Source organism: Oculina patagonica, chromosome 12, assembly GCF_052425735.1.
Source record: "Oculina patagonica isolate OP01 chromosome 12, crgOcupat, whole genome shotgun sequence".
Taxonomy (NCBI): Eukaryota; Metazoa; Cnidaria; class Anthozoa; order Scleractinia; family Oculinidae; genus Oculina; species Oculina patagonica.
Window position 1 is genome coordinate 26,046,210 of NC_135769.1, and position 113,565 is coordinate 26,159,774.

General features: G+C 37.5%; 10 protein-coding genes across 11 annotated transcripts; 4 read left to right on the forward strand and 6 right to left on the reverse strand.

Annotated features, from left to right (window-relative positions):
- Positions 1-11,886: 11,886 nt before the first annotated feature.
- LOC144633914 (uncharacterized) lies at positions 11,887-14,922 on the forward strand. The gene is made up of 4 exons (XM_078492843.1): positions 11,887-11,954; positions 12,583-12,639; positions 13,135-13,782; positions 14,495-14,922. Exons 1-4 carry the CDS (start codon positions 11,897-11,899, stop codon positions 14,686-14,688), a joined length of 957 nt encoding a protein of 318 aa, XP_078348969.1. The 5' UTR covers positions 11,887-11,896; the 3' UTR covers positions 14,689-14,922.
- Positions 14,923-24,661: 9,739 nt separating this feature from the next.
- Positions 24,662-28,666, forward strand: LOC144633903 (uncharacterized). The gene is made up of 5 exons (XM_078492831.1): positions 24,662-24,782; positions 25,368-25,585; positions 26,303-26,384; positions 27,380-27,529; positions 28,015-28,666. Exons 1-5 carry the CDS (start codon positions 24,671-24,673, stop codon positions 28,548-28,550), a joined length of 1,098 nt encoding a protein of 365 aa, XP_078348957.1. The 5' UTR covers positions 24,662-24,670; the 3' UTR covers positions 28,551-28,666.
- A 2,937-nt stretch (positions 28,667-31,603) lies between these two features.
- On the forward strand, positions 31,604-35,564 carry LOC144633117 (uncharacterized). Its single transcript, XM_078491908.1, has 5 exons — positions 31,604-31,715; positions 32,547-32,764; positions 33,099-33,180; positions 33,892-34,041; positions 34,493-35,564. The coding sequence occupies exons 1-5, from the start codon at positions 31,604-31,606 to the stop codon at positions 35,029-35,031; spliced, it is 1,101 nt and encodes a 366-aa protein (XP_078348034.1). The 3' UTR covers positions 35,032-35,564.
- Positions 35,565-42,800: 7,236 nt separating this feature from the next.
- On the forward strand, positions 42,801-47,643 carry LOC144631960 (uncharacterized). The gene is made up of 4 exons (XM_078490550.1): positions 42,801-42,944; positions 45,593-45,674; positions 46,182-46,331; positions 46,918-47,643. Exons 1-4 carry the CDS (start codon positions 42,801-42,803, stop codon positions 47,451-47,453), a joined length of 912 nt encoding a protein of 303 aa, XP_078346676.1. The 3' UTR covers positions 47,454-47,643.
- Positions 47,644-50,658: 3,015 nt separating this feature from the next.
- Positions 50,659-55,699, reverse strand: LOC144633900 (fibrinogen-like protein A). The gene is made up of 5 exons (XM_078492827.1): positions 55,318-55,699; positions 54,970-55,181; positions 54,052-54,145; positions 52,909-53,058; positions 50,659-52,409 (listed from the first exon to the last, which is right to left on the reverse strand). Exons 1-5 carry the CDS (start codon positions 55,430-55,432, stop codon positions 51,868-51,870), a joined length of 1,113 nt encoding a protein of 370 aa, XP_078348953.1. The 5' UTR covers positions 55,433-55,699; the 3' UTR covers positions 50,659-51,867.
- Positions 55,700-58,810: 3,111 nt separating this feature from the next.
- LOC144633905 (uncharacterized) lies at positions 58,811-63,897 on the reverse strand. Its single transcript, XM_078492833.1, has 5 exons — positions 63,673-63,897; positions 63,310-63,527; positions 62,243-62,333; positions 60,629-60,778; positions 58,811-59,713 (listed from the first exon to the last, which is right to left on the reverse strand). The coding sequence occupies exons 1-5, from the start codon at positions 63,785-63,787 to the stop codon at positions 59,193-59,195; spliced, it is 1,095 nt and encodes a 364-aa protein (XP_078348959.1). The 5' UTR covers positions 63,788-63,897; the 3' UTR covers positions 58,811-59,192.
- A 2,603-nt stretch (positions 63,898-66,500) lies between these two features.
- Positions 66,501-71,758, reverse strand: LOC144633919 (fibrinogen-like protein A). The gene is made up of 5 exons (XM_078492848.1): positions 71,524-71,758; positions 70,937-71,148; positions 69,560-69,653; positions 68,691-68,840; positions 66,501-67,992 (listed from the first exon to the last, which is right to left on the reverse strand). Exons 2-5 carry the CDS (start codon positions 70,991-70,993, stop codon positions 67,454-67,456), a joined length of 840 nt encoding a protein of 279 aa, XP_078348974.1. The 5' UTR covers positions 70,994-71,148; positions 71,524-71,758; the 3' UTR covers positions 66,501-67,453.
- Positions 71,759-74,946: 3,188 nt separating this feature from the next.
- On the reverse strand, positions 74,947-79,530 carry LOC144633910 (uncharacterized). The gene is made up of 5 exons (XM_078492837.1): positions 79,482-79,530; positions 79,126-79,343; positions 77,704-77,794; positions 76,481-76,630; positions 74,947-75,686 (listed from the first exon to the last, which is right to left on the reverse strand). The coding sequence occupies exons 1-5, from the start codon at positions 79,525-79,527 to the stop codon at positions 75,166-75,168; spliced, it is 1,026 nt and encodes a 341-aa protein (XP_078348963.1). The 5' UTR covers positions 79,528-79,530; the 3' UTR covers positions 74,947-75,165.
- A 17,085-nt stretch (positions 79,531-96,615) lies between these two features.
- LOC144633898 (uncharacterized) lies at positions 96,616-101,307 on the reverse strand. Its single transcript, XM_078492826.1, has 5 exons — positions 100,308-101,307; positions 99,995-100,212; positions 98,260-98,350; positions 97,803-97,952; positions 96,616-97,431 (listed from the first exon to the last, which is right to left on the reverse strand). Exons 1-5 carry the CDS (start codon positions 100,420-100,422, stop codon positions 96,881-96,883), a joined length of 1,125 nt encoding a protein of 374 aa, XP_078348952.1. The 5' UTR covers positions 100,423-101,307; the 3' UTR covers positions 96,616-96,880.
- Positions 101,308-101,447: 140 nt separating this feature from the next.
- On the reverse strand, positions 101,448-112,695 carry LOC144633916 (leucine carboxyl methyltransferase 1-like). Of its 2 annotated transcripts, none has more exons than XM_078492845.1 (12): positions 112,477-112,695; positions 110,157-110,245; positions 108,801-108,922; positions 108,101-108,177; positions 107,349-107,401; positions 106,933-107,032; positions 106,683-106,803; positions 105,865-105,912; positions 104,665-104,718; positions 104,080-104,171; positions 103,395-103,492; positions 101,448-102,230 (listed from the first exon to the last, which is right to left on the reverse strand). In XM_078492845.1, the coding sequence occupies exons 1-12, from the start codon at positions 112,530-112,532 to the stop codon at positions 102,208-102,210; spliced, it is 933 nt and encodes a 310-aa protein (XP_078348971.1). In that variant the 5' UTR covers positions 112,533-112,695; the 3' UTR covers positions 101,448-102,207. The 2 variants fall into 2 exon arrangements, with proteins under 2 accessions (XP_078348971.1, XP_078348970.1); XM_078492844.1 differs by having other exon boundaries at positions 106,933-107,035; positions 112,477-112,686.
- Between the last annotated feature and the right edge of the window lie 870 nt (positions 112,696-113,565).

The window sequence follows — 113,565 nt, forward strand, 5'->3', positions numbered from 1 at the left end:
AAGATAATAGAATAACAATAACAAGTACTTCAATGTAAATTAAACTTTACTTTAGTTTTCTAGTTTTCCATGGGCAATTTTCGAACAGTATACTACTCTAACGTTATTTTCTTTTCTATTTTTCCAAAAATAGTTGAACGTTATAAATGATAAATTGACGTTAACTATAGCACCAACAACAATATCTCAAAACTTAGCCAATAGTGTATAACTTGTAATAGATTTTAAAGTGTATTTGCTTCCTGAAATGGAATAAACACTTCTGCTTGCATAAAGAGAGAACAAAATTAGACAAACAAGTAACTAACATAATTCCAACACAGCCGTTCAATTAAACAAACAAAAACCTACGAAGTTCAAGGACATTGATCCCTATTTTTTTACCACTTCACAGTAATTACAAAGGCAAACCATCCGCTTTCAGAGTTGCTATTTTCGCGTCATTTATCGAGCTGTCCGCTCTGATACTAACAGGCGGTTTTAAATTTGTCCAATGCGCTTTCTGGATTTTATGTTACATCATTTTAAATTTCCAAGAGAGATTTGGGAAGAAAAATGTATTCTCAAATAAAAGTTCATAAATTACAATTGTGCGGATATTTCCGCTGCTATGGAAATCGCCTGTGCCAAGGACACAAGTAGCCCATAAGAAATACATTCAGGTGGCTAATTCTAAAGGCTTACACATTCAAGGGTGCAGGTCTCCTTTTCATTTCTATTCCGATTCATCTTCCATCGCGTTCGTCGTTTTGACTTCGACTATTAAAAGTTTATGGTTTTTTAAACGCTTCCGATTCCGCTTTACCGGTACGTCGCTAGTGGGAACCGGTATCATCACAACTGTTTTCTCGAATTTACCAGCGAATTTAGTTGATTCGATTGAAGCGATTTTTTCTCGGTGCTATACCAATACTTATGCCTTTAAAAAAGTAACACAGGGTATTTATTCCATACTTTTTTGTCTAGTAGAGGTTGTCGGTAGCATGTGTGTATATGTGTCTGTGTAGTTTTAAACGAAGCGATGTGTACCTTTGCAGCTTTGTTTTTTCGACGCGCTGCGAACAGCTGTGTCAAAGGTAAGCTTACATCGCGTAAACGAGGTTCCAATGGTTGATTTTTCGTTTTATTTGTAATAAACAAAATACAAGTAGAACCAGCTTTAGGCCAAGTAGAGGTAGTAGACAGGTGTTGTATACAGCAAGGTTATGGAAAAGATTCCAGACAGTGCCAACTCTGCGTGGTTGATATGAAGAAAGATTGTCGCCGGCTTCGCCCTTTCGAAATAATTCCACTGAGAGATTCTTGAGTACGGTGATCAAAGTAGAAAAAGTCTGAACGGTACCACGAAATATAGAGCTTGTACCACGAAGTATAGAGCTGTAAACACGAGCGAACAATCTGTCGCAAAGTGGAGGAGTGACTAATGTTAAAGGCGATTCACAGCGGTCAAACGCAGAAATCCCGCATCACTTCCGCTTTTCGCTTCGTAACTTAGCTAAAGTTTGACAGAAATGTGTGCAAGTCTTTCGTCAAAAAAGAGTTATAAAGTGGCGATGGGAAACCAAATTATGATACATACACAATTTCAACAAGTTATTGCTATTGTGTTATTATTTTATTAGCTTGAACGTTGGTGTAGTATTTGCTGTTCAAAAGCTAGAAAGCAAAAGTAAAGTTCAATTTTTCGTCCACTTGTTATTGTTATTCTATTATCTTTTTAAAATGATCTTTAATGAGGTATTGAACTTAAGAAAAACTGTAAAACAAAAAATATAACTTTTTTTCGGACCCGCGACAATTTTTTGTACCCGCGACATTTTACCCGCGACAATTTTGTGTACCCGCGACGTTTTACCCGCGACACGCGACATTTTACCCGCGACACGCGACACGCGCCGATTAGATTATCTCTACAATTGGGGGTATTGCTAAATCCTCTTCTTGGGCCTAAATGTCATAGGGTAACGCAAGAATGTTCTAGGATTGTCACGCAAAGAATGTTGGAGTCACCACACGTTCTTTCGCAACTTTTACATTCTAGTTGCATTGGGCATATATAGCCTCATGCGGTTGAGAGCCCAACTTACCTCAGTAAACAGTTGGTTATAAAAAGCACAGTTTCCAACTTCCATGTCAAATACACATTGAAACCCTCGATTTCTCGAGCCTTTCTGATTTCTCGAACCAATTTTCGTTTCCCTTCCTTGGAGGTTAGAGAAATGGCGATTCCACTGTATCTAAATCATGTCACACTTTAAATAAAAGTTATCAGTCTGAGGAATTATTTTTGTCAAATTAAAGTCTTTTACTGCAGACCATCTGTTTCCATACTAGGAAAGGTTTAGCTATAATAACAAAAACTGCATGTCTTTAATAAAGCAGAATACTTGAAGGTTATTTCCTTCAAAACGTAGTAGCGGAATTCATTCGGCGATCATCTGGTTGGTAAAAGATCGTTCGGCGATTAAGCTGTTGGTCCTTTTAAATCTTCCTTATAGTTTCTGAATTCAATATAATCTGCCTCAACATCATGCTAAAATATAGCATGAAGTGTAATGAACAAGATATTTTGTGTTATTGAGAATAGAACAGGCAAGAGTTGCTGAAGAAAATATTAATTTCGCTCAGGAAACGTCAGCTCTCCAAATTCGCCACCGCGATTAACTTGCCTATTTCAGCTGCAAGTATATAATTAGCTTAATTTGACATGATTTTATGCTAGTAAAGGTGAACTTAACAATTGTTTGACACAATTTTTGTTCAATACCTCCAGGTGCGATGCGCGGTCGCGTAATGGTCATCGCGATGCGCTCCGCTTCTAGCGGTCCGGGCTCGAGCCAAGGCCTGGGTCACTCCGTTGGGTTCATAGGCAAGGTATTCATAAGGCCTCCCCACCCAAGTGGAGAGAGGCACTATAGAACGAGAGCTACCAGCATTGGTGGTAAATCACAAATTTAATTTCTGGGTAGCCTGCGAGCAGGCTCTCTATCGGGGGCAACGTGAATATTGAACTCTTCGAGCGCCAAAGGCGCGATCCGCGAGTGCCGAAGGCGCGAGTCGGCGAGCGAAGCGAGCCCGGGGTCTCGCTTCGCCCACGCAATCGCGCCTTCGGCACTCGCGGGATCGCGCCTTCGGCGCTCGATGAATAATCATATATTCACGTTGCCCCCGAATAGAGAGCCTGCTCGCAGGCTAATTTCTGGGGTAGTCATGTTTCTATTCGATTTGCTGTAAAATATAAGAACCTTTTCAGTGAGAGAGCCATTAGTGCCTTCTTGGATACCATTGATGATAAATCAGACAGGTCACAAGAAAAACTATAGGTACTACTAGATAACCTTTCTTTGTTTTGAGATAAACAAATTCCCGAGCAGTTTTCCATATGATTGCAGAAACATTTAGGGAGAACAACGATATTCAAATAATGGGAAAAAGTCTTTAAGACACAACTACCTCCCTTCCGACAGCAGGTGACCAGACCTTGCGAAAACGACAATTATTTGAGCTCATCGTTTTTATCTGAAAGACTAAAAAAGTTACATTCGTTACCCAGAAGGATCCTCGAATGTTATGAAAAAGAGCAAAAATATAACAAGCTGATAAACAGAAAATCAATTATTATTCTCCATATAAAATTGGAGTCTTCGTTAATGAAAAACGACTTAACTGGATCCCGTATATTGCTTGTGATAGAAACACACGAGGTATTTTACGCAATTGCGACCCTTCACTTTTGACAGGTACCTATTTTGCTGGCAAGAGCGCCAATATAACAGCCTGTTAACTTGTCGTAAAATGACTTTTATTTGTGGTTTTTGTCACTCGCCAATAAAAAGACAAGCTTACTGTTCCCAAGAATTAAAGGACAGTATTCCAGGTTTGGTCCTGCGATTCACTCTGTTCTTTGATTTATTGACCGACGGAGCTGAGTCAGTTGCAGACTTGATACTAGTATGTCATTGTTTATACTGTATGTGGAAAAATTTGTGAACGTTAGGGAATTGTAAAGTATGCGAAAAAGGTATTATTACCAGTGCATTGGTCTCCAGGTCATATCTAAAAAAGGAACCATTAGAGAAGGTTTTTAAAGAACAATAGGCATTTTGTATCCGTTGCTAATATAACATGGCCAATCAACTCTCGAATACTGGACAACTAACATTCTAACATTCTAAATGTTTCCAATATACTGTCAGGATGTTCGAATTAAAAAATTCTAGATTAAGGCCCAGTTAAGGTCTTGCTGGCTCAGTTGCTTTCCTTAGAACTCATTTCACCTTTGCATGTATAGCTGAAAGTTTTATCAGAAGGACAATTACCTAGACCCGTTTTAGAAAATTAGTAGATTCCTCTTTTCTTCACTTTTGGGGAAAAACCTACTTCTTTCCCGGCAGGAAATAAAAAACGAAACATTGCTTTCTTTTCCCACTGAAAGAATTGGCCGACTAACGGCTCTTCGAAATTTCTATTCAACGGTTGAACGACAAAAAGATGCAACCTGTTTCCCCTGAATGAAAATCCTGTGAAATTTGAGAACGTCCTTAGTGAAAAAGCCATTAGTGTGTTCTCAATACGGTAACAATCTGTGGTGTAGAGTCAGGCTTCGTCAGTATATGAATTAATATATCTATCAGTGAAATGTAAAACTAGGATTTAACCTTAATTCAGCCATTCTTGGGCAAAGGAAAGACTCAGATACAAAAAATGCTACAAAGCTGTTTCCAATTAATGTCTCTACAAAAGATAGCGGATGCAGTGGACAAAACAATAGGCTACACCTGCTGACAGGAAAAAAAACATGACGGTCGACACAATTTCTATTTTAAGTAGGAAAAAGCGCGTAACTAATAGTTCATACCTAAATATGCCACTCAATGCAGTGAATACTTTATTTACCCTCGGATTGTAGAGTAGCTTTTAACATAGCAGTGACATCGGTAGGCTTATCCTTTTCTGTAATTATAGTATTTTAACGAGCTGTGTTAGATAATTTTCATGTCCATGAAGGAAAGGAAACAGCCATTTTTCCTAAAATGATGGAACATGAAACCATTATAGTTGAACAACAAATAGATTAAAACTGTTTTCAGGAGAATGAATTAAAGTTTCCACAAAGAAACAGACAGAAGATATAATCCTTGAATGCTGAAAAATGAATAATTTCTTGATGCGGAAAAGCTAGAACTAGTTATTTGAGGTGAAATTTTCCCAGCTATGGTATTGCTATTTTTTTTATCAGAATTATTGTAAATTGAAGGAACATGTTTTTGTATTTTTGTTGTTGTTTAACAAAAGGCTTGATTGATTCTCCATAAAACAACAAAATTTGTTTACGTAAATTTGACACAATTTTCCTTCACTATCCATGGCTAGTGTGGGAGGCGCGGTAGCCTAATGGTTAGAGCGCTCGCCTCCAAGTAGAACGGCCCGGGTTCGAGGCCTGGCCGGGGCGCTGCGTTGTGTTCTTGGGCAAGACACTTTAATCTCACAGTGCCTCTCTCCACCCAGGTGTATAAATGGGTACCGGCAAATTTACTGCTGGGGGGTAACCCTGCGATGGACTAGCCCCCCATCCAGGTGGAGTAGCAATACTCTCAGTCGCTTAATGCTACGGAAACTGGGATAAGCTTAGGCCTGTATGAGCCACTAGGCTCGAAGCAAACTTTACCTTTACCTTTTTATCCATGGCTAGTATGCAAGTGCCCCAGGTGCTAGTATTTTGCTTGGAAGGGTTAGCGATATGCATTTCAGGCGCCAGTTGTTTTGATGCTTTTTTGTTTTTGTTTTTGTTTTTTTGCTATTTCCGTTATTTGCCTTAACGAGTGTAAAGAGGCAAGCGATAACTAAAAGAAATAATGACCACGTCTCTTAGCTTTTCATTTGAATTACTGTACTTTCATCCTTTGGTAATCGATCTGCCGTGGTTTGGTTTATTAACCGATTACATAATAGCAGTCAGTTAGTCAAAGTGCTAGTAGACCACTCGAGCCTTTTTCACTAAATAAGGTTGGTAAAAATGAGAATGAAATCGAGAGTATGATTAGTAGAAAAAAAACGTTTGTGCCTGAGTTGTCATATAGCACTTAGTGGATTATTTCATTGACTGACCCCCCGATCGTTCCGCGAAAAGCCATTAGCGCCTTCTCCGATAACAAAGCCAATTCGCATTAAAATTTGCTAAGTAGTCATGTCAAGTATTTCCTTCAGCAAACGGATCTTGACGGCAGTCATGGTGAAAGAATTAAATCTTGGGCTGGATAAGCTTACCAAACAAATCAGTTTAAAAGTTTTATTTCTTCTTTGTAACATAATATGTGGTTGAAAAGCGAAGGCTTCAGATGTTCTGTTTCTTTATTTTATTGTTATACATTTACATGATTCCTCATCTTTTTACACCTTCTGTCACGTCACTCCCTTTTGGCTTTGTTATTTGGTAAACAAAAATGAGGTTAGTTAAAAGAAGACCATTATTATACTTTACGGTATGCCATTGCCGTTCATCGTTGCCTCCTTCATAATGGTTTCAGTTTACGTCCTCAAAACGTTCAACTCAAAGTTTATAACTTCACTTAAAATCACTTAACTTCACTTAAAATTCAACAAAATAGTTATTAGACCTTTCTCCAATACAATTCAGTGCGTAAGAGCATCCATTAGTCATTCAGAAGCATCTTACAACTCCTCAACGCTTCAATTGTTTGTTCGTAAAGTAAGAAGCCTATAGTGAAATGTGAAACGAACGGAATGAAGGGTAGTTAAAAGAAATTATGGTACGTGAAAGCGAAGGAATGGGAAACAATTAAATATATGTAGTCCATTGCTGTCATTTTGTAAAAGCATTTTTGTTTTTGTCCTAAACAATAGCCGAAAGGGCTCATTTTCTTATTCTTGCGTCACTTCTTTTCTCTTTATCAATAATAAATAAACCACTGTCCTTAAACTCTTAAATGTGTTTAAACAAATCAGATCATTTAGTTGAAGACCTTCCGTTATCAAGCGTTCTAGCGATATACCAGAGACAGAAGCTGTACCAATTTCAAACACGGTAAGTTATCATAAAATTAATGCTAAAAACAACTTATTTACTTTTGCGGATACAAACCTTCTAAACGTATTCATTCATTTTATGCTGTGAATGGCCATGTCAAAAACAGAAGTGAAAAGTTGGCAATTTTACTGTAAAGTGAGAGCCGGTTTTAAAATATTTGCTACTGGCAATATTACTTGCACTTTTCTTAAACAGCCTCATGGTAAGGCAATTTATACAGTTAGAAAATGTTCTATTTTATTGGAACAGGAATACACTGGCCTACTGGTCAGCGAAATACCCCGTAAACAATACTATTTTTTACAAATCAAAAATAACGACACGTATACGGCGGATAAAACACTATATAAACTCCTGCTATATACAAGAAGTTGAGTACAAATAACCTACAACAGTAAAGTTTGGGGTGCCTTTGTGAAATCAGACTTTAAATCGTGGGACCTTTCCCCGATTGAGAAAACTCACTTACAGTTTTGTAAACGATACTTAGAAGTACATAACAAGACATCCAATATTGCATGCAGAGCCGAACTTGGTAAATTCCCTCTGATCATTGATATAAATAAGAAGATACTAAGTTATCTAAGTTACTTACACCAAAAGGATGAAAACTCTATAGTCAGACAAGCCTTAAAAATATCGATTGATCTTTATGATAACGGAAAAAATAGTTTTTACTCTAGAGTCATGAAAATAAACGAATACTATAATTTTAATGACTTTAAAGGAGAAGTTCACTCCAGAATGGCCAGTAATTTTTTTTACGCCAATAAAAAGTTTATGCAAAGATATGTTATTCACCAAAATTTCAGCTTCTAACGAGCGCTTAAACCCTACGAAATCCTTTTCTGAAGTAGCCCAAAACTCGACAACTGAACGCCGCCATCTTGAAGCTGTTAATGTATGCGTGACGTCAAAGAGCTCAGCCTGAAGTTGAGCGGGAAAATTTTAATTACTTCAAACTCCTTGTTTCTTTGTAGTGGCTTTTGTTTGTCAAAATGCCTGTTTGTGCAGCTCCATTTTGCTTAAACAGAGCTCCAAGAAATACAAAAAGAGGTATTTCCGTTTTCACCGTCTTTCAATATTTAAAGAACAATTGCTCAAAAGCGGACACAAATATTTGTGTGTTCCGGCGTTAAATCGGGGTCCGATCGAGTTCATTATTGAAGTGCAATTTTCTGCAACTTTTTCAGGTTGATCTATTATTACCTATCCTTCGAGACCCTCGATTTTTCTCGTCGTCCCGCTCGACAATCTGTCTCTGGGTCTCCGAGGATGATCATGTTACCAATGTTGCAGTATTGCATACGGTACGTGCATGTTGCAATCAAGATTTGTGACAAACAGAACATAAACAACCAATAAGTCCATAAACGGCAATGTCGCCAATGTCCTTCGCGGTAATAAACGTCCTCCTCCACTGTTCGCGTCAGTCATGACGACATGAACGCGAACATTGCTGTTTCGTTTTGTTTACAGCATCCATCCTAGTTATTTTACGCCGGACGTTTCCTTGAACATTATAAAAAATTGCCAAAGTAGCAGACCGTACCAGTTTGTCGTAGCAGTGCTACTGAAAAGAATATATTTACGTGTTTGCTTGACCACAAATAATCGCCGGGACCTCGATCAAACGCCCCCAGGGTTTATTTAAAAGTTAGCAGTTTTGACCCGGCGTTTATACGAAGCCGGCGTTTAATCGGGGACCCGCGTTTAATCGAGAAAATACGACGAAGTCAACAACAACAACAGAGAGTTTCTCTGGTTGATTAAAAATTCTCCCTGAAATAAAGTAAAAAAGTGAAATAGCATAATCGTAACATTGGTTGGTATTGCGTCTGCCTTTTTCTTTTTTGGTGGATATTTTCACTCAGGAGACTGTATCTGTGATCTTCTTCGAAGCAGTCTTCCGTATCGTTTTCGGAACACACAAATATTTATGTCCGCTTTGCCAGGAATTTTTCGTTTCTGCCCATTCTTATAATCCATTCGTGAGCATTTTTTCTTTTAGATATTGAAAGACGGTGAAAGGTTTTTTGTATCTCTTGGAGCTCTGTTTGAGAAACATGGAGCTGTACAAACAGGCATTTTGACAAACAAAACAAAACAAGGAGTTTTGAGTATTCAAACTTCAGGCTGAGCTCTTTGACGTCACGCATACATTAACAGCTCCAAGATGGCGGCGTTCAGTTGTCGAATTTTGGGCTAATTTAGAGAAAGATTTCGTAGGGTTTTAGCGCTCGTTGGAAGCTGAAATTTTGGTGAATAACATATTTTTGTATAAACTTTTTATTGGCGTAAAGAAAATAAACGGCCATTCTGGAGTGAACTTCTCCTTTAACTATAGTTCATTAAATAATAGTAAAATTAACCAGTATATCAATATCATGAAACAGAAGTATATTTCACATTGGAATCAGACCTTACAAAACTCGCAAAAACTTAATTTTTATAGCACTATTAAAACAAATTATAGCCCTTCTACCTACTTAGATTTAGCAAGAAAGAACCCTTTAAGGAAAACATTAGTAAAACTGAGAATAAGCTGTCACAAACTTAGGATTGAAACAGGTAGATACGACAATACACCTCGCAATGAAAGAATATGCAACTTCTGCAATTGTAACAAAATTGAAGATGAAACTCACTTTTTGTTAGATTGCCCAGCTTATACTCAGATACGAGACATATTCTTCTCTAAAATAGAATCCAAACTTCCATTACTACGATTACTACCACGCGAAACCCTATTATCACATCTTATGAATTCCACTGACTACTTTGTAAACATTAAGCTGATCTCATTTATCTCAGCATGCTTTGAATTGAGAGACAATCTCGTTACAATGATCACCACTTCGAATAGTTAAATGAACAATTATTGTTAGTAATTCTTTCTTAGATTATTGTTATTATTAATATTATTATTTTCATTTGTTATGTTATGTTATTTCCAACTCAGTAACTAATTATCCTAGTTAATGAAATTATATGTAATTAAATTCAAGTAGCTTTCGCAATACTACCAAACTTCTACGTAGTCATGCAAATAAAGCTTGTTGTTGTTGTTAATAAATTCAATTTAAACTTTGTGAAATATAAAAAAAGAGGTTTTCAGTATAAGGCCAGAAGTGCCTTTCTCAGATATCATTAGAGGTTAATAAAAAAAGTCATAAGAGAAGAAGGCAAACAACCCTCTTTTGAGGAAAACAAATCCCTGCAATTGCCTGGTTAATCTTCGGCTATACGAACAACGATATAAATGTCGATAAATCCTATCTTTTGGGACACAAGCTGAGACCTGTTTCCTGGAGGTAAAAATTTGAAAATTGATTTCCTTCCCTACCATGGAGACCGTTCGACACACCGCAACTAAAACGACTCTTTTTAGTTAACCGTTAAATCTAAAAAAGGCTAAATTCCCTGATTGAAAAAAAGCGTGAAATATGAGAACGCAGTTAGTGAAATGTCATTCGATTTTTCTTGGGTGGCGTAGGATTTCCCTTACTGGAGGATATGATCGATAAACGTCATGCTATGACGTTATTAGATCCGCCATCTTGGATTTCACTATATATTTTCTAAGAAAGTCAGAAAAAACGGAAAATAATACAAAATCAAGCCAAACTGCTGATTGAAAGTAAAATTACACGAATTGTACAATTTCATTCAAGAAAATGGAAAAATAAAAAAGGCAAAATATATTATAGGTAATGAAGATGAATTTTTCGACAATGACACGAGCATGGGACAAAGAAAAATTCTGAGTCCCCGACGGGAATCGATCCCATGGCCTCCCATGGGTTTCAAAATTCGTGGACAAAAGGGTTGACCACATAGTTGACAAATGAAAGTTTTTTGCAGGGAATGAGTGAACATCTGAAACACAAGATGTACAGCATCGTAGAGTAAGTCACATTTTCATTATTTCAAAAACATCGAGAGGTATGGCATCAACCCCCTTCTTGTTTGTTTACAGTGATCAGTCGCTCGTTTTTCTTTTTCCTTTTTTATTCAGACATGTATCTACAGAAGTTTGCCGGAAGGCTATATTTTTTTCTTCATCCAAATGCTTATGTCGAATGCTTGACAAGCATTTCTACTGAGACCCATAACACCAACTACATCCTGTTTATTAACAACCGTAATATTCCGTGAAGGGTCAGTTAAAAGTGCTGGTCTTAATTTAAAATAGAAGTGATGGGCGAGGATATTTTTAAATTAACAGATAGTTCTTGAACTATATGATTGTAGTTTTGGTAACAGCAGGAGCTCACAAAATTCGATGTGGCAGGTGGGACTGGTGACACAAGTTTAAAAATGCTATGGTTCTTTGCTTTTGACAGAAAATTTACTATAAAAAGGGACTGTTTCACCACAACAAATACTCGCTAAGCTCAACTTTAGCGAAGAAATTACTTATATGGGTCTAAATGACAAAGCCATAACTTCATTAGTAACAAGCATGCCTCCCGGGCGTTATAATTTAAAGTTACAAACCCACCGAGATTAACTTTGAAAACGATTCACCCTAACAGTTCTTCAAAAACCCAAATCGCAATCTGTTTTTGTCTTGTTCAATTTTTTTTTTCCATCCGTACTTTCTTTTGCATTTGCTCTGTTATTGTAAGTTAAATGTTTTTAGTGGTTACATTTTATATTTCACTCAATTTGGTGGCGATCTTCTTATGTCTAAACTTGGGTAAAATCCATGACACGGTTCCCTTAATCGTCAGCTTTATTGTACGATCCGTTGCACAAAATGTATCTGTTTAGAAAGTTGATAAACCTTTGTAGCTCAATTCGTTGTACAAACAAAAATTTGATTTGTTTTCTTGCAACAGGAATATGCTGGCCTACACGACATACTTGGTTGCCTTCTTGTGTCTTATGGATGGAATCTTAGGTGAGTTAAGTACAATGATCACATTTTTAATGTTAACGTTGAACATCATTAACTTGAGGTGCGGTGGACTACGAAGTCAGCATTCTGGCAAAATGTTTCAAGAAGAAAAATGCTGCGATAGAATGGCATCCCTAATCTAGCTCTCTGCTCGATTGGGAACCTACTTCCATTTTCATTCTCAATCTCCGACTATCAATTTTGCCGAAAGTGTATAACAGTACTCAATGTAGACTAACACTCTGGGACGCTTTATTTCAAGCGAAAAAAAACATTTTTATCTTCTTGACTTCAAAAGTTGTTTCAAAGCTAAGAAAGAAAGGCAAGTTTTAAATCTAAGGCATGACTGTGCATGTTTTGACTGAAGCAAACCTGATTAACTTGCAACGAAACAACATTTCCGCTATATAAAGTAAATATTTTAATTGTCAAGTCTCGAGCAATAGGTTTGACTATGCGATACAAAATATAACTTCTTTTATGACGCTTTTGAGTCGGGTACAAGACTACAAGTATCTTGGTAAACGTCAAAAACAATTTTACTTTCCTATCACATAGGACAAGACGCTACGCAGATGTTTTATATATTTGGCATATTCATTAAGCATTGCTTTTTTATTTCAAATCAAAGGATATGGAAAAAATGAGAGCGTTGTCACGGCCGCTGGAAAGCAAAAGATCCCTTCAGGTAACTTAAATTTCCCATACTCTTTAGTCAGCAGCAGTGAAACACCTCTAGTTACCAAAAATAAAGAAGACTACATACAGTCCAAGACAGTCTTTGTGCCACTTAACGTAATAGTGCCCGGTGACAAACCCTTTCGAGTTGGGAAGTTATTGTTCAATTTTCCGAACCCCCTCCCCCCCCCCCCCCCCTCCCCCAAAAAAGACAATGTCGAAATATTGTCGCTGGGTTGGTTGAATAGAAAAATTGCACTGGATGTGAGGAGGGGAGGATTAATAAAGACAATGCCTTTTTTCGCCGAAACAGTTAAATATCTCGAGACTTTTGTCAAGAATTGTAGATTAAAGCTCAACAAATAGAAGTAACATCTACTAGAGCGTGTTTTTCTAAGAAAATGTGGACGGACGACTTTTATATAATTATAACTATAGCAACTATAGCAAAAGGCTCACTTTTCTGAATTGTAAAAAATAACTCTGGCTGTTATTTGTCTTCCAGAGGCCTTAAAGATAACTTTGGCAATATTTTCCGGTCTTCTTGATCCCGAGTGGGTCGACCTCCTTCCCAATAACCAACTGTATCAAAATATACGAGGACGACTTGATGCAGCAAGGAAGAAACGCTTGACTTACAGTGAGGAGAACATGCCGGCCAGACTTGGCTACAAAGGCTTCCTCGTTGGATCAGCATTGATGAGCAAACCGGATCTGATTTTAGGTCCTAACACCGTTGAATTGCAGAAATTACTACTCCAGGCCATGCCGAAAGATAAGAGCTTGTATCACATTAAAGGTCTTCCCTCGAAAGAAATAGAAAAAGGCGAGGCACCTGTTAAGAGAAGAAAGAAACGCGAAGCTCCTGACTTTAATCCAGCACCATGGAATGCGGCAAACAAAGTGAAGTTAAACAACTGCTACAACTACGAAACCAACCAACAAACAGATACCTGTGCACAGCCTGGTGACAGAATTGGCAACCCATTACCACGTCCCTTTTATGACCTGCAGGTACAGCAAGCAGCAGAAAGTGATGGGTTGGTGACTCTGAAGGAAGAGTATGTTCCGGAAATCGACGGGACCTTCGTCATCCCACCAGCACACAAGAATGCAGGGCATGTGGTAGCACTTATGGTTTCTCCGCCAGAGTGTAAGTACTATTTAACACTGCCAGACCAGGGCGGTAGGTAATGGTGTGCAAAGAGTGCGTCCGCAAATCCCCTTCTCGCCTCCACGGGTCACAAAGCTAGGTCTTCTTAATCCGAGAGTGATGGCTAAGTTGACACTCCGAGTGCAGGAAATGTTGACTTCTTTTTCTTTTTATTTCCCGGGAAAGAATACCCCCGGACCTCCTCCATAGATGCTCACGACTCTGGCGCTCGCGACAACCCATGCAACTCCCCTTCTCTCCTCCACGGGCCTCAAAGGTTTTCCCAATCCGGGAATGGTGTCTAGATTGACAGCTCGAGTGCAGGAAATGTTAAATTTCCCTGGAAAGAGTACCCCTGGACCTCCTCCGTAGATTATCACGCCTCTGGCACTCGCAACCACCTATGTAAAATCCTGCCCACGGCCATACAGAGTTATTACAGACTAAAAGTTAATGAAGTCAATGATGCACTGGCCATCGTTCCTCTTTTAACGCAAAGGAAGAGACCCCGAGGAAATTGTGCACTTAAATCAATACTTTCGATGTATACAGTCTATCGACAATCCATTGACAATCGAAAAAAAGCAAAACAAATGGGCGATCACGAAGACGTAACTTATTGACGTGATGCAAAAAGACAAAACAACCCACTGAATTAAAATAAAGGGTACTTAACTGGTACTAAGACGACAATGTCTACTCTTTTCTTTAGTTGGACTTGATTTCCACATGTACCGCTTAGATAGCGACGGGCTGTGGTCTCACAAACCAGGAAAAACACCAGTTACCAGGAAGGATAAATTCAACCAGTCCAGAAAGGATCCAAGAGAAGCCTTTCACGGCATGGCCCCAAAATATCATTTTGTTTGTTTCATGACTACAACCGCCAATACACAAGTTTCGTAGTTCTCTACGATAACATTTAAAGATTGTAGCACATACATAATGCACATACATATTTCAAAAAGGATAATAAAACCTGTTAGTAGAAACTCAGCTGTGTTCTATTGGAAATCCGCGAATCTGATTGGTTCTCCCACTGTTTTCTATTCGCCGTTATAGTTCACCACTAAATTTTCTCCGATTCTGATTGGTTTAAATTGAACACGTGACGCGATAGTGCCCGTCCGCCGTAGGGCACTATCAGCCCATAGTGCCCTCCCGTAAAAAATGCCCGGATCGATAATGCCCGCCCGTGACCGTTTTTCGTAAACAAGCTGCCTGCAGACAAAAAAACCCAACCAAATTCACTGCATTTAGTGGGTTTCTCGTCTGGTTTTGTTTCGTTTGTTAAATTTCGGCTTTCAATTGAGTTTTTTATCCTCAAAAGTAAAAATAATTCACGATGCTTGTTTTTGTATGTGCGCGCGGAAGAAAATTTAGTGGTGAACAATAAAGACAATAGAGTGTTTCTGTCTCGAAACTATCGGTCTGATAGTTGCCCCTTGGAAATTTGATGTTCTTAAAACTAGCATATTTGCCCTCGAAGCTTCGCTTCTCGGGCTAATATTTGTTTTAAGAACATCAAATTTCCGCGGGGCAACTATCAGCCGATAGTTCCTCGACAGAAACACTCTATTGTTAAAATAGAAAACAGTCGCGCGCGCGTAGCTCTTAAAGCGGTAAATTTTCTTGATTTTTGTCTTCAAAGTGCACAATATTGTAGGTTTTGGACTGCAATCCTTTAGAGTTTCTACTAACACAATTAGACTACTCGCCCTCGTTTTCTATTTGCTCATAGAAAACTCGGGCTCGTAGTCTAATTGTTAATTATAAAACATGTAATGTCAGAATGTATACAAATTGCACTTGAGCTTTGATTAAAGACATGTTAAAGCCCAGTAGTGCAGCAGCTCTCGTTAGCTTGTAATTTGGGGACTAGGGGCATGGCATTGTTTCTGTTGTTTTTTATTGTTTTAAGTGTAGCGAGCCATTCATGTGACAACCGTGCGCGAGCTGTTTACTGACCCTTTAAACCAGGACTAGCTATACATTGTCGGTAGTAGCAAATACATTAGGAACCATGCGAGCTCCCCTCTTGAAAGCGAAGTAAACTTCATAAAGATGGCATGTTTGTCAGAGTCATGGGCTCCTGCCAGAGTTGATTACTGTAAAATTCCGCTTATATGCCCCCCCCCCCCCCCCCGGTGATTGGCCCATCTCCCTGTAGAGTAAAAAAAGTACATTCGATTATCATAATAATATAAGCCTCCTCTTCCACTCTCTTTCCAAAAATTGAAATGAATTTGATTCATTATGAGGTTTTTAAAGATTAATTCCAAACCAGTAAATGAAGTACGTATTACGATCAACGCTGCTGTAGCTTATTTCGAAACATTTTTTTATTCCTTTTAAATCCCCCCAGTAATTGCAAATGGTAAAAAGTATTAAATAACTGAGCTAACGGCTGCCCTTGCAAAGGGGGAGAGCAAAAGCCTGGGACGACGTCAGGAGTACCTGATACTAAAGGCAGAGCGCATGTGGCTCGCAGGAGCTATAAGATTGATAAACAAGGACGATCTCGAGATCTAAGGTTTTTAAGAGCTAGACGATGTTTAATTGAGTTAAACGTTACACTGATATCTCATATATTTTGCTAATTGCCTTACAGAAGATCTCCAAAACCATCCGAGAAAACGGCTGACACTTCGGACTACCTTTAAAGGAGAAGTTCACTCCAGAATGGCCATTTATTTTCTTTACGCCAATAAAAAGTTTACACAAAGATATATTTTTTTCCAAAATTTCAGCCTCCAACGTACGCTATAACCCTACGAAATCTTTCCCAAAACTCGACAACTGAACGCCGCCATCTTGGAGCTGATAATGTAAGCGTGACGTCAAAGAGCTCAGCCTGAAGTTTGGTGGGAAAATTTAAAGACTCGAAACTCCTTGTTTCTTCGTAGTGGCCTTTGTTTGTCAAAATGCCTGTTTGTGCATCTCCATTTTGCTCAAGAGCTCCAAGAAATACAACTCCCACAAGGAGTTTTGACTATTAAGAGGGCGTATTTCTTAGAAACACCCACACAATTTCGCGTAAAAATAATTTTGCCTGAAACTCTGTCAACTGAAAGACTTTACCGAGGTAAGAACTGAAACAGATTTGGTTTGATTTGAAATGATATTCTGGCCGCGTTAGAAGCCATAAAATATTTTCCCTTGTCAGCCCCCGTCACAACGTCTCGAAAATTGAAAAATAGGCACTTTTCGTAACACTGTAAAATATTTCTTTCGCATCATCTAGCCGCAAATTTTATATCAACTTGCTCATAAACCTTTCTAGTTTTCCAAGAAAGTCACAATTTGCCTCTCAATTCTCCTGAAAAGGCAAAATGGAGCGTAATATGACCACTACTAATCGCCTTTAAGCGAAGACTGTAAATTGGCTTCGATTTAGAGGCTATTTTTTAAATTTTGGGACCAACCTAATACTTCTAGCCTATACAGCCGACTAGAGTAGTCGTTAATCTGCAAATATGTGCAAAATCCCATGTACGTTTTCAATATTTCAAAAGTTGTGACCGTTTTTATCAGCACATGTGCCAGCATTTTCGAATTTTTCGCTTATATTGAAATCGAACTCTCTCGAGCAGATTTTGACACACATGCAGCCTACCTGCTTCTCATTTCGGTTTATGTCCAACGTTAGACGGTTAAAAATCCTCAGATTGCTAAATCCCATAATAACTCCAGCAAATTGGTAGGTATTGCCTTCAAAACTTGAGCACCACGGCATCTATCGAGTCCCTTGTTGGCGAGCGAAAGCCTGAATCCAAGGCTACATTTCGCACTAAATAGCCCATTGAACACCGTTTCAGAGCCGTTTTTCTTCAAGAATCAATCAAAAGACACTCCGAGACTGGTATTCAGAGAACATAGCCGCGATTTGAGGTCTGAATTCCGAAGAAACATCACCATTTACAGCGTACATCTCGACAATATCGATACTGTGTGATGCTGCTTCCGCAGAGGTCCGCATAAATGGGGAGACCGCTGATCGCTTGTGCCAACAAGGCAATGTCACTATAATTTTTTTTAAATCAAAATTTGGAAACCATGCGCAATTTCGAGTTTTAAATAAATCAATCCTATACAAACAGGATGGGCCCTAAGCAAACCGAGGAGCAACTTAAGAATTTCGCAGAAGGTTAAAGAATACCTTACGGCACGGTTTACACTAGAAGAAAGAACTTGGCGAAAGGCGGACCCTTCCCCATAGGCGTACAGGCCGGGGGGGCAGGGGGGGGGGGGGCTGCAGCCTCCTCAAATTTTGGGCAACTCAGATTTTTTGGGCAGCAAGAGAAATTTGGGCAAAAGCCAGTTTTTAAAGAAGTTTTTTTTTTTTTCGTAGAGATAGATATTTTCTATTTTAAGGGGATCATTTGTTGATATACATATTTGTAATTTTTTTACTGTTGGGCACTGTACTGCAAATATCTGTCACAGTTAAACACCTGATATAGAAAGCTTCTCTCCGTTACTAAATTTTATAAAATCGACGGAGACATTCTGGAAGCCGCGCAGAAAATGTGCGCGAGTTTTCGTCGTGTGCGCGGATTAGGCTACATGTCTGTTTCAGAAATGCAAGAGAATGATCTATTTGATAAGTTTTAGGAGTTTCCTTACGTTCTTCATATCCGTGAGTGATACTTGCTACATCGTGTTCTGCAGAACGATCATTCAGTGCGTTGCGCAGATTGAAAACTTACCTCCGCAGCATGTGATGAGGCGACAACGTGTCAGTATGGCCAATTAAAAAACAAAAACAAAACAAGTGTTTCTCGTCCCCGCCCGCTCCATTTTTTGGGGCCGCCTCTCTTTTTTATTTTTGGAAAAGTTAGAACGAACAAAAACCAACAATGTTTACTTTCACTTTGTACGGAGTAAGACATGGCTTTTGTCTGCGTTTAATACAAACTAAGGCCCAAAACTTTAAATCCTTGTTACACTAGGTCCGTACTGGATAGGTCAATTACCTTGCAGGATTTATTTTGGAAGTTCGCTCCTGGCCTGGAGAATTTGACGATGGAGGAAAAAACATTAGTGTCACCAATAGGTGTTTAAAGCGCTAGAGCGATTGACACTTAAATCAAGTTTGCTACTTCTACATCAATATTCACATATTCGAACAACACAGGTATGGAATGCAACAAAATAATAAATAATTAAAATATAAAAAAATGCGCCCGGCCGCTCTCTTTTTTTATAGAAATCGGGACGAGAAACATTTGTTTTTTTTTTACTTGGCCTAAATTATTACTTGCCATCGCACTTATTAGCATTTAATGGGCATGTTCCAACTCTGTAGTCAACAATGACATGGATTGTATGGTTGATATCTTCGGCCGTCGAAATGGTAGAGACAGCTTTTTCTTTTAACGTGCTGTATGAGCTCATATGATAGATTCTTATATAAGAATTTTTCACTTCATTTGAAAGCCTATGTTAGTGCTTCGTATGAACCTCGTTTCTTCTCGACTGTTTCGTAAAAATTTGGGCATGCAACTTGCGAGAATTTTTTTGGGCAAATGTCTCACCGCCCCCCCCCCCCCCCCCCCCTGGCAAAAACTGCCCGTACGCCTATGCCCTTCCCAAGTTGCAGTAGACATGCGAAATGCCAAAAATGAAGAAAACAGAGTGGCTGACGAAGAGCCAAATCCAGCGCTTTTTCTCCCGACTAGCAGCAAAACGTCGCAAGGATCAGGGTGTGGTCGGAATGTCACCCGATGACGAGGAAGATGTCCAATGCCTCCAGGAAAATTCCGACAGACAAGTTCTGGTAGACGAGGTTAATAGAGAAATCAACGTCTCGCATCCCATCTGCTACGACACGTATGACCTCTGTGAACGTTACCACAGCAACACGCTTCAAAATTTAATGTGGTCATGCTGAAAGCCATCTGTAGCCACTTTGAGATTCATGTAAAATCAAAAGAAAAAAAGCAACTTCTGATAGATAAGGGGACGGATATGATTCGTGAATGTAAATGTGTTTCTGACTAAACCATGTTAAACATCCCGTAACAGTAACAGACAGTCGTTGAGTAGTCTTGGCTCCATGCCTTGACATAGCTGTGCTTTTATAACGTTAAGTCCTCTCATCCCTCTCATCAAAAGGCAGGCAGGCTAACTGATACTACATCCTATAAGTGGTTTTCACTGTCACGCCGCCAAAAATAAAACCAAAACTATTAAGTAAACAAAAAATATTACAGGTTGTAGAAAACTATATAAACTACCGTTACTTGTCCAAGTCTCAGATCTGTACATTATTCTGTACTCTAGTTATCCGTCAAATTGTTTCACGCAAATTTGAAGAGCACAGACATGTGATCTGGCATTAAATTCTGCTACAAATCCGATCACCCTCACGAAAAAGTAAACATTCAAATAAACTCTTCCCGCAAAACCTCAACGCTCAAGTGTTCAGAGTATTAAAAATGGCAAGATGAGGATTTTTTTTTAGGAAAACGTGACAGCCTTCTGGCGGCCATCTTAGGTCTTGTGTGGCGTGAACTCCGAAATTCAAAATGCTATATCTTACAGTCGGCCGGACTCCAGATCGAACTGTCCGCGGTTCGATCCCTGGCCAGGGTTGCTGTATTGTGTTCTTTAGCAAGTCAATTTTCTCTCATAGCGCCTCTACCCACCCGGGTGTAATTCTGGAGGGGGGGGGGGAACTGCGATGGACTAGCATTCCATCTAGGAGGGAGTAGAAAAATTCTTAGCCGCTTAATGCTATCGAAACCGGGATAAGCTGTGACAGTATGGGCCGTTTGGCTCGAGGCCTCGTTTTTAAAATATATTTATTTATAGGATTGATTTATTTAAAACTCGAAATTGCGCATGCTTTCCAAATTTTGATTTAAAAAAATTATAGTGACATTGCCTTGTTGGCACAAGCGATCAGCGGTCTCCCCATTTATGCGGACCTCTGCGGAAGCAGCATCACACAGTATCGATATTGTCGAGATGTACGCTGTAAATGGTGATGTTTCTTCGGAATTCAGACCTCAAATCGCGGCTATGTTCTCTGAATACCAGTCTCGGAGTGTCTTTTGATTGATTCTTGAAGAAAAACGGCTCTGAAACGGTGTTCAATGGGCTATTTAGTGCGAAATGTAGCCTTGGATTCAGGCTTTCGCTCGCCAACAAGGGACTCGATAGATGCCGTGGTGCTCAAGTTTTAAAGGCAATACCTACCAATTTGCTGGAGTTATTATGGGATTTAGCAATCTGAGGATTGTTAACCGTCTAACGTTGGACATAAACCGAGATGAGAAGCAGGTAGGCTGCATGTGTGTCAAAATCTGCTCGAGAGAGTTCGATTTCAATATAGGCGAAAAAATCGAAAATGCTGGTACATGTGCTGATAAAAACGGTCACAACTTTTGAAATATTGAAAACGTACATGGGATTTGCACATATTTGCAGATTAACGACTACTCTAGTCGGCTGTATAGGCTAGAAGTATTAGGTTGGTCCCAAAATTTAAAAAATAGCCTCTAAATCGAAGCCAATTTACAGCCTTCGCTCGAAGGCGATTAGTAGTGGTCATATTACGCTCCATTTTGTCTTTTTAGGAGAATTGAGAGGCAAATTGTGACTTTCTTGGAAAACTAGAAAGGTTTATGAGCAAGTTGATATAAAATTTGCGGCTAGATGATGCGAAAGAAATATTTTACAGTGTTACGAAAAGTGCCTATTTTTCAATTTTCGAGACGTTGTGACGGGGGCTGACAAGGGAAAATATTTTATGGCTCCTAACGCGGCCAGAATATCATTTCAAATCAAACCAAATCTGTTTTAGTTCTTACCTCGGTAACGTCTTTCAGTTCACAGAGTTTCAGTTCACAGAGTTTTATTTTTACGCGAAATTGAGTGGGTGTTTCTAAGAAAGACGCCCTCTTAAAACTTTTCCCGCCAAACTTCAGGCTGAGCTCTTGACGTCACGCATACATTACCAGCTCCAAGATGGCGGCGTTCAGTTGTCGAGTTTTGGGAAAGATTTCGTAGGGTTATAGCGAACGTTGGTGAATAACATATCTTCATGTAAACTTTTTATTTCCGTAAAGAAAATAAATGGCCATTTACACCTGATTAAAGAATCGGTGACCCAAAAAATGCATAAACCATGAACGACTCGACCCAAATGTTTACTGGGAAATCGCCGGAATAAAATTGTCGTCTGTGACAGAGTAAACATGATAATAGGACAAGTTGCATAAATCATGCTCTTATAACTCTCAAAGAAATGAAATACCATGATTATCAACAAAGGAACATCACGTGTACTAAGCATACCAAGGCTTAACCCAGAACACCATTGGGTCATATCGTTCATGTTTTATGCTTTTCAGAAGGTCAACGTTTTCTTCAATTAGGTGTATACGGTCACGATAGATAGAAAACCATTGAGCCTTGACACTAAATACAGTTGACACCATTTACACCCTACGGTACCAATAGCCTTAAAAGAGGGGCCGGTCTAAAAATTTTAATTTTAAAAAAATCCATCAATCCGGGAAAAAAAATCGAAAATTTTTTTTTTTTCTAAAATAGAGTTCAGCCGGCGCACACCATTCACTATATGTTGAAAAAGGGACTGGTCTAACGAACGGCCACCCGCTAGCGCGCAATTCTTTATTATGTTTACACCCTTCAAGACAACCTGCTACAATATGAATATTCTAATACAAAGTTGTTTTGAAGTCGTTATATCTGAATATTTATTGTTTTCACACTTGAACGTATCGATGGTAACAGAAATTTTGTAATGTATTGTGTCTGCATGCTTTCGTCTCCCATTAACCTTTATCTCCAGTGTTCGTTAACTAATGCCACAGCATTGTAGCCTATCAGCTTACAGTTGATAAGGGTAAAAAAAAACCGCCGTACCGAATTAGGAAAAGGCTGTCCTTCGTCTATGCTAGGAGCTTATGTTAAACAGACACGAGTAAATAGTCATCGACCTTTACATCTGTTGATGTGGCCGCCAATTTAAACAGCAAAAAAGCATTAGCATAACTTCAAAGTTATATACAATCAATTAACTTAGATCATGTGCACCTGCTTTTCACTTTCGTTTCACGTGTCTCTTGCCAAATAAAATTATCGGTTAGTAAAAACGTTTCAGAAAATTAGATTTTTTTTTTCATTGACAATTTGCTTAGTAAAGAGAGACTTCGTTATTTATTTTCTATTACAGATTGCGAGAAGGGAAGAAAATGTTTAATTACCATGCAGCATTTCATCACTGTCAAATATATATTTATAAAATGTTGTAACTTTGTGCACTGTTTAGCGATATTACAAACGATTAAACAATTGTGTGAGTGAATGGCAGCCAACTACGATAATTCTGATTTCATTCTTTAACCGTCGTTAAACCTAGTGTAAACATGTTCAGAGATGGCAGTCTCCCTGTCTTTTTTTAACGATTAGTTATAAAAGCCCTAATCAATAATCCCGTTAACTGTAAACACTTTGAATCATTAATAAACAAACTTGGCCACTGTACAGAATCCCCGCAAATCCCGCAAAACCATGTGATAATAATGTACCTGCGCGCGTTCACGCATGAAAGACGTTCATTAAAGGCTACTTACTTATAATGAAAATATTATAAATGGCAGTGCGTCTTTTCTTACCAATAACGTAACAAGTTTAGAAATGTGACAACTTTACTGCTCAGATAATAAAGCGAAGCAGGTGCATATTGTAGGAGGAAACCCAACACGCTCTTCCAAGTTACAGTAAAAGTTGTTATGCTTCAGTTCTACTTGTAAATTTTGACCAGTTTTAATATTTGTAAATAAGGAGTTCATCTTAGTATTATTTTTATTTGAAGTGCCCCCAATTAGAGTTTTCCAAAATATAAACATTTGTCACTTCAATTGAGCTTTTTTTTTTTTCCTTTGGAAATTTTATACCACCCAGGGCGCGAGAAAAAATATAAGAAAACAGACTATTTATGTTATGGTGATTGATTTTTTGGTGAAAAGATAAATCATTTCAAACAACTAAGTACATTCTTTTTTTTTCAAAATTAAAGTAAAAAATAGCAAATAAAAATTCATGACTATCAGACCAATACTTAAAATAACATCGATCGGCTATTCTGTTCTACTCTCAGGTTTATTTAATAAACGACTAAGTAATCCTTTCTTTTCTAAACTTCTGAAGACATTAACGGTTCATTAAGCCTGGCTCCGTGCTGATTAAAAATTATAGTTTTGTCTATTTTCTAAACTTATCAATATTCTAGTTCTTTATATGTTACCTCCTTTTTTTGTTTTCATTATCTATCCTGAGAAAATTAAAAAATGTATATATTATTTTTTTGTAGACGCCGGCAAGGCAGCGAACGTGTCAGTTCCAGGATAGCTTTTTGTAATCTTTGTACACTATGCGTATTTCTGAAATGCTGCGTAGCTCTCTTGCTATTTTTTGATAGTGGCCTTAACTGGAGCTGGCCGCCGATGAGAATAAACTCTTTTAAGCAAACACCCACTGACATGATAAAAGCTGGTCGCTTTAATTACGTTGCTTCATACATTGTAACAATAATAAAAATGACCGTCAACTTACCATGCAAGTGTTAAATAATTTATTGTGGAGGTCTATGACATTAGGAGGGGTTTAAATTTTTAATTCAGAAGAAACGACTGCTTTAAAGTCACAAGGTAATGTACTTGAGCCAGATAGAAACTTACTGCATCTAGTTTCTTTCCAGTACATTTGAAATGAAACATTATTAGAGGCAATTTGAATATGAGTTGGTATTCTTGACTTGAGAGTAAGTACTACCCACGTTTGATTAAAAATGTTTTTGTATTGTCCTAACGGCACATTTTATCCGTTTTTATTTCGCAGGGCATTTTCAACGATGTTTCTAAGCATTTACATCCCGTTCTTCTTACTGTTCATGAGATCCTGCCTCCTTACCCCTGCATCACAGTATTCGGAAAACTGTGCAAGTGTGTTTGAGAGCTATGAAGGTGAGACACAAAAGTTCGACATCTCATGATCAGAGTCCGGAAGGGGTATTTTAGGAGGGGGTCATTCCAATGAAATAGAACATGCACTGGTATCTTTGTCAAACTTTATTTTCTTATTGATTGCTTATCTTATGGAAATTAAAATTTTGAAATTGAAAAGTCTCCCCCCTTAATCGATTAGGAGCATCAGCACTGCATTTATATTCAATATTCACGATTGCTTGAAAAATTCTTCCCACTTTTCTTCTGGTCTCAGTACCCTGATATTTGTGGGATGAAGCAAAACCATCCATAAGAACAAACAACCAAAAGTTTCTTACCAGCATGTTAGAAACGTTTCGTTTTAGCTTGATAGTAATACTTGCACAGAAAAGGCGGCTGCTTGTTTGATGGTGTCATTTGGTATTAAACGCAAAGAACCTTATTTTGTTTTGTCCTTTTTACTACCAAACGTACGTGCACAGCTCCAGGCTACAGCTAAGAAATTTATGTTAAACGGCCAACCACAGACAGGTGACATATTTATTTAGTCACCGTTTAAACAATGATGCTTCATTAGCTTTACTTTGCGGTTCTTTCTTGCAGATTATGCCTTGTTTGATCATATATTCCACACGTTTCACGTTTCTGATGCATATGAGTGTGCTACAAGATGCATGGGAAATGGCACCTGCCAATCATACAACATTCAGACCAACGGGAGCAGTGCCTACCAGCAGTGCGAGTTAAACAACCAATCACGAACTTCGAAACCGGAAGATTTTAAACAAAGGCAGGGATTCAATTATTATGGCTTAGTTCCGGTACTGTCCTATCCTTTTATTATTATTATTTCCTTTATTGATTATAAGTGAGAAGTTTTCCCTTCCCTCCGCCTTTAAAACAATTTTTCCTTTTGACACAAAATGAACACAGGTTGGAAAAACAGTAATTCGAGTAACTACACTTGCTTTGGTGTTATTTTGACGTAGAATGACGTCATTATGACGTCATATGATGATTTTATTGGCTGAGATAACATTTATTAAATTCTCATCACAGTCGCATTGAAAATCACAAACTCTTCACAGCAACAATGCTGAGAAGTTTTTTTGTTTCTTATGTTATTAGCGACAACAATGACGTTATTATGACGTCTTAAATATGAAAATAGCCACCTTTTTGGATTCGCAATTTTGAAATGAATTTATTTCATTAAATACCCCCAAAATCAAGGTAACTTGACTATGACTCTTAGGTACCTTTTAAAATAATGCTTCAAGATGGAAAACAATTCAGGCAATAATGAAATTACAAAGAGAAATGGTCTGCCATGTTGGATTTTAGCATTTTGTAATTAATAATCAACTCAAATCAGTAATACAACTTTTTATAACTATTTTAAACTATTGAGATATTTTATATTTAGAAAAAATGAGTAAAATGTAGGGAAATAAGACATTTAACTGCCCCCCCCCCCCCCCCTCCATATACCATACATTGATAAAATCGTACGTAATACCTCGCTCTTTTCTCGTTAGGTTTCTTGTGTTCCAAATAACTGCAATGCTAAAGAAGATTGCCAATGTCACCCTGGATACAAAGGCAAGAGTTGCCAAATACGTAAGTACGAGTGAAATACCAAATTTCTAATAATGCATTTCACTTAGGACGATGTAAAGACTGTAAACACCACGCTTCTCAGAACCACAAATATTCTGCTGATTGGCTGATGAGACTGCAATGTCTTATGATGGAAAATACGCACCATATCTTTCTGTTATTTTATCGAGCGAGAAGCGAAGAAAAAATGTGTGGCCACATGAAAAATGGCAGTGAGTCCTAGGCCTGTCCCAAAGATGCTCAAATTTCCTAAAAAGTTTCTTGTTATTTCTTAAAAAGTTGCTCCAAAATCCAAACAGTTGCGTGAACGTTGCTTCAAAAACTCCAAAACACTGCTTGCAATTTTTTTAAAAAATTTATGCTAGTTTCCCTTTGAAGGTAAAATCTCTTAATATTTTCATATAGTTTTACTTAAACAGAATATCTAAATAGCACTTAAAGGCCAAAATTTGTTTTTAAAATTACTAGATGATACCGATGACGAAGTGTTTGCTGACGAATTTTTAAAGGTGAATGAGTCAAAAGTTGAAACAACTTCAGAACTTCCTCTAAAATCTTCAGAAAACTTCGTTTATCATCGGAAAATTTGCCCGGCCTTCCAACAACTGTCCGACAATCTTTGGAAACCTTCGGTCTAGAAATTGCTCAGAATACAAAACGTTGCTCGAAATATGAAAAGTTGCCCAAAAGTTGCCGAGCTTCTTTAGGACAGCGTCCGTTTTTCAAGTTCAAAAACTTATTTGTTAACATTTATGCAATCAGATTAAATTTTATGAACGTTGAGTATATATTTTAAAACGGATCAGTAGCCGGTCAGCGTATATTTGCTTTTTTTCGCCTGTTTTCATTAATTATATGTTCACTTATATAAGCTATTAAAGTCTCAGATTTTAGCAGAAGAAGAAAAATGCACCCTTCAAAGTCCTGTTTTGGAAGCTTTGTACTTAATGTTTTATTCCATATCGAATCATATCTCTTGTTTTTAATATCCCCAGCGAGACTTGGACATTTTCCCTCAAATCCTGGACTTTCTTGTAAGCACATCCGTGACTCAGGAGACTCGAGAGGGGATGGAGAGTATTGGATCGACCCCGAGAACAACGGAAACCATTTTAAAGCCTACTGTGATATGACAACTGACGGAGGTGATTGATCTTTTAAAAGTCACAACCAAGAAATATTAAACAAAAGTTAACAGTTCCCTGAACAATTTACTAAAGGTGCTATAAGCACATACACTGTACATATCTCATTCTTACACAAAGATTAAGTATAATTTTTTAATTAACACCACAGTATTATCAACGAGAAAAAGTTAAAGTTATTTTTTTGATAGATGCAGGGTACAAAAAAGTGGGACACTAAGTACTACCTCGAAATTTTTCGCTTGTGGCTCTAAGGCTCGATTAAATTCAACTCAATGATAAACACAATTTCCGAAATAAGTGAACCAACATGTTCGCCAAATGGTGGGGCGGCCCACAAAAAAGTCAGGGACTCTACAGCGGGATCCCCACAAGTTTATTTTAAACACGTAAAAGGGTCCTCATAAGTTCATATTACAACAGACAAAATTGTGCTTCATAAGGCCGTTATATATTTTTTTGTTGTTGTTTTATTTTTCTTCTAGGTGGCTGGCTTCTTGTCGCTAACTTTGTGATAGACGACCCCAGTAACCCCCCTGTCTGGACCGCTGAGACATCATACCGCGGTATCAGCAACTATCACGACAACAGAACTGGCATCTCAACGAGCGCCATGAATGAGCTGAGAACACACTTACCTTTCACTCAACTGAGATTCCACTGCAGTAAACAACAGGGACGTACGTTCCACGTGACCACGGTCGCCAACAGCACCGGTGAAGCTGTAGTCCAGTACTTTAGCGGTCAGACAGATACCATGCCTTCCTCGTGCAACTCGTTTGTTCGAATGGAAGATGATGACTCTTTTTTGGCCCAGCAGTGTAGCAAGTGGGGAAATGATGGATCACAGTTTGTTGGGAAATGGGGACACATAAACAAACGAGGTGAAACACGCATGTACGATCACACTGCATTTGTTGCTCATCTTTATCACTGGATACTCACCGGAGGAATCTGGTCATGTGATGACAAGACCCTGCCTTTGTCAGCTGGAGATTTTTGGAAAATTTTCTTGCGGTAATGGAAGAATTTTAACTGATTCGTCCTGTCACAAAATGATCAAGCAAATGTTATGTATTTTTTTGTTACACAAATGGAAAGCGCTCGTTATTTCAATAAACAGTTTTGCCGTTTTGAACCGTCCAAAGTCGCACCCTTTCAATACCAAATCTGACTGTTATAGGGTATAGGTATGTGCCGCAGTGAAGGGTATGGTTTTCAAGCAGTTTAGTCTGGGGTAGGATATAGAAACCAGAGAGTTTGGTCTAGAATACTGTATCATTTGCCAGGAAACTGTTCATTGGCAAGGAGGATTAAGTTCAGAATAGGCATAGAAACTTAGAAAAGATAGAGACTTTCAAACACGTAAATAAAATCATCGTGGTAACGTTGTTGACCAATGGTTTTTCTTTAAACAAAATAATAGTGATAAGTTTTAAAAAGGGGGGGGTTAACCTCTACACGTCTAGTGTAGAGGTGCAAAAGCAGTTGAACTTTGTCTGGTATAGCGTAAGTGTTTGTAAGTCCCCGCGGCACACCCCCAACCAAAAATATTTTGCAGTGAATAAGTGTCCCCCGGGTGGTATTTTCTCGACTTAAGTACACCGAAGGGAGGGTAAATATCCACCACTTTTCACGGACACTAATAGAGGGGCCTTTAATCATCATAGGGCGATAGGCTGAAAAGTACTTTTCAAAGAGAAGAGAAAAGTCACAAGACAACATTAGGCTATTACTAGACCAGAACGACGCGTTCCGTTTGCTTAAAGTATTTATGTGCATTTTAAAGTGAAAGTTGTGGTTTGTTTGTTTTTACTGATGAACCAAACGCGGAGAGTTTCACATTTGTCATAATTTACAAGTAGAGCGCTAGAAACTGAGCCGTACTGTACAAATTAGCATGTGCATATGATCAAATGCGCCTCAAAAATAAAATTGAATTAATACTGAAAATATGGTGATTTAAAAACTAGCTATTCAGTAGAATATTGTACATATGACTAAAAAGGAGATAAAAAAGCTTAAAAAATAAATTACTGTAATAGTGCTAATGCTAGCGCGCACTTCAACGTGCATGCGTCTATATAATGTATGAGTGATTTAAAAAGTAGCTATTTAGAATAAGACTTTCCTCTACGATCCTTTTTTGCTACTTTATGCACCACTGAAAAACTGAAAGGGAAGGGCTAAGAGAGTTGCTGGCCACTGACAGTTCCGGGGGGCCTTTTTTGCTTAAATCAGGACAAAAGTAGATTAAAGATTATCTTAGCATTATTTATATTTGAAGTGTTCCCAATTAGAGTTTTCCAAACTATATATATTTATTATTAACTACCAGACCAAATTCCCAAAATAATATAGCCCATTCTGTTCTTCTGTTGTAAAAGACAAAGAAATCTTTTCTTGTAAATAATAAAGATGGTAAATTTACTTATATGGGACTCGTTTTAATTATGCTTTGAAAACACTAACGGCCTACTAAGCCTGGCTCTGTGCTGATTAACAATTACGGTATTATTTTGCTTAAAACCCCTTAATCTATCAAGACTCTAGTTCTTTATATTTGATCTCCATTTTTTGTTTCTCATTATATCTGCCCTGAGAAAATTAAAAAGGATATATCTTATTTCATTTTTTAGTGCCGGTGAGGCACTTACAGTTCCAGGCTAACTTACTTTTATTTGTAATGTCTGTACATTATGCGTAGTTCTGAAATCAGCTGCGCAGCTCTCCTGCTTTTATTTTTGAAAGTTGTCCTAACTGGAGCTTTCCGCCGATGGGAATAAATTATTTTAAGCAAGCCCCAACTGACATAATAGAAGTTGGTCACTAATGTTTTTTTCATAACGAGCTAAGACTAAAAATAACCGCCAACTTACAATACAAATGTTAAATAAATAATGATTAAAAAACGATGGCGGGTGTTTCATTGGGTTTCTACACTCATCCACCTGATCAGAATGCTGCTAAGCCGCTATAAATTTTTAATTTTTTAATTTTTTTTATTGCATTTTACATTTTACATTTCTTATATTTTAAAAATTATATATTATATTCTCTGTTATTTATCTATTTATCTATGTAATTAGGTTTTCTCCTAACTTTATGTAGCTTAGATATCGGACTGGATTTTGATAAATATGCCCGCAGACTTTTCAGGAGCAGAGGTCCGGCTGTGGTCGTCAAGTTGCAATCGGCCGGCCAGGGGGGTGCTCCGGGGAAATGTACCCAGCCGACCAGGTCGGAGCTCTTTGCAGGTGTGTTTATGCAAATCCAGTCAGATATATTTTAATGTAAATAGTGTCCCCCAACTAATTTTTATGAGCTTAATACTACTGACACTATAATAAAGTCCTTCTTCTTTATCTTTAATGGGGCGTTCTGGTAGGCTAATTACAATGTGTATTATTAATGAGTTTGAGAATTTATTGTGAAGGTCTATGTCATTAGGAGGCAAATAAATTTTTAATTCAAAAGAAGCGACTGCTGTAAAAGTCACAAGGTAATGTACTCGAGCCAGATAGAAACTTACTGCATCTAGTTGCTTTCCAATACACTTCAAATGAAACATTTTTAGAGGCAATTTGTATGTGAGTTGGTATTCTTGACTTGAGAGTAAGTACTACCCACGGTTGATGAAAAATGTTTTTATATTGTCAAAACATCGTCACTTTTATTTACCCTCGGATTTGAAGAGTAGCTAATATAGCTAATATTTCCGAGTATTTCTGAGTACGCACAGGACAATAGGCAAGGACCAGACCACAATACCGGGAACTCCATGCCCTTCTCTTAACGATAAGTGTGTGGGTTCTTTTACGTCCCCTGCTAACCATAACACTGAAGATGCACGGGACGGGGCCTACGGTTTACCGTCCTTATCGGAGAAGACTAGAATTTCTAACCAATTTTAGATGTCATTGCAAAGGCAGCATATTTTCCTCAGTTATTTTAAGACCCTGAGTGTTGGTCCTGTATGGAACTCGAACTCGACGGTGGTCCGGCGATCTACCAACTTAGCTAACCGGTCGGCGGCACATTTTTCCGTTTTTATTTTTGCAGGGCTTTTTAACGATGTTTCTCAGCATTTACATACCGTTCTTCTTGCTGTTTTTGAGATTTTGCCTCCTTACCCCTGCATTACAGTATTCGGAAAACTGTGGAAGCGTGTTTGAAAGCTATGAAGGTGAGTTACATATCTCACCGTATTGTATCAAACTTTTTTTTCCTATTGAAATTGAAATGGCTGGTCCACTTATTCGTTTAGGAACGACAGCACCGCGTTTATGTTCAATATTATATTCACGATTGCTTGAAACATTCTTTTCCACCTTTCTTCTGGTCTAATACCCCTGATATTTGTGAGTTGAAACAAAACCATCCATAAGGACAAATAACCAAACGTTTCTTACAAGCATGTTATTTTAGTTTCCTTTTAGCTTGATAGTAATATAGTCGACCCTCGCCTTGCGTACACTCTACTATTACGGACACTCGCTATCATAACCAGATCTTGGTGAAAGCTCTAGAGCTTTGACTGGAACTGATTTCCGCTATTACAGACTTTCGTTACTACGGAATTCCGGACATTTTCGTGGTACGAAAATATCATTTTTTATTGTTTTGACTCTCGATAAAGCGGACACCATGAACCGCTCATAGAACATTGTTACGTAATAGTTGCCGTCTGTTTTTGCGTTATTTCTCAAAACGCGCTTCAAAAGGCTAAAATATTTATTTTTGCATCAATTCCTTAAGTAGCGGTATAACAGACTGGTTAGAAATTCTAGTCTTCTCGGATAAGTTGACTGTACTTGTTCAGAAAAATGGGTTCTTGTTTGAGGATAACATTACGCGTTAAACACAAACAGCCTTATTTAGCCTTGTGCTTTATACTCAATGAAAACAGATGGCCTTTTCTGTTAAACGGCCAACTGCAAACAGGTGACATAAATATTTAATCATCTTTAAAACAATGAGGCTCCATTAGCCGTAACTTTGCGGTTCTTTCTTGCAGATTATGCCTTGTTTGATCATACATTCGACACGTTTCACGTTTCCGATGCTTATGAGTGTGCTACAAGATGCATGGAAAATGGAACCTGCCAATCATACAACATTCAGACCAACAAGAGCAGTGCCAACCAACAGTGCGAGTTAAACAACCAATCACGAACTTCGAAACCGCAAGATTTCAAAAAACGACAGGGCTTCAATTATTATGGCTTAGTTCCGGTACAGTCCTAAGTTTTTTTTAGTAGTGAAACACTAGTGAACAGTTTCTCCTTTTAGTTTCAAAAAAGAACAGGGAGGAAGGAGTAAGGAAGTAAAACTAGGGTGATGAGAAGACAAGAATAAAAGGGAGAATGTCTTTCAAAGGGTAGCATGAACCTCAGATCAATAGATTTTGATATGAAACTGTACGAGTCTTTTCCACCTAAAAATCCTAGACTGTTTTAAATGCACTATTATGAACTGCAAAAAGGGGTTCCCGCGCTTCGCATCCCCAACCCCACCATATACCATACATTTATAAAACGTACGTAATAAGTGGCTTTTCTCTCGTTAGGTTTCTTGTGTACCAAATAGTTGCAATACTAAAGAAGATTGCCAATGCCACCCTGGATACAAAGGCAAGAGTTGCCTAACACGTAAGTACGAGTAAAATACCAAATTTCTAATAATGCATTTCACAACGTATACACACTCACTCAATCTTCAACGTATCCTTTGCCACATACGACCATGCGTGCAGTTTGCTAAGGACGATATAAACATCACGCTTCGCAAAACCACGAATGTTGTGCTGATTTAATGAAGTATAATTATCTAATTAACATTTTAAGGCCAAGACTTTTTTTCACTTTATACAATCATAAAGATACTGATGACTTGCTGTGAAGTTTTTTTAAGGAGAATGAGCCAAAAGTTGTAACAACTTCATAACTTCCCCGGAAATCTTTGGCAAACTTCAAAATTGTTCAAAATATAAAAAGTTGCTCGAAATATGAAAAGTTGCCCAAAAGTTGCCGAGCAATTTTGGAAAAGGAAAGTGAGACCAGTATCGTCTATTAGATGTTCAAAACCTCATTTGTTTACAATTATGCAATCAGATCAAATTTCATGGAAGCTGAGTATAAATTTTAAAATGGTTCAGTGGCCAGTCAGTAAATATTTACAATTGGTCTTTTGCCTGTTTTCATTAATTATCACTTCTCTTAGATTAAGCTATTAAAGTCTAAGATTTCAGTATAAGAGAGAAGCACCCTTCAAAGTCCCGTTCGAGCTATCTTTTGATCGGAATCTTTGTATTGAAGTTGTAATTTCGTATCGAAACATGTTTCTTGTTTTTAATATCCCAGCAAGACTTGGATATTTTTCCTCAAATCCTGGCCTTTCCTGTAAGCACATCCGGGACTCTGGAGATTCAAGAGGAGACGGGGAGTACTGGATCGACCCTGAGAAAAACGGAAACCCTTTGAAAGCATACTGTGACATGACAACTGTCGGAGGTGATTATTAACAAAAGTTAACATATTTTTTAAGTGCGTACATATTTCATTCTTATACAACGATTTAGTGGAATTTTTTTTTTAAATTTACAATAAGAGACGAATACACCAGAATACACCACAGTATCAACGACGAGACAAAGTAAAAGTTAGGTGTTAAGATGGATGCAGGGCATAGCAATGTGGAACACAAAGTACTACCTCAAAATTATTCGCTTTGAAATTAGACAATGTTTTAAACGATAAACAGTGTCCGACATAAGTCAACTCACTATCCGCCTAGTTGCGGGACGGCCCCCAAAAAGTCAGGGACTCCGCAGAGTGGTGTTCCCCACAAGTTAATATTAAACACGTAAAGAGGACTATACATATTACAACAGACAAAATTTCGCTTCATTAGACTGTCATTTAATTTTTTTTTTTTTTTGTTTTCTTTTAATTCTCATTTAAGGTGGCTGGCTTCTTGTCGCCAACTTTGTGATAGACAACCCCGGTAACCTCCCTGTCTGGACCGCTGAGACATCATACCGCGGGATCAGCAACTATCACAACAACAGAACTGGCATCTCAACGAGCGCCATGAATGAGCTGAGAACACATTTGCCTTTCACTCAACTAAGATTCCACTGCAGTAAACAACAAGGTCGTACATTTCACGTGGCCACCGTTGCGAACAGCACTGGCGATCTTGTAGTCCAGTACTTCAGCGGTCGGACGAATACCATGCCTTTCTCGTGCAACTCTTTTGTTCGAATGGAAGATGATGACTCTTTTTTGGCTCAGCAGTGCAGCAAGTGGGGAAATGATGGATCACAATTTCCTGGAAAATGGGGACACATAAGCAGACGGGGTGAAACGCGAATGTACGATCACACTGCATTTGTTGCTATGCTTTATCACTGGGTAATCACCGATGGAATTTGGGCATGTGACGACAAAGGAAACAGTGCTTTGTCAACTGGAGATTTTTGGAAAGTTTTCTTGCGATGAAGAAAGAATTTAACTGATTCGTCCTGTCACAAAATGTAAGCAAACGTTATGTATTTGTTTACATAAATGGAAAGGACTCCATAATTATTTCAATGAACAGTTTTGCCTTTTTGAACCGTTTAACGTCGCACCATATCAGTACTAAATCCAAATGTATTTTACTCATCTAATTAACTGCTATTCACCGAAGTGGAGGCAAATATCCACCACTTTTGAAAGGAAGGAAACAGTAACAAGAAAACAACAGGCTATTGCCAGAAAGTTACAACGAGTTTCGTTTGCTAAATGTATTCATGTGGCTTTCAAATTGAAAGTTGCGGGGGGGTTTTGTTTTCACTGAAAAACCAAACGCGGATAGTTTTATAATTGTCATGATTTACAAGTTTAGCGGAGATTGCCGTTGTAAAACTTGCCACTAGAAACTAAGCCTGAAAAAGATGCTGCTGATCGTTAAATCCGAAGAAGAGTTTTTCAAATTCTGAGATTTATCTTCACTTCATGGTACTCCTGTTAGCATAACGGATAGAAACGTGAAAAAGAAACCACAACACAACATTTTGGTGATCGATACGGCTACTAAGATACTTTCAAGCATCGTGAAACCTAAATAAGTCAAACCTAATACAAAACTTAATATATAGTTGGCAGGATTGATTGAAAAATACAACTGTACTGATATTATGCAATAATTATCCTTGTCTTTTGAAAGAGACTGTCGCATTCAGAAATGTGACAGAAAGCGCTGTATACATTGAGACTATGGGGATTGAGGAGGCGTTTACAACTACATGAAGACTTTAGATTTTCAAAACTAATATATAGCTTAGGATACCCTTAGTTCGAGTAGCTTATCAAAGGACCCAAAAGCTCTATTCACTGGTTTAATATGTTTGCACTAAATTTAAAAACTTCTTGATTTATTGACAGTATGAGTTTATACGTCAAGAGTAAAACGTTAAATTTGTTTTCCCTTCAATGCCGAAAAGGACTGCTGAGGGTTTAAAGTAAAAATCATTGTTGACCAGTCATTACCAGCCGTACGGTACCGCCCTAAAAGTAGTTTTATTAAACCAAAAATACTAAAATAGCAGTCAGAAGTTTTAAAAGTAAGCCTTTGCTTTTTGCTATTTTCGAACCGAAGAAGACCGAAAGTTCTCGTCGAAACGTCTTTTACAATTTTAAGTTTGTAAAGATAGCTTTACATTTCATCTAGTTAGTGTCAGAAATATTTTCAAGAATTCGTTAGTATTTTGTTTCCGTTCTCTATTTATTGTCTTATATTTGCTTGCCTTTTTCTAAAAACACTTTGTTTACACGAATACACCTGTAAGATAACTGATGCAATTCAAAAAATAAATACAACAAATGTCGAATGTTGTTGAATTTTTGGTAGTAGCGTTATAATTAGTGATCGCTTGTGGCATTTCTACTTTTTCTCGAAACTCTCCTTTCATAAAAATAACAAACGAAAAGATGGCGGGAGGTTCGCAGGTGTTGCGGCGAAGTTCATTCTTTTCTTTTGCAGGACTATCTCGGCATCGCTGAAGCACCTTGACTGGAAAACGGTTGAAAACCATTGGATATTCACCCAAAATCCACCGAAGTAACGTTTATCCAAACTAAATTACATCCCTTAACCATTTTGCTCATTATCTAGGAATTTACTAGCCTCTCACGCAGTCGTTCTTAGGGGCGCCCCTAAGAACGTCTGCGTGGGAGGCTAAGAATTTACCGTCCTACTTCAAAGACAAAAACACAACTGCAAAACGATATATCTTCATTTGTTCGGAATTTGTTCCTTAATATCGCACCACGGCCACCAGTTCGACCTAAACTAGTTTTCGCCTGTTGTGTTCTTTGCAGTTTTCCTCGTAGTAATGCTTAATGGTTGGGGCCGCAGGACAAATTAATAATTGGTTCATGCTTTAGCGTGCACTATCGAGTTATGGTGCACGCGGGAAGTTTGGAGAGCGGCACGAAAAAGCGTAAGAGTTGCCCGAGGCGAGGCAACTCTAGCTTCTTGAGTGCTCTCTAAACTTCCCAAGTGCACCATACGCGAATGTGTGCAGCTCAAAGAATGAACCAATTGTTTTATAACATTGACGGTGGAATTTTGCATCAAAACCGGCCGCGGAAAAACAAAATAACTGTGTTTATTGTGTACAGTGTGAGAAAATAAACATAGCGGTCGAGCGATAAATTATACATGTACAAGTTTACACGAGTGGTGCAGTTGGTGTCAAATTGCTAAAAAAACTGACCAAGTTTATTCGGTGGCAGAGCAAAGGGAAAAAACCTGACGAAATCAGCAAATGAAACAAAACAGCCTTGAACAGCCGAGCAGATTCCGAGGGTTAAAGGAGTCAAAGAATTCGGTTCTATGCTTAGTTTTTAGTATTTTTCTAGACCAATTTCATTCGTGGTTGCAGAATTAGGGTCGTGATGAAAATAAACGTTTTTCTTTTGAAAACGGTAGTTGAATAAATCGCCCGATGAATAAATTTTTCCCGAGCGGCAAAAATCACAACAGAGCCAGTGACGTTTTGGTGTAACGCTTAAAATTCAAAAACTTTCGTTCGGTAGCTAGGTTTTAGTGTCATCGAACCGTTTTCAGTCATGGTTGGCCCATTCTTCCACGTTAGGGCCGTGAACAAAATGATCTTCGTCCTTCGAGACTCGCACTTTAGTTGTTGTTGTTTGAATGAAGAAAAGCATACAAACAACTTTGATGGCAAAATCGAATTTATTTTCTCTTTCGCTCTCCGTCTCGTAATAAGAAACAGCTTACCTTGTAGCTCGTATCCTTGGAAAAATATTCAAAGGATTCACTCTCCATATTCCGAAGATAAGATGTTATTGCTTTCGCAAAAAACAGCGTGCGAGCTTTAAGGTCTCCGCACACGTGGGGACAAGACGCAGGGGCATGTTGCAGCAACATGTAGTAGCGACAAAATCATGTATTGTTCACACTGCGGGGACATGAAGCAGGGACGTGTAGCGGGGACACGTAGCAGCAACAAAATCGAAATGTGTACACATACAAGTAACTGTAGCGGGGACATGCCCCAGGGACATGTCGCAGCGACACGTCCCCTCGCGTGTGGGGATAATTTTTGGCACGTGCAACACGAATTCCTGCAACATTTTGTCCCTGCGACATGTTGCACAAAGTTCAACGAGTTGAATTCCGTGCAACATGTCGCAGGGACAAAACAGCTTTAAAGTTTGTGTTGCGCGTGCCAAAAATAATCAGCACACACGAGGGAACGTGTCGCTGCGACATGTCCCAGGAACATGTCCCCGGTACATTTTCGTGCGTGTGTACACATTGTGATTTTGTTTCTGCTACATGTCCCCGCTTCACGTCCCCTCAGTGTGAACAACACATGATTTTGTCGCTGCTACATGTCGCTGCGAAGTGTCCCTGCGTCTTGTCCTCACGTGTGCGGAGACCTTTACTCAGTGAGATTTTCACTCGTCGATTACGTCATCGGCGTGCACTATCGGGATTTTAAGCACGCTTACGTATACTGAATTTGATTGCGCGGATCTGCTAGCTATGTTATAATAGAGATTAGTTATATAGTTATCGGCCGTTTCATCTGATGTACTCTACAATTTTTGCAACAATAAAAGCTAGCGCTTACTTCAAAGTTATATACAGTCACGTTAATAACATCCTGTACACCTGCTGATCACTCTCGTTTAACGCGTTTCTTACCAAATAAAGTCTTGTGTTAATTAAAAAAATCAAACCATTCAACGTTTCGGTCAACTTTCAGGACCTTTCTTGTAACTCGTTCATTAACAAACCATAACTTTTACAATTTTTTTATTCACAGAATGTCGCGTCTTTATGCACTGATCATTGAAATTATGAACAAAGACCCAATCACCAGCCAGCTGTGTGAGTGGATTGGCAGCCAGCTACGATACTCCTGATTTTCCGTCTGCAATCAGTCACAAAAACGAGGTTAAGGGGGAAAAATAGTACGCTAAACTACTAATCCAGAGCAGTTGCTAAGGGGTTGCTTAAGACTGTGCATGTTTTTTGTGGCAACGATTTTGTGGCGTTTTTTAACGCTAAAATGGTGAATTCCATTCGGGGCCACCTATATCATTGCGCGTGCGAAACTAGTGCCAGTCCCAAACCATAAAAGAAAACATAACTTTTTTCGTGCTATGTGAAACTCTTGTAGGACCTTTCAGTGGAACAAACCTGTGCAAAAAGCTCATCCGTATAAGGTCTGGTTTTAAAAGTATGACGATTAGATACCCTCCTTAGCAACAAAGTATGACGATTAGATACCCTCCTTAGCAACAAATTGGTAGTTAATCCTCAGAGATGACGGTCGCCCTGACTTGACTTGATAAAAGAACGACGGTAAGATATAAAAGCCCTCATAACTATTTTAGTTGCTTAGTGCACCGTACAAAATTACAGCAAACCATTGATTAAAATTGACCACGTGATATTAATGTGCAGTAGAACCCCGGTTACTCGAACTCTGAAGGGAATCGAAAAACCATTCGAGTTAGCGGGGTTTCGAGTTATCGGGGTCGATTGAATATTTATTTTGCCAAGTTAATAATCGATAGTTTACTAATTTTTTCAACACTTTAGTATACAGTACAGTGTAAATTGAACTTATCTCGTCAGTCTAAACACGACCATGCATTCGTATGAGAAGAGTGGAAAATGGCTGTCAAATATGTAAACTGTTCGTTGCTCTAATCAATGGGCAACCGTGGCGAGTTGCAGGAACCGGAATTCGAGTTATCGGGGTAAATTAAACCCAGCTTTCGACCAAGAAAACGAAATTTTGTCAGAGTTAGCTGGGTTTTCGAGATTTCCGAGTTCGAGTTGACCGAGTGAAAATGACTGAAAAGAAGTGTCAAATCCAAGGAAAATGAAAGTTAGTTCAGATTAGCGGGGTGTTCGAGTTATAATTCACGGTGATTGTCCTTTACAAGCCGCAGTTCTATTCTCGCCTAGAACTTGATAAAATTCTTAATACGAGAACTTTAATTTACAAGTAATTTAGTGAAAAAAGTGCAGATTATAGAAGGAAAACCCAACACGATATCTTCCAAGTTATTGCGGTAATATTTCTAGATCCTTACAATGCTTAATATTAACTTGTAAATTGCAGCAACTTTTGATATTTGGGAACAAGTAGTTAAATTTAAGCATAATGTTTATTTTCAAGTGTCCCCAGTTAAGCTTTTTCATAATGTAAACACTTTGATACTTCAATAAGTTTTTTTTTTTTTTCATTTACTCATTTCATGAATTAGGGTCAAATTTATACCACCCAAGCTCAAGAACAAATACATTGAAAAACACTGTTTACATTATGGCAATTTATTTTTTTGGAGAAACCTTTCAAATCATTGAAAACAACTAAGTGTGTCCTCTTTTTTTTAAAGCAAGAATAAAACAATAAAATTATTGTTATTTGCAATCAGACCACGTTTCTTAAAATAACATCGCCTATTCTGTTCTTCGCTCAAATTAATTTGTAAAGGACTAAGTCATCCCTCTTTTACTTCTACATCCTTGTATACATTAACATGGGAAGATTTAAAAAAACTATTACGGTTCATTTAGCTTCCGTGCTGATAAAAAATTATCGTGTTGCTTAGTTCCTAAATTCATCAATAATCTAGTTTTGTTAATATTTTGTCTTCATTTTTGTTTTTCATTATCAGCCTTAAGAAAATCAAAATTATCAGTCATTGTAATTAAACGTCGGCCAGGCGTCGAACGTGCCAGTAGCATGTTGGAAATTAAAATTAGGGAGTAGTAATTGCTCCTATTATTATACCTGAAAAAAGAGGTTCTAGCTAGGGCTGGCCGCTTACGAGAATTAATTCTTGTTAGCGAACAACCACTAAGAATATAGAAGTTGGTCGCCTGCGTTGTTTTGCTAGACAAAAAGAAGATAAATTAAAAATACATTTAACCACCATGCCAATGTTTAATAATTTATTGTGAAGGTCTTTGACATTAGGAGGCCGATTTATTACCTTTTTAATTTAGTCGTAGCGACTGCTTTAAAGTCACAAGGTAAAGTTTTGGAACCAGATAAAAATCTGTTGCATCCAATTTTTTACAATTACATTTGGAATGAAGCATTAAATGTAAGTTAGTATTCTTGCAATTGCCTTGAGTTTGATATACCCACAATTGGCAAAAACGCTTTTGTATTGTCTAAACTTTTTTTTATTTTCTCAGGAAATTTTTAACGATGTTTCTAAGCATTTATATCCCGTTCTTCTTGGTGTTCTTGAGGTTCTGCCTCCTTACCCCTGCATCACAGTATTCGGAAAACTGTGGAAGCGTGTTTGAAAGCTATGAAGGTGAGTTAGATACGTTCGATATCACAGAGTCGGCAAGAGGTTTCAGGTTCAAGCTATTACATTGAAATATAACTTTTTTTTTAAACTTTACCTATTAGTTATTTATCTTACAGAAACTGGGGGTACCCTTAATCGCTTCGTTGCACATCACCTTTTTTACACGCAACAATTACTTAGAATATCATTACGATTATATTCACGATTGCTTGATAAATTCACGTTTCCGAAGATTTTTTCTTATTTTAATTTACACTGGGGACAGAAAGAAAGTTATTGCTCAATTCAAAACAAGAAAAATGAGAAAATAACGATTTACCTCTCTGGCGCATAAAGAAAGAGCCGCCTTAGCTTTTTTAATGCGCGCGTTAATCACGCGTAAAATTATGTCCAATCAGTAGGATGCACAATGCAATACAAGGGAACAAATGACCTTAAATGGTAAATTTTGTCCTATAGTTGGACTTAGCCTTATGGTTTAACTATAAGTTAACATGTGTATTCTAAATTAAGAAAGAGTTTTTCTTTTCCACTTTTCCTCTGGTCTTTCCTGATATTTTTGGCATTGTGAAACCAAACCATCCATAACTATTCATTGCTCCCTGCCGATTATCCAGGGCAAAGCGGCAAACGTTTCTTACAAGCACGTTCAAGAAGTTTCATTTATATTTAAAGGAAATAGAGGATAATACATGGTTGCGGGAGATATGAATTTATCTTCGAGTGTTCAATCGAAGCTCACGAGTGAGCGCAGGGAGTGAGAATCGGATTGAACGAGAGATAATTTCATTCTCCGCACCATTATTATTCTTTTTATTATTAAACCTACTAATTACGATGTTTTTACGATTTTACGGTGATTTCCGACCATTTTCCGAGATTTCCGAAAATTTTCAAAATGTTGTCGAAGGACGAATGATCCATTTTCCGAAAATTCCGAAGCCAGAGCGAAGAGCGAGGAGATCCGGAGATTTCGACAAGATCGACGCCCGAGCATGCAAACCTACAAGCTGATTGTCAGATATCACACATGTGGATTCATTTTTATCCATGGTGATCGATTTTTCTCGATTTGCTACCACTCGCTAAAACATGCAGTTTGTATAATAATAATAATTACTAGCGCAGAAAAGGCCGCTGCTTGTTGGAAGATAAAATTTCGCAATAGGCTCAATGACCTTTTTTGTCTTCTCGTTTTAACTATCAAACGTGCGCGGCTCGGGGTAAAGCTAAGACATTTCTGTTAAACGGCCAACTGCAAACATATGACATATTTATTTAATCATCGTTCAAACAATGATGCTTCATTAGCCGTAACGTTGCAATTATTTCTCGCAGATTATGCCTTGTTTAATCACACATTCGACGCAATCCACGTTTCTGATGTTTCCGAGTGTGCTACAAGATGCATGGGAAATGGCGCCTGCCAATCATACAACATTCAGACTGGGAACAGTGCCAACAAGCAGTGCGAGTTAAACAACCAATCACGCACTTCGAAACCGAAAGATTTTAAACAAAGACGGGGATTCAATTATTATGGATTAGTTCCGGTACAGTTCTTCCTTTTTTTTTTCTTTAGGGAAACATTAGTAAGTAGTTTCTATTTCAGTTTTCCCAAAAAAGAACCAATCAGATTCGCGGATTTTTTTTATTGATTTTTTTTTTTTTTTTTTATGTACCCCACTAATTAAGAAATAGAAAACATGTTCCGTGTTTCTATCGAGTTATAGAAACACGAGTGGAAGTTTGGGAGAACGAGAAATGCTGTGGGAACACGAGTCGATAGACGAGTGTTTCCACAGCTTTTTCGAGTTCTCCCAAACTTTCACGAGTGTTTCTATAACTCGATAGAAACACGGAAAACATGTTTTCTATTTCTTTTAGAAAACAGCACAAAGAAAATAACGCACATCAAAGTAATATTTAGCGCTTTATTTAACATCAAAACGTAGATTCTCTTCACCTCGCGGTTTCACGTCATGAACATAATCAACCAATCATAGTAAGGGAGTCGATGAACAGAAATAAATCAACTGTTCAACATTTGCTTCAAGGCTAAAATTCACCGTTTTTTTGCCAAAGAAACAAAGAAAACAGGCCCCAAAGTTAACGTAATTATGAGAAATAACTAAGCCGATGGTTTAACTGAAGTCCAGCACTGGAAGGAGTCAAGAATTGTGGTTTTATTTCGCTTCATCGAACTAACCGAATGGTTTGACGATCGACACTGCCGATCGAGCGACTCGAACCTTGGAGGTGAAAGTGCATTATTTTTCTGTTAAAAGAAGTTTGTCTCGGCATTCTGGACGAATAACTTGTCCTGTTGAGGAGCTGTGAATAGTTTTGAAGTGCTACAAAGCCTAGAATGGAGTGAAGTTGCGCCAATTCATAAACTTCTTTGAAAGGTCAGCCGCTTCGATAATTTCTTTCACAGACAATTTTTGAATGTGTAGCGGGCTCTGTAAACATCTTACTCGCTTGTTTTCAAGTGTGCAAATATTTGTTTAGTCTTAACCTGGTTTTTGTCAGCTGTGACATTAAAATTTGGCACAATTCTTAGTTGTTATTTTTGCATTGCTTATTTCAGCGCCGTGAATATTGATTGCCGTGTCTACGACAACTGTCTGTGTCTCCATCGAGTTATAGAAACACAATTTTTAACCAATCAGCGCACGTATTTACTTTGTGCTATTTTCTAAACATTTATATCGAGGGAAGACTGAGTACCCAAGACTATTTGGAGTGCGCTACGGTCTGTTGTTAGAGAAATTTCCCTTCATGCCAAGGAGAATTATTTGGCCATTTCAATTTATTCTGATTGATCATCGTGAAATTCAGAGGCTAAATATAAACGTGAGACCGTGAGTTAGCGTTCGTCGAGGTCGTCATTTAGTTCTCACAGCAACTTAAAAATTTGGTGCTTCCAGTTAGGTTTCCAAAAATGTAAAACAACAGAGCAACCTGTGTGTCATTCTTGTAAGCTGGTAAGGCATGTTAAATCTAGTGGTATGTAGGTCTTCGAAGAGCACAAAGTTCTTTCGTAAAGTGACTAATAGCGGAGCTCCTAAGCGTAGCACCATAACCATGAAAGAAGGAACACTATCGAAATGAGTTTTCATGGTCAACATGGATAGCGGCATGGTTCGCGGGCGCGTACATACGGCGTACATACGTACGGAGTCGCGCAACATGGCGGCCATAGTTTGATGGTAGAAAGAGTGAAGCAAGAAGGCCGTATAAAGGCGGCCGTATAAAGGCGGCCGTTAAAATTTAAAGAGGTTTGAAAAGAAAAACAAGAAGCAATGAAACAAAATGTGGCTGAAAATTACGTGTAGAAAGTAATCGACCGCCAAAAAAGTGGACATTGAGAGCCATAATCGATCGATGACTTTCGTGTCTATCTGTAAAGCCAGCATCGTACATGAAGGAGCATTCGAAAACTAAATCGGGTTGATATAATAAACAAACCATTTTATTGCTACGGGGTAAAAAAAAAAAAAAAAAAAAAACTTGACCCTCTGGGATGTGAACTCACGACCTCCCGAGCCGCAGACTGGCACCTTACCGATTGAGCTAATCCGACAGACTCTGTAATGCACGTTGAATATATCCTATATCAATGTCATAGATATTGTGGAGTCTACTAAACTGCTGCGAAACTATAACAGGATCGCGAAACTATTTTCTATTGCCAGAAAGCAGATAATTTACTGTTCTCTAAAGTAATTTTTCGTGCCATGAGTAATGATTTTGCCCCGCTTTAAGATTATTATTTTTGTCGTACTGCTGACATTCAGTTTAACCGTGAGCTATTTAAATTTGTCTTGCACCAATAAACCGCCATAAAGTTAACATTAGTACTTTGACCGCTTATTCACTAGAATGAAAACATTGTAAGCTCCAGTGAAAATTAAATAAATGGGGAGCTCCGCTTTTAGGCGTGCCTAAATCTATATATTATTGGAAGGGATTTAGATAGCAGGATACTATTACATAATAAAGGCTTAAGCTGTTAAAGCAATAATTAGAGAAAAAGGTGAACAATCAGGGAGAAGGAAGAAATTGCCAAAGATAATAGGGAGGAGGGAGAAAAAAAATTAAAAAGGGAGATAAGATGTTTGAATGCCCGTTCCTCTCCCCTCTATACCATACATTTATTAAATAAAACGTACGTAACACCTTGATCTTTTCTCGTTAGATCTCATGTGTTCCAAATAACTGCAATGCTAAAGAAGACTGCCAATGTCACCCTGCATACAAAGGCAAGAGTTGTATGACACGTAAGTGCGAGCTGGACGTCACTTAGGAAGATATAAACACCACGCTTCCCACGACCAAAAATGTTCAGCTGCTTGGCTAAGGAGACTGCAATTGTCTAATGATGGAAATTATACACCGTACCTTTCCTTTTTTTCATATAGCAAGCAGCGAACAAAAATGTGTTGTCAGTGGCCGTGAGATCAGCGTCGTCTATTTAGATGTTTCAAGCTCTAAAACTTGTTTGTTTCCTTTTATGCAATCAGATTAAATATCATAGACAATGTCAGTAAATATTTCCTTTTTTCGCCTGTTTCCATTGATTATCGGCTCTCTACTAAAGACTTCCTAGGAGCTTTATGTGTTTTAACGAAAGTGTTTTAACGAGGCTTAACGAGCTACGTCGTAGCTCCTGAACTCTTCGTGGGTAAATAAACTATGTTTTTTTCTTTGTCTATGATATAAGCTCTATATTTAATTATTGTTTTATTATCATGAAAGCATATCTCTCGCTTTTTCATTATTCTCAGCGAGACTTGGATATTTTCCCTCAAATCCTGGACTTTCTTGTAAGAACATCCGGGACTCTGGAGACTCAAGAGGAGATGGAGAGTACTGGATCGACCCTGAGAAAAACGGAAACCCTTTGAAAGTCTACTGTGACATGACAACTGACGGAGGTGATATTTCATTTAGAAAGGCATTATCAAGAAATATTTAACAGAAGTCCAGAGTTTTCTGTAAAATTTATTAAAGTGCCATAAGCGCGTACATGCAGACAAAAATCACAATACATATATACTTTATTGTATTGCTTCCCCTTGGGGGCTCTTCCGCCATAAAGAAATTAAAAAGATAGAAGATAAAAATATTTACAATAGAAAAGAAGAAAAAAAAAATCATAAAAAGGGGTATAGTTGGAATAAAATTCGCAATTAAAACTATGTACATTACAATTATAAAAGGGTATTTACAAATTTAAAATATGTTTAAAAATTCTCTTTTTAAAAAGGTTCAGGTCATTTGTCTCTCTAATGTTCTTAGCAAGTCATTAAAGAGCTTCGCCCCACGGTAGGCAAAAGATCTCTACCCTGTTTTTAGTCTACGCTTCGGCAGCTCAAGATCGCTTTTCTGCTTGGTGTTACGTGGGTGTATGATTGAACGTCGCTGAAATCGAAGATAGCTTGGAGTGAAATTAAACCTGGAGAACATTGTGCTTCGTAGACTGTCGTGTATTTTTATTTTTTTGTTTTCTTTCAATTTTAGGTGGCTGGCTACTTGTCGCCAATTTTGTGATTAACAACCCCAGTAGCCTCCCTGTTTGGACCGCTGAGACATCATACCGCGGGATCAGCAACTATCACAACAACAGAATGGGCATCCCAACGAGCGCCATGAATGAGCTGAGAACACACTTTTCTTTTACACAGCTGAGATTCCACTGCAGAAAACAAAAGGTTCGTACGTTCCACGTGACCACGGTCGCCAATAGCACTGGTGAAGCTGTAGTCCAGTACTTCAGCGGGCAGACGGATACCATGCCTTACTCGTGCAACTCTTTTGTTCGAATGGAAGATGACGACTCTTTCTTGGCCCAGCAGTGTAGCAAGTGGGGAAATGATGGAGCGCAATTTGCTGGAAAATGGGGACACAAAAGCAAAATAGGTGAACCGCGCATGTATGACCATGCTGCATTTGTTGCTTATGCTTATCACTGGATACTCACCGGAGGAGTCTGGTCATGCGATGACAAGAACGCACCTTTGTCAGCTGGAGATTTTTGGAAAGTTTTAGTACGTTAAAGAAAGGACGTCACAACTGCCTGTTGCAAAATGACCAGATACACTGTTAAGCAACATTACAGCACTAACTGACCAACTTTTCAGGAAATAATGGTTTGGCCTTGTGTTACTTTCAGCGTCGCATCAGTACCAATTCGACCATAGCAGATATTTGCATATCTAAATAATATTTACATAGGCTTTTTTGCCTCCCCACAAAAAAACAGTGAGTTTGTTTCCCTCCAACACTAATGTCGAGGAGGACCAGTTAGGCAGTAAGGCACTACCTCTATTATTATTCAGGGCTAGGGGCATTGTTGTCACCTGTTATCTATTGTTTTAAGAACCAATGAATAAACTCGTTCCGGGAGGTAGTGGGCGACCCCAGTTAGGGTCGGGATAGCCAAACTTAGTGTTAGGCCAGTTGTTAAGTGCCTTATGTTATCCTGGCACATATATATTCTCACACTCCCTTTAATTTCTTAACATGTTTATTTTTTTTCTTGGAACTCTGCTTTTTTTTGTAAATAGTACATGAAATACGTGGTTTATCCACAAGCAGCACATAAGATTGATATTAACGTATGTGATATTGATATTTACGATATCCTGTATATTTATCCTCATTCCAATAAATAATGTGTATATAAATTATGTCAAAAGTTTTATATTGCATTTTTGACAATGGAGTCACAGTGTTAGTTCCAGGTTGGATTTGTGAAATTGTAAATCTAAGATGCGTGTGTGAGGTGACCCTCTAAAAAAAGCTTATTATTCTTGGTTTTTACGTGACGTTATCAGAATTCTAACAGCCAGAATCGCAAGACCACTAGGCTGAGTTTTTATCCTTCGATGGCTATTAGAATTCCATAATGTATATCTTGTTGAGGATTTTCAGCTCGATAGCATCCGTCTTCTTCACGTAAACTTAAAAAATGCACCATCCTGTGAATTCTAACAATCTGAACAGTTGAGGTTTTGCGACAATTGTTTATGTGAATGTTTACTTGTTCATGGGGCTGAACTAACCGCTTTTTATAGCAGAAAGGATTGCCAGATGTTTTCATTGATATCCGGTCGCAATGTTGGTGCCCCGGTGCATGGGCACCAACATGGCGTTTCCATGCTGTACTCTCTTAATTTGTGTGGAACATTTTGACGGATAACTCGAGTACGGAAAACCATACAGACCCGAAACTTGGACAAGTGGACTATCTAGTCATTTTCTACAACCTGTAATACTTTATTTTTATTTTTTCCCCAGTAGTTTTGGATATACTTTTCTTTCGGCGTGAAAGTGGCGTTGCAGTGAAAACCAGCAATAGCAGCAATTTGATCAGTAATTTGTTAATGTGTTTATCCCTTGCCAGAGTTCATGTGGTTGTCAACCAAAATGTTTTGACCCGCCCCCTTCTGCAATGCAAAACTCCCCCTCCCCACTAAAAGACAACCAAATTGTTTTAGACTTTGCAGACTCTTTTACACTTAGTAACTCTCTTAACTCAGGTGTAGAAATAGGAACATGTGAATAGTTGCAGTAACGGGACGAAAATGCTTGGCGGCTAAACCCCCGGAGGTCACCGCTAAACTTTCAGGTTCCGCGTGATTTCTCAGTAATTTGGGAACAATCGACTTCCGTTTAGCATTTCTTACTTGTTTGTTTGCCACTAGAACAACGCGGCAATTCTTATTTGGCCAAAAGCCTAAGGACATTGCCTAGAGTCGTTCACCAAGCTTATGATTATGGGGAATGGCAGCTCTACAGAATCTGGCCGTCGATGCTTTATTGAAATGCTCTTCGACGCAATTTTGGCAAGGGCAATATATATTTACTGGAAATTTGAAGTTTTACTCTACGTCATTAGCGTTAAAAATTTGTTGCAAAGATGGACCCTGCCTGTTTTCTCTTGGCCTCTTTTATCTTGTTAAACGCTATGGATGACTTGTCTAATGCATTCCTGCAAAAACAAGAATACTCAAAATGCACTTTCGAATTTCATGCTGGCAACTGGTCAAGTTCGCAAGAGAACAAATGTTGTTGGGTGCTATATTAGTCTTTAATCATAAAAAAGCATTTTTTTTTTTTAACACTTTGTGCTACTTAAAAATCCAATGAAGGTGTTAATATTAATTGGAAACCCATTTATAGTGGCTGGCTTTGCTAAAACGTATTGCATTAGTCATGAAAATTGCTTAACAGTGTTGTGGCTTCGAACTGGTAGGACAGAAGTGGCTTAAAACTTGAATAGTCGGGCCGACGTTTTGACAGTTTAACTGGGAAGAAATTAAAATTTCTTAAAAACCATTGATCCCAGTTAATTCGCATCTTGCAGAACGAATTTATGCCTTTTTGTTTTGTTGTTCAAAGGTCATTTTGTTGATCAGTAAGTGTACCCTCAAAATAATTCTAGCACAGTTTACATAAAAACTTAGAAAAGTCGTGCCACTGTCCCTTTAAAATTGAAAGAGTTAACAAAAACTTATAACATTAGAATGATTACTCGACCGATAACAACTTTTCATTTGACTCTAAAGATGACTTCCGCTCAGGTTGCCGAAACGTCAGTCACCAACATTTTTTATTATTATAATTACTCTCACCCGGATGCTAACACTATACGAACTACGACGTACAGTATGTATCGGAGTTATCCAATATTGGAAGTGCATATACAGCTATTTCAGTTAACGTTGTCCAGATCAAAGCTAAAAGACAAGACTGAAAGGCAGTATGGGTAGAAGAGAAGGCAACTGCGCGTGCTGAATACTAAAATATATAGTGACATGACAAACGCGAATTTGCACGTTTTCTTTCTCTTCGGACATGTGAAACAAGGTGCTTTTGGCCACACTGAATTTTAGAAGAATTTTCAAAAGTCAAAGCTAAGCGACAGTGAAAGTAAAGCTACAGAAAGGCCTCCTGAGAAGAAAAACAAATTCGTGAATTCTCCGCGTGCGAAATACAAATTTGTGCATTTAATGAAGCTTATATGCAAATTTGTAGTGAATACCCAGAACACCATACGGTATTGCCTTTTAGCTTTAAGCTTTGATCCGACAACGTTTATTGAAATAGCTGTATATCACTTTTATTATTCAGCTATTACGTCACTTGACCATATAAGGTCAGGATAACACGCAAAATATGACGCGTTATTATACTGTGAGTATTCCGTATGTTACATTTTATTAAAAACTAGCAATGGTATATTGCAATTCCTGCGTTTTGATTGGTTAACAGGCAATGGTATATGAGCTCGTATACCATTGACCACAAATACGGTAGCCAAAAGGCGTGAGCGAAAACAGCTGGGGAAGCTCAAATATGCAATTCTTTGGGCGTTTTTAATAAAACAATTATTCCACTCGCGCTTGTTGGATATGAGATCGTTATAGCCAACGAGGCGCGTAGCGCCGAGTTGGCTATCTAACATCTCATATCCCACGCGCGCTTGTGGAATAATAATAATTATTAAATAGGGCCCTATTTTGGAATAATACAACAAGAAAAAATGTAGCGATAGCCTATAAACAAATCCTTTGTTCGGTGATTTTACAGTTAATACTCGCGGACATTGAAACCTTTTTTCGCTTTTTTCTGGCTCGCGCAGAGCTCAGAAAAATCAGTGCTACAAATCTTGCACAAATTAACTGTAAAATCATCGAAATTCAGATAAACTTATTTTCTAATTTGTAGGCTCCGCTGAAAAATTGAATAGCTTTCTTTAGTTAAAGGCAAGCGTGTTAATGGCAGTAATCTTGTTTTTCACTTTACCTGGGCTGCATCTGTAAGCAAATATCTGCGAGGAATATTAAGAGTCAAACAACTGGAAAACAGCCGCGGATACACTCTCTTTTACGATGGTCGTTTTTCCGCAGCTTTTACGTTCTAATATAACGTTCACATGTTTTAAAACATTCTGAAAACTGTTCAGTTGTCGATATTTCTAAGTTAAATACTATACCTCGCACTATAGACTTTTTTATTACAACTAATTGGCCAACTGTTTGAGAGTCCGGATGGATGTACTGGAACCACAAAGCAAATAAATAGGATCTCTAAGCTATCAGTTAATATTTGTAGACATCAGATTTTTGCTAACAGTTAAAAAGCGCTTTATTTCCCAGCTATCGGTTAATCATTTCAGATCTGATATCTCAGGTAACAGTTAAAAAGCGCGTTATTTATCAGCTATCAGTTAATACTTCAGATCTCAGATCTCAGCTAACAGTAAAAAACGCGTTATTTCTCAGCTACCGGTTAATATTTCAGATCTTATATCTCAGCTAACAGTTAAAAAGCGCGTTATTCATCAGCTATCAGTTAAGCCCCATCCAGAGCTTATGCAACTTTTACCAAAAAGTGCGTCAAATCGTTTCAACAAATAACTTCATCATTAGACCTTAGTTTGTAGATGCGAAAATCTCTCAATTATTAACGAACAAAAATCTTCCAGAAGTCTGCAGGTGATACAGAAACTTCCCAGTCGTCACATTCCCATCTATTCGTCGGAGCTGGTAAATTGGCCCAGTGAAAAAGGCCTCTAATAAATGCTGGATATTCATACAATTCACGACGTCCCTCATGACCCCATTTACCAACTTCATAGGTAAGATCAATATCTCTTCCCCATCGGGCACAATAGCTTGCCAGGTATGAGTTGTCTCCATGCAGTCTTGCAAATGATCCACAGGCGTAAGGGAAGGCATCAAACTGACGGCTGAAGTACTTCACTACAGCTTCACCGGTGCTGTTAGCGACCGTGGTCACGTGGAACGTACGTCCCTGTTGTTTGCTGCAGAGGAACCTAAGTTGAGTGAAGGACAAATGTGCTCTCAGCTCATGCAAGGCGTCAGTCGCTAGAACCATGTTGTTGTTTTTGTAATTGCTGATTCCACGGTATGATGTCTCAACACCCAGTGTGTCCGGAGGAGATACGCCGTCAATCACAACATTGTAGATCAAAAGCCAGCCCCCTAAAATACCCAATGTAACACGTCGTTATTTTGTTATAACGAGAAAATGAGTCATAAAACGTGAATTTGAACCATGCCCAAGAAAAACAGGTTTTAGTTTTAAACGCTCTCTCAAAATTTCCAACGATAAAAGTGGGTATGGATCTAAGAATTATGTCAATTTATAAGTGAAACGGACTTACTACACTCAGGTATGTGCACTTTACTCATCTCCAGACTAAGGTAACCACAAGTTTAGCAGTGGACAGCTGTTTCGTCCTCTTTGGGACTCGTCAGCACTGCGCAAGGCATGTGGATAATGGAGAAGATCTTATTTCTCTCACCTCATTGATCCAACTCTTGTGGTACACAAGGTGGATCTCTGGAGACGAGCGGACCAGTAGACTTAGACTTGATGTGGATCTTTTTATATGAAGGTCCTCAAGGGTATGGGTAAATCAGCCATTGCTAAGCCTTATCTTGTAAAGAATAATTTTATCAAGATCAAACCATCACTTACCACCGTCAGTTGTCATGTCACAGTAGACTTTTAAAGGGTTTTTGTTTTTCTCAGGATCGATCCAGTACTCCCCGTCTCCTTTTGATGCTCCAGAATCCAGAATGTCCTTGCACGAATGAGCAGGATGTTGCGAATACCAACCTCTAATGGCTGCAATTGAAATGCGAAATTTTGGAGAGCGTATATCACATCACCTTAAATAGGCCTCCTTATAAAAATGAATGGTTTAAAGACTATAGCTAGAGAAGATTATAACAGATCACTGACCGCCCTTCCAACAATCGCAAAATAAACGGAATGCAGTGCTTGCAGAGGCGATGGCGTTTTCCAAGGGGTATTAAATAATTTTCGGGATATTTGTCAAAACCTTAACGTATACTAAGTAAAAGTGGCTGGCAACTTCTGTGTTGAATGACTGTTGAACAAAAAGTTGTGTAATCTTGTAGCGTGACATCCAATATAATACGCAATATACGATACTTCTTGCGAGCGCAAGCGACATGCAATTCTTTACACAGGCCCATGGTATTAAACCAATGAAGAAATGTGATCATGTCTGTCCACTGAATTCAGTAGAACTCATCAAATAAATTATTTTTAATTTCTAACTTTCCAGGATTATTTTCCTTCGTGTTTTTCGCGGCGATTCCTTGTTAGCTATATCTATGTTCGTGTAGCATTTATTCCTGTAACAAGTTTTCAGTCCCTTTCGGTTCTATATATTAATCTAAGGAGCGCAACAGAATTTGGTACAGATCCCACCGACCGCTTCATGACATTAAAGGCGATCATCATCGCCTGAAAACGCATTTTTTAAGACGATCAAAATTTGACATTTCAAGTGGCCCCTGTACCTTCCGATGATGACCATCTAAACAAAATATAACAAATACCGCTGTTCTTACTGCTATTGTCACTTGTTGTATTTTTTTTTCGGCGGCTGTGGCTGCAATCAACTGTGTTTGTTGCTGAGACTTTGACTGTGACATGTTGAAGTGGCAGTGGGTATGGCTGTGTATAGCAGTCGCAGCCTTAGCCGCACCATAAAGCTGAAGCAAAAGTTGCGGCTAAGGCTGTGGTTGTAGTTGTTTGCTACGGCTGTGTTTCAATCTGCTGAACATATGTAAGATAAATAGTACTCACGCGTCAAGCATCGTTCTCCTTTGTATTCCGGATGACAGTGTCCGGAATTTAGTCGCATGTTTGGGGAATGTTTGGAACCATCGATGCAAGAAACCTGTGAAAATAATACGTAAATCTTAGTAATTAAAAAAAGGGTTAGCGGTTAGAGAAACTCAACGGTCAGAGAAATTCAGTAAAATTTTGGAAGATAAGAATTTTTTTGTGTTTACCATTCACAAAATAATTTTCAGCTGGCTAGAATGAATAAATGCATTTTTAATGACGGCTTTAAGGTGTTTCGATACAGCTTCAGTTATTTTTTCGATTTTTTTATTATCAACTGGACATAACAGGATAAAAATCGAAATAGCCTAACACACTACGATAGACGACAACGACAGGGAAACACGATTTAGGAAGTACAGTCAAGTTTGAGCGATGTAAAATTCACTTTGTTGAAGTGAAGTCTTTTTTTTTTTAGTTTTTCATTTGATGTTGCCATGAGTACGATAGTCAGAAAAACCTTAAAATGGTAATTTTAACAGTCAAGTTTTTGCGATTCGAACGTCATCTTAGGCCATAGTGTATCGACACATAGGAGTCTTATAAAATTCTATGTTCTATTTCGAATAAATCGCGAAATCATTTCTTTTGTATTTAACAAAGATGAAATAACAAAAATTAAAATTTATTGGGAATGTTCTTGAATTAGACAATAGTTTTATTCATAGTTGTGTTAGTCTGGCGGTTTAATTTTCCGATGTCAATGAAAAAAAAGCTGTGAAACGTCACTGGTATTGAAAATAAAATGCATTAAAGTGTATTTTAAAAATCATGAAAAAAAAAACGAGACGAAATCGAACTCATTAGCCAATCACACAAAAAAACTTTAGCACTCGTTTTCCTTAAATCTAATCTAAGCCATGCAACTCAACTTGCCTGAACAGAGCCATAGTATGTAGATCCTTTCTTCCACTTGAAATCATTCGGTTTCATTTGTCGTGTTTTGTTGTTTAACTCGCAAATACGGTTTTTATCGTTGCTATGAACATTAAACGACTTGCAACTGCTATTTCCAATGCATTTTAGCTGACATTCAAACTCGTCAACAACAACAGTCTTGCCCATGTCGTGTCCAATTAAGGCATGGTCTAAAAGGGAAAGCAAATCAAAAGTGAAAATTCTAACTTTTCATGTCGTTTGTGGCAGTTTTGTTGTTGTAAACAAGCTCAAAGAAATAGAAAGGAGACTAAATGTGTCAATGGTTGCAATTTGTTTTATACTCACCAACTTGAGTTTCAAAAACGCTTCCGCAAAAGTCTGTGTTCGCCATCACAAACAACACAACTAGTAGAATGTTGAGAGTCGCAATGGCCAACTGAATCAGGCACAAACTAGCCATCAATAAATTCTGGATTTTTTGGCAAAGGGTTATTTACTTTGATTATGGCGTTAAAAAGCTAGCACCTTCAAGTCGCACTTAGATATGACGCGTAGCAGCCAAGCTGTTACTTTTGAGTTGTTGTATACACTGAAGTGGGTTTATTTTTACGAAGGCAAGTTTATTAATATTTCACAGTAACAACTCAATTGGTGGTACCTTGCAATTAACTTTGCCTTTCATTTTCGTGCTCTTTGTTTTGAGCTTTTCACATTGAAAAATCCTCAGCTTCTAAATTATTTAACAAAATTTACTTTTAGTTCGTTCAACAACATAACAAACACGCAAAAACTAATTGTCCGAATCTAGGGAACCATGAAACAGCAATTTCTTAAAAAAGAACGATGAACGCAAATATGGAAGTCATTTTCACCAAAATAAAAAACGATAATTTTTATTACTTTCATGATTTTTACTTAGACAAAATTATTTCTTTTTTTTCTCCCCAAAGATGTGGAGCTTGACATTGCCGGAACGATGTTTGCGTTGCGTTTGTTGTTGGTTCTCGTCCTTACTACCTCCGAGGGTTTTTCCCCCGGGTTCTCTGGTTTTCATGCCTTCACAAAAAACCAACACTTCGGAATTAATTCCGATTTGATCAGGAATCCGAGGAGCACAGGTTCATCAGTCGCAAGACTGTTACGTGCGACCCCCTATAAACAAAGTCGATTTATTTTTATTTATTTCACAACGAGTACTCTAAGCTCTTTTTTGTTACACTATTATTTATTTAGAGACAGGTGAAGTATTAATCACCCTGCGAGCAGAGCCTCTTTTAACTTCCCTGCGGTTGAGATTTAGGAAATAGAAAAGGAACTGCTCGCAGGGTGAGTATTAATAATACAACAGTTTTAAACCTCTTTTTCTATAAAATATTTGCAGAAAAGTGGGTATTTTCAACCAAGTTTCTTCTTTATAAGCAAATGTTTAGATATACATAGGCAAGTAAAAATAAACGATAAAAACGAACGACGTTTCGGAGTTCGTCATGAAATGCTACTAATCAGAGAATTGTCACTATCTCTAAATGCCCAGTCAGACTCAATCCGAGCCAAACTATTTGCTTGACATTGTTTTTCTGACAGTTTATTCTTTTTATTTTTTTTGAACTTGATAGTGGAGTCATGACGACTCCGAAACGTCGTTCGTTTTCATCGTGTATTTTTACTTGCCTGAGTTTCTTCTTAGTCGTTATTATGTTAAAAACAGACAGATGACTAAAATTGAGAAAAATAATATAAAAAAGATATTACGTTGATGTACCCACAAATTAATATTCTCAGAAATAACATTGAAGGAAATGAATTTTAATCAGTTAAGTGATTTGTTTCTTCCAGCACAGGCTCCTTAACTCTTTGTCAAAAAAAAATCATGTTTGGTTCATGTTTGGTTCACGTTTGGTTATCTTATTAAAAATCTGTTTCAAGAAACGTCATGTCATGAACAACACATGACCCATGGACAACGGATCTTGAAAATAAATGGCATTTTTTTAGGTTTTTTTTTTTATCGTAATCTGTCTAAATCTTCGTCAGTCGAAACCATCTTTGTTTATTTCAGGTTTCTATTACTACATTGGTGTATTTCTACATTAGGAAACTATTATTTTGAGATTTCCTACGATTTGAAAGAAATCCGAAAAATGACTTAAAATACCATGACAAAGCTCCTTTAATTTCATCCGCATGCTTAATTTCCAATGAAAGCCTTGAAAGGCGAATAGCGGAACAAATTAAAGATTTTAATCTTCAGTAAAATATACCTTAACCTCACTCGAGCCTGGATAAATTAGATTCTAAGGATCTGCTCTCTAATTATTATTATTTTTTTTTTAATTCCCCCTTTTTGCTCACATTAAATTAATGCAAGTTCAACAGCGCCTGATACAATTACAGAAATGTGCCTTTCAAAATCTCTCGGCCTACCACTGAGTTGTTATTGTACCGCGAATGTGCCTTTGTCAATTGAAATTTGCATTATTATGGTAAACCGGTGCGATTGCAGAGTGACTGTTTTTTAGTTACTGCAATAAAATAAGGAAAGCTTTGATTTTTAAAAGGGGTCTCATTCTGCAGTACCTTGTAAAACTTGCATGATCCACCACAATCAACTATTTCACTTTATGGAATACCCGTGGCCTTTCCCCATCGTAGTACTGAGAGAAAATATTGGGACCTCCCTCCACGTTCCTCTCCAGTCCCCTTTCCCGCTCCATTTTAGTGACACATCCCTTTACTCACTTCATGGATATCTAGGCAGAGTTTATGTCATTTTTAAGTAAACCACAGGTTCCTTAAAATGAAATACAGGGTGTTGCTAAATAGGGTTGGCGTATCGAATTGGTGCAAAAGACGTTATCACATTTATTCATTCATTTATTTCACCTCTGTCACCTTATACACAATGCAACTACGTTTATATATTACGTATACTCTGCTTGCAGTACTATTATATAGAAATTAATATCGACCAGTGATATCAGGACCTGCTTTACGTATTAAAAATATTACAACATTTAAACCATTTGTCCCAGATATGAAACTTTCAGTTCGTGTATTTATAAATCGAACCCGACCTCTTCTAGAGGGCGAATTACTCTAATAATCCATTGTTAATGATAGGTTTCGTGTAACGTTTAACTGCTTGTAATTTCGGTACTTAACAGAAAAACAAAAACTAATATGAACAGTGGGGCTGTTTCTAGTTTTTGTTAATTGAAAAAAGTATTTATTTACATTTAAAGATTAAACAGTCAAATTATCCAGTGGGATAATTTTTTTAACACACCTAATTATAAGTTGATCTTCGAAGTCAAAATCAGGGGCCTTAAAGGACAAGGGGACAATGCCCTTGCAGTCCGTTTTCTAAAGTTTCCCTTTCAAATCTGAGAAGTAGTAAAACACTCCGGTGCTTCCCAGCCAGCAGCTCTAATGCTGCATCCAGCTCGGAAGTAATCACGAGGAACCATGACAGACAGTTTCGGCCCCTACTCCTCGACTGCCTTCTGCCATGGCGGGGCCCCTCCCTAAGGAGGCTTCACAAGAGCTGGTGCTGGCTGGTTTGAAGTGAGAACTGAGAAAACAAAAGCAAATGAATTTGGCCGGAATAAACAACGTGACTTGTTTGATCCATGCAACAATTTACTTCGTTTAAGAAAACTGAAGTTTCATCAAACATTGAAAAAAGGAAAATGCCACCACTTTATGCTCATTTAAGCGTGAATATTGGGGTGCATAGTAAAAGCTGCAAAAATTATTTTAGAATGGGACCGTCAGCTTTAGCATGATGAACTTGGTGCAGATCTCTGTATCGCATAAAACTCTAGAATACATACACCAGGTATATTACCTCAAGAAACAGTACACTGTGTAAACTGTCAGATTAATACATAACTGAGAACTACTTCTGTAACACTATTTGAAACAAGTAAAAAAACTGTTTAGAAGTTAAATGAAAAGATAAATAACCCATAAATAAATAAAAAAACGAACCGATCATAAAAGGTTTTGACTGAAGACTTATTGTCTAAATTGTGAAAATAGAATTATGGAAATACTCAACTAAAATTTATTGGCGCTTTTACCTCGTAAAAGGTGAAAGGCAACTTTGATTCCTCAAAGTGGTACGCTTTGATACATATAATGCAAACACGGGAAGCGGCGAATTAATTTCGCCACAAAAGAACACTTTTCTGCTAGTACATTCTACTAAGTTCTACCTCTTAGCGCACATAGATTTTCCAGAAATCTCCCGTTGATATATAATCCTCGTCATCATCGCAGAGCCAGTGACCATTATAAACAAACCAGTGATATTTGCCACCGATATATGCGGCGTGGATGTACATTCTGTATCCTCCTATGACGCTACGGTGTCCCCACATTTCACCTTGTCCCCACTTGTCACACTGCATGGCTAACTGAGAGTTATCACCAGCCAATCTCTTAAACGAATTGCAAGAAGAGGGACGCTTGTCCGCCTGACCGCTGAAGTACTCGACTACAACTTCACCGGTGCTGTTAGCGACCGTGGTCACGTGGAACGTACGTCCCTGTTGTTTGCTGCAGTGAAATCTCAGTTTAATGAAATTCAACTGCGTTCTCAGCTCATTCATGGCGCTTTTTGTGATGCCCATTAAGTTGTTGTGGTAGTTGGTGATCTCGCGGTATGATGTCTTGGGGGTCCAGCTAGCAGGTGGAGTAGAGCTTTCCATCAACAGATTGGTGACGAGAAGCCAGCCTCCTGAAATCAGTTATAACTCACTTAATCTTGACTTCATTTCAAAAGTACTTTAACTTACACCCGCTTTCAGTGTTACGTGCATAGCTATCGTTCTACATCCATCTTTTGACATCGTCTTTCGACGTGCTGTTTGAAATGAGCCAATCACAATATACCGGTGTTCGTTTCATGCTAATGAGCTCACAAGTTCAGAAGGTCGTGCTAGTGGGCTGTGATTGGCGGATTTTGATCCGTCTTGTTTGCTTAGTTCATCGTAAGATGGATGTCGATAGAAAGCCGCTATGCACGTAATACTGGTATCAAGTTGACTCTCCAAGATCGATCCCCCACATTTCAAAATGAAAATTTTACTTGGGACATTGCTTAACATAATTGTTTATCACTACCTACGATTGATCCGATGCAGCCTTTAAATTCTCCAGTGTTTTTCTACACTACCTACGTTCTCATTTCATTGATTTCAGCGGCTAAAGTTTCACTGAAGTAGCCGGTGATTGATTGACACGTAACCACATAATTTCAAAATTAATTCTTACTTCCGTTCAACCTTTACATTTCAAATTAAACAGAATATTGATTAAAAAAATCTAGGAAAAAAAGAAAAAAAGTATCGGTTCCATCCGGATTTGAACCAATGACCGGGGCATACATCACAACTTTTGTAGAACCGCTCTTTACCAACAGTGCAAGTTGTGAGATCGTGGTTACAGTGTCCTAGACTCTGTTACTTTCCCTCCCTAACCAAGTGGCTTAAACAGCACTGAAACACGAATGAGAACGAGGGCCACGGCAGTGAATTGGATGCTGTCGTTACCCATTCAGCCAGAGGATAGTTCTGACACCGATTGACAAACAAAATATATCCAGAAATTTTTTCAAGATAAATTGGATTGTAGATTAACTTCAAGTTTATACCTTCGTCAGTTGTCATGTCACAGTAGACTTTCAAAGGATTTCCGTTTTTCTCAGGATCGATCCAGTACTCCCCATCTCCTTTTGAATCTCCAGAATCCAATATGTCCTTGCATGAATGAGCAGGATGTTGTGAATACCAATCTCTTATAACTGCAATTGAAATGAAAAAATTTGTGAAGTGTTACGTTACATCACCTAATAAAGAAGGCCTTAAGATAACAGCAACTGGATCTTTTTGTATGAATAAGCAGGGTTTTAGGAATACCAACCTCTATTTTTGTAGCAATAATTAAAAATTGGTTTACCGAATTGTCCCACTACCTTATAATTTTATGTTTTTTTAATGATGAACAAATGATCTATCAAAAAAAACCTTAAAGATATTGGATACATATAGTTAAGGCAAGAAAAGATTACAACGGATCACGAACCGTCCTTGTGACAAACCTGAAAAATGTATTCTAAACTTTTTTTAAGGGTGGTATTTCACGAAGCACTTTCATCTGATTATGCTAAAAAAGCATAACAAATATCCCGGAGTTCATTCCTTCAGAATCCCGGATATTATTATAGGAATATGCAGGCGATAAGGAGAAAACCCAAGCTTCTGTATACATTGACAAAAATAACAACAATAGAGTATACCATTAGTCTTGATCCCACATCTTTCTCCCTTGGTGTGTGTACGTGTATTGTTATTATTATCATCTGAATGTCAGTACTTTCTGAATTTCGTACTTGTAGCTGTTAATAACGGTTGGAAATCAAATGCTTAAATGAGGAAGGTAGGGAATGGTTTAAAGGTTTTTTTTCTCTTACGCTTAATCTAATGTTTTTTATTTGTTGCTGTGCCCGTGCTCCTGCTCATGCTAGTGTTTGTGTCTTTGTAAGGGCCTGTTAACATGATTACGGAATGATATTTCATTCTGGAACGAAACTCGTTCTGGAATGAAGTTCGTTCTGCCTTCACATGACAAAGTCGACCGGCTCAACCTAAGGCGTTTTCACGTGCGTGCATATACGTGGCTTTCGCGCGAGATCAAAAACAAAGATGGCGTGTTTCTTGCAAACATGTTATTGTCCCCGTTTATGGCCAAATCTGCAATTTTAACGAGCAATTTGACCGTATGGCTACTTCTTTGGGTTATCAGGATATACTATTACGTTTTTTTTTTTTTCTTAGTTCAAACTGTGGCCTCGGTATGCGGTTTCATGAGATGCAGTTTCATTTCGGAACGAAATTCATTTTGTGTTTACACGATGCCGGAATGAGATGTCATTCCAGAACAAGAGTCTCGGAATGAAAACCGGAATGAACTCATTCCGGAATGACTTGACTTTCGTCTCGGTATCATGTAAACAAATACAGAGAAATATATGGGGATTGAACGAACTCGTTCCGGAATGAAAGTCATTCCTGAATCTTGTAAACAGGCCCTAAGTTGCAGCCGTTGTTTTTGTTTTTAAAAAATCTCCATGTCCCCGAATTTTTAATTATATAAAAATAATATTGTCTTGTTTTCAAGGTTTCCATAAAGAAGTTGAATTTGCTAAAAAAAAAAGCAGCAAGGTGTTGAATCAGCCATGATAAGAATAAAGATTAATAGTACTCACGCGTTTGGCATCGTTCACCCTTGTATTCCAGATGACAGTGACCAGCATCTTTTGGTACGTTCTTTCTATGGAAATTATCGATGCAGGAGACCTGTGTTTGTTTAAGTCAAAATTAATTACCAAAAAAAGACCTAAAAAAGATTTTTGTTTCTCAAGGAAAATGAATTAGATCCTAGAAAGTATTTCTTAAACAGAGGTTAACTTTTTTCGTGATTTTTTTTTTCTTTTATTCCGTACTTTTTTTCATAAAGTACTGTCAATCCATGGGTATATTCCTGTGCCAAGGTCAAGTGCACTCAATTCGAACTCGGAGTCAGATAAAACACAAATAAGTAGACACGTTGAAGGAGGTACACTATGAAAATTCATTAAATGGGATCGAATTAAAGGAATTCGAATTACTGAGTTTTTACTTACCAATTATTAATTTTAGATTAATGTTTGGTGTGAATGGTTTTGGAATTCGACATTGCTATGACAACGTTAAAAGAAAAGACCTTGAAACGGTCAAACTTTATCATTTTCTCTTGATCCAAATGTCGTGCAGAAAACTAACACCAAGATCCTAGCCTGTGGCATGTGGCCGAAAAAAAATGTACAAGAATATACATTTCTATATGCTGATGTCAAGAAATGTCAAAACATTTCAAACTGAGTTTTTGTTTGCAAAAAATACAACTAAAGGCGAACATTTTCAATTTTAATATGAAAATGAAAAGTCTTACAATAAATGTTATCAGCAACGCGTAAAAAAAAAAAAAACTTTCATGGCATCATCAAGTTTAAGATTATGTTACTATCATTTTAAGAAGCTTCGTTTTTCGTTAATTTTACTTTATCCAATTCCAAAGTTTTTTAAATGTATTGAAAAAAAAATGGGTATTTAAGTATTAAGACAAACAATTCAAAGTAAACGCACATAAAAAGAACAAAACATAAGCCCCTTTGGGGAAAGTTAATAAAGTATGTATGTAAAACCAAAATTATCTAAATATGGCCGAAAACGAACGCACATTTCTACTCACATTTTCTAAAAAATGAACTTTAATCCATGCTATTCAACTAACCTGAACAGAGCCATAGTATATAGATCCTTCCTTCCATTTAAAATCACCTGGTTTCATCTGTCGTGTTTTGTTGTTTAGCTCGCAAACCACTTTTGACTTATCACCACTTGGATGAACATTGAACGATTTACAACTGTTATTTCCGAGGCATTTAAGCTGACATTCAAATTCGTCAACAACAACATCCTTGCTTATGTCGTGACCAATTAAGGCATGGTCTAAGATGGAAAATTGCAGAAACATAAAAACAAATGAGGTCGCTTAACTGTTTGTGGCACTGTTTTTCCCTTGAAAAGAAACAAGTTCTTAATAAGAAATAGAAGGGAACCTAGATGTGGCAAATCCCATTTGTTTTATACTCACCAACTTGAGTTTCAAAAACGCTTCCGCAAAAGTCTGTGTTCGCCATCACAAATAGCACAACTAGTAGAATGTTGAGAGTCGCAATGGCCAACTGAATCAACCGCAAACGGGCCATCTTCAAATTAGATATATTTTCGGCGAGTAATGCTGACTTTCATTCTAGCGTTAGAAACTAGCTCGTTAAATCCCATTTAGATATGAGATAAAGAAGCCTACAGCTGGTAGGCTGTTTGAGTTATTGTATACTCTGTACTTTGATGTAGGTATGTTTTTACCGAGTTGAGTTTATTTATTATTAATAAGTAACAGCTCATTTGGTGGTACCTTCAATTAACTTCAGCTTTCTTTTATCTGTGCTTTATTTATTTTTAGTTTATTTTTTTACATGAAAACATCCTCAGCTTTCTGGGTATTTAATTAAAACTAATTCTTGGTTCACAAACATGTACAATCTTTTTGTCCGAATCGAAACGAGTCAATAATGAATCACCAAGTGATACTTTTGACAAAATCTAACGAACATGGCAGTTCCAAATGTTTCCGCACTCATGTTTTCTTTGAATAGGCGAAGTGGCCACGTAGAGCGACAAATACTTGATCGAAGGTGAAGATTGAATAAGGAACACATTTAAAAAATGTTTTAAAGCAGTTTAAAAATAACTCAAAGAACCCTCCTGCGATTATTGGTCTAGATCTAGAGTTATGGTTGCCAACGCAAGGCTACGTCACCTTCGGAAAACTCGTGACTTTTTCAATAAACCTAAACCAGCATTTTGAGAAACAATTTTTTCAAGGAGCTCACAGATCATATGATTAACCCTTTAAGTCCTAACAACGCATATGTGCGTGGAAAATACCAGCAGTGATTGAAAAACCTCTAGCTTTTACATAGCTGGGCAAATGATAGTAATGACTGCTTTTTATGGTAAAGTGATAATTTTCATAGCTTTAAAAGCCAACTAACTGACTAAAACTCTTGATTTCTGTTGCATATGGTTGTTTGTTCAGCAGCAAATCTGAAAATGCCCGTTTTCTACGTAACAGGACAACAACAAAAAACACACATCTTTGCCTCCATTTTTTTTTTTAATGAAAAAATAATTCTGACTTCAAAAATATACATTTGCAGCAAACTTCAACCCTATTCCCTTCCGTTCACCAAGGAAATTTCCCATCAATCATTCAGCAGACTCAGCAATTACTATTCGATTAGAGCTATGCTTGCAAACCTGTAATTTCCTCGTTGCTGACCGAAAGGGATGCTTGGGAAAAACAGTCATGGCGACGGCATGAAAGGCTTCCTACCTTTATTCCATAAGTGTCGAGCCACCCAATCCTGCCGGCAAAATGTTGCACCGATTGCATTCTTTGGAAGTCAGAACTCGTCCAAAATGCCTTGGCAGGTCTTGGAATCCACCCACAGAACGGCCAGAGAGACAACTTTACCAATGAACCGCCATCTTTCGATTCGAATATTTCTGGCGTTCCAATCAAGACAAAATTATCTCTCACCTCTGGTTTCTTTCAGATGCTGGCCTCTACCCACCATTCTAGCTTAATGATGCCAGCCTGGGGGCTTCTGCAGTGGAAAATGACTCGAAAAAAACACTTATAAACGAAATATTCGCCAGATTCGAGCCCGTATGCTCGCTCAACAAGAAAGAAACGGTTGAATGCTGACGTCACAATGAAACTTTGAGCCCTCAGTGTTTTGAAACAGCACACATTTTTACTTGAGCTTCTTATTTGCAATCACGAAATTTGACAGATTAGTTTAAGCCCAGAAAACTGCTTAAAAAATACCAGAACCTTAGGATTCTAAGGGTTAACATGAACAAAACATCCGTTAACAATCATTTCACAAGTCTTTGCTCGAAATGTCAATGCACCTTTGTGATCGGCATACATTTTTTTTCTTCTAAGTTATTTCTGAAAATTTTGTGGTCCATCAAACTATTTTTCTTTTCTTTCACTTTTCTTTATTTTCCCTGTGACCTGCACTATTGGATAACCCAGCAGACTGATTGGAGAAGGGCGGGATTTCGAGAGTATCCAGTGCTAGGTACCTTGTTCTGCAATTCACCTGGAGACTCTTTACTCTCCCTTTTTACTTGTTTTTTTATTTGCCGCAAGGGCAAATAAAAACAAGTAACGAGTAAAAGGTCCGTATCATTAGATATATACGTACAGAGTTCTTCCCGGGTCATAAATAGATGGGAAAAGATAAGATAAGTATCTTACAGAATGGTTGGAAAAACTTAATTTTAATAGAATGGTTAATTTTAATTATAGAATGGTTAATAGAATGTTACTATTATATCTATTGCTCTGAAGAACTCCAAATCATTTCGAGCCCAGCTCGTAAATCACAGCACGGGTACTATCTAAGAGACCTGAATTAAATGCTTCTTAATTCTTATTGGGCAAACGGTCCAAGAGCATTGCCGAGAAGCGTTAAAGAGATGGGTAGATATAGAGAATCTACCCGTCGGCGTATCCCCACTCCTTGTACTGAAAATCTCTCGCATGACACAAATTTAACGAAGGCAATATATAACGTGCTAAGGGTATCGTCAAGATGCTTTCTCCGTGGAAAGATTTAATTTTGTTCATAAATTTCCTCCGCGTTCGAAGACGAACCGGTGGAGGAAAATGGAGGAATCTGGGAGCCACATTACTTTTAAGATGTTTTCAATTCAGTCCAGGTCCTTATGCAGTAATTAAAATCTGTTTCGACATTATAACCACATAGAAGTGTTTGCAACAACATAAACAGATGACAAAAGCTTTATTTAATAATCAAACTTGCGATAACAGTACAGTACAAAAGGAAAAAATGAATTTTGACACCAAAAATACAACAAAAAATCAAGGAAAACAAAAGGTACGAAGACTAAGCTACATTAAAGGGCGAAAGCAGTGGTTAAGCTGAATGGCAGGATGACCTCTTTTAAATAATTATAAATGGATGCAATTGCTCCTTACAAACGTTCAAGATACAACGTTCTTGATGCTTGTTCTCGAGCTTTCCATTATACCTAAACAACATCGAACCAAACATCTGCCAGAAGGATTGAGCGTGCGTCGAACAACTGGAAACAGCCGTGGATACGCTCGCTTACAGATAATTGTTTTTAATCAGATTATTGCTCCCTTCCTAAAATTACATTCGCAATTATTTGTAATAAGCAGTGAAAACCTTCCAGTCGTCAAGATTCGCTATACAATTTTAATCCCCAATAACTATAACCACATTATTGCAACGAATTGCCTAAACATCACCTTTAACTACAAATTAACCTACATTATTTCAACAAATACAGTCATTAATAGTCCTGGGTTTGTAGCTACGAGAATATTTTTCTGCATTGGAATCCTCAGGACAACGTGAAATTATAAGACTAAAGGAGCTACGTCACGGGGATTTCGAGCATGTTTCGTCTAAACTGTGAATTAGTGATAAACACCTTCATCAAAAAACACAACCTTTGAACATCTAAAGGAAGATATAACCTAATTTGCGGATAGAAATCAAACTACAGGTATAAATATCGATTTTTTGAAGACGTACGAAAACAACTTGAAAAGTTTAGCCTCAATTTTTCAAGTCGTAGTACATTTCCATCCTAGCCATCTGCAGCAAAAGACGCTTGCTAACAGCTTCAGTGCTTTAATATAGCAATTGCCAATAGAAAAGGACCATTATTTTTTTTGGCTTCCCGCGACACAAATCTATATTTTGGCTGTTAAAAAATCTGGTGAAATCCGTGACAAAGCCCCTTTAACGGACATAAATCTTCCAAAAGTCTCCAGGTGATACAGAAGATATTACGTCATCACATTCCCATCTGTTATAACCTGGAGAATTGACCCAGTGATGATGGTAGCCAATAAATGCTGGAAAGTCATACAGCTCACGCCTTCTTTCGTGCCCCCATTTACCAACTCCATAGGCAAGATTAATATCTCTTCCCCATCGGGCACAATAGCTTGCCAGGTATGAGTTGTCTCCATTCAGTCTTGCAAATGATCCACAGGCGTAGGGCATGGCATCTTTCTGGCGGCTGAAATACTGGACGACAGCTTCACCAGTGCTGTTAGTGACCGTGGTCACGTGGAACGTACGACCCTGTTGTTTACTGCAGTGAAATCTCAGCTGAGTGAAAGACAAGTGTGTTCTCAGCTCTCCCAAGGCGGTAGTCGCGAGAACCATGTTGTTTATGTTATAATTGCTGATTCCGCGGTATGATGTCTCAACACCCAAGGTGGTAGGAGGGGATGGGCCGTCAATCACAACATTGTAGATCAGGAGCCACCCTCCTGAAATACACAGTGTAATATGTTGTTATTTCGTTATAACGTGAAAATGAAAAGAAAATTCATTGGACCACGTTCAAGAGAAACACGTTTTAGTAACTTTAGGGGTTCTCCTAAAATTTACCAAGATCATTAGGGGAATGGACCCTTAAAGGAGCTACGTAACGGGAATTTCGATGTTAGTGGTAGGCAACTTATAACCCATGGAGAATATAATCTTTGAACATCTTAGGGGTATAGAAATCAAACTTCGGCTATAAATATCGATTTTTTTGAAGACGCGTGGAAACAACTAGAAAAGTTTAGAAACAATTATTCAATTGTACGTAATACGGCATATTTCGAACAAGTGTTCATCATCAGAGAGGTTAACTCTGATATGCCTATCAGAGTTAACCTCTCTGATGATGAACAATTATTCAATTGCAATCCATTTTCATCCTAGCCATCCGCAGCCAAAGGCGCTTGTAAAACTAAGTTTCAGTGTTCTAATATAGCAATTGCAAATACGGTAAAAATGGACCGTCATTGTAAAGTTTCCTACGACACAAAAATAAATTATGGCTGTTCAAATATCCTTGACGAAGCCCCTTTGATTTCTTATTTGGAAGTCCCTCATGATCAGCTGAATAGGTAAATCACTCACTGCTGAGTCCCGAATATTTTAAAGAATTATTTCATCGAGTTTTTTCATCACTTACCACCGTCAGTTGTCATGTCACAATAGACTTTAAAAGGATTTCCGTTTTTCTCAGGATCGATCCAGTACTCTCCGTCTCCTTTTGAATCTCCAGAATCCAGGATGTCCTTGCATGAATGAGCAGGATGTTGAGGATACCAACCTCTAATGGCTGCAATTGAAATGCAAAATTTTGGAAAGCGTTTGTCAGATCACCTTAGTTAAAGAGGCCTTCCTCTCTGGTTGTGTTTGTTTGCTGCGTCTGTGTGTTAATCTGCTGAACATTTGTCCAGTCCCTGAACTCTCTCTTCCACGCGCCCTTTATAGGGGTTGAACCCAGGCGCGCGAAGAGAGAGTCCAGGATAACTTGCATGCGCATGCTCAGAACGAACCAATAAGAAGCGAGGAGTGTGGCGTCACTTGCTTGGGACGCGCGCGCTAGGCTAAAACTGGCTCGCTCAAATGACGAATTCAACTACGCGACCGAGCGCGCGAATAAATGCAAGAAAAAACTGTGCTCAATTGCATCCAAAATCAATTCAATAAACAGCTACAAAATACTAGGAATAGTTGACGGATAGCGATTTTTGTATTGGCCGTTAGCTTTTAGCAGACACTGACTGCAAAGCTAGGCTTTTTAAAGTTATTGCGGTGATCCTGCTTTAGTACACGATTGCGTAGTTGAACTCGTCATCTGTGCGCGCGCGTTTTCAAAAGGGCTGCCAAATATGGTTTTTCCCCCAATTTTGGGGGGAAAAACTGGCGCATGCGCTTGCAAGTTATCCTGGACTCTCTCTTCGCGCGCCTGGGTTCAGCCTCTATAAAACGCGCGCGGAAGAGAGAGTTCAGGGACTGGACTAGCTGAACATTTGTAAGATAAATAGTACTCACGCGTCAAGCATCGTTCTCCTTTGTATTTTGGATGACAGTGACCGTAATTTTGCCGTATGTTTGGGGTATGTTTGGAACCATCGATGCAAGAAACCTGTCACAATAATACGTACATTTTAATAATTAAAAAGGGATAACCGCGGGTTAAAGAAACTCAGTGGTCAGAGAAATTCAGTAGTTTTTGGAGGATAAGAATTTTCCTGTTTTTATAATTCACAAATTAAAGGGACTATGTCACGGAGATTTCGCAGATTTTTGGTCTAAACTGTTCTGAAATTAGTGGAAGGGAACTTAACCATATAAAAAAACAATATCTTTGAACATTTAAAGAAAGATATAATCTTAATTTGTGGATAGAAATCCAGCTAAGGCTACAAATATCGAGTTTCTGAAAACGCGCGGAAACAATTTGAAAACGTTTGCCTAGCGTTTTCAAATTGCAGTCCGTTTCCATCCGCAGCCAATAATGCTAGTTAACAGTTTCAGTGCTCTAATATAGCAATTTTCAATAAAAATGGGCTATTATTTCTAGGTTTCATGCGACACAAATATAAATTTTGGCAGTTCAAAAATCTGGTAAAATCCGTGACATGGTCCTTTAATATTCAGCTGGCTAGAATGGAGACAAGAATAATTTGCGGTTTTTTTTTTATGACGGCTTTAAGGTGTTTCGATACAGTTTTTTGTTATTATTTTTTTTTGAATTCGACATAACAGAATAAAAACAGAAATAGCCTTAAACACTACGATAGACCACAACGACAGTGAGACACAATTTAGGAAGTGCATTCAAGTTGATCGCTGTAAAATTCAATTTGTTGAAGTGAAGTTTGTTTTCTTTTCTTTTTTCTTTCGATGTTGCCATGACTACGTAAGTCAGAAAACCCTCAAAATGTCAATTTTACCAGTCATTTTTTCTCGATTCGGATGTCATCTAGAAAAGCTAATGCATCTAAAGCTTAAGTATATATAAGCGAAAGAGTACAAGAATCTAATGAAATTTGTTATTTTATATTTAACAAAGATTAAAATAACACTTTGAAATTTAATGGGTTCTTGTTATAAACCCGTTATCCGAATTGCGGGAAAAAAAATAAGATAACAAAACTTTCAACACTATTAAACATCAGGGTCAAGACACGTTTAGACAATAATTTTATTCACAGTAGTGTTAGTCTCTTTAATTTTCCGATGTTCATGCAAAAACAAAGCTTTGAAATGTCACTGGTATTAAAAATAAAGTGCATTTAAATGTATTTTAAAAAATCATTCAAAAGAAAACAAACCGAGACGAAATCAAACTCTTTAGCCAATCGCACAACAAGCTTTTGCACTTGTTCTCCTTAAAACTAATCTAAGTCATGAAACTCAACTTGCCTGAACGGAGCCATAGTATGTAGATCCTTCCTTCCACTTAAAATCGTCCGGTTTCATTTATCGTGTTTTGTTGTTTAGCTCACAAATACGGTTTGTATCATTGCTATGAACATTAAAAGACTTGCAACGGTTATTTCCAATGCATTTAAGCTGACATTCAAACTCGTCAACAACAACAGTCTTGCCCATGTCGTGTCCAATTAAGGCATAGTCTGAAATGAAAAGCAAATCAAGAGTGAAAAATCCATGTCGTTTGTGGCAGCTTTGCTGACGTAAAAAAAAGCTCAAAGGAATAGAAAGGAGACTAAATCCCGGGCCAAACAAGAATGAGAGTTGATGAGAGTTCAAACTCTCGCTCTCGTTTGGCCTGAAACTAGCATGCACTCTCATCGACTTTGAACGTGCTTAAATTTTTGCATGAGAGTATATATAAGTGAGAGTTTGACGGACTCTTGTACTCGTTTGGCCCGAGTTGATGATAGTCGATCAGTGAGAGTTGACGAAAACTTTCATGAGAGTCAACTCTCGTCAACTCTCATATGCATCCCCGTTTGGCCCGGGCTTAAATGTGTCAGTTTTATACTCACCAACTTGAGTTTCAAAAACGCTTCCGCAAAAGTCTGTGTTCGCCATCACAAAAAGTACTACTAGAAGAATGTTGAGAGTCACAATGGATAACTGAATCAGGCACAAACCAGCCATCAATAAATTAGGGATATTTTTGGCGAGGGTTTCTTCTTACTTTGATTATTGGGTTTAAAAGCTAGCACCTTCAAGTCTTTACTAAGATATAACGCGTAGCAGCCAAGCTGTTACGTTTGACTTTCTGTATACCCTGAAGTGGGTTTTGTTTTTACAAAGGCAAGTTTATCAATGTTTCACAGTAACAACTCAATTGGTGGTACCTTGCAATTAACTTTGCCTTTCTTTTACCTGCTCTTTGTTTTGAGCTTTTCGCATGAAAAATCCTCAGCTTCTAAATTATTTAACACAATTAACTTTTAGTTTGTTCAACAACATAACAAAACACGCAAAAACTAATTGTCCGAATCTAGGGAACCATGAAACAGCAATTTCTTAAAAAGAACGATGAACGGAAATATGGTAGTCATTTTCACCAAAATAAAAAACGATATTTTTATTACTTTGTTGATTTTTACTTAGACAAAATGATTTCTTTTTTTTTTTTCTCCTTAAAGATGTGGAACGATGTGTGTCGCCGGAACGATGTGTGGGTTGCGTTTGTTGTTGGTTCTCGTCCTTGCTCCGAGGGTTTCTTTCGCGGGTTCTCCGATTTTCATTCCTTCACAAAAACCAACACTTCTTAATTTCAATTCGATCGGGAATCCGTGGACCACAGGTTCATCAGTCGCAAGACTGTAACGTGCGACCCCCTAAAAACAAAATCGATTTAATTTTATTTGTTTCACAACGAGTGCTCTAAGCTCTTTTTTGTTACGCTAGTATTTATTTAGAGGCAGGTGAAGTATTAATCACCCTGCGAGCAGAGCCTCTTTTAACTTTCCTGCGGTTGAGATTTTGGAAGTAGAAAGAGGTTGTCAAGTATATCAGCGGAAATGAAAGGGCTCTGCTAGCAGGGTGAAAATTAATAATACAACAGTTTTAAACTTCTTTTTTATAAAACATTTGCAGAAAAGTGGGTATTTTTAACCAAGTTTCTTCTTTATAAGCAAAGGTTTAGATATACATTGGCAAGTAAAAATAAACGATAAAAACGAACGACGTTTCGGAGTCCGTCATCAAATGCTACTAATTAGACAATTGTCACCATTTCTAAATGTCCAGTCAGCCAATCCGAGCCAAACTTTTTGCGTGACATTGTTTTTGCTGACAGTTTATTCTTTTCATTTTTTATGAACTTGATAATGGAGGCATGACGACTCCGAAACGTCGTTCGTTTTTATCGGCCAGTTATTTTTACTTGCTTGAGTTTCTTCTTAGTCGTTATTATGTTGAAAAACAGACAGATGACTAAAATTGAGAAAAATGATATAAAAAAGATATTACGTTCATGTACCAACAAATTCTCTGGAATACCAATCAAGGAAATGTATGTCAATCAGTTAAGTGTTTTTTCTTCCTCCAGCTTTTTTTTTTTTTTTTTTTTTTTTTTTTTTTTAAAAATTTTAATCTTCGTCAGTCGAAACCATCTTTGTTTATTTTCAGGTTTTTTATTACTACATTGCATATTGGTGTATTTCTACATTAGAAAACTATTATTTTGAGATTTCCTTTCATTTGAAAGTAATCCGAAAAAATGACTTAAAATACCGTGACAAAGCTCCTTAAATTTCATCCGCATGCTTAATTTCCAATGAAAGGCGAATAGCGGAACAAATTAAAGATTTTAATCTTAAGTCCCTCCTCCCCGGCCTGCTCTCAAATTAAAAAAAATAACTTGTCAAGAACGAGGGGAATTATCATTATTATTATTTTGTTTAATTCCCCCTTGAAGCTCACGTTATCATTAATCTTCAACAGCGCCTGATACAATTATAGAAATGTACCTTCAAAAATCTCTCAGTCTATCACTGAGTTGTTATTGTACCGCGAATCTGCCTTTGTCAATCAATTGAAATTTGCATTATTATTGTAAATCGGAGCGATTGCAGAGTGAATGTTTTTAGTTACTGCAATGAAATAGGGAAAGCTTTGATTTTTAAAAGGGGTTTCATTCTGCAGTATCTTGTAAAATTTGCATGATCCACCCCAATCAACTGTTTCACTTTAACGAATACCCCTGGCCTTTCCCCTCCGTAGTACTAAGAGAAAATATTCGGACCTCCCTCCACGGTCTCCTCCAGTCCCCTTTCCCGCTCCGTTTTTAGTGGCACATCCCTTCACTTACTTTATGCATATCTAGGCAGAGTTTATGTCATTTTTAAGTAAACCACAGGTTCCCTAAAATGAAATATAGGGTGTTGCTAAATAGGGTTGGCATATCGAATTGGTGCAAAAGACGTTACCTCATTTATTCATTTATTTATTTCACCTCTGTCACCTCAAACACAATGCTTGCAACTACGTTTATACACTACGTATACTCTGCTTGCAGTACTATTATATAGAAATCAAATATCGACCAGTGATATCGGGACCTGCTTTACGTATTAAAAATATTACAACATTCAAACAATTTGTCCCATATATAAAACTTTCAGTTTGTGTATTTATAAATCGAACCCGACCTCTTCTATAGGGCGAATTACTCTAATAATCGATTGTTAATGATAGCTTTCGTGTAACGTTTTACTGCTTGTTATTTCGGTACTTAACATAAAAACAAAAACTAATACGAACAGTGGGGCTGTTTCTAAATTTTGTTAATTGAAAAATTAGTATTTATCATGCTAAAGCCCGGTCCCATTCTAAAATAATTTTTGTAGCCTTTTTTATGCACACCCCCAATATCCACGCAAAATGAGTATAAATTGAGGTATTTTCCCTTTTTCAATATTTGTCAACTTTATTGATTTATAACAGCCCTTATAGCTCGTTTCAAGAACTTCAGTTTCGTCGAACTAAATAATTTTTGTATGGATCAAACAAGTCACGTTGTTTATTCCAAATTTATTCCTTTTTGTTTCCTCAGTTCTCACTTCAAACTATTTAATTAAAATTTAATTTGATAGGGAAACTTTCGACTGCAGGGGCATTGTGCCCTTGTCCTTTAAGGCCCTTGATTTTGACTTGGGAGATCAACTTATTAGGTGTGTTATAAAATTATCCCACTGGATAATTTGCAGTTTAATCGTTAAATGTAAATATGAACTTGGTGCAGATCTCTGTATCGCATAAAACTCTAGAGATTACATCTGGAATACAAACACCGGGTATATTACCTCGAGAAACAGTACAGTAAACTGCCAGATTAATACATAACTGGGAATTACTTCTGTAACACAGAAACAAGTAATAATACTGTTTAGAAGTTAAATGAAAAGATAAAAAAATAATAAAAACCGAACCGACCATGAAAGGTCTTTGATTGAAGACTTATTGTCTTAATTGTGAAAATAGAATTATGGAAATTCTCAACTATATAATATAAAATTGATTGACGCTTTTACCGCGTAAAAGGCGAAAGGCAACTTTGATTCTTCAAAATGACATACTTTGATTCATAAAATGCAAAAACGGGAAGCGGCCAACTAGTTTCGCCACAACAGAACTCTTTTCTGCTAGTACATTCTACTAAGTTCTACTTCTTAGCGCACATAGATTTTCCAGAAATCTCCCCTTGATATGTAATCCTCGCCGTCATCGCAGAGCCAGTGACCACTTTTAACGATCCAGTGATATTTGGAAGCAATATATGCGGCGTGGTTGTACATCCTGTTTTCTCCTGTGACGCCACGTTGTCCCCACTTGTCACCTCTTCCCCACTTGTCACACTGCCTGGCTAACTGAGAGTTATCACCAGCCAATCTCTGAAACGAATTGCACGAAGAGGGACGCATGTCCGTCTGACCGCTGAAGTACTGGACTACAGCTTCACCAGCGCTGTTAGCGACTGTGGTCACGTGGAACGTACGTCCCTGTCGTTTGCTGCAGTGCAATCTCAGTTGAGTGAAATTCAACTGCGTTCTCAGCTCATTCATGGCGCTTTTTGTGATGCCCATTAAGTTGTTTTGGTAGTTGGTGATCTCGCGGTATGATGTCTTGGGGGTCCAGCTAGCAGGTGGAGTAGAGCTTTCCATCAACAGATTGGTGACGAGAAGCCAGCCTCCTGAAACCAGTTATAACTGACTTAACCTTGACTTCATTTCACAAGTACTTTAACTTAACTCTGGAATATTTGTTTTGATCATTTTTGGGATAACCGCACAACCAAGGAAGTCGCAATCATTGCTGTGATTTTCGTGGTGGGTAATTACTTTATAAAACATTGTTTCATTGGTATTTACTCTCCAAGGTCATCCATGCACACATTTCAAAAAGTAAGTTTTCCTTGGGACCTGACTTAGCAAAATATTATGTTCATCGCTGCATATGGTTGATCCGATGCAGCCAAGAAATTCTCCAGTGCTTTTTCTTCACTACCCGTGTTCTCATTCCATTGATTTCAGCGGCTGAAGTTTTAAGTTTCGTTTGATTCACGATACCATATCCACATAATATCAAAATTAATTGTTGCGTCCGTTCAACCTTTATATTTCAAATTAATTATAAATAGAACACTGATTAAAAAATCTAAAAAAAGAAAGAAAAAATATTGCTTCCGTCCGGATTTGAACCAATGATCGAGGTATACATAACGACTTTTGCAGAATCGCTCTACAAACTGTGCAAGCTATGGGACCATGGTTTTTCTGACCCAGACTCTTTACTTTCCCTCCCTAATCGAGTGGCTTGAACAACACTGAAAAGCGAATGAAAACGATCGAGGGCCACGACAGTAAATTAGATTACCCATTAACTTTGGCAAGAGGATAGTTCTGACACCGATTGACAAACAAACAAAATGTATCTAGATATTTTTTTTTTCAAGATTTGAATTGTAGATTAACTTCATGTTTATACCTCCGTCAGTCGTCATGTCACAGTAGACTTTTAAAGGGTTTCCGTTTTTCTCAGGATCGAACCAGTACTCCCCGTCTCCTTTTGAATCTCCAGAATCTAGGACGTCCTTGCATGAATGAGCAGGATGTTGTGAACACCAACCTCTTATAACTGCATTGAAATGTAAAGTTTCGTGAAGTGGTATGTCGCATCACCTAATAAATAAGGCCTTAAAATAACAGCAACTGGATCTTTTTGTATGAATAAGCAGGGTTTTAGGAATACCAACCTCTATTTGTGTAGCAACAATTAAAAATTGGTTTACTGAATTGTCCCACTACCTTATTATGTTATGTTTTTTTAAATGATGAACAAATGATCTATCAAAAAAAAAATCCTCAAAGATATCGGATAGTTAAGGCCAGGAAAGATTAAAACGGATCACGGACCGTCCTTGTGACAAACCTGAAAAATTTGGCTCATCCTCGGTGTAAGAACCTGTGAAACTCACCGGTGACGTAAAACAAAGAACGGACAAAGCAACAAAGAGCGTCAAAAACAATACAGAGAAGGAAAACAAAAGCTCCAAACCAAAGAAAAATATCACAGGTTCTTACACCGAGGTAAAGTTAACCCAAAATTTGTTCTAAACTTTTTTAAGAGTGGCATTTCACGAAGCACTTCCATCTGATTATGGTAAGATAAAAAAGCATAACAAATATCCCGGAATTCATTCCTTCAGAATCCCGGATGTTATTACAGGAATATGCAGGCGATAAGGAGAAAACCCAAGCTTTTGTATACCTTGACAAAAATAATAACCATAGACTAATATTATTTTTGATCCCACATCTTTTTCCTTGGTGTGTGTACGGGTATTGTTATATTATCATCTGAATGTCAGTACTTTCTGAATTTCTTACTTGTAGTTGCTAATAACGGTCGGAAATCAAATTCTTAAATGAGGAAGGGAGGGAATGGTTTAAAGGTTTTTTTTTTCCTCTTACACTAAACCTAATTCCTTTTTTTGTTGTTGTTGCCGTGCCCGTGCTCGCGCTCATGCTAGTGTCGGTGTATTTGTAAGTTGCAGCTGTTCTTTTTATTTAAAAATCTTCATGTACCCGCATTTCTAATTATAGAAAAATAATATCGTCTTGTTTTAAACGTTTCCGTAAAAAAGTTAAATATGCTGAAAAATTAATGTACTGAATCGGCCATGCATGATAAAGATTAATAGTACTCACGAGTTTGGCATCGTTCTCCTTTGTATTCTGGATGACAGTGTCCGGCATCTTTTGGTACGTTCTGTCCATGGAAATTATCGATGCAGGAGACCTGTGTTTGTTTAAGTAAATTAATTACCAACTTGAAAGATTCAAAAAAGCTTTTAGTTTCTCAAAGACCATCTATTAGTTCCTCGAACGAATTTCTTAAACATTGGTTAACTTTCTTCGTGCTTTTGTTTCTTTTTTTCCGTACTTTTTTTTCATAAAGCACTGTCAATCCAATTGGTATTTTCCTGTGCCAAGGTCGAGTGCATTTAAAGGGACTCTGTCACAGCTGAGTGAAGTTTATTTATAATTTAGTTTTGCCAAACACTCGCTATGAATCCCAATGTTTGCAAAGGAATTACTTCTGTGGATCTAAATGACAAAAACATAGCTTCAATGAAACCAAATTTGTTTCCCGGGCGTTAAAATTGAAAGCTACAAGCAAACGAGATTAACTTTGAAAACTGTTCAGCCCAACAAATATTTCACATTGCAATCCGTTTCAATCTTTGCCTTTTTTGGCCATCCGTGTTATCGAAATGTTCCTTCACTGTTTTAAGCGGTTATTTTTATATTACACTGAACTTTATGATCATTTTCCCATGCCTAAATTTGGCTAAAATTTGTGACACAGTCCCTTCAATTCGAACGAGTCAGATAAAACACAAATAAGTAGACACGTTGAAGGAGGTACACTATGCCGGAAAATTCACTTAATCGGATCGAATTAAAGGAATTCGAATTATTGAGTTTTTACTTACCAATTATTGATTTCAGATTAATGTTTGGTGTGTATTGTTTTTGAATTCGACATTGCTATGACAACGTCAAAAAGAAAAAACCTTGAAAAAAACCTTGAAACTTTATCAATTTTTCTCGATCCAGATGTCGTGCAGAAAACTAACACCGAGATCCTAACCTGTGGCATATGGCAAAAAAAGTTTACAAGAATATACATTTCTATATGCTGATTTTAAGAAATATCAAAACGTTTCAAACTGAGTTTTTGTTTGCAAAAAACTCAACCAAGAGATAAACACTTTCAATTTTAATAAGAATAATCTTACAATAAATGTTATCAGCAACGCGTTAGCCTGCGTTGCATACCGGGGTTTTGTTCGTCTGCAACGCAGGCTACAACGCGTGGAAGAAAAGAAGAAAACTTCCATGGCATCATCAGGTTTAAGAATATGTAACCATCATTTTTAGAAGCTTATTTTTTCGTTAATTTTACTTTATCCAATGAAAAAACAATATTTTAAATATATTGAAAAAATGAGTATTTAAATATTAAGACAAGCAATTTAAAGTAAACTCACATAAAAAGAACGAAACAAAAGCCTCTTTATTCACCTTTTCTAAAGAATGAATTTTAATCCATGCTTTTCAACCAACCTGAACAGAGCCATAGTATGTAGATCCTTTCTGCCATTTGAAATCACCTGGTTTCATCTGTCGGGTTTTGTTGTTGAGCTCGCAAACGACTTTTGATTTATCACTACTTGGATGAACATTGAACGACTTACAACTGTTATTTCCGATGCATTTAAGCTGGCATTCAAACTCGTCAATAGCAACATCCTTGCTAATGTCGTGACCAATTAAGGTATGGTCTGAAATGGAAAATTCCAACCATCAGAAAAAAAGAGGTCGCTAAATTGTTTTGTGGCAGTTTTTTTAAATCAAACAAGCTTTTAACAAGAACTAGAAGGGAGCCTAGATGTGTCAATTCCTACTTGTCTTATACTCACCAACTAAAGTTTCAAAAACGCTTCCGCAAAAGTCTGTGTTTGCCATCACAAATAAAAACCAACTGAATCAGCCGCAAACCGGCCATCAGTAAATCAAAGATATTTTCAGCGAGTAGTGCTGAATTTTTATCTAGCGTTAGAAAATATCACGTAGATTTGAGATGAAGAAGTTGCCGGCCGCGTAGGCTGTGAGTTTTTTATGCCTTGAAATAGGTGTTTTTTTATTGAGTTAAATAATTATTAAGCAACAGCACATTTGGTGGTGACTTCAATTAACTTCAGCTTTCTTTGATCTGACCTTTATTTTTAGTTTTTAACTAAAAAAACATCCTCAGCTTCTAATTTATGTTCAAAGCGTGTGTTCGCTTGTCTAAATAAAACTTATATCGAAGTTTTCATGTTCAAGGTCAATCTACAATGAAATTCAGAAAGGTGTTGACCGTGAACTTGACAGAACGGTAAGTAATCAATGTATAATCTCACTACTCTCTCGGTTTTTGAAAAATTCTTGCACGCAAGTAAAAGTGTCCCCTCGCACGCTAAGCGTGTTGTGCTATCTTGCACGTTAAGCGTGTTGTGTTATTTTACACACTATAGTCAGGTACCCAGCAGTCCAAAATGTGACACCCACGGGCATTTTTGTCTGATTTTTGGCTACATAGCTATTTTTGCTAAATCGAGTAGGCTGATTTCGAAAATCAATGTTGCCAAACTTAATTCTTGCGTTAAGATGATGTTTTGATGCATTTAATTATGACGTCATGGTCCAAATAAGGAATTTTCTTTCCTTTAGCTATTTTAAGCATAATTCATCCAGAAATTCGTTCAAAACGTTATTTGTATACTTTAAAATGATTTTAAGAATTTTCTGATAGTTTTTATACCGTTTCTATGAATATCAAGCCGTCTTGTGAGAATTGACCACGCCCTCACATAAAAATTCACTTTATCACGGGTATAGTGTTAACATTTTGTTTAAAAATGAATGTGATTCTTGTATTAATAGAAAGTTGTAATTGAATTGCTTCACAAACATCAGCGATGTTTGACATACACCATAACGACTGCTTTTATTCACAAAGAGAGTGGCAAGGAGAGACAGAAGCAAGATAATGGAGCTGAGAATTCTGTACATTCCACACAACAAAATCCGGGTTGTTCTTGTCACGGACAAATGAGACATTGCAAAAAATTGCCAAGAAAGATCTCGTGACTCTAGAAATAAAACAAGATCTTTCGATTGGACAGACTCGGCTTGAACGATTCGTGGAATGGAGGCTACTATCTTCAGACAGAGAGGAAGAACGGGAACGGGAAGAAGGGATGGAAGATAAACTTTCGTGACCCTGTTCGCAAGAATAATCCACCTCTATTTGCCAGCCTTTATTAAGTTAAAAGTGCTGCAACTAGCCGCAAAAAGAGAAAGACTTTAAATTTGCATGGAAACCAGAGTATTCTATGTTGTCTAGTGACGGTGTATGAAGGCAGGCGCGAGATAAACATGCAAGCCATATTGTAGCATCTGAGGTATAATGCCGGTACCACTGTTTCTCGCAGAAATGAACCCCACAAGTGTGAAACAAGTCAATTTTAGAAGACGTTCTCAGAAGAAAAGGTCAAGTGCCTAGAGTCAGTTTGTTCTTCGATGGCTTCGCCCTGGTGGCAGCATACTAATTATGGTGGAAGCTATTGGCAAACCAAAATATGCAAACGCTTTCGGTGGGTTTGCGGAATGTTACGTAAACACTGTTTTACGGAAAGGTCCTGGATACCAGAGGATTGATGTGTTACTCGATGGGAGGCACTCCATAAAAGCAACGACAAGAGGTCGACGCTCCGAGAACACGGCGCGGCCTGTGAGCAGAGTCATTAAAGTACGTAAGAGAGGTGCAGTTGCGGCCGATGAAGTGGCGAGCATTTTTGGCACTAGGAGACAACAAAGCGGACTTTGCACGGATTCTCTCAGATGAACTTATCTCGCAGGCATTGACTCTGCAATCGTAGTATATCTGGTGGTTTTTCATACGAAGTGGATTCTGCTCAGATCCTGGCCTAGATGTAGCCTTTTTGAGATCCAACCAAGAGGAAGCCGATACGAAGTTTGTTCGTTATGTAGTCAGTCATAGCGGGCATGTCGACAAAATAATAGTTTCCACTCGAGGCACAGACTTGCTGTTACTTCTCCTGGCACATCGATCGCGCTAAGCTCTCATCAACAGTGTGGACATGGGAAGGAACTTCAGAGAATCCAACGTAAATAACTTTAGAGGATGTCTCAGCAAATCTTCCTAATAACTCGTCAAGTTCATTGTTACCATCTCACACCATCACCGGCTGTAACAGCACCTCTTTCATCTGTGGAGAGTTTTCACAGAAAACTTTGTTCTTCTTTTCTCGGTCGGCGAAGATGTCCTCGAAGCTGACATCACTACCTCCGCAGAAAACGTTTGTTTGTTGAATGTATGAAATCCGATCTGACCACTGGCTATATATGTGCCTCTTCGCTTTGAATTTAGAAAAACGCATGTCATGTGCACTGGGCTATGTGGATGCACCAAGACCGACGCTAATTGCTATATCAAACTGCGCTCAAGCGCTTTAAAGAAACTGGTTTAAAAAGCAATATTAGTTCAGTGTTTTTAAAAGTTCAGAAGATATATTAAAAATATTTACCGATATTGATTAAAAATATTATAGACATATTTAAACCTGAAAGCAAGGAGCAATGTTATGATCATTTTGAATTCGTTAATTTTACATGCGTTCAACCAAAGTCTTTATCACGAGCATATAACAGACAAAGTGCATTGTGAAATAAGTTAGATTCAGCAATATATAAGACAATCAATTAAGTTTTATCTCTAACTATAACAACATTGATATATTACGACATTAACCATGATGTTATTTCCATTTATTTTACCACAAAACTTAAACGAAATGCTGAAACAAGGGAAACTCGATATATGAAAATTGTAATGGCGTCATTCTTGATGCTCGCTAGCTCTTAGCTTCAGCGTGGCACGACGACAATATTTGTCTTTCTTATTGCAACTATAGCGATTTGTTAATACAAAAATCGCATTTGTTCTTTGACAAAATAACAAAACTACACCCGTGATAAGGTTCCCGCGATAGGGTGAATTTTGTTTAAGAGGGCGTGGTCAATTGTCACTAAAGGACTTGATTTTCACAGAAACAGCGTAAAAACTCTCAGAAAATTCTTGAAATCATTTTTACAGCACACTAACAATGCTTTAAATGAATTTCTGGATATATTATGCTTAAAATAGCTAAAGGAAAGAAAATTCCTTATTTGGACCATGACGTCATAATTAAATGCATCAAAACATCATCTTAACGCGAGATTTAAGCTTGGCAACATTGATTTTCGAAATCAGCGTACTCGATTTAGTAAAAATAGCTATGTTGCCAAAAATCAGACAAAAATGCCCGTGGGTGTCACATTTTGGACTCCTGGGCACCTGACTATATAGAAAATAAATCAGTACATCCTGCACGTTCTCCTCAAGCCCTCTTTCTCGCTCCGTTTATAATGCCCGGTCTCTTTGTTATTTTAGCAAACCATAGCTATCTAGGCAGAGTTAATGTCATTATAGCGAAACACGGGTTCCTTAAAACGAAGTCTAGGCTCTGCTAAATAGGGTTGGTATATCGCTTTGGCGCAAAAAGACGTTTGTTTAAAAAAAGTTGACCGTCTTGACTCTCACTCATTCATTCATTCATTCATTTCATGCATATGTGCTTGTAGCACTTATATACAAATTAAGGGTGGATTTATTTGCAACATACGCGTATAGCCGTCGCATTTGCCCATTGGAATTTTTTATTGTTTTTAGCTCGAAAACAATAAAAAATTCCAACGGGCAAATGCGACGGTTATACGCGTATGTTGCAAACAAATACGCCCCAAATGTCAGGAACATCTACATTGTTACCTGCACTACTTAATAAATATTCCACAAACATTCCTACCCCTTGCAACATATGAAACTTTGAAGTTCATTTAAGTTCTTTAAAGTTCTTGAAACGAAATATAGCTTCTGCCCAATACAATCGACGTTTATTGAGGCGTCTATTGAATACAGTTGACAAATTTTACAATGGCAAATCCCACCAAGCTACACTTATTTTAGAGCAAGTTTCTAGAAAAATCGAACAAAAATGGGTATTTTGCGGCAATTCTAGAAAATACAGTGATTTCGCTTATCTTCTGCATAAGGGTAGCCCTTATTAAAACTAAAAACGTTATGTTGTTTTTTTCTTCAAATATTTTTATTTCTAGAAATATAGCATGATAAATTTTGCATTAACTGAAAAACTCGGAAAAAAATTCCGAGTACCAGATGGGATTTGAACCCACGACCCTCCGTGTTCTAGGACGGATGCTCTTGTACTGATACTTGTACTGATTTGACTATGTGACTGCGTGATGCGGTTCTAGTCAAGACCCACATTTCACCCTTGCTCGCCACAGAGTCCCAGTAGCTCAGTGATAGAGCATCCGTCCTAGAACACGGAGGGTCGTGGGTTCAAATCCCATCTGGTACTCAAAATTTTTTTCCGAGTTTTTCAGTTAATGCAAAATTTATCATGCTATATTTCTACATAAAGACTCATTTTTATTTTTCTGAGAAAAACGAAATTTTCGATTTGACGTCTAGACTCGTCTAGACTCTTCTAGACTCGATTGAGAGGGTACAAATTGGGTTGAAAATCGACCATTTTCATCCGCTTCGCATATCAAAACAATCAAGCGCAGAAAAAAATAAATACAACCGGTTTATTGCAAGACTCTTCCTTGTCCAAATAAGCATAGTTTCAAGAGTTTTGGTTTAATCTAATTATTTAACGGTAAACAAAACCAGACTATTCTCACGCGACATGAAAGTCGGTCGGTCAAAAGAATCGTCATTTTCACTATGTGCCATATCTCAGAATTCCTTGAGATAAAGGTATTTCAACTGTAAAAGGATGAAACTTTCAAAATATGCAATGTTTGGTTTGGGCAAATGATTAAGCACTTGTTAAATTAAATTATTTAAAATCATACAAAAACGGCACAAAATTACGCCAGCCTTCGAATGCGTGACCAACATTATTACCACCGTATTTGTTCTTTAAATCAATTTAATCGCAATACTAGCAATACCTAGGCATAAATCAAAATAAATATGTTCACCTTTGCTTGATTATGATGTTCTGACCGTTGCAATACGTTTCTTTCCTGTCATTTCTTTAATGGCTTCCCGTTCAGTTCGCATGTAGCCTGCGTTGCAGACGAAAACACGGTTTTGTTCGTCTGCATCGCAGGCTAGTTCGCATGCCGCTTGTCGAATCTGTCTTGCGACTGGTGAATTTGAAGCAACCACTGACACGTTTTTATCCAAATATGTATCGTCATGATTAATGGGCGCTACTTGTGTTACTTGATTGAGCCATATTTCAGGTTATAGCCGGCAAAGTGTTTTCAATAAGCAACTTTGCAGTGCCTGTTGACTTCCATTATTATACGATAAGCGAAGTATAAATTTGCATACTTTCGAGACTAGCGTGACAGTTTTTTATACTTAAGGGGGTGGGAAAGTGCTTAGCTTATAAGTTCTGCTTACGATCAAAATCAAAGAGAGAAAACCGTGAAAGTATTGGCAAAAAGCCTCTGTCAGGGACCGGTCATAAAGTACGGGTGAAATCACTAAACGCCTTAAATCCTGTGTATCCGACTTCTGCTCTTTCGTCAACCTCAAGATCATTTTTTCAGAACACACTCCGCATCAAATCCTTCTTTCCGTACAAAGACCACCTCAACCGTTCTCAACGATCTAAGGTCATCTACAAAGCTGGCTGCTGGAACAGTGATGATGTTTACATAGGAAAACAAAACGACGACTTCATGACAGAAAAACTGAACATTTTATTAAGGCCCTCACTAAATGTGACCATCCATCAGCTATTGCTGATCACAAAAACCACAGGCCATAACATCAAATGGGATCATTTCGAAATCCTTGCGTCTGGCAAAACTGACCTCCACTGCAAAATTAAGGAGACATTACTCATTCAAGAACTTCAACCCTCATTAAATGCAAATGTTGGCGGTGAGAGGTTGTTGCTTTATTAACTGAAATGTTAATACATGTATTACGTTACTGCTGAAGATCAATTATCTCATTCTTGATTACAGACCCCTTTCATTACAATATATGAATAGTTGACATAATTTTTAACGGTCATACTTTTGAAAATGTATGTAGCAATAGCATACGAAACGTCAAGTTTAGTAAAATGCGATTTTTTAGCGGAGCTCCTTAGCGGCCCGTAAGGGCCGCAGAGCGGAGCACCATACCCATAAAAAAAAAACACATGAAATAAAATAGGAAACCGATGCATCCGAGTTTTCATGGTCATCATGGCTAGCGGCATGCCTCGCGGGCGCGTACGGCGTACGTACGGTGTTGCGCACATCCGGGATCTTGAAAGGTCTTGACAACTCGCGCAGTACTGGCGCGAAATAATTTTGCAGTGTGAGGTCTCTTGGCAAAGAAATTTTCAAAATTTACTACGTATTTTTAAATCCTATTCAGCTAGTCTGAAAGTTAGAACTTGAGACAAACATATTTATTTTGGCTCCTTGTTATGCCGATGACTACAAACGAGAGCAGGGTAAACTTAACTTCGAGGAAACAGGGTTTAAGCGATTTGCGACGGGAAAGAGATCGCGAGAGATCCAGAAAACCCGGACAGAAAGCAGGCGAAAAAGTATAGCAAAGCGCCTGTCGAACCTGGTAGCAAAGTAGCGAAGAAAAGCGACTAAAATAGCAAGAGAGGTGCCGAGAAAACAGGCAAAGAAATAGCGGAGAACAAGGGAACGGAGATAAAACGAGCAGACGAGTGTACCTACTGCGGCCAACTGGTGAAGGTGAGTACAAAACTGCAGTGTTTCCGTCATTTAATATCTCTACGTTTTGTCTTAAGCTTACTTTATACGCAAAGTAAGCTTATACTTACGGCACATTTTACTTGCTTTCGCCACTAAGCATTTGCTTGTGACATGAACAATGTTGAAAAATACTATTCGTTAAAATTCAGTTTTACCAGGTTTTACTGATCAAATAGGAGGATTTGATTATGTAAACAAATAATTGTTGGGCCTTCGAGGAACGAATTCACAAAGAATATCACTTCAACACATCTCGAAGAAAATTAAGCTTACGATTTTTAAATGCTTGTGATATGATTATTTTGTTTTACAGTGCTGGAAGAGCAGCTGAGATGAGAATGAAAGTGATGTCAGTTTGCACGAAGCACCTGGAATTTCGTTAACTCCGAGTGAAATAGATCGATTCAGTGTATATGCAGTTTATTAACCGGGCGGGGAGACTGGGCCGGCCCGGTTCATAAATCGCCCGGAATTTTTTCGTTGTCGTAGTAGTAGTAGTCTTGTCGGTAAATCGTTCCAGACCCGCTCGGCCACTTTCTTGGCCAGGATTCAAATCATGCACCCTTGATGTTTACTCGGCAGAAGCTATTAAATCACTCTCCTATTTTAAATTTTATCTAATACCCTCAATTCTCTTAAGCGTGAAATATATATTTTTGTGTTATTCAAGTGTTTGAGTACTGGTTTGCGAAACCGGTGATTTTTTTGACACGTCCAAGCAATTATTTTTTTTTTTGAAAACTGCTACGTCAGTCACGCAATGATTTTGCAGCAAGCTTCACGCATAACTGCTTTTAAAAAAAGGGCTGGTAGCCAGAGAATTTTTGAGCCGGATTACTTTGAAGATGCTCTTCATTTAATAGAAAAAATTGTGTCCATTGTCATCCGTGTACAGTTGAGCCGGCAAAGTCGCGTATCAGAGACGATTGAATGTTTGCACAGCGAAATAATCTTATTTTTGTTCTTGATGTAAAAGCTTTACTTACACACTTCCCAAGACTTCAGTCAACAAAATGGTAATGTATAGTATTTCTACGAACTATGATGGTATTTGTGAAGGGATCCGCAAAGCCAGCAAGTAAAACAAATGGTCTGCAAAATGAAAATGAAATCTTGGCGCGGGTAATTTAATACATGTAATTAAATTCTACCACGGCATGTCGTAGTAGTTCACTCGGCCGCTTTCTTGGCCAAGATTTAGATCCCGCACTTTTGATATTTACTCAGCAGGAGCAATTAAAATTTTATCTAATACCCCGATTTCTGTTAAACGTGAAAGATATATTTTTGTGTTTTTATTCAAGCGTTCGACTCAAGCGAGTTCTGGAGTCCGAAACCGGTGGGATCCGGTGATTGTTTCGACAGGTCGCTGAGGTCGAAGCTTTTTTTTACATCAGTCACGCAATGTTTTTGCAGCAAGCTCCTGCATTTAAAAACGGCTCCAGACTCTACTTTGAAGATGCTTTTCATTTAGCAAGAATTGTGTCCATTTTGTCTATTTCCATCCGTGTACAGTTGGGCCGACAAAGTCGTGTGTCACAGACGAGTTGAATGTTTACACAACAAAAGAACCTTATTTTGTTCTTGATGTAAAAACTTTACTTGCACACTTTTCAAGAACTCATAAAACAAAATGGAAATGCAAAGTAATAATATAATAATTTCTTCAAACTAGAATGGAATGTAAATCGGTAAAGCCATCGTGTGAAATAATAGACGGCAAAAATGAAAACTTGCCCTTCGGCGCGTATAATTAATTAAATTTTATCACGGCATCAGTATTTTAACGGCTTTTAAGGATTCAAAATTTTTAATGCAATTCAAATGTTTCTTCGCCTCATCTTGAATCTTTTTTTCACATTTAGTTGAGATTTTTAACAGCATCTGTTATCTAATACATGTGGTCTAATGCATGCCCTTTTTTAGTCTTTTTATTTTCTTTTGTAATTTTGTTTAGAAATTTTTCTGTTATTCTTGATATTTGACTCGTTTTATTCGTTTTTTTTATTATTTATGTTACTCGTTTTATTCGAGCAGGAGCCAATACTGTAATTTTCTGGTTACTCCGCTCTTTTTAGCGAGGAATATAAAATATATATTTTTTGTTTTTCATTCAAGGGTTTTGAGTTTCAGTCGGAACCGAACGGTGTTGAGGCCTCAAATGTAATAAATGTCCCTAAATGTAATAAAGGTCCTAAGTGTAATAACTTTTGGTCCTAAATGTAATAAAGGTCCTAAGTGTAATAACTTTTGGCCCTAAATGTAATAAAGTTCCTAACTGTAATAACTTTTGGTCCTAAATGTAATAAAGGTCTGTAGTGTATTAAAGGTTCCAGCTTAACATGAAATCATGCTCGGTGCTTTTCTATGTATTATATTCAGTTTGAAACCTGTTTTATGTTTACTTGCTTCATTTTCACATTGTCAAGCGCCCTTGAACGTATGGAAAGGGCGCTATACAAATGATTATTATTATTATTATTATTATTATTATTATTATTATTATTATTATTATTATTATTATTATTATTATTATTATTTTCTTTCCAGTACTGTAAGATGCTATTTCGATTTTGTCATGAAGCAAGCAACTAAATCACGTGACAACGTTAATCCACGCGATCGGGACACTAGAGTAAAATTTTTACCTGATTTTTTAGGAAGTTTTCGATTGTTTGAACCGTCCTGCTTTATGACAACTTTCGTTAAAGGAGAAGTTCACTCCAGAATGGCCATTTATTTTCTTTACGCCAATAAAAAGTTTATACAAAGATATGTTATTCACCAAAATTTTAGCCCCCAACGTGCGCTATAACCCTACGAAATCTTATCCAAAACTCGACAACTGGACGCCGCCATCTTGGAGCTGGTAATGTATGCGTGACGTCAAAGAGCTCAGCCTGAAGTTTTGTGGGAAAATTTAAATACTCTAAACTCCTTGTTTCTTCGAAGTGGCTTTTGTTTGACAAAATGCCTCTTTGTGCAGCTCTATTTTGCTCAAACAGAGCTCCAAGAAATACAAAAAATAAGGAGTTTCGACTATTAAAATTTCCCCGTCAAACTTCAGGCTGAGCTCTTTGACGTCACGCATACATTACCAGCTCCAAGATGGCGGCGTCCAGTTGTCGAGTTTTGGGAAAGATTTTGCAGGGTTATAGCAAACATTGGAGGCTGAAATTTTGGTGAATATCATATCTTTGTGTAAACTTTTTATTGGCGTAAAGAAAATAAATGGCCATTTTGGAGTGAACTTCTCCTTTAACTCGAATTTTAAAAAGACTATTGAAGCAACAAATATGATACTTTTACTTTTCGTGCAAACGTACTAGACTTTTGTTTTCTTTTAAACCGCTCTGACACTTCCAAGTTCAATTTAATTAAACTACAGTTTTACTGGCGGCACAGGTCTACAAGAATTCTACAGCATTAACTAGCACACGACGTCAAGCTTAAAAGAAACCAAATTTTTCTAAACACGTCCCTGTTATGTTAACTTTCTGTAAACTGGATTTTGATTTGAGGTTAAAACAGTAAATGTGATAGTCTTCAGCTTCTTTGCAAACAAGTTTAATTTAATTTTTTTGCGGTTTTAAGTTAGTGCCACAGAGTCTACAGGAATCCCTCCGCAGGAAGAAACATGCAACGTTTGTAAGTGTCTCAGTATATAAAGTAGACTCATCTGCGCATGCATTTAGCACAAAGTGTTTTGTTCCACAAGGAGAGAATATTGCTTTCTGAAACATATTTATACCTGCCTTGTACCCTGACGCCTCTCTCTTGTTTGGGGAAATGGGCGCTTTCTTTCTCCTTCGCGTGGTCCCTCGCGCTTCGCGCTCGTCACCAGTCACTCGTGTTTCGCGCTCGCGAATAATTAATAATTATTGATATTTTAAATAAATAAATTAATTAATTAATTGACTATTGAAACTTTACACCTTTAGCCTTAGGGCGTAAGGGGCTAAGTGTTTTAGCGGGCTACAAGCCCAAACAACCATCACAATACTTCATTCTGCACTATTGAGGATTTTGAGTAAACTACTTCTGTTGTTACCTATAAGCGTCTGTTTCCGTTGGCTCATGTCCAATAAGACATGCAAAATAAAATAGATTTTGGCACATTCTTTAAGGCAAGCGGTAACTGGTTGTTAAAGTACATCATAATCTGGATCCCTAAGATACATTTTTAACTCCTTGCTTTTATATAGAAAAGCACCGTGCATGATTTCATGTTTAGCCGAACCTTATTATTACACTGAAGACCTTTATTTTATTTAGGGCCGAAAGTTGTTACACTTAGCGCCTTTATTTCGATTTATTACATTTAGGACAAAAAGTTATTACACTTAGGACCTTTATTACATTTAGGACCAAAAGTTATTACACTTAAGACCTTTATTACATCATTTAGGACCAAAATTTATTACACTTAGGACCTTTATTACATTTAGGACCAAAAGTTATTACACTTAGGACCTTTATTACATTTAGGGACATTTATTACATTTGAGGCTTCAACAACGGCGATGGAGAAATGACCTGCAATGAATCACGCAATCAAGAACTTGCGTTTGCGTGACTGCTTCCCAAAATTGACGTAAAGAGCTTGCATGTTTGAAAGCTGAAAAGCTTTCTTATCTTGTTCTTATTCCCATTTTTTTGGTGTGGTACCTTTTTAATAATGTTTACATGTAAAAACACGTCTTAGTTTTTAACGAAATTGTTTGTTTGTTTCGGTCGGGGATCATTTGTACTGCCATTTAACTGGTTTGAGTTCATTTATTCAAGATTGCACACAAAACGTTTTCAATACCTACGTTATTCAGTTATCGGAAGAAAAATAAAAATTTGAAAGCCTAAGCAGGAATTTGTCCAAGCATGGACAAGCAATCCACAGACTTGCGTGTTACTCAATATACATTAAATGGTATTTTAAAAGTTTTTGCTGTACTTGTCTAATAAAGTAGTTAAACATCAACCGCCCGGTTTTAAGCATTAAGCTTTAGGCGTCTTGTTGATATTTATGATGGAGGTAAAATTACTGTTCATTTAGTCAGAGTAAATAAACTTCAGCTTCATTACTTAGCTCTTTCGTTCCCAAATATATTAAATAATCCACTTGTCATGTAGTTCTGTTCACTATTGAGCGTTCATGTGGATTACATAACAATGTCAACAATTTTGAGATTTTGAGGTCTGTTTTGCTGGTTTCATTCAGAATGTCAACAGTAAATGTTATATTTGTCATAAAAAAATCACAATCTTGTTGTGGAATTTGGAAAATGCACACAACAAAGGTTAATGACTACTGGAAAACTGGAATCTTTGTGAGTAAATTCATGCCATTTTAGACACTGTATGCAGCTGTGCATGCAAACTTATTATTAATTAAATGTGTATCTTTAAAAATCTTAGTATTACTGTTAAGAGAAAAGCTTTTAAGATGTGGCAATGTTTTTCCTATGCATGTACATGTATATATAGTTCCGGAATTCGAGTTATCAGGGTAAAAAGTTTGACCCAAATTTTGTTCAAGGGAAACAAAATTTAGTTCGAGTTAGCGGGGTTTTCGAGTTATCCGAGTTCGAGTTAACCGAGTAAAAATGACTGAAAAGTGGGGTCAAATCCAATGGAAATGGAAGTGAGTTCGAGTAAGCAAGGTTGTTCGAGTTATCCGAGTTCGAGTTACCGGGTTTTTTTTCTGTAGTTGACTTCGCAGTTATCAGTAAAAAAAAATAGTCTGTGCTGATACATCTCTGTTAAATATATAAGGTATCCTTTCGCATCCAGTGGTTTTGCTTCACTTTATACAAGCTTGCGTTAAGTGTTTTGTTTTATAAATTATTGATATTCATGCCAATTAATCAATTTTAATTTAATCTGTGGCATTTGACTTTTTTCAGGGTTAACATGAGTTTCAGAATTTGCAGAGCCACAGACACAAAAACAGAATGTGGACAAGGACATCAAAAGAAAACAGGAAGGATTAAGATTATCCAGCTTGATGTTTGGGTGTCTTCATGATGCCATTTTCAAGAGACTAGTAAATTACATGTAAATTGAAATCAAGAAAAGCTGCAAATGAGCAAAGTTTATATTTTAAATGTTAACGTATTTACAGTGTACTTCAGAAAACAACTTCTTGATTGACCTGTCTCTTTCACATCTTTTTAGATGTAACAAGGGCATTATGAAGTGATCTTTTTAAGAATATGCAGCCAAAACAGTAACAGCAGAAATGAATGGGAGTTTAAAATTGCTATTTTCAATGTTTTGGCTGGTAAGAAACCACATGTGACCAAGCTAAAATCTCTTTGGCCGGTTAACATGACCTGTAAGTGTCCAAATATTTTGAGCCCTCGACTACACAGGACTTACATGTAGTTGTCTAATTATCATAAGATCTTTGGTTGACCTTGGGGGAGGCAGTGGAGTTAAAAAGCAATGTAATAATTTGAATTTGGATTGGTAATGCTGAAACTGGTGGTACTGTAATTCTAAAGTATAGACGTTAAAATCGTGATTGCAGGCAATATGCAATACCAATTTCATTCTTATGTGTTGTATATGCTGCGTACAATTTATAAGAACAGCTATAATGTTAAAATTAGTGAAATACCGTAGAATTCCGGTTATAAGCCCTGGGCTTATACAACTTCATAAGGGGTTTTGGGTGAGCTTATAAACGAAGGGGCTTATATCCGGGAGGGCTTATAAGCGGAATGAAAAAAAACGTTTCGAAACGAGCCACGGGAGTGTTGATCAAAATACGTTTTTAAGTTAAAAACGCGTAATAAAGCAACATTTAGCCCTGTTCAGTACTGTCATCCGGTAGAGGGGGGCTTATATCTGGGGGGGGCTTATAATCGGATGTATTTTTTTGTTTCCAAGTAGATGGGCCTATAACCGGGGGGGGGGGGCTTATAACCGGAATTCTACGGTATTCTAAAGCCAGATAAAATTTGCAGTATCCATTAGGTACCATGAAGCAACCAAATTGTGACTCATTTGCTTACTTTGTGAACTCCATGACGAATGGGCAACATGACTCCACAAAAATGTGTACAATAAAGCATACAAATTTTTAAAAGAGCAGTCAAAGTATTGATGCTATATTTTTTTCTTGCATAGTTTTATACACAAGCAAACCTGATTCTATTTTTTCTGCGTAATCAAAGAACAAAACTGAGTTTGAGACTCACAAACAATACTCTATCTTCCCAGAATTTTTGTTTTTTTATCTCTGTAAGTGAAGTGAAACCCCTTAAGAGGAAGGGGACTCAAAAAGACATGTAAAAGTAAAAAAGGTGCTATCATCCTTTTTTTTTTTTGGGGGGGGGGGATGGGGTTACAGAATGTCCCTTCTTTGCTTCCAGTTAGTTTCACTCCGGTTTGCTTGTAGTTAGGTTCACCCCTGTTTGCTCGCAGTTAGCTTTATTCATCCGGTGTGCTTGGGATTAGCTTTCACTCTAGTTTGCTTGTGGTTAGCTTTCACTCCGGTTTGCTTGGCATTAGCTTATGGCAATATGCTGTAAACCCTTTGCTACATGTATGACCTCTGCCATTTCCATTCAAAATTAAAATATAGGCAAATAGTGAAAATAAAAACAAATGAATGAATGAAAAAAAGAAAATTAACCATATTCTTAATGTAGATGTATATTATTTCCTTTATACTCTAAATGTTAAGTGATTTGCTAATTTACCACGTGATATGCCTATCTACCCCAACATGCAGCCCTACTACCCCCTCCTTATCTACACGAAGGTTACATAATTACCCGTTTTGCAGCATAATTTCCCATCCAGACTTCTGGATCATAATGCTGTCGGTGGAATTAAAACGTTTTGATTGATTTTGTTTGTTCTCGGCTTATTTGGTGTTGCTGTATACGGTACTCCCATATAAGGGCTATACGGGTATGTGCTGCTCAACAGGGTATGCCTTTTGCCTCTCTGACTCTGAAACAGGGTATACAAATCACCCTTTTGACTGTGGAACACTATCAAGTTTAGCTATGAAACTCCGCTCCTCTCATTGGTTTTTCTCCAAGCCACAGACAAAGTCAAGTGAGCGCTTTGTGATGTACGCTAGTGTTTTTATATCTATCTTCATATATTTTTCATTGTGGATATTGTCTGGAACAGGGTACCTATTTTGCACTGTTTGTCTGGAACAGGGTCGCAAATTGAGCCGTTTTTCTCCGGAACAGGTCCAGAGTCTCAGCGACTCAGTGGCACACCCCTTTAGTAAATTTTAGGGAGTACCTCTTCCCCCCCCCCCCCCCGGGACACGGTAAAAAAAAAAGTAAGTAACGATATTAATATTTATAAAAAAAAAATAAAACGAATATTATATTCTTAGCCTTAAAATTGTACAATGGCTTGAATTCAGGTTTCAATAAAGTGCAAAATAATTAACTGGGGAGCTCCGCTTTTAGGCTTGCCTAAATCTATATATTATAATGTTTATCACCTCTCTATTTGTACTTGGTATAGTAAGTTTCTTGTTCTTTTAAAACGATAGTTGGCAGTCCTTGCTTATATGATCGACGGGAGGTCCCTTTGCTGTCATGTAACAAGGAAATAGAAAAATCATAAAAATTTAAGATCCGACCCCCACCCCCTAAGTATAAAAAACTGTCACGCTTGTGTCGAAAGTATGCAAATTTGGTGCCAACGGGCATTGCAAAGTGCCTTATTGAAAACACTTTGCCGGCTATTACCTGGAATATCGCTTAATCAAGTAACACAAGGTAGTGCTCGTAAATCATGACGATACATATTTGGACAAAAAACTAGCAGTGGTTGCTTCAAATTCACCAGTCGCAAGACAAGCGGTGTGCGAACTGAACTGGAAGCCATTGAAGAAATGACAGGAAAGAAACGTATTGCAACGGTCAGAACATCATAATCAAGCAAAGGTGAACATATTTACTTTGATTTATGCCTAAGTATTGCTAGTATTGCGATTAAATTTATCTAAAGAACAAATACGACGGTAATACTTTTGGTCACGCATTCAATAGCCTGCGAACCCAGACGCATTTCCGGCTGTCGCTTGTCTTTTTCGGCGGAGACAAGCGACAGCCGGAAATGCGTCTGGGTTCGCAGGCTACGCATTCAAAGACTGGCGTGATTTTATGCCGTTTTCGTACGATTTTGAATACTTTTTTGACAAGTGCTTAATCATTTCCCCAAACCAAACATTGTATATTTTACAAGTATTATCCTTCTACACTTAAAAAACCTTTATCTCAAGGAATTCTGAGAAATGGCACATAGTGAAAATGACGATTCTTTTGACCGACCGACGTTCATGGCGCGTGGGAATAGTCTGGTTTTGTTTACCGTTAAATAATTGGATTAAAACTCTTGAAACTATGCTTATTTGGACAAGGAAGAGTCATGCAATAAACCGGTTGTATTTATTTTTTCTGCGCTTGATCGTTTTGACATGCGAATCGAATGAAAATGGTCGATTTTCAACCCAATTTGTACCCTCTCAATCGAGTCTAGACGAGTCTAGACGAGTCTAGACGTCAAATCGAAAATTTCGTTTTTCTCAGAAAAATAAAAATATTTGAAGAAAAAAACAACATAACGTTTTTAGTTTTACATGTAATAAGGACTACCTTCATGCAGAGGATAAGCGAACAATTTTTCATAGCATTACCGGATGTTGTTGGATTCTTCTAGAAATCTCCTCTTAAGACTGGATAGAGGTTTGCATGGCAAAGGCTTCGAAATTCCTTTAAGAATGGGACAGTCAGCCTTGACAAGAATTCGGTGCAAATCTTGGTTGCGAGATCTTCGCTGCATAAAATTCTGGTGAATAAATCTGAAAAACTTATGCAAGATATGTTTCCTCGAGAGATAGTAGGATGAACTGGCAGACCTTAATCCATTAGCTACTGCTTCTTTTACAACATCGATCTTGAAACGAGTAATAAAATCGATCAACAAATGCAAAGATAAGCCACCAAATCGATAATGAAAAGTCTTAGACTGCGAATGAACAGGTATGACTGCTCTCTCGTGCCCAGTTCTCGTTTAAGCTCGGGTATTATTTTCCTAACATGAATGGTGATTAAATTTACTTGGCAACGTTTCTGTCGGAATAACAAAATAACACCAAGGGAGTTCAACTTGATTCATTGAATTATATTTGCAGGCGGCATTAGCCTTTTATGATCAGGAAAAACATTAGACTGAGTCTATTATGTCTCGATTTCGAAAGGAGTACTGGAGTCTCACATTCATTTTGCTCCAGGCCTTCTTTTGAAACAAAAGGTAAAAGGTAACTCGGTAATGTCGTACTGCTGTCATACATCTGCCAAACTTTGATTGTCATACAAAACAAAGATTGAAGAAACGGCCAACCAGTTCGACATAAAATATAATACATTTCAGTCTTACACATTCTACTTAGTTTTATCTCTCAGCGCACGTAGATTTTCCAGAAATCTCCACGTGATACTGCGAAGAAACTATTTTCATCATCATTATCATCGCAGAGCCATTTACCATGAAAAATGAGCCAGCGATTATTGTAAGCAATAAATGCTGCGTGGTTGTACATCATTGTTTCTCCCGTTTTTTGATCGTGTCCCCACTTTCCAACATGGAATGAGCCTTCCCTTCCCCACTTTTCGCACTGCATGGCTAACTGAGAGTTATCACCCGCCAATCTCTGAAACGAATTGCACGAAGAGGGACGCATGTTCGTCTGATCGCTGAAGTACTGGACTACAGCTTCTCCAGTGCTGTTAGCGACAGTGGTCACGTGGAACGTGCGTCCCTGTTGTTTACTGCACTGGAATCTCAGTTGAGTGAAATTTAAGTGTGTTCTCAGCTCATTCATGGCACTTTTCTTGATGCCCATTAAGTTGTTGTGATAGTTGCTGATCCCGCGGTATGATGTCTCAGCGGTCCACCTAGAAGGTGGAGTAGAGTTGTTCATCACGATATTGGCGACAAGAAGCCAGCCTCCTGGAATCAGCAATAACTGATTTAATTTTGAGTTTATTTCAGAAGTGCTTTTAATTATAACTTTAATGTTTCTAACCAATCAAAATCAAAACTCCGGAAAATGTGTTTTCATTTTTTAAGGGGTACTAGACGAGTTTAATTCAATGGAACGTACTACGGATCGGTTCGTAAAAGTCTAATAAATCAAGCTCCATTTCAGTTCTTTAGTACTAAACGCCTCGAATGTTAACTCTAAGTTACCTTGGAAACAAATTATTTAGTTACTTTCTTCCTGTGTCTCACGAATCCCCTAAAATGTTTGGTGTTTAGTGATACTTTATTTTGATTATTATTCTCGAAAAAGGTGGAGCATTGCCTGGAAATTTTTATACCTCCATCAGTTGTCATGTCACAGTAGACTTTTAAAGGGTTTCCATTTTGTTCAGGATCGATCCAGTACTCCCCGTTTCCTACAGAAACCCCAGACTGCCGGATGTTATAACAGGAATGTGCAGGCGATGAAGGTATTAAACCAAGTTTCTCTATAAATTAACAAAAAAAAACAATAACAATAACGTGTTTTATTCTCTGTTTTTTTTTTTCTTTTTTGGTGTGCCTGTGCCTGTTATGTTAATGTTGGTGTTGTTGTTCTTGCTGTAATTATTGTAGTTGTTGTTGTTGTTGTTTTTGTTGTTCAGGCAGTTGTTACTGCCTGAACAACATATTTCGACGTTCTCGAAATATGTTAAAACAGCATCTCCTTATCTTTCATAAAAAATTGAATCTTCTAAAAATTTTATTTCAGCCATGATACGAATAAAGATCAATGACCACATAAATAGTACTCACGCGTTTGGCATCGTTCACCCTTGTATCCCGGATGACAGTGACCGGCGTCTTTTAGTACGTTCCGATCATGGGAATCATCGATGCAGGAGACCTGTGTAGGTTAACAATATTAATTACAAAAGGTTTAAATTGCTCAGAGGCCGTTCCTAAACGTCTCCCTCTTATTGCGAGGAAAACGAGCGCGCATGCTTTTATTATAAATAGCTCATGCTTTTTAAATACACATCCCCTTCATCCCTTTCACCTCGGATTTACAAGGGTAGCTGTGTAGCTAATTCCTCCGAGAAAGAAAATACGAAGAGAAAATAAATAAATAAATTAATTAATTAATAAATTAATAAATAAGTGAGTATTAATAATAAAAATAGAAAATAAAAATAAAATCATATATTATATTTACATAGGTTACATAGGCAACAATTGCATTGATGTTCGAAAGAAATTTGGCATAGGTATTTTAGTTTTGAACTCCCCCAAGGACGTTAGTGACCTCAGGTCCTTGGTTAGTTTTCCATATGTTTAAAGTAGTGCATCTGAAGGAATGAAGACCATAAGTGGTTGTGTTAACGTATGGGATTTTTCCCTCCGTGGCCGTCTTGCGCCTTTCGCGTTTCCCAAACGCGCACTAAGAACCTACACAGGCGGCGGGGGAGGGGAGGGGCAAGCTCAGAGATTTCTTTCAGAATGTTTTTAACTTGGCTTATTATTTTTCCGTGTTCGTTGTCTTATATCACAAAGTAATTCACAGCTGGAATGGAAAAAAATATGTAATTTTGCATATTTCATTTACGACAGCTTTACGGTTTTTAACAATACATATATTTCGTAACTATGGAATCCATATTAACAATAAGCTTTAAAACCCTTCACTGCTTTTGCCTATTGCCAAGGCTGAGTGCACCATTTATAAAATCGAAAGAAAGAGACAAAAAAAGCTGAACTTACTATACTCCATACTATAATCTTAGAAATAGTAAACACTTTGTACTACCTAGATTCAACATGGACACTGTCAGAAATTCCTTAAGGTATAGAGAACCATTATCATGGGACCTAACTCCAACCGCTCTCAAACAGTCCCCCTCCGTAAAGAACTTCAAGAACCTCTAAAAACAGCGTCGCCATAAGTACTTTATCAAAAACATTAGCTTTCTGAAAGAAGCTTGCATGGTCTCACATAAGAATCAAGATTTTACATATTTTTAATATAGTAATTTTCATTTTATTTGTTAATTATACTTAGATTGTTTCTAGCTTAATTCCTATACAATATGTCTTGTAGCTTAATGTAGGTCCACATCAGCCTCCGACTGCCTTTAATTTGTCACAACGACAAGTACACACGACCAGTTATGGATTTCAGATAAACATTTCGTGTAATTTGCATTTTTTTGTGAATTTGATATTACCATGCCAACGATAAAAACCAAACCCTCAAAATGGTAAATCTTTATCAACTTTGATTATAAAATACTCTGCTCTCTAATATAAAATACGTCAAATAAATGTTCATTCCTTTGTCGACTTTGTCGAAAAGGTTCTACTTGTGTTGCAACAATGTGTATTCAAATGATTTTTTTGTTTTTATTTTAAAAGAATTAAATCGAAGTAAATGAAAAAATAATAAATAAAAAATCACATATAAATATACGGCCAATTAATCGAACAAAGAGCGCATATTCCTCCGCGCAATTTTCCAAAACTGAATTTTACGCCATACATACAATTTAAGTACCTGCACAGAGCCATAGTATGTAGATCCTTTCTTCCATTTAAAATCACCTGGTTTCATCTGTCGTGTTTTGTTGTTTAGCTCGCAAACGATTTTTGAATTACTTCCACTGGAATGAACATTGAACGACTTGCAACTTTCATTTCCGATGCATTTAAGCTGACATTCAAACTCGTCCACAACATCAGCCTTGCTTATGTCGTGGTAAAGTAAGGCATGGTCTAAAAGAAAAAGTAAATGAAGTTGTTTTCAATGCAAACAGACAGAAAAAAAATTAGGAAGGAGAAAGTATGAGTTTCATCTGTTTTATACTCACCGACTTGAGTTTCAAAAACGCTTGCACAAAAGTCAGTGTTTGCCACCACAAATAAGATTACCAGGAGAATGTTAAGAGTCACAATGGCCAACTGAATCAACCGCAAACCGACCATCTTCAAATTAGAGATATTTTCGGCGAGTTGTGCTGGCTTTCATTCCAGCGTAAGAAACTAGCTCGTTTAAATCTCAAGTAGTCATGAATTGGAGAACCCAGCCGGATGGTAGGCTTTTCGTGTTATTGAATAGCCTGCACTCTGAAATGGGTATATTTTTATCGAGTTGAGTTTATTTATAATTAATAAGTAACAGCACATTTGGTGGTGGTGGTAATTAACTTCAGCTTTCTTTTGTCCGTGCTTAATTGTGAGTTTTTTCACATGAAAATAAAATCTTGGCTTGCAACTTAGTTAATTACACTGTAAAACCAATTCTAATACGTTCACAAGATACAAGCACGCAAAATCTATCTGTCCTAATCTTAGCGATGATAAACAACCGAAATTTCAGTGATGTTTTTGGCACTTGCCCGCAACACATTCTTTGATACTGTAATTCTCCGGCTGCTGTTATTCTCAGAGGATTAGCGTAAATTCGGATTTTAGTTTTTTTTTTTAACTTTTCAGTGGGTTTTTCTGTCGATGTTTTATGTCCGCTAGTTTTGACGTCAATTTATCACGAACTCCACAAAACATAAGCAACGAGAAACACTTTGATACAACAAAAGTAAAATTAAAACTGTGAACTTTTAACCCTTGGTTAACCCAGCCCCGAAGTATACAACTTTAGCTAGGACCATTATTTTCAATTTGAATATTATGTCAACAACCAAAGAGCACTACCGAGAAGTATTCTGCCAACTTAAAACTTAAGGTAATGGGCAGATCTTGGAATACAGCTGCTGATGTCGTTTCTTGTTTAGGGCAATATTTTTGGAAAGTTTCCGTGACGAACCCAACGGACGCCTTTGAGGGAGGCAACGTTAAGAAGCATTCTGACAAGTTTCTTCCCAGGGTCCCCTCTTCCACGGGAAGCCAAGGGAGGAAGAAAGGAGTATTCGAACGAGATTACCGTACACTTTAGCTGCTTTTACAAGGCTTTGTCATAAGTACGAAACTTGTTTTGACAACATGGATAGCTGTTTTCTTTTTAACATTTATTTTGTTTAATGCTTACAAAATTATCAAGAGAGAATAACTGATAGTGCAATTCTTCAGACCGAAGTGAAACACTCAAGATGCTTTTTGATTGTTCGTAGGGGGGAACAGATCCAGTGGAACTGGATGTATGTTTTTAGTCTGCGGCATTTTAATGTCCATTATTAAAATTGACTTTGAGCGATTCGTAGCTAGCGGGGTTATTCACTCTTGAACGTATATATTACTCTTTTTTTCTAATTACTAAACTATGAACCTTACTAAAGATTCCTGTACATCAAGCAGCCCTCTTCCTTGCCAGTCTAACTGAAATAATTTACACAGAATAAAGCAAACAAAGATCTGAGCTGCTCCATTGTAGGCAAAAGGCTCTAATTCATTCTCTTTTCTTCGTAACTGCTTCTTCAAGACTTCTCATGTCAAATAAACACAGTATAGTCCGTTCTCGTCTTAACCATGCAAATTATATTCAAACCAAACTGACCCAATCAGAAGCTTATAAAATAGATGTCGAAAAATTGATTGAAAACGTTACCAAATGAAAAGGGTGCTCAGTACAACTTATTCTTAATAATTTCGCAATTTCCGTTAACTACGGAGCTAATCACCCTTTTATGAAAAACACGAATGAGAACAACAGTAGAAGAGGAGAATAAATTCCCTAAGCTCTCATTAAGAAATCACTTTGTAGTCTCTGTACAGCACAGCCTGCGATGGCCATAACGTCATTCTGCTGGATTCTTTTCAAAAAGCAATGTCTGACAGTCCTGAAAAGTCAGAGAGGCATGTTTTTAGTATTTTGTTAGAAATAAAGACAACTGGCCAATTGTTGACCGTTTAATGAAAGTAATTAAATTAGCAAATAAAAATCCAAGAATTAAAAATACTGCAGCCATTTGAGAACACAAGGGAAACGTAGTAACGTAGTTTTAGCTACTCTTTTGGCGTAGCTCTTAGATAATACAGAGACTTACAAATACCCTACCAACAAATTAATAACATTACATTTCTAGGAAATAAATAGTACAGATTACACAAACAAGAAATATAGGCTAACAGGAATAAAAAATTTAGATGTCTTTCGTATTTTGTGCTTTATACACCGATTTCACAAATGGCGGACGCGCGGAAAAAAATTGGTACGGGGCATGAAACGGGGGTTTTTTGGATAAGTTCGTTTTTAAAGGGGAAAAGGTAATTTTTTTTTTTTTTTTTTTTTTAGGGGGATTTTTTTTTTTTTTTTTTTTTTTTTTTTTTTTTTTTTTTTTTTTTTTTTTTTTTTTTTTTGAGGAGGGGGGGGGGGGGGGGGGGGGATTTTTTTTTTTTTTTTTTTGGGGGGGTTTTTTTTTTTTTTTTTTTTTTTTTTTTTTTTTTTTTTTTTTTTTTTTTTTTTTTTTTTTTTTTTTTTTTTTTTTTTTTTTTTTTTTTTTTTTTTTTTTTTTTTTTTTTTTTTTTTTTTTTTTTTTTTTTTTTTTTTTTTTTTTTTTTTTTTTTTTTTTTTTTTTTTTTTTTCTTTTTTTTTTTTTTTTTTTTTTTTTTTTTTTTTTTTTTTTTTTTTTTTTTTTTTTTTTTTTTTTTTTTTTTTTTTTTTTTTTTTTTTTTTTTTTTTTTTTTTTTTTTTTTTTTTTTTTTTTTTTTTTTTTTTTTTTTTTTTTTTTTTTTTTTTTTTTTTTTTTTTTTTTTTTTTCCTTTTTTTTTTTCCTTTTTTTTTTTTTTTTTTTTTTTTTTTTTTTTCCCCTATACTATTTATAGTTTTATCCACTGGCAATACAACAATTATACTTTGAATACAATATGGCTTCTAGCCGCTCAGAGTGTCTTTTTAGTGGTATCCATTCCATATTTAATTGTGTCTAAAACTCTTTTTCAAGCATATGAACAAGAGCAAAAACAGACCAGAACGACAGTAAGGTGTTTTAAGTTACGCTTACCAAGTTGTGCTGCATCATTCACAGCCCAAGCAATGCAGTAATGCGATAGAAGCTGATGAAGCAGATCCACTTCGTCAAGGAATTCTATTCTCTCAATTCTATTTGGAGCATGACAAAGAAGAAAGTACAATATGACTGCTATAACAATGAAAACACATGGCGCGACAACCTAAATCGTATCGTGCAAATAAAGACAACGCGAATGAAAACATGGGTAAATGGGATGGCGTGGTGCTGTGAGCACTCGCCTCCCACCAGTGTGGCCTGGGTTCAATTCCCGGGCCCGGTGCCATATGTGACTTGAGTAGAGTTTGTTATTGGTTGTTGTCCTTGCTCCGAGGATTTTTCTCCAAGTTCTCCGGTTTTCCTCCCTCCACAAAAACCAACACTAGTACCACTTCTGAATTCCGATTCGATCTGGAAACAGCGGATGAAGAATCACTGTGGATATGCCACTGCTTTTTAAACATGGCTATCCCTCTTATCAGTTTGTGATTTTTATTAATAACTTTTATCTTTCCATAAAGCGGTAATCAAAAGAAAAGTGTAACATATCAACATTCAACCTATAATTTTTCAGGAAATGAAACAAATTTGAATCCGTGACAACTCTGAAGTTTCAATCTACATGCACGAAAGTGAATACGTATACAGCAAAAAAGAAACTACAGCAAGCCATACGAACCTTGTTCTGTCGCTTGAGGGTAAGTAGTTATAAACACTCATCATATCAAGAACTTCCGCTTTATCCCAATTGTTGGACAAAAATCTTTGTTTCTGTTAATTGGAAAATGGCATACATTAACGCAAAATAGCATAGCATCTCCACACTGCCAGAAGATGAACGAATGAAAAACTTTATTACAGTGTCAAAAACCACATACAGTAGAGGGACGATTTCCTACTATTTGGGGACACATGTTTAAAAATACAAGATTTGAACTAATTTAAATTTTTTGCAGGCAAGTACTTTGTGACAAACCATTAGCAACATACGTTTTCCTCAGCAATCTTTAGAAATGTCGGGAAGACGTTAGAAAACGTTCTCATGACCTTCAAACAGACTTTATTTCTTCAGTAACGTCTTAGAAACAAACTAATACGTGCATAGTTGCTTGAAGTGGTGAAATTCCCTTTCGAATGTTGACATGAGTTACTGGAGTAAATCACAAGAGAAAGAGTTGAACGCTAAAGGAGAGATGATCTTATCCCTTCACGCCCACACATATTGAACTCTCTTTATTATTTCCAAAACTTTTGAATAACTCACATGTGATTCAAGGTCAGGACAAGCAGACGCTCCAAGAAGTTCACAGTTTCTACTCTGCAAAAGACAACGCAGCGCGTACTGTAAACATGAAGGGAAATTCGGTTACTTCTAACAAACAGGTCTAAAACGAAATGAAATAACAAGACTAGGAAAGCGGAAAAAAAAGAAGCTGAAAAGGAGAATGGAAACGTGTCGTCAAAAAAAGTATTGAGTTAACAGAAGGGTAACCAAAAAATGAGATGGAGTGGCCTAATGATTAGTGCATTAAAACTTGCAACTACGATTTTTTGGCAACAATGTTGCGCGAAAAATCGAGCACCGTGTATTATGACACCGGGGACGATTTTTCGTGCAACTTTTGACTTGGTAACACGTTGCGAGTTTTTGAACCCAAGTAATAAACTCGCAACGTGTTGCCAACTGAACGTTGTTGAACGAAAAATCGTCGTTGCAAGTTGTCCCGTGTAACACACAAAACTTTTAGAGACTGAATCAGCCGATCCAGGCTCGGATCCTGGCTAGGCTTTTAATGTCTTGCTCTTGGGCAAGGCACTTTATTTCTCGCACTGGGCCTCTTTCCACCCAAGATGCGTTTATGCAAATTGGCAAAACGCTTGAAGTTTAGAACCAGCAAGGACTATCAATGAATGTACTTCTAGTGGCTTCATGCTATGGAAACTGGAAAGGGGGAGTAGGGATGGCGCAGTGGTGAGAGCGCTCGCCTCCCACCAATGTGGCCCGGGTTCGATTCCCGGACGCGGCGTCATATGTGGGTTGAGTTTGTTGTTGGTTCTCGTCCTTGCTCCGAGGGTTTTTCTCCGGGTTCTCCGGTTTTCCTCCCTCCACAAAAACCAACACCTCTAAATTCCAATTCGATCGGGAATCCGAGGGCCACAGGTTTGTCAGTCGAAAGACTGCTATGTGCAACCCTCGTAAAACAAAGTTGATTTTATAACCTGCATTCGTGTGGGCCAGCTGGCCAGATATGAAATCTGAAGGGCAGACAGAAACACTACTCTAAGTCAAGAAATGACCTTAAATATAATTGGCTTCAGTTATTGCCTCCCTTTGTTTGAGATTTTGTATTAACCAAAGAATGTATTATTTTACTTTTAAGTTTGGGATCATCAAGTAGAAAAAAAAGCATGACCAAGCTGGCAGCTACTTGTACAGCAAATTCAAATCAGAGTAAACATGTACCCTAAGATTCTGGATCATAATTTGTCCAAATCTGTCCTGCATATGCACCTGAAAGTTAACACAACCAAAAAGTGCCAATCAACCAAACAATTAAGTAAAATAATTCTAACTTAAAGACCCTCAGCTATTCAAGCTGTAGGAATCACAAACCACATAACACAAAACAACATGTGGTTATAGCCCCCATCACCTGCCCCTCCTCCTTGATGCCACCCCCACCACACCCCAACATCAGATCTAGAGATCTCTTGATAAAAATTAGGAATTCTAGGAATATTAACCCATTTTAACGATTATTCATGATCAGTTGCCATATAACTGACTGTAGGACTGACATACAGAATACACACTTGGCTCTAGTTTTTCAAGGGGTGGATAACACAGGATAAATCATTATCCAATGGATGTTAACAAAACCAACTACTGTATCCACTGAGTAGTGATTTATCTGCTGGGTGGTGTCAGTTATCTTTCCTTTGAACAACTAGAGTTTTTGGGGGGGGGGGGGGGGACAGCAGAAGTGTACCTTAAATTCTATTTTGAAATATTTTAAATGCATTTTGTCAATGACTCACTTGTTCATAGTTTATAAAAACAGCAGTTTTAAAATTGGCTCCAGCCCAGTTTATAATAGCTGCTGAATGTTCAGGTTCCATATAACAAAACCAACTACTGTATCCACTGAGTAGTGATTTATCTGTTGGGTGGTGTCAGTTATCTTTCCTTTGAACAACTAGAGTTTGGGGGGGGGGGGGCAGCAGAAGTGTACCTTAAATTCTATTTTGAAATATTTTAAATGCATTTTGTCAATGACTCACTTGTTCATAGTTAATAAAAACAGCAGTTTTAAAATTGGCTCCAGCCCAGTTTATAATAGCTGCTGAATGTTCAGGTTCCATATAAACCAGCACGCACTCCGTAATAAACACTGTCGGAAGGCTGAAAAATAACAGTCATACACAAAATACTTGCATTTTAAAGTGATTTTTTTTATTATCATGTTTGTTTCAGCTCATAAAAAGAAACTTGACAGGAAGAATAATAAGAAGGAAATTTTGCTTGTATTACCTTTTATCGACTCCAATTTCACTTAATTTGCTTTCAAGAGCACCAATTTCTCTCAAGTCGACAGCCAACAGATGGTAGTGTTTAGAGTGAGCTTCATTTCCTTCTGGATTGAAATGAAAAATGATTGCACACACAAAGTCATAGTAACATACAAATGCGCCATGTATTCATCAAACCTGGTTCAAGTTACATGAAACTGCTGAGGTTGGGAGTCTGTTAGTCTGTTACTAGTTTTATTTGTGGTAATACCTGGAAAAAAGCTCAAAGTCACACATCGCCCTTGCACATTACTATCACACATTGCTCTTACTGTAATGTACTGTGTATTGTATTTCATTGACCTTTACTAAAATTGTATAAGATTTCCTTGTTGCACAAGTTCAATTACCACAAGTCATGTGTGTGACAAAACATACCAATTTTCAAACCACCATCTTGAGAAAATACTTCTTGGAGTTTTCTTCTTGCCCTAATGAAAAAGAAAATCAGAATCATAAAATACACCCTGGAAGAGTGGTCTTAAGTAAATTTCACCTTCCTTCTCACGATACATCTCTTGACCGAAATAAGAATCATGCATGTCTCATGAAATAGAAATAAGGTGACTCTCATCTTACATTTTTAACCAGTACAGTAACTGACAGACCGTGTACTCCTTTAGTTTGCGAGACAAAGTTCTAGTGGTTGTTATAATTAGTATTATTAGTAGAATTCTACAAGAATACTAATGCAAATGCGACAATCTGATTGTTTGAACTACTTATATACTATCAGTCGTTAACATAACAGTTTGCATTAGCTCAGAACAAGTGAATGTTAATAAGACTTAAATATTATACAGAAATTTTGAAAATTGTTCAATTTGAAACACTTTAGTGAGAATTCTACTAAAACGATTAGATTATTTGCTCTCAATTTCTATAAGGTGAAAGTTGATTTGGCCAGTGGCCTCATATCACCTCATAGAAATTTCGATCTCAAAATCCGGCTGATTGTTAATTAACATAATCTTAAAAGTCTTGCCCAAAGTGCAATAATTCTGGTCTTGTAAGGCTTGACTAAACTTCGTCTGAACAAAGAAATCTTAGTATCTGTGGCATAGCAAGCCAGCAAATCGCCTACCAGAAGAATGAGGAAAATAATGATCATTATGTAAATTAAAACTTGCCTTATACTGTAGCACTTTCTGCTGGTCACATTTCCAAAATCTATTTCAACAAACAGCTTTGGAGCTAAGCCTTCCTCCTTTACTTAACAAAAGACACAAGGACAATTGAACAATGTTAACAGACTATTAAGAGATTGAACATTCAATGCCACCTCTCAGGTTAAAGCTAGAGGTGTCAGTGAACATGTACAAGCATACTGATCTACAAGTATAATTATTATGGCTTATGCTTATTGCCAGCTCTGTTTCTATTGAATGTGGCAACTACGAGAATTTCGGGAATGCCAGTCTACAGCTACCCACTTACAATTATCTGGGTGGAGAGAGGCACTGTGAGAGTAAATGTCTTGCCCAATAATACAAAACAATAACCCCAGCCAGTGCTCAAACCCAGACTGCTCTAAAGGGGTGCAGTGCACTAACCATTAAGTTACCACCCCTCCCCCCTTAGAAGAACTGGAGATTTGACTAGATAGATTCAGATCCATTAAGTTTTTATTTTCACATGTTAGTTAAATTAATTTATTTTCAGTAGTTTTTCTAAAGCTGACGATTCAGTAAAATTTCTATTTTCAAGACTCAGTGTACATGTACATGTATCAACCCTACCTAATAAAAAAAGGGCCGAAAGTCTCAATTGAATATAAAATAAAACTGAATACTACATGTACATGTAAGCAAATCAAAAGCTATCGATTACCTTTAAGAGCCAAAAGAGAGAATCAAACCCTGCACCAAGATTGATAACCTGACAGTTACATTCTGTCTGTGAGAGGAACTGGTCCAACAGTGCTCGCATGCCTTTGACACGAGCATAGTAACCTGCGAAAAGATATAAGTTTACAATTACCCTGATTAACATAAAACTACATAACAGTTACATGACTGCACAGTTGGAAGGAAACAAACAAACACAGCAGCCAGTGAGTGATAAAAGTTTTTTTTTTGAGTCATATGAGTCCCTAAGTCATGATTCATGAGTCTATGATTTAATTTTATTGTAATTACAGCAGAGATTCCAACCCTTTTTGAAGGAAAATAGGGAGTATTTTTAGCGCTGAAGGTGTGCGCCTCTAGGGGGGTCTGGAAGCATGTTCCACCGGGAAATTTTGCAAATTTAGGTTCTCTCAAGTGCCATTTCCGGCATTTTGACATCATTTCTGAGTTATTCTATAAGGTCTTTATTCTTTTCACAAACATTTTTGGTACTTTTCTTTACTTTTGCTACACTCAGATCGCAAAAAGTACTAAAAATTAGCAATTTTTCTCTTATTTTCAGAATTTCATGATAAATCGGGAGAATCTGATATAAATCGGGAGAGCGGGAGGCAACGCATCAAATCGGGAGGGTTGGAATCTCTGTTACAGTTACCGGGTATTACAGTTGGAGGAACAAGTGCAAGTTGATGATGACATCACTTCCCCGAGAAGTGACTGGGCCGTGATTTTCATCCCAGAAGTTGCTAAGCAACATGACATATTTACATGCACGACAGCTTTTGGAGTACTCATGAGCGCTCACACTAGTTTTTAATTGGATGAAATACAGTAAGTTGGAAATTCTTCGAGTGCTTCAACGAAGATTTGCCAAAACTGGCACTTATTACCCCGACTGATTAATTTGAAAGCAGTGCTGCCCTCAGTAACAAATAAAAGAAGTGTACTGTACAAACAAACCAGAGTGGGACTAACTGCAAGAAAAACCAGAGTAGATCTACAGTAACTGCAAGCTATCCAGGCTGATAGCGACCGCAAGCAAACCAGAGTGGAACTAACCCCAAGCAAACCAGAGTGGAACTAACCCCAAGCAAACCAGAGTGGAACTAACCCCAAGCAAACCAGAGTGGAACTAGCTGCAAGCAAACCGGCTAATAGAACTTCTGTACAGACAAACCATAATTCGGTTTGTGTAATTATAACTCATAACTCATAGACTCATAGACTCATTTAACTCATAAAACAGGGGACCTCACAGCCAATACCATGACACCCTTTGAACAAGACCACAAAAAAATTGTATGCTCTTTTGCTTAAAATTAATAAAACAATGCATAACCTCTGTTAATTTCTGGAGTCTTTCTTTCTCCTAGCTTGGTGAAGTGCTCAATATAACTGTCTGACCAGTAGCCAAGTTGGACAGCAAATCTAAAATCATGACAAACAACAAAAGGAAAATAATATATAGAAGTTCTTTTCAAGTCCAAACTACAGTGTTATATCACACAAGTGAGTGGGAGCGGCAGGTAGAGATAAAAGTCTACAGCATCAGTCTGAGGTGTCCCACACCACTGGAGCTTGTACCAGTTTTTGTAGCAGTAAGCCACTAGCCGGTAAGGACTACTTCTACTCAGTCCCAGTGGACAGGACAGGTGTTCTTTGCAGGTTGCTGACTGAAAGATCAACTTTTGAGTTTAATTGAGTCCACTTAGCACTTCCATTAGCCTAAATAGCACTCCAGTTAGCCTACCGGTGACTTAGTTTCAATTGCTTGTGGTTAGCCTTTATAATTTTATTGGGGTCTTAAGCTCACTTTAACTCAAAAAAACACTAGGTCGTTTCAACCTGCATCCTGCAAAAAATACCTGCCACCCTGGACAGGATGCTAGTCTGTCACAGTGTTTCCCCTAGCATTTAATTTGCCAGTACCAATTTACAGCATATACCTGGGCGAGAGTGACAGAGGCAATGACCCTGGCGAGGTCTTACATGTACATGTAAACCAAGACTGGTCATTCTGGACTCCAGCACACACAAAAAGCCATAATTTAGGACACAGTGCCTCTCACAAAGTGTGGAACCACGCTTTTTTTCACTACTTATAATTCCCAAGTGTGTTCAATATTTAGATTGCCAATAAGACAGAACTAAGAATGAATGTACGAAAAAAAGGAAAAAGAATAAAAAAAATTGTATTAAGAGAACTACACTGTAGCCTTCAGAGACAAAGTGAAATTCTTGAGATACGACTTCAGTCACCGATAATTTTTTTTTTTTTTTTTTTTTTTAATAAACGTTATTGTTACATATGCAACAGAAAAATACAAAGGAAAAGAAATAAATAAATCAGTAAATAACAGAAATAGGCACTGGTAGCAAACAAACTAAAGTACAACATACAGTTGATAATGTTCGCGAGGGAACGAAACAGTGTTACAATTGCAGACATTGTTTACAATTTTTTACAAATTTTAGCCCTTATTATAATAAATTATACAATTATTTGACACTCAGCTTTGTATTTGCGTACAATTCTATTTTAACGAACCCAATTTCTATTTAATAATACTTAACACTATTATTGTTCTTGCTATATTATAAATGATGGGGCAGAGGCGGCTATTCAGTAGAATATTAGGGTGCGTTTCTTTGGGAAAAATCCAAATCCGGATTCTTGATCCAAAAACGGATTTTGGGTTTCTTTACCTATATCCGAAAATGGATTAATCTTGGATCAATGATCTGAAGAATCCACACTTCGAGTGGATACATCAGATCATATCTGAATCCGGATTTTTAGGATTCATGATCGGTGCGTTTCTTTGGGAAAGGATTCGAAAAAAGTACCTTGGCCCAGCGGTCTTTGCTGTGAAAATACAGGTTCGCTCTTTGTAAACACTGCCATACGGAAAGTTTTAGGCGGTTATTTCGATCAAAATACAAAAATATTTCACGATAAAAGGAAACGGTAGCTTCATATATTCACATATGTAGTTTTAAATGGGATACAGGTTTTCTAGAAAAGCCACTGTGTGCCTACGGAAGTTGTATCCTTTTGAAATTGTCACTAGTGAAATTTGCACTGATCATTTTGCAATCATTTTCGCTCTCAGATGCTTTCTCTTGCCACATTGCGTTTAACGCTAAAGATATCTACTTCGACGTGTGGTTTTTGTAAAATATTTTGTATGCTTAAATTATTTTAGCTAGGATACATTCGACGAAAAATAAATTTGTGCTGATATTTTTATGTTTTGTGCGAAATGTGTTTACGGGTTTGTCATGGCAAAAAATCCGTTTTCGGATTCTTCGTTTCTTTGGGAGCAAAGTATCCGTGTGATCTGAGATCAATGATCCAATTTTGGATTTTCCCAAAGAAACGCACCCTTAAATAATTGAATGATTAAATGATGTTTTCAAATTTATAATTAATGAGTACCTTATTTAGTCACCGATAAATTAAAATTGTTGCGTTTGTATTCTAATGATCTTTTTTCGCCATACATGTTAAAGTTTAATTATTTGATAAAGGATGGATCTGGCTAAACACCAGTGCAAAGGTTGAAAAAAATCCAAAGCTCGGATCTGCTTAGTTCGTCTCGAACTCTATCATTTGCTCTGAGTTACCTGAAGCGAGTTAAAAACCAGTAATTTCTTACCTCTTACAAGCAGTAGCGTCGTCATTTGTGGAAATAACAGCCTCATCCTGTGACATTCTCTCCTTGAAGTACGAACGTGATCAGCAGAAAGACACGAAACATTTCAAACAAGCCGCCATGTTTGATTGCGTTTCGCAAAGCACTATGGGGTTTGCCCTCGGGGGAATGGTCGCGAGTGGAGTCTCTTCACGCGGGAGTGTCAGCCCTGCCTGGGCTGGTGTCAGCCAGTCCGGGCAAATTCGGGGCGCGAGTGTCAGCCCAAAATGGCGGGGCTCAGAAATGTCGTATACCTTTTTTTGACATTGTATTTCGGCCTTTCTCATTAATTTATGCAGCATTTTAGTTTCCTAGAGGAAGAGCACATATTGAGGAAGTAAAGAGTGCGGAATGAAAAAAGAATTAATCACTCGCGACAGGCGACACTTTTGAAGAACGCGACAGAGCTCAAAATCAGCTCTTCGTTCTCAGCGCACGGGTAAGAGTAGAGTAGATTTGTTGATTAAAGTACGAAGCAAAATATTTGGCCCACTTGTTCTCCACTCGCCAGTTTTAACTCCTCCAGCCATACATAGCCCCATGCATATAGCATTACAATAGACAGATCTTTGCTCTTCCAAGCATTGTGACTGGTGCAAACTTTCCTGACATATTCAGTTTACATTATATTACGGTTCAGACATAGCAAAGGACCCCTTTTTTAGTTTGAACTTCGAAGCGTTATTGTCATCAAATGTTCTGGTAGTAGTACAAGTCTAGTACAGGGCCTTGATTTGAAATACAGTACAATCTTGATTTCTCGAACCTCCATGGGAAATTAAAATTAACGCGACTTTGTGAAACCAGGAAGTACTATCCAAGGGAAACAAACCTCGTTTCGAGTAATAGAGGGAACGAGAAATCGGCATTCTTCTAAGCTAAAGCTTTTCAATGACGAACACGACACAATATCAAGCTTCTAAACTATTTGTACATGCATGGATGCTACGGTTGGATGCTCTACATGACTGAGCTTAACTGAAAATGCCTACGAGTCATTTAATACCCACCGTAACGAGCGTGGAACAAAGAAAAAAATCTGTATCCTTGAGC

What these genes read in the sequence shown, in the direction of transcription:
- LOC144633914 (XM_078492843.1), top strand. Translation starts at nt 11,897, where the DNA reads ATGCTGGCCTACACGACATACTTGGTTGCCTTCTTGTGTCTTATGGAT. An exon ending in AAAGCAAAAGATCCCTTCAG is followed by an intron (nt 12,640 to 13,134) that starts GTAACTTAAATT and finishes TTTGTCTTCCAG; the next exon opens with AGGCCTTAAAGATAACTTTG. An exon ending in TATGGTTTCTCCGCCAGAGT is followed by an intron (nt 13,783 to 14,494) that starts GTAAGTACTATT and finishes TCTTTTCTTTAG; the next exon opens with TTGGACTTGATTTCCACATG.
- LOC144633903 (XM_078492831.1), top strand. Translation starts at nt 24,671, where the DNA reads ATGTTTCTAAGCATTTACATCCCGTTCTTCTTACTGTTCATGAGATCC. An exon ending in ATTATTATGGCTTAGTTCCG is followed by an intron (nt 25,586 to 26,302) that starts GTACTGTCCTAT and finishes TTTTCTCGTTAG; the next exon opens with GTTTCTTGTGTTCCAAATAA. An exon ending in TGATATGACAACTGACGGAG is followed by an intron (nt 27,530 to 28,014) that starts GTGATTGATCTT and finishes TTTTTCTTCTAG; the next exon opens with GTGGCTGGCTTCTTGTCGCT.
- LOC144633117 (XM_078491908.1), top strand. Translation starts at nt 31,604, where the DNA reads ATGTTTCTCAGCATTTACATACCGTTCTTCTTGCTGTTTTTGAGATTT. An exon ending in ATTATTATGGCTTAGTTCCG is followed by an intron (nt 32,765 to 33,098) that starts GTACAGTCCTAA and finishes TTCTCTCGTTAG; the next exon opens with GTTTCTTGTGTACCAAATAG. An exon ending in TGACATGACAACTGTCGGAG is followed by an intron (nt 34,042 to 34,492) that starts GTGATTATTAAC and finishes TTCTCATTTAAG; the next exon opens with GTGGCTGGCTTCTTGTCGCC.
- LOC144631960 (XM_078490550.1), top strand. Translation starts at nt 42,801, where the DNA reads ATGGGAAATGGCGCCTGCCAATCATACAACATTCAGACTGGGAACAGT. An exon ending in ATTATTATGGATTAGTTCCG is followed by an intron (nt 42,945 to 45,592) that starts GTACAGTTCTTC and finishes TTTTCTCGTTAG; the next exon opens with ATCTCATGTGTTCCAAATAA. An exon ending in AGGCAAGAGTTGTATGACAC is followed by an intron (nt 45,675 to 46,181) that starts GTAAGTGCGAGC and finishes CATTATTCTCAG; the next exon opens with CGAGACTTGGATATTTTCCC.
- LOC144633900 (XM_078492827.1), bottom strand. Translation starts at nt 55,432, where the DNA reads ATGGCTAGTTTGTGCCTGATTCAGTTGGCCATTGCGACTCTCAACATT. An exon ending in CATACTATGGCTCTGTTCAG is followed by an intron (nt 54,146 to 54,969) that starts GCAAGTTGAGTT and finishes TTATTTTCACAG; the next exon opens with GTTTCTTGCATCGATGGTTC. An exon ending in AGGAGAACGATGCTTGACGC is followed by an intron (nt 53,059 to 54,051) that starts GTGAGTACTATT and finishes TTTCAATTGCAG; the next exon opens with CCATTAGAGGTTGGTATTCG.
- LOC144633905 (XM_078492833.1), bottom strand. Translation starts at nt 63,787, where the DNA reads ATGGCCCGTTTGCGGTTGATTCAGTTGGCCATTGCGACTCTCAACATT. An exon ending in TATACTATGGCTCTGTTCAG is followed by an intron (nt 62,334 to 63,309) that starts GTTAGTTGAATA and finishes AAACAAACACAG; the next exon opens with GTCTCCTGCATCGATAATTT. An exon ending in TGACATGACAACTGACGAAG is followed by an intron (nt 59,714 to 60,628) that starts GTATAAACTTGA and finishes AACTGATTTCAG; the next exon opens with GAGGCTGGCTTCTCGTCACC.
- LOC144633919 (XM_078492848.1), bottom strand. Translation starts at nt 70,993, where the DNA reads ATGAAACCGGACGATTTTAAGTGGAAGGAAGGATCTACATACTATGGC. An exon ending in CATACTATGGCTCCGTTCAG is followed by an intron (nt 69,654 to 70,936) that starts GCAAGTTGAGTT and finishes TTATTGTGACAG; the next exon opens with GTTTCTTGCATCGATGGTTC. An exon ending in AGGAGAACGATGCTTGACGC is followed by an intron (nt 68,841 to 69,559) that starts GTGAGTACTATT and finishes TTTCAATTGCAG; the next exon opens with CCATTAGAGGTTGGTATCCT.
- LOC144633910 (XM_078492837.1), bottom strand. Translation starts at nt 79,527, where the DNA reads ATGGCAAACACAGACTTTTGCGGAAGCGTTTTTGAAACTTTAGTTG. An exon ending in CGTTTTTGAAACTTTAGTTG is followed by an intron (nt 79,344 to 79,481) that starts GTGAGTATAAGA and finishes TTTCCATTTCAG; the next exon opens with ACCATACCTTAATTGGTCAC. An exon ending in CATACTATGGCTCTGTTCAG is followed by an intron (nt 77,795 to 79,125) that starts GTTGGTTGAAAA and finishes AAACAAACACAG; the next exon opens with GTCTCCTGCATCGATAATTT.
- LOC144633898 (XM_078492826.1), bottom strand. Translation starts at nt 100,422, where the DNA reads ATGGTCGGTTTGCGGTTGATTCAGTTGGCCATTGTGACTCTTAACATT. An exon ending in GGGTGAACGATGCCAAACGC is followed by an intron (nt 97,953 to 98,259) that starts GTGAGTACTATT and finishes GTTAATTTATAG; the next exon opens with AGAAACTTGGTTTAATACCT. An exon ending in TGACATGACAACTGATGGAG is followed by an intron (nt 97,432 to 97,802) that starts GTATAAAAATTT and finishes TGCTGATTCCAG; the next exon opens with GAGGCTGGCTTCTTGTCGCC.
- LOC144633916 (XM_078492844.1), bottom strand. Translation starts at nt 112,532, where the DNA reads ATGTCACAGGATGAGGCTGTTATTTCCACAAATGACGACGCTACTGCT. An exon ending in CCCTCAAGCGACAGAACAAG is followed by an intron (nt 103,493 to 104,079) that starts GTTCGTATGGCT and finishes TGCTCCAAATAG; the next exon opens with AATTGAGAGAATAGAATTCC. An exon ending in GAATGATGCAGCACAACTTG is followed by an intron (nt 102,231 to 103,394) that starts GTAAGCGTAACT and finishes CTGACTTTTCAG; the next exon opens with GACTGTCAGACATTGCTTTT.